Source organism: Nycticebus coucang, chromosome 7 (genome assembly GCF_027406575.1).
Source record: "Nycticebus coucang isolate mNycCou1 chromosome 7, mNycCou1.pri, whole genome shotgun sequence".
In the NCBI taxonomy this organism is placed as follows: domain Eukaryota; kingdom Metazoa; phylum Chordata; class Mammalia; order Primates; family Lorisidae; genus Nycticebus; species Nycticebus coucang.
In genome coordinates, this window is record NC_069786.1 from 91,756,232 (window position 1) to 91,900,410 (window position 144,179).

A 144,179-nucleotide genomic window follows, 5' to 3' on the forward strand; every position below is an offset into this window, starting at 1 on the left:
AAAACAGAAATACCATTTCCCTATCTTTATTTTTTGGCCTAAACTATGTTTTTACTCTTATTTTATTTTATTTTATTTTCATGCTGTTCTAAACTCACCTTTAATTTCTTCAATATGTAATTCTTGCAGGAATAATCAACATGTTCACAGGTAAGTGAAGTCACAATTTCATTGTGATGCAAAGTAGCTGAAAAACCCACTACTGTGAATAGGATATGAAATCTAGATATCTACTAAGCATAAAGGCACTATATTTAAAACTGCCAAGGTGAAATACTATAATTTTATTTTGCTTTATTCATTGATAATTTTTTGATTCTCTATTTCTACTGGAAGAAAAAAAAGAACAACCAAGTTATTTTGATGTCAAACAACCCAAACACTAATTGTGTAGGATAGTTTATAAGTGAAGACTTTCTCTAATAGATATCTGTCAAATAATTAACCTAGAAAGACATACAGCAAACTGAAAACTAAGAAATTTAAAAACCATGCTTACATCAACCCTATCAAGTAGGAGGGTAGAATTTCTATGCCCACTGTTTAGATACAACTATCTCAGAGAGGTTGAATTCGTGCTCAAGGAAGAGAAAAGTCAGTTGCCATTGTGAACTAAAATGCCATGGCTTACGTTCCAAACTTAAAAGTCTGGATCATTTTGTGGCTTAGATGAGACACTGCCTGGTAGTTCAGTACATTATGCCACCACATAGAAAAGTTCTTGCCTGGTCACCTAAGAATTGTACTAACTTATGTTATTGTCACTAGGTAACATAAGCCTTTTGTAAGAGTGAGTATCAGGCCAAAGGGGTGTGTTTATTGCAGTAGAAAATCGGTCATGAGTTAGAGAAAGACCATGTGTCAGTAATTTGCCTTTCCATAGAGTAATCCCGAAGAACTAAATCTCAAAGAACACATGGATCAATAAAGAATTAAAATACAGAATAATTTGATTTATTTCATCATCTCTATTCTCTTTAATAAATTGAAGGAAGACCAGAGATCAGCCTCTGTAGTTTCAATGAGTCTCAAAGACACATCAAAAATAATATTTGAAAAAAAAATTTTGAGGTAATTATCAAAAGTCAAAAGCATGATAAATTGTAGGAGAGAATTAAGTAGAAAGTCTAATAAAAATTAAATTTTGAATGGCCTTTATTTATAAGATTGGCTTATAACCAAACTGTTTATTAACTAATGGCTATAAAATATTACTTAAAAATTCTTACCAATTTCCCATGTGAGAAATAATATTTTTCAGCTTATGATATTTTAATGATATGTCTTAAAAATTGAAAGTACATCAATATCTAAAGAGGATAGTTATAGTCACAAAGGTATGAGAATTAAAAATTAAATTTCTAATTAACATCAAAGGTGAATTTGGAAAAAAGATGCAGTAAAACTTTGATTAACAGAAACTTATGACCAAGGCTTCAATTAATCAGGATTTTACTTAACTTTAAGAAGAAAACCATATTACAAGAAAATGGTCTTATTTTAGCAGTTTGGTATAAAGTAATTTTAGACTAAACTTTGCAGTAAGTAAATTGCTATTTAGTCCTCTACATCATATATTGGTTAAGAAAAAGAGATCATAATCCTATATAATTGCAAATTCTTTATTTTTCCTCGAGTATTTAAATTATATTCAACTGGTTAGAAAGTCCAAAATCTGATCAATTAATAATGTTTAATTCACTCTCCAACAGTGATGCCTACTTCACCTTTGATTAATCAAATGAAGAGAAGAGTATTGTGTGGGCATAAGGGTTCTTGGAATAACAGGCATAATGCCTGTTATTATTGGAATGTGATATTAATGTAAAATTGTCTAGATACACCTTCATTAATTATACATTTAAATGTTAAAATAACATTTTAAGTCTTAATGATCTTTTCATGAAGTAAGGGGCCATGCTTTCACCTTTGTTGAAGCTGTTTATATAGAACACTTGATTTCCACTTAGAGGATGTAGTGGCCATGAGATAGCTAATTTATTTCTTTGTTTACAAAGTAAGAAAGGTTGTATTGCATAGGGTTATGTGCATGCTTTGATTTTATAGAAACTAAAGACACATGAGTTTTTCAAAGATCAGATATAGGCCAAGAGATAGAATTATAGAAGGGGGGCTTCTAAAACATCAACTAAGTCTCATGAAAAAACCAGGATTCTAAAAGTATGAATCTTTGTGAAGTGTGTGATCAATGAATGAGAAGTTAAGGAGTTTCTTATTCATTATTTTTCTGACCTTGAATTTCACTCTCTCCTGCTATTTTCAAAGCGACACCCTCATGATAATTTTGCCAAAAGAAGTAGACATCCCCTCTACCCCTGAACATGTAATATGTGCCTTCAAAGTATTTTCCCCCAGAAATAGGCTCCTTATGAAACATCCACTTGCTCTCATTTTGTACACTCAGCCATTTCTACATCTTAAAATTGATGAGAGGCTTAAAGAGTTATGTTTTGTTTTTTTAATCTTTTCCTCTGCAAATTTAGGATATGGATATTTGATTCATACTGGTTTTAACATAAGATATTGATGATAGAGATACCTCAGTCAAAAAAGGGAGAGAGAACGAGTTTCACACTAATAGCCCATTACACCGATTCATCACATTATCAGTAGCATTTATTTATCTGTTCCTGAGATATGGCAGGAGCAAAAGCAACAACAACAAAAGCAAAAACACAATCGAATTATTAAGAACAATTTAAATACTACTTTCTGTGAGGGGAATTATTAATAAAATAAAGATGGCCCCTAACTTCATACAATGTTCAGTCTTTTTTAGAGATATAATTTATGAGCCACAGTCCACTTGCAACAGTTTAGAGGGTAAAAGTGGTTGACATAGGTCCTAGCTCAGCACTATTTTCTAAGTAGTTACTACCACTGCATCAAAATTGTTATCAGGTATGATTTCATCTTCATATAATTTGCTAATAGTAGACTATACAGTATGTAAAAGTAGAAAGTAAATAATCATTTTTATTATATGCCACATACTGTAGCACCATTTAAGTAATAAATGCATCTTTAATTTGTATAATAAGTGCTATTTGAATTAATAAATGTTAATAAGAATGACTTTTACTTTCGAGTAATATCAAACCAGGTGCCTAAGAAATCACAGAAAATAATGAGCTCCTTGATCTTCCTAAGTTAATATGGAAAATTTGAACAGGGACTTGGTGCTGTAAATGTATAGTGATCATAAAAGTATTTATTAATCCATTTCACTGGGCATCTACTCTGAGTCTAGCACTGTTTTATGCTTTTGGGAATCATCACTGAACAAAAGACACTTCCCTGTGGGACTTAGGTGATAGTGGGAGAGACAGATCATACCCAATAAACACAACAAAAGTATACGGGTTAAGAAAGTAGTAAAGCAGAAAAAGAAGTATTGAAGGACACGGTAAAAAATAGGGGGCAATTTTCAGGATTGTATAAGTTGGTCAGTGTAAGAATAGTCAAAATGAAACTTGAATAAAGACTTGAAGGAAGAAAGGAAGATTTCCAAGTTAGTTTTCTGAAGAAAGAATGTTTTAATCAACAAATCAATTAATATTTATTGAGTGCTAACAATGTGCAGGCAAGGCTGGGTGTCTTAGTCCATTTGTGATGCTATAAAGCAACACCCCAGGCTGAGTAATTTATAAAGAAAAGAAGTTTATTTTGTTTACAATTCTGCAGGCTGCACAAAAATCATGATGCTAGTATTCACTTTTGGAGAGGGACTCAGGCTGCTTATACTCATGAGGGAAGGGGAAGGGGAGCAGCATGTGGAGATCACATGATGAGAGAGGAGGGAAAAGGGAGAGAAGACGAAGTGTTAGACTCTTTTCTACAACTGCCTCTTACAGGAACTGTGAGAGAGAACTCGCCCACTCCTCCAAGCATGGTATCATGCCATCCCTGAGGCATCGCCCTCACGACCAAAAACTCCCAGCAGACCCCACTTCCAGCATTGGTGGTCAAACTTCAAGATAAGATTTGGTAGGGCCAAATAAATCATATTCCAATGATAGCAAGGAGGCAGGAGTTTATCCCAAATTATACCTCTCTCTTTGTAAATTGTTGGTATAGTTACAGAATAAGGAATTGAGGAGAACGAAGAAAATGTGGGAAAGGTAGATAGCAGAATAGAAAATATATATTAACGATAATAACTAATTAGGAATAAAACACACCATGCCACATATCTGAGTGGTTCATATAAAAGTAAATAAGAAGTGAATATTTATAAATGGGCTTTGAAATGCTGTCTCATGAAGATATCAGAGAAAGAGTTGGGCGGCTGTTAAAGAAAGAAAATTGAAAAGTCCTTTAAAATCTCCTTTTGGCTATGCACAGGAATTATTTTTTACAGAGTTAATGAGCTTTCAAAACTTTCTTTACAGAACAGTGTCTATTTACTATGGTTTAACCACCTGCTTTTCCCATTTAATCCAACCCTATATTCCTACAGTAGATTCCATTTCCTCCTCTCTCCTGAATTGTTTTTATTTCTCTTGGTTCTTCACAATTGGCATGCAAAAATATTCCTTTCTCCTTAAAAAATGAAACAAAACAGAACAACACACCCCCTTGAACTTCTCTCATTCTACTTGGAAATTTGTCAGTCTTTAGCCCTCTTCTCTCATTGAAACTGCTCCAGTAAAACCGGTGACATTCCTGGGTGGGGTCCCCATCACACTTGATCTATCAGCAACTCTGGAAACAGGTGATCACCATCATCTTTTAGCTTATAAGACACTATACTTTTCAGGTTTTTTCCACTTCCCTGGGTGGCTTCTTTTCTTCTTAAGTCTCCAACCTCTAAATACTGTGCAGCCTTCAATGTTCAATTCTTGGATCCTAATGAATGTTCCCTGAAAAAACATTGAGATGGTCTTTGACATGCAAAATATTTAGGGATCATTGTCAGGGGAATTAAGGGAGAGGTGGCACTATTGGGCAGTGGAAGAAAAGCAATTGTGGTGCAGAGCAGCTTCATGGATCTCCTGTGCAGATTCCATTAGAAGCATAATCAGAACTGCCTTAAATTAGGCTGAAATGATCCATTCAGGGCAGCGGAGGCAACCGCTGAAGGAGAATCAGACAGGCTCTGTACCGACAGCACGCCCAGAAGCTGCAGAAGAATCTGGGCAGCATGTCCCTCAGTACATCACAAATCTCTATCTACATACAATATCTTTTATTTGTGTATTTTTATGGCTTTATTCCTAAAATACATAATGTCATGGACTATCCTAAACTGACCTATCTCAGACAGAATGCATTCCAAACTAAACTCATGATCCTCCCTCCCAGTATGTCCCTCCCACAATTGTCCCCTTATCAATTAACAGTAACTCTATTTCAGTATTTAAAGTTAGAAAGCATGGAACATTTTCTTCTTTTTTCTTTTTCTCATGGACCTGTTCCTAAGTATTCTTGAACTCTATTTTCAATCCATATTCAAATTTTATTGAATTTACTTTTTAAAAAAATGACTTATGTTACCTCTTTACTCTGCCGAGTGAACCATCAGGGGCTACAGGAAGCAAGCTTTGCTGTTTCAAGCAGGCAGGGGGCTCCCCCATTCCCATAGGTGATTGGGCTATTTGAATAATTTTATGGGTTGGCAGGAAAGTGCAACCACTAAGTTAAGGTTCAGATGGAGTGCACTGGTCCAGTAGTGGAAAACTAGCCAGGTGAGGAATCTTTTCCACTGGATTGGGGTGTGGGCATATTTGTTAGGAGTAATGGAAGTCACAGTTAGTCCTGTGAGTCACACAGATGTCCAGGTAACACAGGGAATTCTAAATCTTACAGCAGCTAACTTCACACCAACTCGTCTGATCTTAGCCTCATTATTCGAATCCTCAACTAACTAGTCTTAATAGAGTAGTCACAAATATTCTTTTAATATTTAAGTTGAATTGTGTCACTCCTCTGCTCAAAACTTCTCCATCAGAATAAAACCCCGAATTTTTAAATGGCTTAAAGGGACTGACACTGCCAGTTCCTGTTCTCTCTCTGACTTTCTTTCTCCTGCTCTCCTTGATCCACTCACTTTGACATCCACTCTGCCTCAAGCACATCAGAAATATCCCCGTATCAGGAATTCTGCTTTTGTTCTCCCTTCTGCCTTGAATATTTTCCCCACCTTTGAATCTTTCCATATTCATTCACCTTCCCAAACTATTTTAAATGTTCTATGCTGACATTCAGCACATATCATCTACTTCATGGCTTTATTCATTCCCAGTTATCACCATCTAAAATGTCACATAATTTACTTGCAATTTGTTCATCTTTCTTCACGAGGATAGATAATTTGCCTACAAGTTCATTCTCATAATAGCATCACTTAAAACAACTGTTTGGTAGGTTTGGGCACATAAAATTATTTGAAGAATAAAATAAATGAGTAAACCTGTACTTGCTTTTTATTTAATTTACTTAGATGTATAAAGAAGAATAAAATAAATGAGTAAACCTGTACTTGCTTTTTATTTAATTTACTTAAATGAGTAAACCTGTACTTGCTTTTATTTAATTTAATTTAGCTAAGGTAATACAGAATTTCAAAATTTTGTTCATATATTGAACTTTATTTTCAAAAAAAAAGTAATGGACATTAGGTTAGATTAGGTTTTTGTTAATTGTTTTCTTCCAGTGCCACATGTGAAATCAGGCGTCCTTGGAGTGATCAAGAAGGGTTTCAGTGAGATAAAATAGGAAGGCTCCATCAGATCAAATTTTTGCACTTCAATTCAGTGGTTCACAGATCCAAAGATCTTCCACATGACCAAGCTCTGATTTCTGGGAAAGCTGTTTACAGCTCTGTAAGGTCCCACCTTATTTTTCATTCCTTCTTTCTCTGCTTTGCATCCCTTTTTTTCATCATTGCACCAAATTACATCTTTCAGGAAAGGGTTGGCATATAAGTATTTATTTGGGATTAATTTCTCTAGAGGAAACAGGCTACTATATTTTTCTATTCCAGGACAAAATTTTTCCAAGTAAAAGAAATGGCTGTTACTTGAAAAGAAACTATAATCTGGTTAGTAAGGCACAAGATATAAAATATTAAATTACATGCAATCAACAACTAGATATTAAATCCATATGGAGAAGCACATATGGTACAAACACTAAGAGGAACAAGAATTGGGAGATGCAGTGTGATTGATATAGGCTAAGTTCATCATGGAATATTGATCTTAAAGTTTAAAAATATGGCTTGGAACAGCATAAATTTCAGGGAAATTTGCAGCCTGGAGAAAAGCTTGGACCAGGGATAAGTTAAGGAATTCTTCCTGCATAAAAGGGAGAGTAAGGAGACTGAAGGAGAGGATTTCATTCAACTAATAATAAAAAGTGACTTTAGAATATTTCAGGTATAGTGAAATGCAAAGATACTGCCTAAAGATAAGCAGTAAAAGAGTATGATAATACGATATCTAGCTTGCCATGTACAAAGGGAGGAGGTGAGGAGATACTATGGTACAATGTAAAACTTTCCCAAAGGTTTCCCATAATGTTCTCGAGACTTCACTGTCAAAGAATGTGCACGTGTGTGCTGTATGTGTATATATGCTTATTTCAACTACTATAGCATTGTCCATTTATTTGAATTATTTTGTTAGAAGTTAGCTAAAAACAAAAATGAACATTTTAATAGTTAGATAAAATTGAGAGGTGTAAGGCTGTAACAAGGGTCATTTCTGGTAATGTTAGCCTCTAAGAAAAGATAAAGGAAGGATTCCCTGCAGCCACAAAAGCTAATAATAGTCCAGCGAGTGGAGACGCAGTTGTGCCATGAGTGGATGAAGCCCGCAGAAGAGGGTGCCAATGGACCCCTGAGACTCCATCTGTCTTATAGGAACAACCTGACATAGAATAAATGTAGAAGAAAGAAAGAAAGAAAGAAAGAGAGAGAGAGAGAGAGAGAGAGAGAGAGAGAGAGAGAGAGAGAGAGAGAGAGAGAGAGAAAGAAAGAAAGAAAGAAAGAAAGAAAGAAAGAAAGAAACCTAGGAGTGAAAATACATGGCGGTGATATAAAGGCATATAAATAGTAGATAGCATTTCCTCGGTATTCAGCGTAACTCATACTTTTACTGTCTTGTCATAAATTAACAACTTGGCAGAAGCCCACACAGGACAGTAAAATCCATGGAGCCAGCACTGTGATTGTTTTATTCATCACTATGGACCAGATCTAGCAACAGCACCTGTCATATAGTATTCAACAACCATCTATTAAATCAATGGGTTGATTTTCTCAGAGGCTGTCAAACTTTCTTGGTTCTCAACAGTTTAGGATCTCAGGAATTTTTCATGGTCCCCTTTAGCCAAAACATATAGATAACAGTTTTATTTATTAAATAATAAAAAGGCCAAAAGGTCTTGTTTCCTAATAGCATCACCTTGGGGGTAAGGATTTCAACATATGAATTTTGCAGTGATACAAATACTCAGTCTATAGCATTTTTCAAACTAGTATTTCTCTTGGTATCCAACAGATACTGCCTAGATATTGCCAAAACTTTAAGATATCCCTCGTTGTTCCGGAAAGAAAGTTGCTGTTTAGGAACCTCAGAATTGACATAAAATAAATTAAAAAGTTGTCTTTTAAATTTAAAAATTTTTATATAGCAAACAAAAGCTACCTTTTTATAACTTCACTACAGAAAGAAAAAGAAGTAGTAATAAAAAAATACCAAAATTAGAAAGTACCCCCTCAATGTTGTCAGTATATTGTCAATTACATTAAAGTTGAAAAATTTATTCCCACAATAATAATTACTTGACTATGTCTAAGTTTTTCAAATTCTATTCATCAAGGATTTATAAACAATCTAAATATAGATTTTAAAATAGAGTAAGGTCAGATTAATTAATACAGGAATTGTCCTTACAAATATTATATTCCTTGTTTCTGTGAGTGATAACATAAAATATATAAAATTCAAAATATTACTAGAAATATGTAGACATGAGGCATATTACAAGGAAGATCTAAGTGTTAAGCATTTATTTCATGAAAAATTCTAAGAAGAATTTAAGATGGCTTACAAAAATTTATACAATGCCACAAAATACAAATCTATATTGGTAAAGAAAACTGTGGAAAGGGAAAATAAGGTTGCAGTAGTAAGACGTGACCAAAGAAAAAGCCATACATAACAAGGTCCTCCATAGTAAATTTTAATAAGAAAACCTTTTAATTTAATGATAAACAAGAGATCATCTCTTTTTTATCATGAGTTTGACCACAATAATCTGTAACAAATTACCCTAGATATTTTAAATAAATCATTATTTTAAGTTTATTTATCATTAAATTCCAAAATTAATGTGTGTGTGTTTCACAGAATGATGTGACTAAAATAGTTGCAGAAGAAATGTGTAAACATAATACCTAAATACTATGGTAATAACATAGTTCTTTCAGGATGCTATACATAGATCAGTACGAAAGCTTTGAGACTGTACTATGGTCCTTTGACTGCGTGGATGATAAACAACAGAAATTCATTCCTCACCGTTTTAGAAGCTAGGAAATATAGGATAAATGTACTGACAGATTCAGTGTCTGATGAGGGTCCACTTTCTGGTTCATAGATGACCTACTGTTCCCTGTGTCCCCACATGATTAAAGGGGCAAGGCAGCACTCTGGGACACCTTTTATAAGGACACGAATTCCAATTGTGTGGAATTAGTGTCATGAACTAATCACTTCCCAGAGGCAGCACATCCAAATATCATCACACTGGGGATTAACTTGCAATGCACGACTTTCGTAACTCTATCTAGATCTTGTGTAATTAAATTTACAAATTGCAAGTTTTTTGATAGGAAAAGATGTAGAAGAAAAAAGCGACTAAAATATATAAAATGATATGTGATGAATGTATTGCTTTTTATGTTAACATGACCACTTTATAGGAAGCAAATCTGCCGGAAAAGGCAATCCTTACACCTCCTTGCTAGGGGAGACCAAGGGGTTACTCCTTATCCAGGCCAATTCTCAGGGGTGTATTTGCAACAATCAACGTTAAGGGATGAGTTTGCAGACTTATTTCTGTTCATTGTAAATGTGGTGAATCCTCCAAGCTCAAGATTCCTCACCTGTAAAACAGCTTACTGTGTGCTTGCAGTACTGTACTGTATTCATCGTGGGTCCTTTATTTCTCTTCTATGTCACTTGGATGACACAAATAAACATGAAATTCTGGCTACTTCTTTTTCTGTAAGAAAATGATTTGGCTCTTTCCCAGGTGTCTTGTATCTTCAGCAGCCATCTGTGAAACAGTACACTAAATTGTTAGCATGTAAGTAAGGTAAAATCCTAAACTATGGGATTCTTGACAATTTTGTCAAAACATATGTCTCGATTATTTATGAAAGTGTGAGATGAAAACTTTTTTTTAAATTATCTTTTCTTTGAGAATACCATAATAGACTTTAACCAGCAGACATGTAATTCCTATTTATTAATAATAGTCTTTATCACAAATCATGCATAGTATACAAATTTCTATTATGAGTTTAAATCTCCTAGAAAACTATTTTTTGGCCAAACTAAAATCAATATTATTTTTAGAAATGAACATTTATTTATATTTCAATATGTCAATTTGTTATAGTTAGAAATATTAGCTATTTATTCACATTCATTTTGACCCAGTCTCTATATTTTTCTTTCTTTTTCTCCACGTGAAATTCAATTCGTAGGTCATCACATACTAACAAGGAGTTCAATTTCTGATACAAATGATAATATGTCCTAAAACTTGTTTCAGGTATTTACTTTTTGTAATATTTTGATAAATTTAGAAGTACATCTGGGTTTTGGTTACATAGATGGATTGTATAATGGTGATGTCTCAGTTTATGTTATTCCCATCACCAAATAATAGACCTTGTACTGATTAAGTAGTTTTCCTTCCCTCATCCCCTGCCACCCTCCCCCCTGAGTCTCCAACGTCCATTAAGTATTACCTATTCCTCTAAATATTTCACAAGTTTCAAAATAATACCCCTTCCTAAAAGAAAAGAAAACAAAAAACTAACAAAAATTTCTCAAAACTATCTAGTTAATATCTTTAAGAAACAAAAAGTTAAAAAAAGAAAGAAAAATAAACCAGGCATAGGTCCCAAGATTGTCTTAGCCAAAGATGGGATTCATCAGAACCATTCACTTTCAATTTTCTTTACTTCTACTCAGAAACAGGAGGTTGGTACATTTTATTTTATTTTTTTCTATTAACATTTTTTAATTAAATCATAACTGTGTACATTAATGCATTTATGGGGTACAATGTGCTGATTTTATATACAATTAGGAGTGCTTATATCAAACTGTTAACATAGCCTTCACCTCACTTAATTATTGTGTTAAGACATTTATATTCTACTCTTAATAGATTTGACATGTACCCTTGCAATATGCACCATAGGTGAGGTCCCGCTGGTTACCCTCCCTCCACCTGGCCTCCCCCCCTTCACCCTCCTCTTTCCTCCTTCATCCTGGGCTATAGTTGTGTTTTATCTTTCATGTGAAAGTATGGGTGATTATATACTGGTTTCATAACAGTAATGAGCACTTTGGATATTTTTTCTTCCATTCTTGAGATACTTTACGAAGAAGAATATGTTCCAGCTCCATCCATGTAACGTAAAAGACGTAAAGTCTCCATCTTTTTATGGCTGCATAATAATGCATAGTATACATATACTATAGGAGCTTTATAACCTTTTTATTTGCCATGCCAGAAAGTTAATAAGCTTTTCTGTCCTTCTCCACAAAAACAAACAAAACAAAACAAAACAAAACAAAAACACTATAAAATTGACTGAATTTGTATCCACTTGCTTACCTCATGGGATTTTTGCAATTATATGATTAATATTAAGTATTTTCATAAACTAAGCTGTCACACAGACTCTAAGTATTATCACCTCTATTATCATGGAAAATTACTGATTTTTAACAATTCAACAAAGCACAATCCTATGTTCAAAATATTGGTCTTCTCTAAAATAACTTAGAATGCCTGAACATAGTTCAGTCCTAAATGATAAACTATTGAATGATGTCCTGTGTGGGATCCATAGTAATAGAGAAATTCAACCACCTTATACTTAATGTATTGTTTTCATAAACATTGTGTAGAAGGTAAAGAAAACAGATAGAACAAACAGACAAAATCTTTGTTGGTGACATATTCCTCTTCAGCTACTTTTTTCTCTCTACTTTTAGAGCTAAAATTTTAAAATAATTTTTGGAGTAGAAACTCAATTCACAATTGGACATACATGGAGTGTGTATTAGGATTTTCATGGAAGTAGAACCACTTTGGCTCACACATTTATGCACATGAAAAAGTTTTGAGAGCTGCAGAGTAAGCAGCTGGCAAACTGGATTCACAGAGAACTGATGGCATGGTTCTAGTCTGAATCTGAAGGTCTGAGAACAGAAGAACCAATGGTGTAGATTTCTTCTGAAGGACAGCAGGTTCATGTCCCAGTAAGAGATGTATTCCAGTTTGTGTCCAAATCAGGAAAACGTTTCTCTTACTTAAGTGAGAGTCAGCCTTTTTTTGCATACTGGCCTTTACTGATTGGATGAAGCCACCCACATTAGGGATAAGAGTCTTATTCAGTTTGCTTATTTAAACATTAATTTTATCCAAAAACACCTTCACAGAAACACTCAGAATAATGTTTGACCAAATATCTGGGTACCCCATTGCCAAATCAAGTTGACACATAAAATTAACCATCACAGAGTATAATCACATTATTTGTAACTTACTGTCTATTTCAAGCTCCCACTCCCTTGAAGAAACATAATCATAGTCAAATGGAATTTGTCTGATTTTCTAGGGCTGTCTAGAAGTTCTTAGAAGCTTTCACAGCATGCACACTTGTGGAAGAGAAAGCACTCATCTCATCTTGATGTGATGTGTCCATGCAGGCAACTCTCAAGCCCTCCATTGTGCTCCTGGTCCTCTCTGCTTGAATATGTGATTTCTCCCAAACCTCCTTGTTTTTTCAGCCATGTGGCTACTTCAGGTTTAGGAGCATTCTGCACCAGCGCTTCCCATGCCATTATTAACCCCCTAGAAATTACTCTACAGCTTCAGTACCATTAGAAAAGGAAAACTGAGTGATGCTGTCAAGAAGCCAAGACCCTTCAGCTGTTCATTTTTCAGAGATTTCTGTCCTCTCATGATTTTGCTCTCAAATTAGGCTGTATTTATTTTCTACCTAGGAATCCAGATAATTATATACCATCACATTTCTCTGCCCAGCCCAGGAAATCTGTTGGAGGTGTGGAGATATGAAAATGCAGGTTAGGCCTGCTCTGTCTCATGATATTTCTCCTACTTTGTGTCATGACTTAGGTCTTTGGAGCCAAAGACTGGAACTCTTTTCTCTGCTCTTCCTTTGCTTTCATCTTTCTCCTGAAGGTATAAATCTGATTTTTAAAGGAAAAAAGGAAGATATAGACAAAGAAAAAATATTGAGAGAAAAATGGAAGAATCATTAGGTTCTCAGAATATTATCATGAAATTATACTTCATGACTGTATATTTTCATGTACTAAAAAGCCATCAAATGTTTCAATAACTATGGAATAATGCCTATAGAAATGTGTCTGTGTCCAAAAAAAGCATTTGTTGTAATTATTTTTCTTTTCAGCTATTATTCATTCTTATTATTTTTTCATTTTTGAGTCTACTTCTTTTTCTTATTACCCATGCTATATATCATTATAATTTTTACATACTTAGATTTGATTTAGGCAAAAATATGTGCACATTTTAGAATTAACAATTTTAGTTTTTTTTATTGTTTAGCCATATAGAGACTAAGATTGCTGTTTGGTCATAAAATACAGAAACACTACAGTTTCTGGCATTTCAGTTATCAAAGAACATAGACTAGCTTTCAGATCCATAATAAACTATACTGAACTTCTTTAACTTTAATTCTTTTTCTTAATTTTATTATTTTATTTAAATATTATATACAAGGTGAAGAATTGATTTTATGTTACTGGTTTTAGTGTCAGCATGTTAGTATGTCTCCAAGTGTTCAGAATCCTGACTGCCCTCAGCTAAGCTGTGGCTAACCAAACAGCAGCACAGGGAAGGGAAGTAATTTTAACAATATCACAAATGTGTTTACACTTCACCATGGAGCTTTCACTGCATATACTTCTTATGAACTTGTGGGAACAATTTTCCACAAACTGTAGTTGATATAATGGCAGGTTAATTTTCTAGCATTATTCAGAAAAAAAAATAGAGATAATAAGATAGCATAGAAGGGTGGATCAATTTGATAAGGAAATACAGTAAAAATGTGAAATCTAGATTTTATATAGGTTGCAGGCTTGTTTATTGTAAACAAATTCTTAGTTATATCCATTGTTGACCATGCAATATTGAAAACGACAGGCCTGGCTGTTTAATTTTACTCGATGACTTAGTCATAACCAGACTGGAAATGTAAAGGTTATTGAGTGAGCTGTGATTCTGACTAATAGAATCAGGTTCACATTGGTCATAATAGGTGAATGAATCCAAATCTAAGAAGGAATTTAGTTGTCTTCACTTTTTCTAGAACCAGTAAAGAGACATTACATCAAAACACAAAATTATCTATCAGCTAGAACCATCACAGTAGCCAAGATTTTCTGTGTGAGTGTGTGTGTTTCAGCCAATAAGATATGGTGGAAGATATGAGAAAGTCCACACTGTTGTCATTGTTGGTTTTATACTTGTGTTCCTTATTTATCCATTGACTATCATAACTTAGAAAAGAAAGGCAAAGATGATAGAAATCACATTGATTTTGTCATTTCTTCTTCAGTAGGTCCTTGGTTTTGGTGATTTGAAAAATGAATCCATGGAGCACAGATCAGTGCTAAGACAGTATTTATGTTATAAAAAAGAATACAGAGGAAAAAACACCAGAACTCTTGGTTAAGAAAAAACCCAAGTGGTAATAAAAACTCTCTCTCTGCCTGGGTTCTTTGTCTCGGGGTATATCCAGTCACATAGGTCCTTTGTAGTTACATTAGGCCAGGACTTGACAACAAGGGAATGGATACAGTCCCTTCTGCTGGATTAAGGTGAATGAACTGCATTAATGAATGGATGCAGTCCCTTCCACTGGGGCAAGATGAATTAGTGCATTAATGAATGGATGCAGTCTATCCATGAAATTGAGCAGGCTTAGAAAACTTACATGAAATTGCTAGCCAAGGAAATGAGGGGTATCCCTGAAATGGGAATCTCTGGTATCACCTTTGGAACTGTAAAATGCTCCCAGGGCAGTAGTGCAGCCAGTGCAGTGTCATCTTATAATCATGCCAAGAGGAGGGCTCTCTAGGTCCAATGGTGGTTTCTGGGGTAGGCACTGGCAGCAGCACAGGCTGTGCCATGGTCTCCCTCAACTAACTAGGGACACGACAACTAACTAGGTATTTGGTCCTTCTTTCTTGTTCATGCTGGAGCATGTACAAGGTCTCAACATCAGGGTCTTCACAAAAAGCCAACATCTTCAAAAGCAGGTTTCTTTAGTTTAGGCTTCATGTTGTATAGTATGAATTAGAGATAGGTTTTCATTTGTTTGTTTATTCTCCTTTTTAACACAATCCTGTACTGATTAACATCAAAGGGCATCTATGGTTAACGATTCAGGATTGTGTCACAGTTGAAAGCACTTCTGTATAATAATATATGATAAAATCCTCCACACACGGCACCCATAGTATTGTCCATCCACAATTTCCTCCCATCTCCGTATTGCTGTAAACACCCACCAGTAAAAATTCCTACAGTTATTCACTGGTCTGTGTGGAGGTTGCCTTAGGTCCAATAGGTCCCTTTCCCACCTTCTGTTAGAAACTTTCATGTGTATGTACATGTATGAGCACATAAACACATCTATGTGTCTGAGTGAATTGTCTCAGTCTTCATGTGGTGGATGACAGAATTTCACTCTTGTTCTCTAATTAGCCACTTTCAGACTAGGAAACAAATTTGATTTAAACTCCAGGTTTTAAATATCACAGATATGTTGCCTGTAAGTGCCTGTCTTGGTTCCTTAATTGCAGCCAAAAAGCAGGTCTTAAGGCATATCTCATGCCAAACCCAGGCACTGAGATGCTCTATCCCATCCTGGCCTCAGCACTCTGGGGTCCTACTTATTCAGGAGATAAGACCGAGATGAAATTTTATATAGATTTTAATTTATTATTTTTAAGGTAGTAAAATGGTTGCCATTTTGACAAAAACCTAAAATATTAAATAGTTTACATTCCATTTTGGTAAAATACAATAAAGAACATTTTTCTATGATAATTGTGAAAATATGCCTAGTCAAGAGATCAAAAAGAGGCTTAAAAATTAGATCAAAAAACAAGGCTTGCTTCCACTTAAAATTTTTTCACTATTGAAGTAGTTAAATTGCATTTAGATATATTAATGAGCTATATACCATTTAGCTCAGTACCAGCACAAGTTCAAGAGCATCTAGATCACACACACACATACACATACACGGTTTCTGGTAAATTGTTTAGCGTTTTCAGCACAGCTGCACTGTATGAGTATTTATTAATTGCCTGTAAAATCAGCAAAATACGTTTAGTAAGTGTCAGCTTGGCATAGATTGTACATAATCACACATTTGAGCCACACAGTTTTTTATGTCATTTTATAATCATGCTAATAATTACTAGACAACTAAATTATTCAGCAAACTATAAATGTTATATTTAATTACTATCTCAATTTTTGCATGTTACCATGGAGATAAAATTGCTAACTCAATCTATAAATTCGGTTCTTTTATAATTTCCATCTGTATCAATATGATCATGGAATGAATTAATAAAACTGGGAAGCATATGCAAACAGGATGGCACGTTCTCGATGTTTTCTATTCACATCACTTCTATATGATGCTGTGAAAATTTATCAGGTTCTCTCAAACATCTTCAAAGCATTCCTGAGCTCTGAAAATTAAAGGAAGAGGAATAAAATAAATCTTTCATAAGATACAATTTCCACCTTCTGTCAGGGACTAACTGATTAGAAAACTCTTTATAGGTTAAACCAACCATTACATTTTTATGGTTCTGTATATTTCTTAACATAAAAAATAAAGCTTCCTCACTATAATCTATCCTCATGCAGTAATACAACTATGGTTCATAGCAGCAGTCTGTGTAACAATTTATCATATATCTATTTTTGTTTTTTTACATTATCTTTTATAGGGCTTAAAATTTCCCTAAGAATATTGCTACAGCCAAAATTATTTATAGCTTAAAACCACCTTCTTATGAACACTGAACATGTACCAATCCTTTCCTCCACTAAAGTACCTAGCATTCGACTTACCAAATATTAAGTATAAGAAATTTGGGTCATTAAAATGAGTTGCCCTTCTTTTAAGTAGCAAGTATTAAAAATATACAAAGAAGAACTCACAGCCTTAACATCACTTAAAGATGCTGGTTGTAGTGGGAAGTTTAAAACTATATTATAATTTAATAAAATCTTGGACCTGTATATAATATTACAATATTGAGTGCCCTTCATGGGTGATAAAATCCTCCAAGGTTCTTGGGAACATCTGTTTAGTATATATTTGAAAAGGTATACACATTAAAATGTCCTAGTTCATTATAGGGTTATATATGAATAGGGAAAGTCTGTAACATGTTCAAATTTTGGATTGAGATAAATATACAAAAATTTCATCCATTCACTTATTTATAAATATGCATTTATTTAATTTTTTATTTACTATAAACTATATTTTTTTATTATTTTTTTGTACCGCCCTTGGGTATAGTGCCGTGGCATCACACGGCTCACAGCAACCTCTAACTCTTGGGCTTACGCGATTCTCCTGCCTCAGCCTCCCGAGCAGCTAGGACTACAGGCGCCGCCCACACTATAAATTTTAAAAATACTTAGAAACAACCTAAATGCCCATCAACCTAGGAATGAATTAATAAATTGTGGTGTATATATATACCACAGAATACTATTCAGTCATTAAAAAAGAGGGAGACTTTACATTGTATTAACCTAGATGGAGTTGAAGGACATTCTTCCTAGTAAAGTTATCACAAGAGTGGAGAATCAAGAATCCAATGTACTCACTACTAATAGGAAGCCAGTAGATAATCTAATACATGCCCATACAAGAGAAAAACTCAAATCAATTCAAGGTGGAAGTAGTGGGGGAACAAAGGAGCAGTGAGAGTGGAGGAGGATGGGGGAAGGGCTTGCTCCCACTTAATGGGCATAATATTAGTGTGTATGGCACACCTCCTGCAGGCAGGACACAATTATAAGAGGGACCCTACCTAAAAATGCAAACATTGTAACCTAATTATTTGTACTCTCCAATTGCATGAAACAATAAAAAAACTGGTAAAATAATAACATAATTATTAAAAATTTACCACCACTTTTATAGACAATTCTGCAATAGTCAACTGGATAGTCAGAATTTAATAACAACATGGTCCAGTCTTTCAAACCAACCTTGAGGAAAGAACATAAGTAAATGCCAAAAACCATAATAAGAGATGAAATGTTACTAATGGCTTAATATTAAGCAAGGTACTCACAAAGTCAAAAAAGAGATTTAATTTCTTTAAAAATCCTAGAGAGTCAAAACTTTTCTTTGAGAGTTCTTTATGATAAAATATAATTAAATATCAAGACATGTGGCCAAATCATTCAAGACTGCATTAAATCTTTCCTAAATTACTGATAAAACCTCCCACCTGCTTTTATTGCTTCTAGCCTGCCCCTTTCCTAGCCAAACTTTGTACACAATTAAGGACCTTTTTCAAGAACACAAATTATATACACATACTGCCAGCCCACAGCCATTGTTCCAAGTTCTCTCCAGCACTACTGCTAACACTCTTAACACAGCATCAAAGTGTGTTCTAGATAAAGCACTTAATTGATGTTTCCTATCAGCACTTTCCCTTCGCCCCAACTGTATGGAATTTTAGTTTAGTTTTCTGATATATCAGTCATATCGTATTTAGTTTCTGGATCTCTACACATATAATCCCTTACTTCTAAAAATGTATATATTTTTCTCTTTTCCCTGGTTAATTTCTAGGGAGGCATCTTATCTCTGATTAGGTGTCACTCCTTAAAAAGATGTTCCTTACTCCTTGCCAACTAAATTCAGTGCCTTTCATATGTCCTTGTTCAGTACCTGTGTTTCACCTATGATAGTACATACCATAAAAATTTTTATTTTTTTCTCTATAATTTCATTAAGAATTTGGATTTCTCCCAGGTATTAAATTTCTTGGTCTGAGATAATAAGCGCATAAATATTATTGTTATGATTCAATAGGTATTAATATAAAATAAATATTAATACGATTACCTTTACTAAAGATGTGCGAGTCAAAAATCTAAGTTTTGAAAAAAAAATCCTTAATATAAATGTCACCTTCCAATATCTATGAGACTTATTCAGGCTCAATTATCTATATATAAGATTAAAATGTGAGAAATGTTAGACAATGAAGGTTATAATTTATTTTGTATCTCATAAATATATAACAAAGTAAGCAATTGTTCATAGGAAAATAAGATTAGCCCAAACATTAAGCCTCCAGATACTAGAGTCTTAGGGACAAGATGGCTGACTGAAGCCAGCTTTCCACAGAGGCTACAGTCCAGAAGGAGAGTTAAAGGACAGAAATTTAGCAAGTAACCTGGTGTATCAGAGCTGCACCAAGAGAAAAGGTTGAAGAACGCACATCAACCCTCTGAAGCGAGCTGTGACCCCAAGGATACAAACAAAAGTGCAAAATACATCACCAAGTGGATGGGAGTCCCCTCCCCCATGAGAATGGTTCGGAGTGCCCCACAAACAAACTAGCAGGGTTCAAAGGTCCTCCCACTATACTCCACGGGACAGACCCTTTAAAAACTGGACCTACCTCCCCTACTAGGGTGCCATGGCGCTCTCCTGCCAGGTATAAAACTGTATAAAACTGTACATATTCTCTACCTGCAATTCTGAGCTCCCATTACTCCCCTCCACTCTCACTCTGAGGTCTGGAGGCCTGTCCCCCAGGAGTCCAGATTCGTGGGTGATTTCTCAAGGGGTGTGGACAGGGCCTGGAATGCAGCTGGTCAGTGCTGACTCAGTGGCACAGGAGTGAGGAGAGGACACTCAGCTGAGAGGGAACCTCGCCGAAGTGGTGGTGCCCTGAGGTGCAGAGAAGCAGCCATTTTTGGCAACAATAGGCCTCACCTCCTGATATTCCAAAGTCACATCCCCTGTCTCTCTGGGCAGACAGAGGAGGCTGGGCATCTTCTCAGGTGGCAACCACCGTGGAACAACCACCTTGCTGGGATGGAAATGCAGGCCCCATGAGTAAAGGGCTTGCCTGAGGCGGTATTGGCCTCGGTGGAGCATGGGGACTAGAAAATGCATGTATAGAGACAGCAGATTTCTAGGGCGGGGAGGATCCGACAGGATCGCTTTACTGAGCCTGAGACGCACCCGGTCCCCAGAGGACCATCAGCTTAAACAAAGGAGGGCAGGCAGAGGCTGGATCTGACAGGTAACCGTGCTATGAATACAAACAACTGACACTGTACAGCAGCACAGACAGGGCCTGTGGCACAGGTTCTGGGAACTCAAAACAGCTTCTCTTCTGCCAGGTAATTTAGCAGGAACAGAAACAAATTCCCACAAAGTTGTTCTGTTCTGTTCTGTCAGTAACATCAATCAGGGGCGGGGCTGGAACTCAGTGAACACCTCACAGCCCCGATCAAGCACCCGAGGTTGTCAGGCCTCACCTCCCCCTGCCGGATAGAGGCAGAGAATAGTGAAAAGGCTGAGCAGACATAGATTTCCTTGAGATTCAGGCAGATGCAAACCCCTGGAGTATCTGCTCATTGGAGGCAACTGGGTCACAGCCCTGGGGAGTTATCAATGACTGGGTGTGACAGAGGTACAAGGTGGGGAAGGAGGCATCAATCTTCCCAGACTAATCTATTTGCTGGGTGCACCCTCCTGAATTCACGGAGCACCAGAACAAGTCAGCAGACTTGAGTTGTCAGCAAACCCCTATGATCTAATTTCCAGAGACATTTTAAATTCTCCCACCTGAGACAGGTGCTGACTGAGACAATTGATTTAGACCTTTTTAATTGAGGACTATCCAAGCAGTACCCTGGGTGTGTGGTTGTAGGAAGTTTTGATTTTCCTTTTCCAATAGTTACCTGTGCGGGGCAGGGTGACTTAATTGCTGGTATTTCTGCACAGCTGAGACTTCAACCCAGAGAAACTGTTTCACTAGGGTTGGACAGAGACCAGCTGAAAACAAGACAGAACTACTTAGCCCCACCACACCAAACAGGTCCCCAGTTTCTCAGGCCATAGCAATGTACAGATCCTCAATAAAGCTCCAGGGGAAAAGTCAAATGGTGTAAAATAATCATGGGGTGGAATCAGTAGAAAAACTCTGGTAACATGAATAACCAGAATAGATCAACACCCCCAATCCCCCACCCCCCGCGCCAAGGAAATATATGGCAGATGTAACTGAAGATCCCATTCATAAATAGCTGGCCAAGATGTCAGAAATCGAATTCAGAATTTGGATTGCAAAGAAGATTAATAGAATGGAGGAAAATTTGGAATTAGAAATTTGTGGAGCAATTCAAAAGTTGGAATTAGAAATTCGAGGAGAAATTCAAAAGTTTTCTCAAGAATTCAACAAATTTAAAGACAAAACCACCAAAGATTTTGATGCACTGAAGCAAGAATTTGCAGCCCTAAAAGTTCTGAAAAATAAGTTAGAATCCCTCAGTAACAGAGTGGAGCAAGCAGAAGAAAGGATTTCTGACATTGACAACAAAGCTTTTCAATGCTCCCAAACTCTCAAAGAAGAAGAGAAATGGAGAGCAAAAATGGATCATTCTCTCAGAGAGCTCTGGGATAATTTGAAGAAAGCTAATATCTGCCTCATTGGAATCCCTGAAAGTGATGAAGTGGCTTCGCAAGGCACAGAGGCCCTTCTCCATGAAATTATGAAAGAAAATTTTCCAGACATGCCAAGAGATTCCGAAATTCAGATAGCAGACAGTTTCAGAACCCCAGCATGAATCAACCCAAATAAGACATCACCCAGGCATATCATAATTAACTTCACTAAAGTTAATATGAAGGAGAAAATTCTGAAAGCAGCCAGAGGTAAGAAAGCCATTACCTACAAAGGGAAGAATATTAGAATGACTGCATATTTCACTGCTGAAACTTTTTAAGCCAGAAGAGGGTGGCCATTGACTTTTAATCTCCTAAAACAAAATAACTTTCAATGTCGGATCCTTTATCCAGCTAAACCAAGTTTCATTTATGATGGAGAAATTAAATACTTTACTGACATTCATATATTGAAGAAATTTGCCATAACCAAACCAAATCTTCAGGATATTCTCAGACCTATCCTCCATAATGACCAGCCCACCCTCTACCACAAAAGTAAATTCACTCGGAAACTTCTGATCAAACTCCAACTTCCATAGTGGAGAAAGGATTAAAAATGTCCACTGGACTTTTGAAAAACTCGATACCCAAAATTATACCAGACTTATATATATTCTCCATTAATGTGAATGGCCTAAACTGTCCTCTAAAGAGGCACAGGTTAGCTGACTGGATAAAAAAATTCATATATTTGCCACAAACAAGAATCACATCATACCTTAAAAGATAAATATAGACTCAGGGTAAAAGGATGGTCATCCATATTTCAGGCAAATGGCAATCAGAAAAATGCAGGTGTTGCAATTCTATTTGCAGATACAATAGGCTTTAAACCAACAAAAGTAAGGAAGGATAAGAATGGTCACTTCATATTTGTTAAGGGTAACACTCAGTATGATGAGATTTCAATTATTAATATTTATGCACCCAACCAGAATGCACCTCAATTTATAAGAGAAACTCTAACAGACATAAGGAACTTGATTTCCTCCAGCTCCATAATAGTAGGAGATTTCAACACTCCTTTAGCAGTGTTGGATCTATCCTTCAATAAGAAGCTGAGCAAAGAAATTTTAGACTTACCTAACCATCCAACATTTGGATTTAGCAGACATCTACAGAACATTTCATCCCGACAAAACTGAATACACATACTTCTCATCAGCCCATGGAACATACCCCCAAATCAATCACATCTTAGGTCACAAGTCTAACCTCAGTAAATTGAAAGGAATAGAAATAATTCCTTGCATCTTCTCAGACCACCATGGAATAAAAGTTGAACTCAGTAAAAACAGGAATCTACAAACTCATACAAAAACATGGAAGGTAAATAACCTTATGCTGAATGATAGCTGGGTCAGAGATGAGATTAAGAAGGAAATTGCCAAATTTTTGGAACAAAACAACAATGAAGACACGAATTATCAGAACCTCTGGGATACCACAAAGGCAGTTCTAAGAGGGAAATTTATAGCACTGCAAGCCTTCCTCAAGAGAACGGAAAGACTGGAGGTTAACAACTTAATGGGACATCACAAGCAACTGGAAAAGGAACATTCCAACCCCAAACCCAGTAGAAGAAAACAAATAACCAAAATTAGAACAGAATTAAATAAAATTGAAAACAAAAGTATTATACAATCGATCAATCAATCAAAAAGTTGGTTTTTTGAAAAGATCAATAAAATAGATACACCTTTGGCTAACCTAACAAGGAAAAAAAGAGTAAAATCTCTAATTTCATCAATCAGAAATTACAAAGAAATAACAACAAACTAATCAGAAATTAAAAAAATCCTTAATGAATATTATAAGAAACTTTATTCTCAGAAATATGAAAATCTGAAGCAAATTAACCAATACTTGGAAGCATGTCACCTTCTAAGACTTAGCTGGAGTCAAGTGGAAATGTTGAACAGGCTAATATCAAGTTCTGAAATAGCATCAATCATATGAAATCTCCCTAAAAAGAAAAATCCGGGACCAGAATTCATATCAGAATTCTACCAAACCTTTAATGAGGAACTAGTACCTATATTACTCAACTTCTTCCAAAAATATAGAGAAAGAAGGAAGACTACCCAACACGTTCTATGAAGCAAACATCACCCTGATCCCCAAGCCAGGAAAAGACCCAACAAGAAAAGAAAATTATGCACCAATATCACTAACAAATATAGATGCAAAAATACTCAACAAGATCCTAACAAAGAGAAACCAGCAACACATTAAATAAATTATACATCATGACCAAGTCGGTTTTATCCCAGGGTCTCAAGGCTGGTTTGATAAACGTAAATCTATAAGTATAATTCAGCACGTAAACAAATTAAAAAACAAAGATCATATGATTCTCTCAATTGATGCAGACAAAGCTTTTGATAATATCCAGCATCCCTTCATGATCAGAACACTTAAGAAAATTGGTATAGCAAACCCACAGCTAATATCCTATTGAATGGAGTTAAATTGAAATCATTTCCACGCACATCAGGAACCAGACAAGGCTGCCCATTGTCTCCACTGCTCTTTAACATTGTAATGAAAGTTTTAGCCATTACAATTAGGGAAGGAAAGGCGATCAACAGTATCCACATAGGGTCAGAAGAGATCAAACTTTCGCTCTTTGCAAGATGATATGATTGTATACTTGGAAAACACCAGGGATTCTACTACAAAACTCTAAGAATTGATCAAGGAATACAGCAGCATCACAGGTTACAAAATCAACACTCATAAATCGGTAGCCTTTATATATACCAACAATAGTCCAACTGAGAAAAACAGTTAAGGACTATTCCATTCACAGTAGTGCCAAAGAAGATGAAATATTTGGGAGTTTGTCTAACAAAAGACGTGAAAGATCTCTATAAAGAGAACTATGAACCTCTAATAAAAGAAATAGCTGAAAATGTTAACAAATGGAAAAACATACCATGCTCATGGCTGGGAAGAATCAACATTGTTAAAATGTCCATACTACCCAAAGCGATATACAATTTTAATGCAATCCCTATTAAAGCTCCACTGTCATGAAGATCTTGAAAAAGATCTTGAAAAAATAAAGATCTTGAAAAAATAATACTTTGTTTTATATGGAATCAGAAAAAACCTCAAATATCCAAGACATTACTCAGAAATAAAAATAAAGCAGGAGGACTCACACTACCAGACCTCAGACTATACTATAAATCAATAGTGATCAAAACAGCATGATACTGGCACAAAAAAAGAGAGGTAGATGTATGGAACAGAATAGAGAACCAAGAGATGAACCCAGCTACTTACCCTTATTTGAGCTTTGACAAGCCAATTAAAAACATTCAGTGGGGAAAAGATTCCCTATTTAACAAATGGTGCTGGGTGAACTGGCTGGCAACCTGCAGAAGACTGAAACTGGACCCACACCTTTCACCATTAACTAAGATAGACACTCACTGGATTAAAGATTTAAACTTAAGACATGAAACTGAAAAATACTAGAAGACAGTGCAGGGAAAACCCTTGAAGAAATCAGTCTGTGTGAGTATTTTATGAGGAGGACCCCCCAGGCAATTGAAGCAGCTTCAAAAATACACTACTGGGACCTGATCAAACTAAAAAGCTTCTGCACAGCCAAGAACACAGTAAGTAAAGCAAGCAAACAGCTCTCAGAATGGGAGAAGATATATGCAGGTTATGTCTCCGACAAAGGTTTAATAACCAGAATCCACAGAGAACACAAACTTGTAAGCAAGAAAAGAACAAGTGATCCCATCGCAGTCTGGGCAAGGGACTTGAAGAGAAACTTCTCTGAAGAAGACAGGCGCATGGCCTACAGACATATGAAAAAATGCTCATCATCCTTAATCATCAGAGAATTGCAAATCAAAACTACTTTGTGGTATCATCTAACTCCAGTAAGATTAGCCCATATCACAAAATCCCAAGACCAGAGATGTTGGTGTGGATGTGGAGAAAAGGGAACACTTATACACTGCTGGTGGGATTGCAAATTAATACATTCCTTTTGGAAAGATGTTTGGAGAACACTTAGAGATCTAAAAATAGTTCTGCCATTCAATCCTATAATTCCTGTACTAGGTATATACCCAGAACACCAAAAATCACATTGTAACAAAGATATTTGTACCAGAATGTTTATTGCATCCCAATTCATAATTGCTAAGTCATGGAAAAAGCCCATGTGTCCATCGATCCATGAATGGATTAATAAATTGTGGTATATGTACACCATGGAATATTATGCAGCCTTAAAGGAAGATGGAGACTTTACCTCTTTCATGTTTACATGGATGGGGCTGGATCATATTCTTCTTATTAAAGTATCTCAAGAATGGAAAAAAAGTATCCAATGTACTTAGCCCTACTATGAAACTAATTTACGGCTTTCATATGAAAGCTATAACCCAGTTGTAACCTAAGAATAGGGGGAAGGGGGAAAGGGAGGAAGGGAGGGTTGAGGATCTGCGGAGGGAGGGTGATTGGTGGGATTACACCTGCGGTGCATCTTACAAGGGTACATGTGAAACTTAGTAAATGTAGACTATAAATGTCTTAACGCAATAACTAAGAAAATGCCAGGAAGGCTATGTTAACCAGTGTGATGAACATGTGTCAAACCGTCTATAAAACCAGTGTATGGTGCCCCATGATCACATAATGTACACAGCTATGATTTAATATTAATAAAAAAAAGACTCCAGATACTAACAAAATTATTTTCTACTTCCTTTATATTTTTGGTTAAATTAGGAAAAGATAAAGACATTAGCAGAAAATAAGTTATAAAACCATAGAGAAAAGAATTTGGGAGTTATTTATTTACCCAACTAAAAGATGAATTAAAAATTTTGTAATACTGTTAAAAGCTATCTTTCTATACATTATAATTATGCTGATTAATATTTTTTTACTCACATTGTAGATCTAATAAATTGCTTCTCAATTTTAGCTTTTCCTCTCCTAATCTTTTCCACTCTTCAGATACTATTTTCTTCATTGTTTACTTAAAAAATCCAACAAACTGCCTGATTGTCCCTGGAGGTTTCTCTGTGGTGTGGGGCAAAAAGTCAACTCTCTCAGCCATCCCTGGAACTTTGATATTGATGCATCTCTCTAGGGGCTGCAGTGAAGATACATTACCAGTTGTCATTTTTTAAAAGTATGCCTTTTAGCTCTTCAGACTATACTAAATGAATAAAATGACTTAAAATAGTAATAAATTGGGGGTTATCACTAATGCTGTCCCCGCAGTGGCAGGTCAATATCAAAGGGCACTCTAGCAAAGAAATCCACTAATATGAAACTTCAAGCTGTGATGCAGATAATATTTATGTGTCTTGCCTAACAACCGAAGGAAGAAAAAAAAATCAAGTATAATGAAAGGAATAGCAAGTGATCAGCAGGAAAATTAAAAAGTAAAAGGGGACACATAGAAATTTGGGGAAAGGCAAATTCTGTTAAAATTCAGAGGTAGGCCAGGAAGGCTTTCAGATGCTTAGAACTCAAGCTGTGCAAATTTATGCCTGTTGTACAGCTGGCTCTCAATAAATACCACTGAAATAATTAGTTCAAATAAGTCTGGAGCTCTACCATAGATCTATTTGGCTAAAGGATTTTGTAACACCTTTGCAAAAAAGGCGTCCTAGATGAATAAAAGCAAGTAAGTTTGAGTATCATGTGGTGACGTTTAATGAATCATCGGAATCTAAATCCATGGATGTGTATCTGACTCCTGAGCAAAGGGAGATGCAAATAAAAGCAGAAAGAGGCCCATTTCTTTAAAAACTCTGTGACACCAAGGACATAAGGAAACCCTTCTTTGAATCTAATGTAAAAGAAGTAGAGAACTTATTTTCACATTAGAGTTAGTACTGCACAGTTCTTTATGTATATCAAGAGCACCAGAGTAGAGAATGCAAATTTGATATGCATTGGAGAGATTTAGTAACTTCATTGAAATATTTTGGCCATTTGATTTTCTCTTTATAGTAGGAGATCGCACTCCTGGTACAACATACACTGAGCAATTAAAGGGTTTATTTAAACATTCTAACCAGAAATCTTGCTCTCACCTCAAAACTATATGAGTAGCAGGGTTATTTACTTCAGTAAATGGGTATTCAGTTCTTTCTACTGGTCAGGCAAATGTCCTCAGAGTCAATGACTTCTTCCTTTTTTCACCATCCTTCACAGCCAAGTCAAGGAATTTCAGTAAATTTCACCATCAAAAGATATCCTGAAACCTAGGTTATTGATGGTGTTTAAAGCTATGAAAACTAATAAGAACAGCAAGGGAGTATATATAGATAGAAGAAGAAAAGACGTTAAAGTTAATGAAATATTAAGAAGGTGTATGAAGACAGAAGACAAGTTCTGAAGTTGTTGTTTATTGAGGTTTTACTATGTGCCAGACACTACTGTGACACTCAAGTCATGTTTAACTCCTGTAATTACAAGAGCTGCTCACGCATGACTTGTATTCATCTTTTGTTATTGGTATGTATTGAGTATTACAATTTTAATACTGTTTTTTTCTTTCTTAAAACATGTATACATTTTTGGCACCCACTGTATTTAAGATTTCTAAAAAGTAAATTTGTGATTTTCAGGGGAAAAAACAGAGTAGTAGCTGGAGAAGGAGCCGCATCAAGTGAAGATTTTATTTTTGAAATTTTAGCAGATGTTGTCAATGTCCTGTCATACACCTGCACACTTACTTTTCCCGTACACACTGGCAGCTTTCTATTGCGGCTGCTTCTTCTGCCTGAACACTTTACTCACTGCAGTCACATGCTGAGTCAGCTGGGATGAACTGGAGAATACTGCCCCAAGATGCATTACTCAACTAGAGTGGATGGGAATTGGTAAGCAAGTACTCTGGTGTTCTGAATTCTCATTTTATGGCTAATTTTCAAACTTATGGATCCTATTAGATTATGTTAAAAATAATCTTTTGTTTTGCAGGAGAGAAAATCAATATAGTTTGTCGTACCTGGAATGTCCATGTTACCCCAGTAAATGATATTTTTTCTACAATGCAATATACATAGAACATCACACGTGGCTTGCTTATTCTTCCCAAGCACAGCATAACATTCTGCCTCAGAGTCACATCAGATTTTTGTGCTGTATCCCATTTAGTTTCAAAGATTTTGGCTTTTCACCAACCCATGGAACATTCTGGTGCAATTGCCAATAGAACCTGGACAGTGGGAGGTAGCAAGAAACTTGATGCCTTGGGAATACTCACAGATGGAAGATGAATCCTGCAATAAAACAAGTACTTTCTCAGTGATATTTCTATAAATATAATAGTCTGAGAGAGCCTGAAAAATTTCCTCCCCCCAAATCCCTAAATATTACAAAATTATAAATTCAATCTATTCAGTGATACAATTTTACTAATATAAATATACATGTCATAATATTTTAAGTATATTTTAATGTGAATTAACAATATGTAAGGATGTAGATTAAAAACAAATACCTTGATAATTTTAAAGTTTGTATTTTCATTTAAGTAAAACAAATTCTGAAAAAAATGGATTTTCTTAAAGTATACACCCAAAGCCAGGGACACACACTAAAAGATTATTTTATATGTTCCACTGATAACAAGTGACAGCCATTTTATTTTATTTTCAAATTATAAGGTGTCAAGAGTTTAAAATTCTGAATGTATATTTTTATGTTATTAAACAAACACTAGGTGTTTTAATGCTAAGGAAAACACTAATATTTGTGTGACCAAACTAAGCACTTCTATTTTAAATTACTGTTACTAGATTAATTTAAGATAGAGTTTATAAAGAACCATAACTATTGGTGACCCCCCAATGTCCAGGAGGTGAGCAGTGAGGGCAGGTGAGCAAGTGAGCTTCATCTATATTTACAGCCACTCTCCAACACTCACATCACCACCTGAATCTGCCTTCAGGTGATCAGCAGTGTCTTTAGATTCTAACAGTGAACACCATTGCAAACTGTGCAGGGGAGGGATCTGGGTTGTGCGCTCCACATGAGAATCAAATGCCTGATGATCTGAGTAGAAGGTGAGGTAGTGACACCAGCACTAGAACCCTCTAGTTGCAGGAAAACAAGTTCAAGGCTCTCACTGATTCCGAATTATAGTGAGCTAATAATTATTTCATATACATAATACATTAAAATGTAGTAACAATAGAAATAAAGTACACAATAAATGTAATGCATTTGAATCATCCCAAAACTATCACCCAGGCCCTGGTCCATGGAACAATTATCTTCTACGAAACCAGTCCCTGCAGCCAAAAAGATTGGGGACCTCTGATAACTATGACAGCAGCATCAGGCAATGAGAGGCTACTCCTAGATATCTATATTAAATGAAACATTTCTAAATTATCAACATTTAACTTAGCTTTATAACTTATTATACATGTTTCTCCTCATTTGTCCTGAGTAATAACTGAAGTTATTATCTATCTTATTAAGATTCTCTCATACAGAAAGAGTAAAAATTATTATAGAATTTGACAATCTATAATCATTACTTATGGCACTTCTTTCATTTTATTAATTTATCTTTGAAATCCCATGATTTTCATTGTATTCTCCCACAGCAAATATTACATTGTATTAAATGGATATCCTTACATTTTATATGTCCTTTAAACTTATGCCAAGATGTCTGTGTGAATATTTTAAATGCACATAAATTATCTTGCATTAAGACCACACTGTTTCTTATGGCATTCATTCAGCACTGTTTTTTTTTTTTTTTTTGTTTGTTTGTTTGTTTGTTTGGGGGGGGTTTGCAATTTTTGGCTGGGGCTGGGTTTGAACCTTCCACCTCCGGCATATGGGGCTGGTGCCCTACTCCTTTGAGCCACAGGTGCCGCCCCTCGGCACTGTTTTTAATTTGGTTTCCAAGTTTTCTCTTCTCTTCTCTTTATACTTCTTCCTAACTGTGATGTTTATTTACTTTTTTGTATAAACTTTGCTATAACAATATATAAGAAATTTGGTCAAACAATATTCTAGACATTTCTGTGAAGATATTTTGGGGATAGGATTAACATTTAAGTCAGTAGACTTTGAGTAAAGCAAATTGTCTCCCGTAACATGGATTGGGCATATCTAATCAATGAAAAGCCTTAAGAAAAAAACTGAACCTCCTCTGAAAAGGAAAGAATTCCTCCACAAGACTACCTTTGAAGTTGAAGTACAACTCTTCCTTGGGTCTCCAGTCTGCCAGCCTACCCTACAGATTTTGGACTTGACAACCTCCTCAGTCACTCAATTCCTTAAATAATCTCTATAATCTCTCTCTCTCTCTCTCTCTCTCTCTCTCTCTCTCTCTCTGCACTCCCTCTTTCTCTATATGTGTGTGTATACATAAATACCCCATATTTTATTGTTTCTCTGGAGAACACTGACTAATGCAGGAACTTTCATAAAATTGTTAGTGGCTATTGCATTTGTCTTTAATTATTTGGTGACCCTTAATATAAATAAAGTTATTTCAGATGTTCTATTGTTGCAAGTTTATGTGAAATGAATTCATTTTTCTGCTTGTTGATTTTTTTCACTTACATTTCTGAGGAATTGCATTTCTTTGTGCATTTTGAAAATGTCTTACTTTTGATTTGAAGTACTTCATTATTCTTTTGCTTTCTTTTATTCTCTCATCTATTTCCATCCTATTCATTTTGGAATTTGTCTTCCAAAATGGGCTCACTCAGTCTAAAACCAGGTCTTATATAGAAATTTGAAACCTACAATGACATTGAGGATATAACAAATGCAGCCGTTTTCCCAGTAGGTTATCTAGCTACCAGAATCTTTTCACCAGCTACTGTTAAGGTATATAATTTTATATAGAATGCAGCTAAGGCAATGCTATAGAGTTTAGTTTGTTTGTCTGTCTGATTGTTTGTTTTCTCCCACCACAATTTCTGTTTTTAGGTGGTAGTCTTAGCTCTAGTGCCCCAATTTCTGAGAAGCAATTTGGGTGCTTGTTATCCTACAGGAATCAAACATCAAAATGCTTTGGACTACTTAAAGACTTGCCACCGAAGCCCAAGCTTGAGTGAACTCTGTACACTTCTTGCCTACAGTGTGAATGAAAATTTATTGCATCTAGCCTTGACAGGATACATTTCAAAACTCATTTCAAAATATGTTTAAATGTAGAAACATTTACTGTTTTATGATTTTGATTTGCATTTCTCTCATAATTAGAGATGTTGAGCCTTTTTATACGTTTATTGATCATGAGTCTATCTAAAATGTAAACTAAATAGCGCTGACAGACTCAAAGTGAATAAAAAAATGAATAAGGAGCAAATATAGAAAAAATAGAAAAATGTTATGTTTACTCTTTACAGTTGTTAAGAGAGGGAATGGTGAAATATAGTAGATAAGAAGAAATCATTATAATATGACAGCTAAATAGGCTATGTTTTATCATCTTATGACTTTGCAGAGGAATTAGTGGGGAATGTGAGATTTTAAGAGCTGCATAAAAGAGAGAAAAAAACAAAGCAAAAAATTCCTTTCACCCTATTACTCTATACATTACTATTTACTTCTCAGTTAGTTTTGTGGCACTTTGCCTTATGATGTGTTCTTTTTTCTTAGGTAAGTATTTCTGAAGTTAGGAAGTCTTTAAGATGTTTTGACAAAAGGAAAAAAGACTTTTCAAAGCAGAGTTCCAGAGTTGTTTTAAATATTCTTTTTCTCTTGCTTCCAGAAAAAGACCAGAGAATATTATCTACTATCAAACTTTCCTGTGAAGAGGAAACTTACATACCCTAATGGACAACACAGTTGATGACATTCAATGCCTTAAGACTTCTAGTGCAAATAAATGCTAAGGATAAATTATGTATTTAGTTAAATTAGGGTTGGCTAATAAGTTATGGGGGAAAAAATAACATGTCTTCCATATATTATTTTCTTTCCTTGCTTTATGAGTGTTATTTCTCCAGATACAGTTATCTACTGATATTATAGTTACTTTAGCAATAGTCAGACTAAAATGTTCCCTGGTTGAAAACTCTGACAGGGCATAAATTGGGTGTCTGGACAGATAATTTTAAAGAGTTTTTTAAACCATGATATCATATGATACTTCGAATATCAAGCACTGTAATGTGGTGGAAAGAAGAAATTTTAAGTCAGATGATATAGATTTTGTATCTGGTTTGCTCTTCACTAGCCATATAATCCAGAAATCCATACAACTCAGTCTTCTACTTTATAAGAAGTGGATAGCAATCCTTGCTTGTCTTTTTCGAATATATATCGAGAGAACAAATATAAGGCACACACTGAAAATAAATTATATTTTCCCTTCTAGAAAATGTTAACTAGAAAAAAATGTTAAATAATTTTGGTATTTAAAGGATAATGAAATACAATTTCAAGATGTTAAGACATATTCACCTCACTTGCTAATCAAATAATGGAAAACACATACACAATTTCTCAGTCTCTCATCTTTCTCCTCTCTGTCTCACAATAGCAACAAGGAAATAGCATGCTTGCCTTGAGGGATTATTTTAATAGGATGCCTCCACCTACTTTGTTCTTCAGAAATAGCTCCATTTGGAAACAAAATTTTTTTTATTATGCAAATTGCCACTTTAGACCCTTATTGTCATTTTCATTACATGAATTGATTGATTTTAAGTTATACAGAGTGTCCATAAAGTTCATGTGCAATTTAAAATAGTTGCCTATTTTAAAGTGATGATCAATAAGAAAATGTTTAAAATATACTTCTATATTTAATAAATTAGTTTTGTTTAGAACTATTCATTGCCCTTGTTGTTCATCAATATTTTGCAGCAAGAGTTGCTGATTTATTCAATTCCTTTGGTTTGACGGCCAATGACATATCTACTTATCCACATAGCATTTGTTCTGGTTGATAACAATGAAGAGTAATTTGCATGCTACTTTACATCTCTAAAATTATATGCTTTCTGCTTTAAAGTCACAAAAACTCTACTGAATAAGATATGTAGTGACAATATCATTACTATGATATCAAAACAATTTTCTCTGCCAACATAGAAAAATCCTTGATATACTTTAACAAAAATTGGTGAAATTCTTATATGTTAGACACAATTTTCACTTGTTGTACATTTTTGGTCAAGTTAATCTTTAGTTATTAGATTATGTTATTTAGACATTATTTGAAACAGTAGAAGGAAGGTATCAGACTGCTTCCAGAGTGACAAGATTTTCAAAAATCTTCATAAAGAAATATTTTGAACTAGAAAAAAAAAATTACTGGGTTGCAGAAGCAAAGCAAAAATTAAGAAACATTGTATTATAATAATAATGATGATGATAATACCATCATTTAAATTAATTCTCAGAACAGGCACTATCATCTCTATTTTCATAGATGAAGAAATTGAGACAGAGTGAAGCTAAGTAATTTGCAAAAGGCCAGCCCTTTCTACTGGAATTCTAAACAAATAAATCTGGCCTTGCAATCAACCCTTCTATGCTCAATGCAGTCTCATATCAGTACAAAAAAACTTAGATCACAAAATATATCCAGGGCTTCCTCATTGGTGATGATGTTTAGTGAATCTAAATTTAAATTTACCTTTAAGACACATAGAAATCAAAGCTTCTTTGAATTACATAATCCTTTTTCATGGAGTTTTTTAAACCAGTTTCATAGTTTCTCCTTCTTAGTTTCTGAGAATAATCGGGAAAAACTTGTTTGATAGAAAGATAAGTGGTTGAGGGACTTCTGGTATCTGGTCTGAAAGGCAGAGAGCTTGGAAGTCATCCCTTCTATCCTCACAAGAATAAAAATTGAACAAACTGAATCAACTACTCTTCTAAGACCCCATAGACAATAGAGATAACAGAGTAAACTTCTGACCCTAAAATCAGAACTATAAACATTCAGACACAGGAAATCACAGCTTACCAGGAGTCAAAGCCCAAAAGAAATAGCCCACATCCTGAGCCAATATCAGAAGGAACACCTTAAGCTACAATTGAGGAATTACTATACAAAGTAGATTAGCTTGAGACTTAAAATCTATGGAGAGATCCAACATAAGGGAAATTCCACACTCTTGTGAGTTTTACCTCCAGGAATTATAAGTGGGCAAAAGACTTGAACAAACTTCTCTGAAGATGACAGATAAATGGCCAAGAAAAATGCCCATCGTTCCTCATCATCAGAGAAATGCAAACCAAAACCACTTTGAGATATCCCCTAACTCCAGTGAGATTAGTCCATATCACGAAGTCCCAAATCTGCAGATACCTGCGAAGATGTGGAGGGAAGGGAACACTTTTACACTTCTGGTAGGACTGCAAACTAATACAAAGTCTATGGAAAGAAGTATGGAGAATTCCTAAAGAACTAAAAGTTGACCTTCCATTTGATCCCACAATCCCATGACTACGTATCTTCCCAGAAAACAGAAAAAAATCTTTTTGCCACAGCACATTTGCACTAGAATGTTTATTGCAGCTGAAATTCACAATTTCCAAGACATGGAAACAACCCAAGTACCCATCAACCCATGAATGGAGTAGTACCATACAGCCATAAGGATAGATGGAGACTTTACATCTTTTGTGTTTACCTGGATGCAATTGAATGCATTCTTAGTAAAGTATCACAAGAACAGAAAAAAAAAGTAGCCAATGCACTCAATACTAACATAAAATCAATATATAAACAACTACACACCCACATGAAAGAAAAAATGCAAGTATAGTCTAGCAAGGGGGAGAATAGAAGAGGGGAAGGGAGTTATGGGGAGGGGGGAAGAGAGAGGGAAATTGGCAGGATCTCACCTGATGTGCTCATTATAAGGGTGTTCAACTCGCCCCCTTGGTGAAGGCTCAACTACAACTTGAACTTTACCTTAGCATTGAAAACAAGGTAAACTAAACATTTGTACCTGTATGTTAAGCCCTCACAAAAAAAGAGAGGCTGAAGAAATATCCCCTTAAACTTCTGCCAGGAGGAGAAAATAGTAATTATTTTGATTGTTTTGAAATATACTCAGGATTCTCTGTTTTTAATTGATCCTGCATTCAGGGATTTTTTTTTTTTTTTAATAAGATCTAGTCAGGCTTTTATCAGGCTTTTTTCTGAAGACTAACCAACCTGAGGGAAGGAAAATACCCAACTCTGGATCACTTACTGAATGACACCAACGAATTATCAGGGAAATGCAAATGAAAATCACAATGAGATATCACCCTCCTTCTGTTAGAATGGTTATTAGACAAGCAATAACAAGAGCCCGTGAGGATGTGGAGAAAAGAGAACCCTTAACACAGTGTTGGGAGGATGTAAACTGAACTGTAAACTCATTTACTTAAAGCTGTGGTTTCTGAGAACCTACCAACAGCAGTGAGAACTTAATTGTACATGAAAGAGATATCTGCACTCCCCACGTTCACTGCAAGACTAGTCACAAAAGCCAAGTTACAGAGTTAGTCTAAGTGTTTACCATGGATGAAAAAATAAAGAAAAAAATGGTAAATGTAGAATAGAATATCATCATTCACCCTTAAAAAGAGAAGGAAATGCTGCCATTTTTTTTTTTTTTTTTTTTTTTTTGTAGAGACAGAGTCTCACTTTATCACCCTTGGTAGAGTGCCGTGGCGTCACACAGCTCACAGCAACCTCCAACTCCTAGGCTTAGGCGATTCTCTTGCCTCAGCCTCCCAAGTAGCTGGGATTACAGGCGCCCGCCACAACGCCCGGCTATTTTTTTGTTGCAGTTTGGCCGGGGCCGGGTTTGAACCCACCACCCTCGGCATGTGGGGCCGGCGCCCCACCCGCTGAGCCACAGGCGCCGCCCGGAAATGCTGCCATTTTTAACAAATGGATGAATGTCCCAGAGAACATTATATTAAGCGATATAAGCCAGGTCCAGAAAAATAAACAACTCATTCTCATTCATATACCAATTAAAAGATGGAGTCAACCAAAGTGGATTAATAAAAAAGACTCAAGTATTCATTGCCTGTACAAAAAATAAGAGGATGAGCTCAAAATTCTTATTCAAGAAAGTTATTTATTTATTCCTCTTAATATTAACTTTTTCCCTGTAAGAGTATTTCAACATGTTTATACTTAGTGTATTCCTTAAAATACTTTTCATTGCAAATAATAGAAGCCTAGGTCAAACTGATTTAAGCAGAAAAGTGAACATACTACAGCTTGGAATCCATTAGTCCAAAACCTCAGGTTTTGGCTCAGATCGGGGGTAAATGGCAGCATCAGAAGCTGATTTCTTTCATGGTTCTTCTACTCCATTTCCTGTATCTGATTTCATTCTTAAGTTTCAAAAAGGCTGCCAAAGGCACCTATGTTCAGAGTCAATTAAAAATAGAGGTACTCTTTCTCCACCATTTGAACCAAACCCATTTTGTTTTATTGTTCTAAGTGTCTTACGTGGTCATCCGTAAACCCACCATAGTAGCCTGAACAATGTAATAAATTGTATGGATTGGGTCTATGTGGAATAACTGCTACTGCATATATTTGAGACAAGTGAGAAGGATGTGTGATCTTCTAGAGGAAGAATGGGTACAGTTACTAGGAAAATGGTCTTGGAAACTGGGCCACAGAAATCTGTGTTTACTACATGTATTTGGACAACAACCACAGAAATATTTTTCTGCATTGTACTCTATTTTCTCGTTGTTCCTTTCCACAAGTTTTCCAATATACAAAATTAAACTAATTTAAAGAAAGCCATACTGACTGAAATGAAAAAAATGTGAATTAAAATTAATTGAAGAGATGAATATTGGAGATTTCTCCCAACTGCATCATTTTGTAGGTAGGAGCATTACGGAGGATTAAAGGAATAAATTGGCTCTTCATTCTATCCTCTTGCAAAATGAGCAACAGTTTAAAGAGGGGGCAATACGTGCACAAAAACAAGTAATAATCATCTAAAGAATGTAAGTTTTTCCCCAGCATATCCCATTTTAAAATTGACAAGCGAATAGGAGTTTTGTTCATTAATTTTTGAGCTTTTTACCATAATTCTGCCACTTTTTGCTGTGGAAGTTCTATATAATAGTAATAAATATTTAACAAAGAAAATACACAGACAGACAATTATAAGCACTTCAGAAACATCTTGACATTTTTAGAATGAGATTCACGTTAGGTTCACCTTCTTCTCCATTTAGGCATGACCTTTTCATATTGAGAGATTATATCAGATGAATTACTGCACTTGAGGGATGGCTAATTAGAACATCTTACAGAAAGCACGATAGAAAGAGGGAGGGAAGGGGAATGGAGAGTAAACCTTCTGCTTTTTTCTAATCCAATTAATCCTTCGTATGGTTCTGAAATGAAGCATAATCATACCTAATATTGGACATCAAATGCTCTGAATCAGAATAAGGGTCATATGAATGAAAAAAAATCGTTTTGCCTACTGAAGTTCATAAATCTGAGAAAAATTAGAACTTTACTCTCCAATAGTTGTGCTGCCAAAGCTTAAGAACTAACTGAATCCATAAGATCGAAACATTGTGGAAACAGAGCTATTAACAAAGTCAGAAACCAACAGTGTACATTACATGTCCACTCTCATTCATAATTGTTTGATTAATATGAAGTATTCTTATTTTATTAATTACCATTACCAAATTTTAAAAAAGCATAAAAGGCAGTTTTGTACTTTTTACGAAAATTTCCACTATGGACACTTTTATTTGAAGATGTCAGTTTTATGGACCTTAATTGAAATGAAGTAGTGATTGTACTTCATATTTCATAATAGGACTATAAAATGTTACCAGCACTATTTTATAAATTTATAGGTTTTTTTCTGATTTCCAAACAAGCTTTATCTTTAGCTAAAATTTATGTTTTAAAAAGTTACATTTTAATAATCCAAAATTACACAATCTGTGAGTACACACCTGAATGTTAGTCCATTTACTCCACAAAGACTCCAAACGAGGTTGTGATAACAAATTACAATTGCAGTACTTGCTGCGCAGCTGGTCACAGGTTGCCACACTTATCTGTCCCACAGGCGCCACTGTGTGGCTCCTGCATTTGCTCCTCTCACATTTCCTCTCTCTTCGGTAAAGAGTCTGATCTCTGACCTTTCCTCTCCCCTGGAAACAAAACATAACATGATAACCAAGGACTGTCTGGTTCTATGTGCCAGACTTTATTCATTATGTGCAGAAGGGACAGAGTTAACCTGCAGTAAAGAGCTTCTGGGAGTCTGATCCTACTGGACAAGGAACAGAGATTACTCAAGGCAGAGTACAAATAACTATTACACAAGTAATCTATCACTAAATGGTCCTCAAATCTTACTACAATCAGATATGGAGCCCATGAAATAAGCTCTATCAGTATAAAACTTCAGTTGATGGCCACATTTGATAAATTTAGCAACCAATAAGAGGGCCCCTCCTCATTTTTTTGGACATTTTTATTAAGTGATAATAATAATGCAAAGAAAGTAACATTCACATTGTCAAATAAGAGTATGTCTATTATAGAATGCTTTGACTCTGAGATTCATCAGTTAACATTTTTTTTAAGTAACAAAAAATAGACAACTAATCTTTATAAATAAAAGTAAAAGATAATTTCAAAAAAAAAGATCAAGCACAATAGAAAAAGAAGAAATGCTTCAAAATCATTCAACTTGATCTGGGAACACCTGGTATTAAAATTGGAAAAAATGTATTATTATAAGGGAGAAATTTACAAACATATGTCACTTATAAATGAGGATACAATATCCTAAACAACATATTAACAAGTTGAGTTAAAAATTAATGTTTGAGTAATATACTTTGGTCAAAATTAAAACCAATTTATGTGAAAATTAGTCACTATTTTCTTTTCTTTTCTTGTTCTTTTTTTTTTTCTTCTTTTCCTTTCCCTCAGCCCTTCACTCCTTCTCTGTCTGCTCTCCCCTTCCCCCATGCCCCACCGTGTCATTAATTGTCTTCAAATCAAAATGGAATACATAGGATTCATACTTCTCCATTCCTGTGATGCTTCACTAAGAATAATGAGTTCCACCTCCATCCAGGTTAGCACAAATGCTGCAAAATCTCCATTTTTTTATGGCTGAATAACACTTACTTTTTTTAATGTTGAAAAATTGGAGATGTGTGGTTACATAAATAGAGGGAGGGATGCAGGTTAGTTAGTCTGAGTCTATTCACAGCCCACTTCTTCAAGAGTCATTTTAATAGTGCTATTAATTGAAATTATAACCGTTCTACATAACAAAGAAGATTACAATATGTTCAAAATCCATTCTGGATGTTAACATCTGTGTGTTGAGAGTCTGTCATGGAAACTGTCAAGCTGTATAGACAAATAGATGATTCAATAATTTTAAAAGGCATCATCGTCCACCTGGAACAGGAAGATTTGAAAAACTTCTAGTAACTCTGATGCTATTCAGAATATACATTGAAAGCTTCTCAAATAATATACAATAAGAGCATCAGTAAAGAGCAGATTAATTTCAATTAGGGTAATATAACATGTCACTATTTAATAAATTTAATAGAATTTCTGTGGGAAAAAAATGACCAGCCCTCCATGAATAATATTTAGTAGAATATCAATATCTCAAGTTATAAGATGCATATTCCAATATAAAAATGTTCCATAGTGAAGTGTTTTAAAACCAAATAAGAAGTAATTTCTAGCCATCTATTTAAAAAAAAAAAACTTCTCAAACAGAAACTCATAATAGAAACAAATTAAATTCTAAAATTCAGCATTTGACAAATTTAGGTGACAGAATTTTTTTTTAGATCATTTATTAAAATCCCAATGGATTAATGGTTCTTGATATGTGATTTAGGGTATTCTGGATTTCTAAAAATATAACTGTGTTTTTACTAATAATTTTGCCTTCCAGCTTTGCATAGGTGTTTTTGCAAAGACCTGTCATATGTTTTTGTGGAAAAGAGCACTGGCCTCATCAAGAAACACGGCTCTTCCATTGACCTCTCCTATGATTCTAGATAAATCATCAAATTTCTATAGAATTAAATAATCTCTCTGATAAATCAAAGTTTGGAGAATTCCACGTAAAGATGGCACATGTATCTAGCTAATGACACATAATTTCCCTTCTAACATTACTCTATTAAAACACTAAACAAAACACACACGGTTGTAAAATTGCAATTAGTCATTTTTATGTAAAACAAATGTTATGCTTTGTAAGATGAGGGTATTCTACTAGATGATTTCCAGAATCTTTCCATATCCATGATACCAAAAGAAACAAAACGCAACAAAAACCTGTTGATGATAAATATCTCAACAGTCAGGAAATAAACAGCTGTCCATTAGGCTGGTGTGCAATCAAGATGTTCACTGGGTGTCTTATCTCCTTTAAGACTTTTTGGAAAGTGTGCCATTTCCCACTAAAAAATATACAACATTTCTTCAAAGTTAAGATATCACTGAATGCAAGAGACACTATTATTTTTATATATCATGAATAAAAAAATCTCCAGTTAAAAAAAATCATAATATTGACCAAAGATGTGTCACTTTTTCAGAGATGTTAAAATGTGGGGGGTAAATGTACTCCTTAGAACAGTTAATATACCTAACTAGAGAAAGAAAAACTGGAACAATTTTCTTCGAACTCTGTAACACCTCTCATAGCACATGTTTTACAAAAGCTGCTTTCTCAAGGAGTCACTGCAATATCCTTAAAAGCAGCCCTTTAAATAAGAAGGTCAAATACTCCTTTGCATCAACCTTAAAACATTTGTGTTGATCTGAAAGTTCCAGATCCCATCATTTAGAAAGCAAAAAAAAAAAAAAAAAAAACGCCTGAAACTATTCTCTTCAAAATACAACAATGTCTAATTTTTAAAGGTTCTGAACATTAGTGGCTCCTGTCGAGCTAAGTAAAAATATACATGCAATTCTATGAAATAACAACTATTATAGTAACACTAACATCATTGATTTTATACTTGCACTTAGCACTCAGAAAATTCTGAGAATGTTAGCACTCAGAAATTGAAACTTTCGTCTGTGTTGGATCAATAATCTTGTAGTTAGGGACCAGGATGTCATAAGACCTCTCGTTCAAAGTAAAGAACAAATTAAATGGCTGTAGATTAACAAATATTTATGTGCCTGAAATTTTTCTTAGTCCAATTACTTTTCAAAATTTAAATCATACATTATGTAAAGATGAAAAACATCCAGACCTTCACAGAACAATTGAATAAAATAACGTGCAAAATCTCTGCCAAGGACTGTGAGGTTCTCCATGGTTTGGCCACTATGGGGGGCACTCACCTGGGTCCTCACTGCTCCTCTTGCTCAGTCTTAGCCACACTAACCATCTTTCTAATGTTACCAAGTTCATTGATGAGCAAGGGTAAAAGTTTCCATTTTCAATCTTCTGAATGCTAAGTAGATACAAAATCAATTAGTCTCAGCTCCTCCAATTTCCTGCATCAGGAACACTTCTCCCTCGAACCTTGACATCACTTGTTTTAACTTTATTTTAAAATTAATATCTTCATCATTGGTTCAATGACTCTTCTTCCTACGAGCCTTCATTAAGCACCACAGTTAGCTTCTCCCCAGGACCTCCCAATTCTGTCACCCTATTTTATTTGCCTCTTGTAGCTTTATGATTTTCTGAAATTGTACTATTGGGCATTGTGTCTAACTAATGACAGGTGCTTTTTATTTTTCCCAGTTGGTATCTGTCACTCATTACTCTTTCTGTGTTGTCATTTCACTAATGGGTGACAGTTCAAACTGACCTGAAGAAGACTCACAAGAATCAAAATGATAAGGGTAACAAATTTGCTGTTTATTGTCAGAAAAGGATACAATAGATTAGAGAATGGAAGTCAGTCTATGCATCTTACTCAAAGGCCATCTCACAGCAAGGTGACTGGGAAGGCTAAATGGGAGTTCCAATTGTCTTCCCCCTGTAAGGGTCACGTGGACACAGTTCTTTCTCTCACAACCGGAACATTTGATGTGTGTGTAAAATACTTCACGACCAGTGAGCTCAAAATGGAACCTGTACTGTGGTTTTCTATCACCTACTGGGCACTTAGGCATATTTTTACTATCTAGCCATCCCCTGGTGTCTCACAGAGACCAAGTACAAATCATCAATCTCACCGTTATCAATAAACAGTGCTGATGGGCTGGTGCAACTACCTTGAAACTACTGGGATTCGTGGTTACAAAGCAAGAGCACTTGCAGTACAGTTCGTTCCATACCTAGGGATTAGAATCATGCTGGTACACTTCTCACTTCTGTCAATTAGTTCAGGCTAATTCCAGACCTGTTGAAACTAACCTCCCCAGTAGAGGCAAATAATAGAATTTGTGTGTGTGTGTACGTGTGTGTGTGAAATGTATGAATAAGTATTTCTAGCTTTTCTCAAAAACCTGATTTTAAATTCCTATCTCAATTATCTCCACATAGAAAATAAACCTGGCCATATTCTACTCTGGTGGCAGAAATAAATGTCCACTAAAACGTATGCTTCCCCTACTATAGTACCGTGTCTCAAACTGTTTGGACTGCTTAAACAAAATAACATCAAGCGGGTGTTAATAAACAGCAGTAAATTATTTTTCACAGTTGAGGAGGCTAGAAGACCAAGATTAGGGTACCTGCAAATTTGGAGTCTGATAAGGGCCTATTTTCTGGTTTGTTACTGCTGTGTTCTCACAGTATGGAAGGGGAAGGTGGCTCTCCAGGGCCTCCTCTGTAAAGATATGCATATCCCCCTCCCCCAAGGGCTCTACCCTCAAGATCTAATCACCTCCTAAAGGCCTCACCTACAACTCTCATCAATTTGGGATTAAGTTTCAATATATGAATTTGAGAGGACACTAATAGTTAGACTCTTGCATACAGAGTAGTTTTGGGGAATGTATCCAGCCTAGGGGCACATTTTCCAATGCTCACCACAGTAATGTGAAAGAACGTGACTTACGTTGTGTCTGTGCTGACACAATTATGAAGCAGCATAACTTCCCATCCTGTTACCCTCCACTTTTGCTTTTCTGGTGCAGAGTTCTCTGAGGCCCTAGGGGATAGTCAAAGCATAAGGCAGATACTGCAGTGAGCAGGGATGCCTGCACTGTGCTGTTACGTTTGTGAGAAATAGACTTCTGTTGGGCTAAATCACTAAAAAAATTGGGGGTATTGTTTATGGCAGTTAGTGTTTCTTTAGACAATACTATTCCTACTGCAGAAAGACAATCGCATGTATAAGAGACTACTCAGTTACTCTCTGATGATCGCACTTCACTTTATATATTTGCAGAATAATGGCACAAAGCACATTACTCTTTCATTTAATAGCTAATACTTAAATTTCACTTCAGCAATCTATTTTTATATAATTTTTGGGTACAGTTCAATTATGTTTATATTGACATAATATATCTTTTTTAATTGGTACCATATAGCTTTATGATTATTACTTTCCCGTGCAAATGTACTACATTTGATGTCTTCGTGATATTTTATAAAATAAGCTGGGTGAATGCACAGTCTCATATTTATATATTATATATATATGTTTTGTATGTTAACTATAAAACATTAAAGAATGAATTTTGTAATTTTTTCCAGGCACATTTCACTTTGAATGTTTCTCCACCCTAATTATAAATATTTACTTTATGTGACATGGAGTTTGGAATGTGTTAATAATCCATAGTATTTTTATATGCTCCAGCACAAGTTTCATAAAATTTTCTGTTTATGTGTACAGAGTTTCTTGTTACATGTTTATTATTATTGCCTGCTGTAGCCATTTGAATTGGTTATCCATTTTATGAAACAATTATTACTTAATTATATATAAACCAGTAAGTCTAGATAACTCTGTAATCATAATCATACAACATGTATTTTATTATAAATAAATATCATTGCTAGATGGTAATGTGTAATGGGTACATTACACACTTTTGTGTGTAATGTACCAGCATATAAACCTAAATTTTAAAAGTTCAGTATCACGGATTATTTATCTCCAAAATAATTTTTTACCATTAGATGACTGTTTAAAATTATTTAAATAAATTCCTATAATCTTAGTAAAACCTTTTCTGTCTCTAGCTCTGCTTTTTCTTTCTAAAATTAATATGACAATTTAATGCATATAACGTAGTCACTAGGATAAAGCTATTTATTTAATATTTTATCCAAAAGGAATATATGTCCATAAGTGTTTGAGATACCCCAAAATAGTGTTTTAATAGATCAAAATGCTACACCTTTAAGATCCATTCCTTGTTATTGCTTTTTAAATGTTTTCCTCTTTTCCTCATTTTATTCATATCCGCCCCAGCCCTTCCCCAAAGGTGTTCAATAATGAGATTCTGTTAGAGGTGGTAACAAAATAATTTCTGCTGAAGAAGAATAGCAATCAAACTTTTTATACATGCATTCTAGTTTCAAAAATTACCCATCAAATAAAATTGCAGGGCTTATAAATCAAGCCATTACCAAATTTTGAATGACAATGCATCAATCATATGAAACACTAGTGTTTTGTTTTGTTTTGGATCATTTTACTTTTGCATCAGAGCACCCAAGATCTTTTTCTCTTTCAACAGGAGTGAGTTTAGATATAGATGGATTTGTGTCTGGTATAAATTTTGACCATGTTTAGTGGAATTCGCTTTGTGAACAAAACTCAAAAATATATTTAAAACATAGGGCTATGTAATATCTCTCTAAATCACAAAATTTCACTGCAAAAAGTAAAATTAAGGATGTTGAAGGCAGATTGGAGACTCTCTGATAATTATAAAAATAAAACTTTATATTTATATTTGAATTAAGTCCTTTAGTAAAGAACTATAGAGAGGAAACCTCTGAAGTTATTGTTCTTATGTCTTCAACTGAGGAAATGGTTTACCTTGATCTTCAGAGTTGATAGAATAAACTCAAGATAAATATCTCTCAGGAAAATTTTAAAGAATATGATTACCTGAAGTAGCATTGTTCCAAAAGTAGATCAGAACACAACTTTTCCCCCTATATTGATGGCGATCTTAATGAGCTATGGGTTTAGATTTTTCTAATTGATAATTTATTTATTTGCTTATATTGTTATGTGGGGGCATATTACACAGTAAGGTTTGTGAAAAAAATTCTTTACTGAGCACAGGCATTATAGTATCAACAATTAAACACCAATCACACTCATGGTCTATACCAACCATGGGTTTATAATATCAGCAGCCAAATTAGGATAATTCCATTTTTGAGTCCAAAGACATAATAGTCTAAGGGATGTGAAGTGAATTAAAGCAGTAGTCTTAAGATGAGTGAACTTGGACTCCAAATAGGAATTCCAAGAATACCTTAACTGAACCAGTAGAAAGGAAGAATATTGAAATTGAAAAGGTTTTTTTTTTCCTAAAGGAAAGTTCTAAAAGAAAGTTCTCATTATTCATACTTTTGAACATACTCAGATATCTAGCTGCAATATGATTCAAATTCCTAGGAGACATCAACAGACAATTAAAAAAATTAAAAAAAAAAGAAATTAAGGAGAAAAAGCTGTATTTTATGAATTCAATAAAAGTAACAAGATATAATGTCTTTTTTCCCAATGACTGCCCCTATTAAAGGAATATATTAAGATAGGTAAATTGTCTGTTCCCAAATAAACAATTAAATATAAAAAGGGGGAACAAATTAATACTAACATTAGTGATTTCCAAAATAGACCCCTAAGCCTACAACTTTAAAATTTTCCATGAGAAAAATTAGATTTTGATTAGTTTCTCATTTAAATGTGAAGACGTGTGAGAAAGACTTTAGACGTCATAGAGATCAAAATAAATGTAAAATGGGGCGGCGCCTGTGGCTCAGTGAGTAGGGCGCCAGCCCCATATGCCGAGGGTGGCGGGTTCAAACCCAGCCCCGGCCAAACTGCAACAAAAAATAGCCGGGCGTTGTGGCGGGCGCCTGTAGTCCCAGCTGCTTGGGAGGCTGAGGCAAGAGAATCGCGTAAGCCCAAGAGTTAGAGGTTGCTGTGAGCCCTGTGACGCCACGGCACTCTACCCGAGGGCGGTACAGTGAGACTCTGTCTCTACAAAAAAAAAAAAAATAAAAAAAAAAAAAATAAATGTAAAATGTTATTAATATTCCTACATATAATGTTTTTCTCATGCCTTTCTTTTACTAAACCATTATGAAGGTTATGTCTTATAACACGATTAATATCAAAATTTTTCCTTTTTAAATACTGTTATTTTTATTTTTAACTTAGTATGTATTTGTTGAGAAAAATGTCAAAAATGTAGATGAACAGGAAGAAAAATTAAAATTATTTTTAATTTTCATTTAGTACTACACTGAAAGGACATATGCAAGTATATTTATCCATTTTTTATAACAATAAAATATTTGAAACAACATAAAGTTGAATATTTCACTTCAATAATTAGTAGCTGTAAGACTACATTTTTACTTAATAACTCATTTAGTGTCCACCAATAACTATTTACTATGAGATTTACTATGAAACAAAGAAAAACATGATATGATTGTAAAGAAACAGTGCGATTCAGAAGACAAAAATTCCGATTTGCTTAGTAACCAGCCATAGCACTCTGCTACATCTACTTAGACTCTTGACGTCTCTGATATCTGATTTATTTGTCCATTCAACTAAATGATTATTAAATAATCTCTTTTGACTGTCAGTCTTTGGGAAGTTAGTCAGGCTAGATGATTTCTAAGGTCCTCTCACAGGGAATAGTAATGTTAGATTCTCACATTAGTCTTTCCCAACTCTCTAATTCCCTAGTTAATACTACCCATGGGCAGCTCTGGGCCATCGATGCATTTACTACTACCACATCCACACTCCTGACAAGGTTTGCATGTGTTTTATAGAAGGCCACTTCTAAAACCAAATTTAATATGTGCTAATGGATTGATACAATATCTCTCCACAGTAATATTTTTCCTTTTACCAGTTGCTTCAAATTGCTTTAGATATTTTTATGGTAGTCACAGTAATTCGAATTCATAGAACGTAGCTTTTTTTTTTTTAATGGTAGCATATGGTAATTCTATAATACCCTTTATATGGATGACCTTTTTAGTGAAAAGTACGTGCTCAGTTCCAAGATATGGTATAGATAGGAAGTGTCTGAATAACAGCAGTGCAGAATTCAGAGCCAGTTCATTACAGACTGTGCTTTGTTTATGTGAATCAAAGCAAAGATTGCTATGTTTATAAATGTTAACAAAGTAGCAAAAGCAAATTAGGATTTTTAAAGTTATTTGCCTAACATCTTTTAATCTAAGTACAGTGTTGTAGCAAAATTTTATAAGTTTAATTGTAATTACACTATAAACCATAAAGCAACAAATAATAATTGTTTTTCTTTTACATTACACCAGCAAATCAACTAACAATCAAAATGCTATGCAAAATGTCAAGGAAATTGAATGAATCATGTCATCTACACACTACTTTTCTGAGGAGTAATGTATATTCCCAAAAAAGCCTCATACTTTTCTACATACAGTCTGTAAAATATTTGATGACTAAAAACTGAACCCATGATGGTTAAAGTTCTACGGCCAGAAGGCTGAAGATACCCTTAAGACATTTACTTCAGTGTTGCAAGTGGATGATACTGGAAGGATCATTTAATGTACTTTTAAAGAAATTATACATATTTTATAAAAGCATTTTTATTACTATTTTCCTCCTGGGAAACAAACCAATAAAAATTTAAATCACAAATAATGAAAGTTGTTCTTATTTTTCTATTTATCAACTTCTTTCCTTCTTCCTTTAAAAGTTAAATGTATTTTTCTCCTTATGTCCTTGAGGACTCTGTCTTCCTCCTTCAACTTTCATAATTATCCCTATACACTTTGTAACCATAGCTACAAAAAATATATATTCTTTCTCAAAATATTGGTCAACTGGATCTGGCCCTTAAAGGTACAACATTGTCCAGATAAGGTAGTGACATCTTCTTGCCTAATGGCCTTATTCTTCCAAAGCTGTGCTGTTTATGTGATAGTTTTCAATAATTCTTCAGCAGAATTGTGTTCTATATGGTTCTGTTCATTTGTGCTTTATTTTCTTCCTCCTTTCTGCTCTCATACAATTTTTGTGTATATCGCTCTGAAGCAACCTATTATTCTACCTTCTATAGACATTAAAAGCCTAACCTGTTTTATGCTAATACAGATAAGCCTCCTAGAGTTAGGTCTGCTGCTTTCATTTATTTTTGTGCACTTTAAAAATTATGCTTTTCCATAAACTGTATATCTCAGCAGCTAATACCTGAATTTTATACAAACTGAGGTTTTCTTAAATAAATTAACTAAAACCTTACTTTGTTCTAAATTTCATTTTGTAGATTGTTGTTGTTGTTTTTTTTAATTTCAGATTATTGTGAGGGTACAAGCAATTAGGTTACAATGTTTGCATTTGTTAGGTAGAGTTCCTGTTGTAGTTACATCCTGTACCCAGAAGGTGTGCCATGTCATTTTATAGGTTTTTAATGCCCTTTTACTACATTTATATGCTGTCTAATGCATTTTATATATTTGAAAATCAGTTCTCTAAAATTTTAATTTTAATAATCTATACTTACTTTTGCCAAAAAAAAAATTTTCTAACAAACCTAAATTATCTATATTGCATTTAAGATATTTCATCACTGTTCTAGAGAAAAAAATTTCAGGTTAGTATCCAAATTCATGTATTTTTTGGTTCACCCTCAACTCATTATTTTCTCTGAATAAAGATTTTTTTTCTGTCTATTTGCATTTTATATGTGATTTTAAAAATGCATTTAATCAACTGATTTCTGTCCGTATTCATAACATTTTGTGTCAGAAAGTATATTTGATATTCAGATTATAGTAATATTATTTCACTATAGATTCATATATCTAGCAATCCAGTTTCTATATAGTAAGGAATTTGGTCTTTGTTCCCAGTTCCTGGTAAGTAGTCTCTAAGTCCTTGGCATTTCCCAAATGACAGGAGTATCTTTGTTATTCATAGTGGGCCTTGATAGTTTATAGTGAAGAGCTGATTCAGTATGGGGGTTGGCCATGACCAAAGATCAATCTATGATTTAAGTGTTGGAATTTTAAGACAGCCTGACCTCTGGGACCAGAGGGTTGTTGGAAATTGAATTCAATTATGCTGCCAATAAGCCAATAAATTATGCCTATGTAATGAAACTCCAACAAAAACTCTGAATATCAGGGGTTAGGTGGGCTTCCCTGGTGGACAATGTTTGCTACTGACACATATCAATGCTCCAAAAAAAAAAAAATAATGTGTCCTAATCCACACTAAGTAGACTTGGCAGCTTCATGTTTAGAACCCTCCCAGACATTATCCCATGCGTTTCTTCTTTTGACTGATACTGATTTGTATTCCTTGAATATAATAAAACTTTAATTATAAATATCGCATCTTCCTAAGTTCTGTGAGTTTTCCTACTGAATTATAAAACCTGAAGGGGTCATGGGAACCCCAGGATTTATAGCCCATTGGCCAGAGGTACAAGTGCATAAGGATCCCCAGGCTTGTTTCTGATGTATTAAGTGAGGGCAGTCATGAGGAGAACAATGATCTGAAGCTATCAAGTTTAACCTAACTTTTCTGAAGTCAGAAATTGTTGCTGTAATTAGATGTACACTTGCAAATGCTCACCAATTACACCCCATATTTTCTAAACAAGTATTTCCCATGTATTGTTTATACCAAAGATTTTCAACCTCAGGATTATTGATATTTTAATTATTTCTTTTTTGGAGTTCTATCCTGGGCAGTGTAGAGAGGCTGCTAAATGTTGAGCATCTTGAGAATCCATAATTTACAAATAAATCCCTTAAGAGCAGGAACATGGAAATTCATACACAGGAATAATTTGGTATTCAACATTGTAGGAGTCAAAAAATTAACAAATGTACATAAATGCTCATTTCATATAAGTATGTGTTTTCAGTTAAATTTCTAAATTTCTAATTATGTCCTTATCATCGTAGCCTTTTTTCCAATGGCATAGCATCTCCACTATACCTTAAGTTTCTGTAGTATCTTACACAGGTCAATTATGCAATAAATATTCTTTTCACTAAAGTTTGTATTGAAATATTTTTTAGGTATTTCTAAAACCATCTTCTGTGTGTCAGTTCCATAGGGGAAAAAAAGCATGATAAACAACATCACAATTCATACCTGTATGCAGTCTCTGATCTAAGAATGGCAGTTATTACTCTTTCGATGCCAAAGACACCATGTATTCTATTGTTACCAGACTTAATAAGCATGTACTGAACTACACGTTATCAAAGAAATAAAACTATTGAAGTATATTTCAAGATACATGTGAATTCTATTATTTATTTAATATCATCTATTTAAATCCTAAGGGGATCAAACAGTTCAAAATTTATTAATGATCTGATTTTTTAAACTTTTAATGACTTCTCCTTGGTTAATAGCAATTAAATAAATGTTTCCTGATGATCTGGACATATTAAAAAGGAAGTCAAAGTAGCTTAATATAAACACTATAAGATTAAAATTTGGAGAAGTTGTCTATAAGTGAAGAGGAGATGATTTTAAAGGCTTTTAAGAGAAAGCCAAAGTGTCAGAGCAAAGAAAGGAGGGAAGACAACCAACTGAAGAAGAGCACTGAATTCTAAAAATTATAAGGAATCCAAACATCTTTATCTAGTGGAAGAAAAAAATAACAAAATGACACTATTACAACATGCTTAATGGAACGGAGCTGCTACCTAATTGATGGTGGACAGCAGGGACCACGTTTCTCATTGTTGAAGTCAGACTGACAGGTGAAGAAGTGAGAAGGGGAGTTGGAGACATCACATTTAGCTGGCTTTTGATATATGTGGTCAATGGATAGGTGCATTTATAGATAGGAAGATAGATCAATAGATAGATAGATACAGGCACAAACATACGTCTTCTTGGTGTCAGCCAGGGGGCTAGTAGCAACCATAACCCAGCAGCAACAAGCACATCTAGCACCCAGATATTGATTTCTCAAATCATTCTTCAACAAAAGGAAAAATGGTTGATTCTAAGACTGCGGCAGAAATACACAGATGAGCCTGGAACATCTTGTTGTACCAATAAGTAAGGAAATGCTTAAAAAGAAAACAAAAACCTCACACAATAATAGGCATCCGGAGGGACAGAGGAGTTCCTATGAGAGAACTGAAGAGCCCCCACTGGCCAAAACTGGAATAAGAGAATAAATTGTATTAGATTATAACCCAAAATAAAATAAAAATTCTGGAGTCCATGTTGATATAAATAAATTGTTGAATGAATAAGTAAATTAGAGACAAGAAACATGTTTTCATGCAGAAAAGTTAAAGATAACTTTATATTAAACTTCATATTAAAGGGAGAGACACATAGTCCTCACTTTTTAAAGTATCACTGTCCACATTTCAGTTTATCCCCCCAAAATATTATTTAACTCTAGACACTGACATATGACACATATCATCCAGACTCAACATTTTTAAAACTTTTCATGTTAATAATGGTATAAAGATAGTAGTTTTGTGGTTCATGTGGGTCTAACAAAGCACTGTATTAATATAATGACATTTAAACTTTCCAATAATTCTACATAGTAGGAATTTTACTACTATTTACTATTTTGCAAAAAAGCAATTAAAGTTTTTAAGTTCTCAATATATTTGACTTGCCCATGACTCAGAAATAGCTATTCTGATTACATATTTTGTACCTTCCCTACCATAGCTCTAAAATCTGCACCTTGATAAAATAACACCAGTATACTTAGGCCATAGAATTTATAAGCATTAAAGTAAAGCATCAACTGTTAAAGTTTCAGAGAAACATATTCCCAAGTGTAAATGAACATTTTAAATATACACTCTTCAATACAAATAAGCTCAACGTGAGTTATAATCACACATACATATTCAGCACATATTATTTTTCTTAAATATACATAGAGATAGAAGATACACATATATGTTTGTATGTAAATACACACACACACACATATAAAGTCTTGATCTTCACACAATTCACATTTTAAATTTTATAGACACTTTTCAGATTTTTAACTGCCTTAAATGTTCCAACTTTATATTTTTAATTTTAAGTTTTAATTATGATAGATACAAAATCTTACATATATTTATAGGGTACATGTGATGTTTTGATACAGGAATATAATAAGGATTAATCAAATCAGGGTAATTGGGGTATCCATTGCTTCTGACATTTATTATTTCTTTGTTAGGAACGTTATAATTCTACTCTTTCAGTTTAAAAATGTAAAATGTATAGCCTAATTTTTTATTATGGCCATCTTTTGTGCTATCAAATATTGTCATTCTATCTAAGTATATTTTTGCACCCGTTAACCATCCCCACTTTATCCACCTTCTCTGCTACCCCTCCCAGCTTCTGGTAACCATCATTCTACTCTCTGCCCCCATGAGATCAATTGTTCTTAATATTTAGCTTCTACATTAAAAGTGAGAAAATGTGAGATTTGTCTTTCCATGCTTGGCTTATTTCAGTTAACATAATGTTCTCTGGTTTTTATGCATTATATTAAAAGATTTCCATGTGTTATTTATTTTTATCTCAAAAACGTGATGTCCCTCCATTCTGTAGATGACAGATCAGCTTCTTTACAGAAGCTCTTTGCCTGCAGACACACATCCATTCATTCATTTTTAGCCCTATATTCTCTGTCTGTAGGGGAATAAAGAATATCTGTAAAAGAGTATGTATAGAACATGTTAGTAGTCAGAAAAACAAATCTTAGAGTTAATCCTTTTCAAAGTCTAATATCCTATAATTATTTAGTCTACTATAACCGATTTTTACTAGAATGTCTTTAAGTCTTCAAAAGTACTATTTCACTGCAAATTATTTTAGGTTGAACTAAGTTTACCAATCTTCTCATATTCTAGGCTAACAAAGGAAATAAAGCAGATTTGTTTTTTCTTGCTTAGTGTTTGAATTTAAAAAAAAGAAGAAGAAGAAATGAAAAGAATGGGCAACCAATGGCAGATGTTTCGATTCATATATAGACACAACACACACTCCTCAAACACACAGTTTTTGTAAGGAAAATAATTGACAGCAAAAAATACAATATTTCCATTTAATAATAACTGCGTATGCATTATTTACAATGTCAAATTTAATTTGGTAAAATACTCTAACACATTTTCAAATTGCATTGTATATTTATTCAGGAAGATCACATCAGAGTACCCTTGTTTTCTTTTCTTTTTGAGACAGTCAAGAGCCTTGGCATCAGGGCATTGATGGCATGACTAGCTACAATGTCCTGACTTGTCATCCAGAACTTTCTTTTTATTTCTACTGTATTCTCTTCATGATTTTTTGTGGAAGAAAAAAATCGACACAGTAGAAAAGATTAGAAATCTAACTTTTATTTGTTCCAAAGAGTCTGCTGAGAACATGAAAGGCCCGTATCTTTCTCACTGATTGAACAAAAGCAGGGGAATTTTTCAAGGTCTAATTTTTTTCTTTCCCCCAAGTCTTTCAACCTTCTGTCAATGCTTTGAAAAGCTTCAGGTTTAGAGCAATTGTTCCCCAAGTCACCCTTTTCCAAGTTGAGTGATGTGGAATGTAGGAGGCCCTCTCTAACAGAGAAATATTGGCTATAATTCACTCTGCTCTTGATCTACCTTAAAAAAAAAGATATGTTCCAGTAAGCTTATTGGTAATAAATATAAAAGGTTGCCAACTAGAAACCAAAATCATGAAAAAAAAATTAGAGATTCAAATACAGCCACCATATTTTTCTCTATACTCCTAGATTCCTTTTCATCCAAATGATTATAATGCTGGACTATCACTCAGTGGAATGTGTTAGTTGGGTCCTTGACATGCACCAAAGAGCAAGACTAACAGATGACGAGAGTTTGAAGCAGAATAAAACAAACAGAAATAACCTAATTTTATTTTTCATTTGCCCTAGGCTGCACTAGGTTCAACATTCGCTCAAAATAAATGAACAGTAAAATGTTAAACACAAAATCCATGCATTCAAGTGTTTTAATTGAAACTCAGGGCCTGACTTTATTCTGTTATTACTTGGAAAACTGGTAACACAAATTGCAGAATTCTGCCCTTTCTCAGCTATGCCTTGTCATTTTACTGGGGGGGAACTAGGAGCTGTCTGAAAAGCATAAACATACTTTTTCTTATTATTTTTATTTTTTAAGTATTCTCATGACACATTATGAAAGGCACCGACATTCTCAGTTAGCACATTTAACTTATTTAAAATATTCATGTTATATTTTGTGTGATAACAATGAAAGGATAATGAAAAAAGATATTTGATCTACATAGAAGGGAAAACATAGATGCCCCTCTCCGAGGTAAGGACCTTGGCAAGGCTGAAGAGCTCCACAGTTAAGGCCCAGGGTTGGACTCCAGGCTGAGAAAGCATGCGTCCCCCAGGCACCAGCCCTTAGGAGAGTTTCCCTTCAGGTATTGACTGTGATCACAGAGGAAAAGTGAAAACTCATGCAAGGAGGCTGAGAGGTGCCTTTACACCTCTGCACATCGCCTACCTGAAAAGAGAGATGAAAAGCAGCAGAAAAGTAAGGCTCAGACCTGGTGCCTGGATGTCCTCACTAAGAGAACCCAAGAATTAGTAACACTTTCCTTAAAGTAAACACATAACCTCATAGTAGAAGGCTGAGTTTCTGTCCAACGGTAGCACAGAAGTCCCCGTCCCTCTTACTCTCCACTGCAGGAGCTTTCAAAATCATCTTGGTGAAACCAGACCAAGATCTTTGTCATCCATCCCACGGGTTTAGTGTATTGCCTGGAAATGTCAAGAGTGGCAACTTGTGGCCTGTCACGCAAAACACACATAAGGATGAAAAAGAGGAGTTAAAATAGCATTATTTCTCTGGGACGATTCAGTGCTCTCTCCTTCCAAACTCTCTCTCTCACAGACTATTTCTGGGTCTTCCATCTTTGTGAAACACCTAAACACTGATTATACTTTTATTCTAGTAAGTAATTCCAGGTAGGCTCCCAGCCTGATGCATGTTTCTGACAATCCCAGCTGATTCTGGGTGTAACCTAAACAATCCCCGTGGTGGTATAGTGAATATTTATTGATTCTCTCTGTTTGTTTGTTTGTTTGTTTGTTTGTTTGTTTTTATAAAATGTAATTGGTTTTTTATATTCATAGTAGTTGTCACCACAGTCTTTCAAGATAAGCCTTCTTTTTTTTTTATAAGAGAAATGAGCCACACCACTTTTTGGGTATGTGTGTTTTATTTGCATTATACACCTAAAAGAGTGAAAGACCCTCACATTTCCCCTTACTCCATCACTATGCCCATCACTTAACATCTTTTATATACAGAAAATGCCAAAAAAAGTATACACATTTTAAGAAAGGAAAAGACTATAAAATTTGTAATACTCCAGTCACTTTTGACTTTTGCAATTACAAGAAGTGCTCAATGAGGCTTGTATTCATTTTTTGTTATCTATATATATTTAATATTACAATGTTAAGACATCCTTTTTCCTTTCTTAAACTGTGTATACATTTTTTGGCACTTCTGTATATGCCTCTAACTTTTCTCTCTCTTCTGTATTTCTCACTAAGCTTTTCTTCTTTCCCTTGTATTATGCCTGCCTAAAACATTCCCCTAAATAGTTAAATCAAAGCACAAGACAGGCTTTAATATATAGAGACAAAAACAAGCCAGATAATTTTTCACATACACTATGTATATGTGTGCATTACAGCGTTAAACATACAGGTAATTATATATGTATAATTACCAACATATATTAATAAACATATACATATGTCCAGCATATATATATCATACATAATAAAAATAAATATATATGTCTATAAATATATGCTGGTAATTATGTATGCATATCCACATAACACAGATCCCAGCTTATATTTACCAGCATATATTTATAGACATAAACATATAGTGTCTATATATGTCTATACATATATATGTCTATAAATATATGCTGGTATAAACATATATGTGTCTATAAATATATGCTGGTATCTGTATATGTGAATATACATACATAATTCATTTAAGCATTCTTCTTCAGCTATACAGTACTGAGATTTCATATGCATATATATCATAACAATATCTGGGGATATTGTCCTAAGTGTTAACAAATACTTCAAAAATATAGCAATCCAGATCTCATCAAAAGAGGCTAAGAGAGCTCATTTTTTCCATGTTTTTTGACAATACTCCCCCTTAACTTTTAAAAATTTAGCCACACAAACTAAGTTTCCCCATTTGGGCTTGATTTCCATTTTTTATTATTAGACATGGAAATTACTTTTTAATGCATCTTAAGCATTTGTAATTTTATAATTCTGAAAATTCCCCAGAAGTGAACCTACTTTTCTTTTTTGTTACTTCACTTATTACATATGATTCCATTTTACATTTCTTATTTGTTATATATCTTTTTATTTTCTTGTCTGTTATTTTCCTTTCCTTTGATATATGGATTTATCAATTAACATTAATTTGTTATTTATTTTTATTTACTTCAAATCACCAATGTCTTCTGGCATATAATGGAAGGAAGGAAATAACAGATCTTTAAAATAGTAGCAACTCATTCCATGGACTAATATTATGTTTTAGAAAAAAAAAACAAGGCTAGCTCATTTTTTAAATCATATACAATACAGATGACATATGAGGGTTTTTTTTTAATTTTAGCAGCTGGCATGACTTAATTTGCTTTTAAATTGCATTTTCAACTTTCTTTGGATTTATAAAAAAAGTGCATGTCAACACAGCAGAATTTAAAAGGTGACAAACTGTGAAGAATTAAAACTTCTAATTTAACAGATGAGCAATTGCAAATAACAAAATCTCAGACAAACACAACTTTAATGAAAGGTGACATGCTGGGGATTCTTTTTTTGTTTTGTTCCTTTTCATCAGGTAACAACAAATTCATTTAGGAAAACATACTGGAATGCTGTGATTGAGATCACCAGCTCAGAGCCTATGCGGTTAGCTTTGTTTTTTGTTTGTCTTCCGAAACCATACATGGCATTTCTTTTGTACTAAGGAGATATTTTCTTCACTCAGATATATCACAAGTCATTCAAGTCCAGACTGGTTCTTATGTGTTATTTCTATCCAATGTTAATCTTTTTGTGGCTCTTCCTCCTGAAAAATCTTATTTGTCTTAGTGTTGAGCTGCAAGAAGAGCGGCAGGGGAAACACAATGAGAAGTCACAGCTTCCTAAAATCAAAACCCACTTGATTCCACTAGTTTGTCTTTTCTGTATATTTTAATGCCATAACCTGACACAGATATTTGTTTAAAGTGGTCACATACTACATGTTTTTGGTAACTGATGAAGGAAAAAGAATTCAACATCTTTGTTTTGAGCCAAGTCATTAAATTAATTCTTTTTTTCTTTTTCTTTCTTTCTATTTTTTTTTTTTTTTTTTTTTTTGCAGTTTCTGGCCAGGGCTGGGTTTGAACCCACCACCTCTGGCATGTGGGGCCGGCACCCTACTCCTTTGAGCCACAGGCGCCACCCATTAAATTAATTCTTACGTATGGAACTGAGGGTATCACTGATCTGATGGAACTACAAAATAAAAATCTAGCTAATTTTTCATAAATAATGATGATATAAACACATCTGTAATGTTTCTTCCTTTTAGGAAAGATATATGAGCATTCACTCTTATATTTATTACAAAATAATTTAAGCTTAGTTACATCTCTTATGAGTACCACTAGAGAGCTATTGAACTTTAAAAATCAGCAGGCTGCTGTAAGAAATATTAATTTCAATGTAAATGATTTCCCCATAGCTTGTCATGTTAGAAGTTTAGGAAATCAAAAACTCATAGCACATAAAGTGATATCAGTAGGTGATAGAAAGGAATCAGCAGCTACTGGAGGGCCAGGATACCCCAGTAAGCTAAGCTCTAGTACCTTTGCCAGAACTATGGGTCAGGTGTAATGCTCATTGCAAAAATGAGTCATTTGAAAACAATAGCATACGGCCTGTGGCTCAAGCAGCTAAGGTGCCAGCCACATATACCTGAGCCTGGCGGGTTTAAATCCAGCCCAGTCTTGCCAAACGACAATGACGGCTACAACCAAAAAATAGCCAGGCGTTGTGTCGGGTGCCTGTAGTCCCAGCTACTTGGGAGGCAGAGGCAGGAGACTCGCTTAAACCCAGGAGTTGGAGGTTATGTGAGCTGTGATGCCACAGCACTCTACCCAGGGTGACAGCTTGAGGCTCAGTCTCAAAAAATAAAAAAACAAAAAAAGTGGAGGCGGAGCAAGATGGCAGCCGAGTAACAGCTTCCTTGCATCTGGGCACTGTGAGCCTGGGGAGATAGGACTCCAGGCATCTCTGGCTGGTGGGAACTGCCTATCATCACTCCTATGAAGATACAGGGAGTCAGCTAGAGACTTCTGGACCCCAAGAGGAGGACTAAAACAGTGGAAAACCGGCAAGTGGTCGCGTGTGTTCAATCTGTCTAAACCTGCCCACAACTGTAAGTTCAGTAGCAGCGAGACTGCAAACCAGAAAGGCCTTACCTGTGAACTGTTTTGATGTCCTTGGACTTGGCACTGAGTTGAACTGCCTTGGGGAAGGCCTGAGCGGGAGTGCGGAGAACTTTGGCCGTTGTCTAGGGCCCCAGTCTGAGCCGCTGAGCCAGACGGAGCTAATAGTGTTTGGCGGTGGGTCACACGGATCCATTGTCAGTGATCTGCCCCGGCAAGCTCCGCCCTCAGGGTCGCAGAGCTAGAAACGGGTGGGAACTGGTAACCCAGCAACCAAGTAGCCTAAGGGTGGGGTTTGAGCCACCTTGCAGCCCTAACCCTGAGGGGCAGAGTGAGACCGGTTTTGGCACACTGAGTAAGTGGATAGCCACTTCAGCAGCGATTCCAGAGAGAAAGCTGGGAAAGTTACTGCTCAGCAAGTTTACAAGTTCAAAGTGCCTTTTAAGTAGGCTGAAGAGAGATTTAGGGTGTCTACCTGCTGGGGTTTGAGAAATCAGCAGCCTCCAGTCGTATCAGACCTGTGACCAACATCTCATACCCCAGAAGACCACGTGTTGCCCAGACAATATTCAATAACATATACAAACTGCTTTGTTTTTGGCTGTGTATTTTTTTCTTCTTTTTTTTTTGGTTTGGTTGTTTTTTTTGTTTGTTTATTTTGACGTTGCTGATGTTCTTTTGTTTTTTTAATTTCAATCTTTTCCACACAGATCCCTTTTTCTTTCTCAATTTTCCTAGTTTAATTATAATTTCCCATTGCTGCCTTTTTTAATAACTTCAACTTCATTTTTGCTAGTGTTTCTACCGATATAATTTGGTTTTTCACCCAATTTTATCCCCGTAAAGTTTTCTGTTTGCTTCTTTTGGTTTGATTTATAGCATTTTTGTCTTTCCTCTCTACTTGGTGGAGGTGGGGTACTGTGTCTGATCAGGTTAGCAAAGAGCTGCTGACCTCAAGGGAACCACGCAACTGGGCACCCCCAGAAGGTGGGGATTTTTAAGGTTGTGTCAAAGTACCCTACTGTACACCTATATTGCCCTGTCTCCCTCTTTCTGTGCTTCTCTTCTTTTTGTCAATATTCCTTATACCCACCCCCTCTCCTTTCTCTATCTTTCTTTTTCTCTTATCACTTGGTCCTCCTTTCTTTCATCCCCTTTTTTTGCTCTTCAACCTTCTCACCCTTCTGGTCCTGTAACCCTTAGTCCACAGGCACAAGAACTTAAAGAGCAAGAGGAAGTGAAAGGAAAATTAGGCAAGGAAACAGATAAAAGAAATCACTCATGAGGAAGAATCAGCAGAAAACTCCAGGCAACATGAAGAACCAGTCTAGAACAACCCCACCAAGGGACCATGAGGTAGCTACTGCAGAGGATTCCACCAGTATAGAAATGTTAGGAATGACAGAAAGGGAATTTAGAATACACATGTTGAAAACAATGAAAGAAATGATGGAAACAATCAAGGAAATTGCTAATAAAGTGGAAAATAACCAAAAGGAAATCCAAAAACAGAATCAAATAAGAGGTGAACGATATGAAGAATATAAAAAGGATATAGCAGACCTGAAGGAACTGAAACAGTCAATTAGGGAACTTAAAGATACAATGGAAAGTATCAGCAACAGGTTAGACCATGCAGAAGAAAGCATTTCAGAGGTAGAAGACAAAGTTCTTGAGATAACTCAGACAGTAAAAGAGGCAGAAAAGAAGAGAGAGAAAGCAAAACGTTCACTGTCAGAATTATGGGACTTTATGAAGCGTTCCAACATACGAGTTATAGGAATTCCAGAAGGGGAAGAAGAATGCCCCAGAGGAATGGAAGCCATACTAGAGAATATTATAAAAGAAAATTTCCCAAACATCACCAAAGAGTCTGACACACTGCTTTCAGAGGGCTATCGGACCCCAGGTCGCCTCAACTCTAACTGAGCTTCTCCAAGACACATTGTGATGAACCTGTCCAAAGTCAAGACAAAAGAAAAGATTCTGCAAGCTGCCAGGAGTAAGCGCCAGTTGACCTGCAGTGGCAAATCCATCAGAGTTACCGCAGATTTCTCTAATGAAACTTTTCAAGCAAGAAGACAATGGTCATCTACCTTTAATCTACTTAAACAGAACAATTTCCAGCCCAGAATTCTGTACCCTGCTAAGCTAAGCTTCAAAATTGACGGAGAAATCAAATCATTTACGGATATACAAACATTGAGGAAATTCGCCACAACAAGACCAGCTCTACAGGAAATACTTCAACCTGTTCTGCACACTGACCACCACAATGGATCAGCAGCAAAGTAAGAACTCAGAAATCAAAGGACAAAACCTAACCTCCACACTGATGCAAAAGATAAAACTAAGCAATGGACTCTCACCAAATAAGACGAATAGAATACTACCACACTTATCAATTATCTCAATAAATGTTAATGGCTTGAATTCCCCACTGAAGAGACATAAATTGGCTGACTGGATTAAAAAACACAAGCCATCCATTTGCTGTCTGCAAGAAACACACCTGGCCTCAAAAGACAAATTAAAGCTCCGAGTCAAGGGTTGGAAGACAATTTTTCAGGCAAACGGAATTCAGAAGAAAAGAGGAGTTGCAATCTTATTTTCAGATACATGTGGATTTAAAGCAACTAAAGTCAAAAAAGACAAAGATGGTCACTTTATATTGGTCAAGGGAAAACTACAACAAGAAGACATTTCCATTCTAAATATTTATGCACCCAATTTAAATGCTCCCAAATTCTTGAAGCACACCTTACTCAGTCTGAGCAATATGATATCTGATAATACCATCATAACAGGGGACTTTAACACACCTCTTACAGAGCTGGACAGATCCTCTAAACAGAAATTAAACAAAGATGTAAGAGATTTAAATGAGACCCTAGAACAACTATGCCTGATAGACGCATATAGAACACTCCACCCCAAAGATAAAGAATATACATTCTTCTCATCACCCCATGGAACATTCTCCAAAATTGATCATATCCTGGGACACAAAACAAATATCAACAGAATCAAAAGAATTGAAATTTTACCTTGTATCTTTTCAGACCATAAGGCACTAAAGGTGGAACTCAACTCTAACAAAAATGCTCAAGCCCACCCAAAGGCATGGAAATTAAACAATCTTCTGTTGAATAACAGATGGGTGCAGGAAGAAATAAAACAGGAAATCATTAACTTCCTTGAGCATAACAACAATGAAGACACAAGCTACCAAAACCTGTGTGATACTGCAAAAGCAGTTATGAGAGGAAAATTCATCGCTTTAGATGCCTACATTCGAAAAACAGAAAGAGAGCACACCAACAATCTCACAAGAGATCTTATGGAATTGGAAAAAGAAGAACAATCTAAGCCTAAACTCAGTAGAAGAAAAGAAATATCCAAAATCAAATCAGAGATCAATGAAATTAAAAACAAAAGAATCATTCAGAAAATTAATGAAACAAGGAGTTGGTTTTTAGAAAAAATAAATAAAATAGATAAACCATTAGCCAGACTAACTAGAAATAGAAAAGTAAAATCTCTAATAACCTCAATCAGAAACGATAAAGGGGAAATAACAACTGATCCCACAGAGATACAAGAGATCATCTCTGAATACAACCAGAAACTCTAGGCGCAGAAATTTGACAATGTGAAGGAAATGGATCAATATTTGGAATCACACCCTCTCCCTAGACTTAGCCAGGATGAAATAGACCTCCTGAACAGACCAATTTCAAGCACTGAGATCAAAGAAACAATAAAAAAGCTTCCAACTAAAAAATGCCCTGGTCCAGATGGCTTCACTCCAGAATTCTATCAAAACTTCAAGGAAGAGCTTGTTCCTGTACTGCAGAAATTATTCCAAAAAACTGAGGAAGAAGGAATCTTCCCCAACACATTCTATGAAGCAAACATCACCCTGATACCAAAGCCAGGAAAAGACCCAAACAAAAAGGAGAATTTCACACCAATCTCACTCATGAACATAGACGCAAAAATTCTCAACAAAATCCTAGCCAATAGATTACAGCTTATCATCAAAAAAGGCATTCATCATGATCAAGTAGGCTTCATCCCAGGGATGCAAGGCTGGTTTAACATACGCAAGTCTATAAATGTTATCCACCATATTAACAGAGGCAAAAATAAAGATCACATGATCCTCTCAATAGATGCAGAAAAAGCATTTGATAAAATCCAGCATCCTTTTCTAATTAGAACTCTGAAGAGTATAGGCATAGGTGGCACATTTCTAAAACTGATTGAAGCTATCTATGACAAACCCACAGCCAATATTTTACTGAATGGAGTAAAACTGAAAGCTTTTCCTCTTAGAACTGGAACCAGACAAGGTTGTCCTCTGTCACCTTTACTATTCAACGTAGTGCTGGAAGTTCTAGCCAATACAATTAGGCAAGACAAGGAAATAAAGGGAATCCAAATGGGAGCAGAGGAGGTCAAACTCTCCCTCTTTGCTGACGACATGATCTTATACTTAGAGAACCCCAAAGACTCAACCACAAGACTCCTAGAAGTCATCAAAAAATACAGTAATGTTTCAGGATATAAAATCAATGTCCACAAGTCAGTAGCCTTTGTGTACACCAATAACAGTCAAGATGAGAAGCTAATTAAGGACACAACTCCCTTCAACATAGTTTCAAAGAAAATGAAATACCTAGGAATATACCTAACGAAGGAGGTGAAGGACCTCTATAAAGAAAACTATGAAATCCTCAGAAAGGAAATAGCAGAGGATATTAACAAATGGAAGAACATACCATGCTCATGGATGGGAAGAATCAACATTGTAAAAATGTCTATACTTCCCAAAGCTATCTACCTATTCAATGCCATTCCTATCAAAGTACCTACATCGTACTTTCAAGATTTGGAAAAAATGATTCTGCGTTTTGTATGGAACGGGAAAAAACCCCGTATAGCTAAGGCAGTTCTTAGTAATAAAAATAAAGCTGGGGGCATCAGCATACCAGATTTTAGTCTGTACTACAAAGCCATAGTGCTCAAGACAGCATGGTACTGGCACAAAAACAGAGACATAGACACTTGGAATCGAATTGAACACCAAGAAATGAAACTAACATCTTACAACCACCTAATCTTTGATAAACCAAACAAGAACATACCTTGGGGGAAAGACTCCCTATTCAATAAATGGTGTTGGGAGATCTGGATGTCTACATGTAAAAGACTGAAACTGGACCCACACCTTTCCCCACTCACAAAAATTGATTCAAGATGGATAAAGGTCTTAAATTTAAGGCATGAAACAATAAAAATCCTCAAAGAAAGCATAGGAAAAACACTGGAAGATATTGGCCTGGGGAAAGACTTCATGAAGAAGACTGCCATGGCAATTGCAACAACAACAAAAATAAACAAATGGGACTTCATTAAACTGAAAAGCTTCTGTACAGCTAAGGACACAATAACCAAAGCAAAGAGACAACCTACACAATGGGAAAGGATATTTGCATATTTTCAATCAGACAAAAGCTTGATAACCAGGATCTATAGAGAACTCAAATTAATCCACATGAAAAAAGCCAACAATCCCTTATATCAATGGGCAAGAGACATGAATAGAACTTTCTCTAAAGATGACAGACGAATGGCTAACAAACATATGAAAAAATGTTCATCATCTCTATATATTAGAGAAATGCAAATCAAAACAACCCTGAGATATCATCTAACCCCAGTGAGAATGGCCCACATCACAAAATCTCAAAACTGCAGATGCTGGCGTGGATGTGGAGAGAAGGGAACACTTTTACACTGCTGGTGGGACTGCAAACTAGTACAACCTTTCTGGAAGGAAGTATGGAGAAACCTCAAAGCACTCAACCTAGACCTCCCATTCGATCCTGCAATCCCATTACTGGGCATCTACCCAGAAGAAAAAAAATCCTTTTATCATAAGGACACTTGTACTAGACTGTTTATGGCAGCTCAATTTACCATTGCCAAAATGTGGAAACAGCCTAAATGCCCACCAACCCAGGAATGGATTAACAAGCTGTGGTATATGTATACCATGGAATACTATTCAGCCATTAAAAAAAATGGAGACTTTACATCCTTCGTATTAACCTGGATGGACGTGGAAGACATTATTCTTAGTAAAGCATCACAAGAATGGAGAAGCATGAATCCTATGTACTCAATTTTGATATGAGGACAATTAATGACAATTAAGTTTATGGGGGGGGGAAGCAGAAAGAGGGATGGAGGGAGGAGGGTGGGGCCTTAGTGTGTGTCACACTTTATGGGGGCAAGACATGATTGCAAGAGGGACTTTACCTAACAATTGCAATCAGGGTAACTGGCTTATTGTACCCTCAATGAATCCCCAACAATAAAAAAGGAAAAAAAAAAGAAATTGTAAAATGTTCAACTTGAAAAAAAAGAAAAAAGAAAAAAACAAAAAAGTAAGAAAGAAAGAAAGAAAACAATAGCATTAAAATTTTGTGAAAATTAATTTTAAAATGGATTAATATTAGAGAATATTAAAAATATTTCATTATTTAATTTAACTCATGGATTAATCATTCATATTAATATTTGCATGAGGAAATTAGTATGCAGGATGACATGCTCTTGAATATCTTCGGGTAAGGGCACATGTCTTAAATCTCAGTTTTTGATTATGTATGTACATTTAAATAATTTATATCCATCTTACAGTATGAATTATATCTTACAAGGGTATATGTGAAACTTGGTAAATGTGGAATGTAAGTGTCTTGGCACAGTAACTGAGAGAAGTCCAGGAAGGCTATGTTAACCAGTGTGATGAAAGTGTGTCAAACAGTCCATGAAGCTAGTGAATGATGCCCCATGATCATATCAATGTACACAGCTATTATTTAATAAAAAAAAGAATTAAAGTGCATTATACTAAATGATCTTAATGAAAATTAATCGTCACATTACTTAAAATTAGCAGAAGTTTCAAATAAATAATTGAATTTTTTTAAGAAAAATAGATTTATATTCCATCATATGTTTACATATTTAAAATATATTTGAACTCAAGAAAAATGTACACACTTTTAAACACAGTATGTTGAGGAAATTTCTAGGAAATATGGATGACTGAAATGATGGAGAAATACATCCACTCTCAAATAAAAATGTAAGTTACATATAATACTGTTTTTAGAACCAATGCACACCCACACAAGAGGAAAACTCAATTTAATTCAATTAGGGGTGAGAGGGGAGAGGGGAGGAAGGAGGAGACTGATGTGCTCCCACCTAGTGGGTTAATTGTAAGGGTATATGACAAACCTCCCGGGTGCTGGACACAACTACAACAGGGACCTTACCTAACAAAGGCAAACATTGTAACCTAATCGTTTGTACCCTCATATTCATCTGAAATTTTAAAGAAAAGGAAAAAAAAATACTGTGTCTTGATAGCTAAGTTGAAAGGAGGGACATGACACCCTGAGCAGTGAAGAGATAGTTGAAAACCAGAGTACAAGCAGCAACTCACAGCTAATTGTCCCCGGGGGGCGTGTTACAATGAGACATTATGGGTAGGAGGAAGCCTAGGAGAGCTTAATGACCATGATGGAATAGAAAAAGTGACTCAATATGCTTGTGTGGGGAAAACAAGCAAGGAATATAGCATCTGTCTACTCTGTGGATGGAAAAATAATTCATAAGAAACCAAAACCACAATATTTCTTCAAGCACAACTGGGGTACCCACTTAGAGAAAGGATGTACTGCACATAACCCAAGTTGGCAAGTAAATAAAATCCCTCTCTCTCTCTCTCCACACACACACACATAGAATGGCTGTAAAATTCATGTGCAATTATAAAGTGCATACTATTACATTGTTCACAAACTTTACGGCCACTCTGTGAGTACACACACACACACATATTGCATACTATACTATAACAAAAATAAATGATGGCAATCAGACATTGAATCTTGTTCATTAAAATAAAGGAATAACATTGTAAAGTGTTTTTAAAAATTAAATAGATAATTTAACCTCAGAGGTTAAATACTGTATACCTTTGAAAGTCACACAATTCCTGGCATATAATAGTCGTTCTATAATTTACTTTTTTACTTGATTTTATTTTGCCATTTCAGATAAGAGAGACTCAAATAATATGTTCAAGAGACATAATCTGTGACAAATGGAAGATGTATTTATAATGGTTAATATGTATATAGCCAGAAAAAGTTATATTTATATAATAATAAATTTTAACAATTATACAATCTTTAAGAAAAATTAGTTGATTCAATTTTGTGATTGATATACTATTTATTACTTTGATAAAAGTACAGGGTGTACATACAGTTCATGTGCAATTTCCTGTGTTAAATGATTTTAAATTGCACACCAACTTTATGTCTACACTGTATATAAGAAAATAGCAATGAGACAAAGAAGCTCATTGCTAACTTAATCTGGGAATTCCTACCTAGTCCAACAGCCAAATTTCAATCTCTTCTGGCATCTCACATAAACTACTAACAAAAACAACTACAAATGAGGGACATACATTGGAAACATGAGTAATAAGCCTGACGCATTTGTGAAAAAGTCTTCTCAGACCAACTTAATTACTTTCTCAATTGAATTACATAATTCATAGATGAAATAAATGTAGTAGGTATGATGGATTGATGCTTTATAGAGTTGATGCAATGACTCAGAATTATGATTTGAAGTATGGATTTAATTGACTTACGTGAACTGGCATTTCTTATTCAAAATGGAAATGCCCATTAAGTCTGTTGATTTAATGAATAAAGTTTACAAATTAGTAATAAACCTGCTCACAAATTCCCTTTCTTATGAGCCTTTAGCAAATAATGATGCACTGGACTCTACCATAGCTCTCAAGTTCACGAAAGACAGAAACTAAACCCAGGTAACCAAAGAACTCCACACATTCTGGGCAGACAGCTAAATTAAACTGTCTAGGTCTCCTGGTCCCTTGCTGCTTTTTCATTGATTCCTTTTCATCAAGTGATTTGAAAATAACCCTTGCCTCCACTTTTCTTGTAGCCAATAAAATCAATATCATTAAATGTTGGTGGTTAAATGTGTTATACCTCACAAAAGTTTGGGTAGTAATTTACTACCCAAAACTATAATAAAGAAATAAAGGCTATCCAAACTGGAAAGGAAAACATAAAAAATCCTATTTTTTAGGAGAATATACACACACAATCAGAATTATTAAAAGAGCACCACGAGGATATAAGATATAATATCAATATATAAAAATCAACTATATTCTGACATACAAATAACACAAATCCAAACATTTAATTAAAAAAATACATTTATAATGAAAAAAAAATCAAGTAGTTACAATCTTAACAAAAAGAGTGCAGTATGTATACACTGAATACAGCAAAGCACTGTTAAAAGAAATTAAAGATAAAGGAATTAAATACCTTCCATGTTTACAGATCAGAAGAATGTTATTAAGATGAGAATAGTATGGACTCAATACGCTCCCCAAGAAAATAGGCCTTGGTATTTTTGCAGAAATTGACAAGTTTATACTAACATTCACGGGGAAATTCAATGGACCTAGAATAGAGAAAATAATTTTGAGAAAGAACCAATTTGGGTGACTCATACTTCCTAAGTTCACAACTTTACAATTTCATTTTAAAAACAAAGCATTGAAAATAAATACTATAATTTATTTAAATGCATTAAAATTAATGCATTTTAAACTTGAAGAATTAAATTTAAATATGAGTACAAAACTACAGTACTCACAATTCTGTGGTATTAGAATAAGGATAGATATAGACCAACGGGATAGAACTGAGAGCCCAGAACTAAGTCTTTCTGCTTATTTTCCTAAAAAGTTCCAAAACAATTCAATAGAGAAATGATAATTTTTTTTAACAAGCAATGTCTCAACAAATTCATCGTCCACATCTGAAACTAAGGGATGGTTCGGCTGGTTTGCTAATTGTGAGTTTCACCCCCAATTGCAAAACTGCTATACACAAATACAAAAACTTCTGTAGAAGTGAAAAAAAAAATTGTGATTATCCATAATAATACCATGAACCAGGACATTCATTAGTCCATTGTTAAATATAAATTTTATTCACTGGCTTTATTAAAAACCTGAATATTTAAGTAGAATGTCTTTTCCTCTGCCTGAAAAGGTCTCTTTTTTTCTATGACCAAAAAGTGAAGGTCCTTCTTATAACTTATCTTTCTTTTTTTTTTTTTTTTTTTTGTGCGGTTTTTGGCCAGGGCTGTGTTTGAACCCACCACCTCCAGCACATGGGGCCGGCGCCCAAATCCTTGAGCCACAGGCACCACCCATAACTTATCTTTTTTTTAAATGTACTGTTTTCCACAATAATACAACTCATACAAAATAGACTTAGCAAAAAAAAAAAAAAGTATGCTAACATACCAACACTTCCTTAGCTAAAGAAATATGGTTTGCTTAGAGTTTAAAATGTGTTGATTTTAATACACTTAAATAATTTATAGTATTTATTTTTATTTATTTATTTATTTTTGCAGTTTGGGGCAGGCGCTGGGTTTGAACCCACCACCTCTGGCATATGGGGCCGGTGCCCTACCCCTTTGAGCCACAGGCGCTGTCCTATAGTATTTATTTTAAATACTTTGTTTTAAAAATGAAATTGTAACCTGCTGAGAAATGTTAGGAACTCTCCGATTTAAGCTTTGTTTGTTTGTTTGTATCTGTCACCTTGCAAGTGCTCACGATGCCTTTTCATAACTACTGATTTGGGTGACTTCCATTTTTAATTACTATGCATTCATAAAATCACAAGACTGGAAGGGACCTTGAGAGGTCATTTAAGTCTCTACTCTCAGGTGGCACTCTACTTAACTGTCCCTGACAAATGTACATCTATCCTATTTTGAAAGCCGTGCTTGCGAAGGAGTTCATATAAATTAACCACACACACAGCTCTGGATAATAAAGAGCTCAGAATGCTACCCCTGATTTAACCAATTAGATTCTTACTTGTTCCATTTTTCACTAACCAAACCAAACTGTGGACACCAAAGCAACTGCAATATTAGGAAAGGTAAACTGGCAGTCAGTAAATGAGAATCCCCAATTCCAAATGATACCTTAAAATGGAAATCACTAAAATTCAAGGTAAAAATGGGCATACATAAAATGCATTCTGCTAAATGAACATGAATACTCATAAAGATTTTTCCTACTTTAACTTTATGTGATCTTTCCCTGTGGCCTTACTTCTATTGCACACATCATTCATTAGATTATGAAAACCATTAATGTCAAGGAGCAGAACAAAATGAATTCACTAAGGGGCTGTTATTAGCATATCAAGCAGCTATTTCTCACTAAATATTCCTGACAGCTCTCATTACATATGATGGATGAGCTTTATAAGTAGTAGTAGTTTCCAAGGAAAATAAAAATCTTTAAGTCTACTACCATGTGTGACCGAAGAACTAGCAATCATCATTCAACAGTTTATATTTTTCCTTTTTAAGGAGATAGAGTTATATAATTCATAGGTAGGTTAAATGGCAGAGTTAAAATTCACTTAGAAACTACAAGTCTAATTCATGATCTGAATATTGTAAGTGCTTTTTAGTTAAAATACATTGGACTCAGTCATGCAAATAATCTACAAACATAGGAGATGACAGTAAACTGAGAAAAGAGGTTGGAGATTAGAATTCTGAAAGAGACTGGTACTGGAAGAACTTAAAACAGCAGAGAAACTGAGAACATTGCCTGAAAGGCAACAATGCTATACTGTATATTTTTTTGTTTCCCATAAAGTTTGAAGAAAATGTTACAAGTTTTCAGCATGAGTGAGAGGAAATAATAATAACTGTAAAAATATTGTTTGTTTCTTTGCTCAAGTGAGAAAACAGCATTGTAAGTCTCAAAACAGCATTGTGACACCAAGGCATTATATAGTCTCTAAATTGCATTTTGAAAACTACAGCACAGATTGAATCCAGCCTGTAGAAGTGTTCTGTTTGGTCTATACAGTATATTTTTAAAAATCAAAGTATTTTTAGCAATTAAAAATCAAGGAATCCAACAAATGTCTACATTTCTGGTTGCATTTTTAAATTTGACGGCAAATGCTAGGAGCATCAGCATTAATTCCCCTTTGGCCACAAATCTCCCCTCTCTCTGTGGTTATTGGCAAATAAGCAGAATATCTGTCACCTTTTATTATTAGGATCATATTATTCCTTTTTTAATTATAGAGAAAAACTTCTCTATGAAATGTGGGGAGGGCAGCGCCTGTGGCTCAGCGGGTAGGGCACCCGCCCCATATGCCGAGGGTGGCGGGTTCAAACCCAGCCCCAGCCAAACTGCAACAAAAAAATAGCCGGGCGTTATGGCGGGCACCTGTAGTCCCAGCTACTTGGGAGGCTGAGTCAAGAGAATCGCCTAAGCCCAAGGATTTGGAGGTTGCTGTGAGCTGCATGAGGCCACGGCACTCTACCGAGAGCAATAAGGTGAGACTCTGTCTCTACAAAAAAAAAAAAAAAAAAAAAGGCATTATGAAATGTGGGGAATAGAAGGTGGACTGAAGGAGTGTTATGGTTAGAGTGTGTCCTTTCCAAAATTCACACTGGAATTTAATCCTCATTAAATTAAAAGGCCCTTCTGAATGAATTAGTGCCTTATAAAAAAGGCTGGCGAGAAGTAGGTCAGGAACTCTCACCCTTTTGCCCTTCCACCTTCTGCTATGGGGACACACAGCAACAATGCACCGTTTTGGAAGCAGAGAAACTGGCCCTCATTAACATGGGATATGCTAATGTCTTGATCTTGGACTTCCCAAACTTCAGGACTGTGGGAAAATAAATCCCTGTTCTTTATAAATTACTCATTCTCAGGTATATTATTACAGCAGCTCAAATAGACTATACCAGAGAGCTACCTAAGGCATTAACTTATGTTACCTGCATGGCCCTATTTTAGTTTAGGAATAGGTTTAATGGAATATTTTAACATGTTATCTTCTTATAAAGAATAGGTTTCAGTAACAATATAAAATTGATCTTTAATTTAAAATTAGATGTATATAAACATAATATATATACACGCAGGTGTGTGTGTATTCACTGCGGTTGTATTTTGAGGAATGCTAAAAAGTAACTGTATGTATCATTTATAAGCGACACAGAAAAATATTCAGTTAATCACATGCATGTTCCCACACCTTTGGTGCTTAGTGTCATGTAAACCAACACATCCAAATTCTGCAAACCTACCTAAACCCAAAGAATTACTCTTAACTCTTAACTAGGTCATTTTAAAAGCATCTATTTATTTCTTTATAAAAGCCCTTAAGTTTTCAACCAAAAACATTACACATAAGTTATTATTTTTACAATTTCAATAACATACTGCTTGAAAAAAATAAAAAAGCATCTTTCTTTCCTTTTTCTAAAGGAATAATTTTTACTAATCACTAACATGTAAACTATACGTTTAAAAATCACAGATACTAACTTTTCAACATACAGACGTATTTAAATTTTTAACTTTGTATTTTTAATGATTATGGGTACATGATTATTGTATATATTTATGGATACATATGATGTTTTGATAAGGATATCATGTACAATGATCAAACCAGGGCAACTGGGGTATTCATCACCTCAAGCAATTATTTTTTTTGCATTAAGAGCATTTCAATTCCACCCTTTTGGTTATTTTATTTTTAAAAGATTGGGTTACAGAATTCCTTCCTTCTCTGATTCCTCTCTATTTTTATCACACTGAATAATTAGGTTTATGTAAAATAGAGGGAGCAAAAGTGTTATCCGTAATCAAATCACAGTCAGTTCTTTCTATATTCACCACCCTTTGGTCAGGAAATATACAGAAATAAATAGGACAGGAAAATGTCATTAAGGAACTCACACCTTATTTCACAGATTCAAGTGCAGGTAATTAACTGGAATAAAAGGAGAAATCATATTGAAAAAGTTGCATGTGTACTCTCAGAAGGTAGAAGGAACAATAACACCATCTTGGGCAAACATAAGACAACATAATATATCACAAATAACACACAGGAAATCACCACTGTCTTTTCTCTCTTTTGTCATTTCTTTAAGGGGATTCATCATGGAATAGTGTTGCTTATCATTAGAACTTTTTGAATTGAAAAGAGGTTAAGTGTAAACCTACAAAAATATCTGATGAACATGCAGTTTAGTTCATTTGATACAGTGTATAAATAAACTACTCTTATGGTTTGAACTTCACTTTTTAGTAATAGATCATTCTTTATTGGATATTATAAATTTATTTATTCTACTATAAGTAGGTAATAGGTACACACACGCACGTAAAAATGAGATTCTGGAACTCCATTCAAACTTGTATCCAGTCATGCACCATGTAACATTTTGGTCAAGGACAGATCACATATATAACAGTGGTTCCATAAGATTATAATGGAACCAAAAAGTCCTACGGCCTAGTGATATGCTAGTCATCATAAAGTCATACTGCAGCACATTCCTCACCTATGTGCGGTGATGCTGGTGTAAACAAACTTACTGTGCGGCCAGTTTGATAAAAGTATGACGTGATGTACAGATTTTTCCTTTCTTAAAATGTGCATACATCATAGATACCCTCTGTATTTGTAAGTAGACAGATATTATAATATAAATACATGCATACCTAAATACCATCCATGATAGATAAATCCATTTATCTATTATCTTTGCAAAAATGTCTGAACTAGATTTTCCAAAGTAATACCATCTATCAAGACTAGCTCGGGTTTTTAGGTTGGGTACTGTAAAGAAAAAGAAATTTGTACTATTTGCTATCTAAGCAATAAAAGTTAATGTTATTATTTCTGCATCTAAAACTAAAATATATACATTATTTGTTTTGATATTGATCTTTAAGAAATCACAAGGAAACTGTGTTTTCTCTGAACATTAGACTAAGCCAGAGTTATTTTGCTACTGGACATATTGAAGAATTACCTTTTTATTTGGCTTTGACTTTCCTTTTACATTTTCTTTTTTTCAGAAACTTTTTCATGAAATGAAAGTCTTCATTATTCATTCATCAACAAGTGTTGAATGAATGACACATGAGTGACAGTAAAGGAGTTAAAACATGATTGAGGTGTTATTCCTGCTGTCAGAGAGATCAAACGTGCACACAGATTATTGCAATGCAAGATAGAAAATGTTAAGGGACCTGAGAGAAATTCAGATAGAGTTCAGAAGAGAGGGAAGTTTCTTCAGAAGCTTGTAGAACATTATTGGGTAAAAGCAAATGCTCTTAGGCTGGACTTAAAAGTTCCGTTCCTTATTTAGCTTGTTGAAGCACACTTGTGTCGCCTGGCTCCATTTTCATGATCTGTAAAATAGGAATACTGTTGGTAGCTGTTGCTTGAGGTTGCAGAGCAGGTAAAAGAAAATGTCTCATGTAAAATCTGAATGTCTGGCAAAGACATTTTACCTAACTCAACAGATTCAGCATGATATTCATTGAGAAAAAAGTGGCATTTAAACTCTCTGTAATCATAGAATTAAGTAAAATTTCCAGACAAGCACAATGCCTCTGTGTCCCTGATAAAATCCTATATTAAATTTCCCATTCTATTTTTCCAATATGCACACCATAGAAACACGAAATAGGGGAGGCGGAGCAAGATGGCAGCCGAGTAACAGCTTCCTTGCATCTGGGCACCGTGAGTCTGGGGATATAGGACTCCAGGCATCTCTGGCTGGTGGGATCTGCCTATCATCACCCCTGAGAGGATACAGGGAGTCAGCGAGAGACTTCTGGACCCCAAGAGGAGGACTAAAACAGTGGAAAACCGGCAAGTGGTCACGTGTGTTCAATCCGTCTAAACCCGCCCGCAACTGTAAGTTCAGTAGCAGTGAGACTGCAAACCAGAAAGGCCTTACCTGTGAACTGTTTTGGTGTCTTTGGACTTGGCACTCTGCTGAACTGCCTTGGGGAGAGCCTGAGCGGGAGTGCGGAGAACTTTGGCCTTTGTCTAGGGCCCCAGTCTGAGCCGCTGAGCCAGACGGAGCTAATAGTGTTTGGCTCTGGGTCACAGGCAGACATTGTGAACAATCTGCCCCGGCAAGCTCCGCCCTCAGGGTTGCAGAGCTGGAATTGGCTAGGAGCTGGTAACCCAGTGACCAAGTAGCCAAAGGGTGGAGTCTGAGCTGCCTTGCAGCCCTAACACTCGGGGGCAGAGGGAGACCAGTTTTGACACACAGGGTAAATGGATAGCCACTTTAGCAGTGATTCCAGCGACAAGCACTTCCCTGAGAAAGCTTCTGCTCAGTAAGTGAACAAGTTCAAAGTGCCTTTTAAGTGGGCTGAAGAGAGATTTAGGGTGTCTACCTGCTGGGGTTTGAGAAACTAGCAGCCTCCAGTCGTATCAGAACTGTGATTAACATCTCATACCCCAGAAGACCACGTGTTGCCCAGACAATATTCAATAACATATGCATACTGCTTTGTTTTTGGTTGTGTTTTTTTTTTTTTTTTTGGTTTGGTTTTTTTCTTTTTTTTTTTTTGTTTATTTTGATGTTGTGGATTGTTGTTTTGTTTTTTAAGTTCAACCTTTTCCATACAGATCCTTTTTCTTTCTCAATTTTTCTAGTTTAATTATAATTTCCCATTGCTGCCTATTTCAATAATTAGAACTTCATTTTTTTTAGTGTTTCTACCGCTATTATTTGGTTTTTCCAGCCAATTTTATCCCGTAAAGTTTTCTGTTTGCTTGTTTTGGTTTGATTTATAGCATTTTTGTCTTTCCTCTCTACTTGGTGGAGGTGGGGTACTGTGTCTGATCAGGTTAGCAAAGAGCTGCTGACCTCAAGGGAACCACCCAACTGGGCACCCCCAGAAGGTGGGGTTTTTTTAAGGTTGTATCAAAGTACCCTACTGTACACCTATATTGCTCTGTCTCCCTCTTTCTGTGCCTCTCTTCTTTATGTCAATATTCCTTTTACCCACCCCCTCTCCTTTCTCTATTTTTCTTTTTTTTTCCCCCTTATCACTCGGTCCTCCTTTCTTTCATCCCTTTTTTGCTCTTAAACCTTCTCACCCTTCTGGTCCTGTAACCCTTAGTCCACAGGCACGAGAACTTAAAGAGCAAGAGGAAGTGAAAGGAAAATTAGGCAAGGAAACAGATAAAAGAAATCACTCATGAGGAAGAATCAGCAGAAAACTCCAGGCAACATGAAGAACCAGTCCAGAACAACCCCGCCAAGGGACCATGAGGTAGCTACTGCAGAGGATTCCACCAGTATAGAAATGTTAGGAATGACAGAAAGGGAATTTAGAATACACATGTTGAAAACAATGAAAGAAATGATGGAAACAATGAAGGAAACTGCTAATAAAGTGGAAAATAACCAAAAGGAAATCCAAAAACAGAATCAAATCAGAGATGAACGATACGAAGAATATAAAAAGGATATAGCAGAGCTGAAGGAAATGAAACAGTCAATCAGGGAACTTAAAGATGCAATGGAAAGTATCAGCAACAGGTTAGACCATGCAGAAGAAAGAATTTCAGAGGTAGAAGACAAAGTTCTTCAGATAACTCAGATAGTAAAAGAGGCAGAAAAGAAGAGAGAGAAAGCAGAACGTTCACTGTCAGAATTATGGGACTTTATGAAGCATTCCAACATACGAGTTATAGGAATTCCAGAAGGGGATGAAGAATGCCCCAGAGGAATGGAAGCCATACTAGAGAATATTATAAAAGAAAATTTCCCAAACATCACCAAAGAGTCTGACACACTGCTTTCAGAGGGCTATCGGACCCCAGGTCGCCTCAACTCTAACCGAGCTTCTCCAAGACACATTGTGATGAACCTGTCCAAAGTCAAGACAAAAGAAAAGATTCTGCAAGCTGCCAGGAGTAAGCGCCAGTTGACCTGCAGGGGCAAATCCATCAGATTGACCGCAGACTTCTCCAATGAAACTTTTCAAGCAAGAACACAATGGTCATCTACCTTTAATCTAATTAAACAGAACAATTTCCAGCCCAGAATTCTGTACCCTGCTAAGCTAAGCTTCAAAATTGACGGAGAAATCAAATCATTTACGGATATACAAACATTGAGGAAATTCGCCACAACAAGAACAGCTCTACAGGAAATACTTCAACCTGTTCTGCACACTGACCACCACAATGGATCAGCAGCAAAGTAAGAACTCAGAAATTAAAGGACAGAACCAAACCTCCACACTAATGCAAAAGATAAAACTAAGCAAAGGACTCTCACAAAATCACACGAATAGAATACTACCACACTTATCAATTATCTCAATAAATGTTAATGGCTTGAATTCCCCACTGAAGAGACATAGATTGGTTGACTGGATTAAAAAACACAAGCCATCCATTTGCTGTCTGCAAGAAACACACCTGGCTTCAAAAGACAAATTAAAGCTCCGAGTCAAGGGTTGGAAGACAATTTTTCAGGCAAATGGAATTCAGAAGAAAAGAGGAGTTGCAATCTTATTTTCAGATACATGTGGTTTTAAAGCAACTAAAGTCAAAAAAGACAAAGATGGTCACTTTATATTGGTCAAGGGAAAACTACAACAAGAAGACATTTCAATTCTAAATATCTATGCACCCAATTTAAATGCCCCCAGATTCTTGAAACAGACCTTACTCAGTCTGAGCAATATGATATCTGATAATACCATAATAACAGGGGACCTTAACACTCCTCTTACAGAGCTGGACAGATCCTCTAAACAGAAATTAAACAAGGGTATAAGAGACTTAAATGAGACCCTAGAACAACTGTGCTTGAGAGACGCATATAGAACACTCCATCCCAAAGATAAAGAATATACATTCTTCTCATCACCCCATGGAACATTCTCCAAAATTGATCATATCCTGGGACACAAAACAAATATCAACAGAATCAAAAGAATTGAAATTTTACCTTGTGTCTTCTCAGACCATAAGGCACTAAAGGTGGAACTCAACTCTAACAAAAACGCTCGACCCCACCCAAAGGCATGGAAACTAAACAATCTTCTGTTGAATAACAGATGGGTGCAGGAAGAAATAAAACAGGAAATCATTAACTTCCTTGAGCATAACAACAATGAAGACACAAGCTACCAAAACCTGTGGGATACTGCAAAAGCAGTTTTGAGAGGAAAATTCATCACTTTAGATGCCTACATTCAAAAAACAGAAAGAGAGCACATCAACAATCTCACAAGAGATCTTATGGAATTGGAAAAAGAAGAACAATCTAAGCCTAAACTCAGTAGAAGAAAAGAAATATCCAAAATCAAATCAGAGATCAATGAAATTGAAAACAAAAGAATCATTCAGAAAATTAATGAAACAAGCAGTTGGTTTTTGAAAAAATAAATAAAATAGATAAACCATTGGCCAGACTAACAAGGAATAGAAAAGTAAAATCTCTAGTAACCTCAATCAGAAATGATAAAGGGGAAACAACAACTGATCCCACAGAGATACAAGAGATCATCTCTGAATACTACCAGAAACTCTATGCCCAGAAATTTGACAATGTGAAAGAAATGGATCAATATTTGGGATCACACCCTCTCCCTAGACTCAGCCAGGAAGAAATAGAGCTCCTGAACAGACCAATTTCAAGCACTGACATCAAAGAAACAATAAAAAAGCTTCCAACCAAAAAATGCCCTGGTCCAGATGGCTTCACTCCAGAATTCTATCAAAACTTCAAGGAAGAGCTTATTCCTGTACTGCAGAAATTATTCCAAAAAATTGAGGAAGAAGGAATCTTCCCCAACACATTCTATGAAGCAAACATCACCCTGATACCAAAACCAGGAAAAGACCCAAACAAAAAGGAGAATTTCACACCAATCTCACTCATGAACATAGATGCAAAAATTCTCAACAAAATCCTAGCCAATAGATTACAGCTTATCATCAAAAAAGTCATTCATGATGATCAAGTAGGCTTCATCCCAGGGATGCAAGGCTGGTTTAACATACACAAGTCTTTAAACGTTATCCACCATATTAACAGAGGCAAAAATAAAGATCACATGATCCTCTCAATAGATGCAGAAAAAGCATTTGATAAAATCCAGCATCCTTTTCTAATTAGAACACTGAAGAGTATAGGCATAGGTGGCACATTTCTAAAACTGATTGAAGCTATCTATGACAAACCCACACCCAATATTTTACTGAATGGAGTAAAACAGAAAGCTTTTCCTCTTAGAACTGGAACAAGATAAGGTTGTCCTCTGTCACCTTTACTATTCAACGTAGTGCTGGAAGTTCTAGCCAATACAATTAGGCAAGACAAGGAAATAAAGGGAATCCAAATGGGAGCAGAGGAGGTCAACCTCTCCCTCTTTGCTGACGACATGATCTTATACTTAGAGAACCCCAAAGACTCAACCACAAGACTCCTAGAAGTCATCAAAAAATACAGTAATGTTTCAGGATATAAAATCAATGTCCACAAGTCAGTAGCCTTTGTGTACACCAATAACAGTCAAGATGAGAAGCTAATTAAGGACACAACTCCCTTCACCATAGTTTCAAAGAAAATGAAATACCTAGGAATATACCTAACGAAGGAGGTGAAGGACCTCTATAAAGAAAACTATGAAATCCTCAGAAAGGAAATAGCAGAGGATATTAACAAATGGAAGAACATACTATGCTCATGGATGGGAAGAATCAACATTGTTAAAATGTCTCTACTTCCCAAAGCAATCTACCTATTCAATGCCATTCCTATCAAAATACCAACATCATACTTTCAAGATTTGGAAAAAATGATTCTGCGTTTTGTATGGAACCGGAAAAAAAACCGTATAGCTAAGGCAGTTCTCTGTACCAAAAATAAAGCTGGGGGCATCAGCATACCAGATTTTAGTCTGTACTACAAAGCCATAGTGCTCAAGACAGCATGATACTGGCACAAAAACAGAGACATAGACACTTGGAATTGAATTGAAAACCAAGAAATGAAACTAACATTTTACAACCACCTAATCTTTGATAAACCAAACAAGAACATACCTTGGGGGAAAGACTCCCTATTCAATAAATGGTGTTGGGAGATCTGGATGTCTACATGTAAAAGACTGAAACTGGACCCACACCTTTCCCCACTCACAAAAATTGATTCAAGATGGATAAAGGACTTAAACTTAAGGCATGAAACAATAAAAATTCTCAAAGAAAGGATAGGCAAAACCCTGGAAGATATTGGCCTGGGGAGAGACTTCATGAAGAAGACTGCCATGGCAATTGCAACAACAACAAAAATAAACAAATGGGACTTCATTAAACTGAAAAGCTTCTGTACAGCTAAGGAGACAATAACCAAAGCAAAGAGACAACCTACACAATGGGAAAGGATATTTGCATATTTTCAATCAGACAAAAGCTTGATAACTAGGATCTATAGAGAACTCAAATTAATCCACATGAAAAAAGCCAACAATCCCATATATCAATCGGCAAGCGACATGAATAGAACTTTCTCTAAAGACGACAGAAGAATGGCTAACAAACACATGAAAAAATGTTCATCATCTCTATATATTAGAGAAATGCAAATCAAAACAACCCTGAGATATCATCTAACCCCAGTGAGAATGGCCCACATCACAAAATCTCAAAACTGGAGATGCTGGCGTGGATGTGGAGAGAAGGGAACACTTTTACACTGCTGGTGGGACTGCAAACTAGTACAACCTTTCTGGAAGGAAGTATGGAGAAACCTCAAAGCACTCAAGCTAGACCTCCCATTTGATCCTGCAATCCCATTACTGGGCATCTACCCAGAAGGAAAGAAATCCTTTTATCATAAGGACACTTGTACTAGACTGTTTATTGCAGCTCAATTTACAATCACCAAAATGTGGAAACAGCCTAAATGCCCACCAACCCAGGAATGGATTAACAAGCTGTGGTATATGTATACCATGGAATACTATTCAGCCATTAAAAAAAATGGAGACTTTACATCCTTCGTATTAACCTGGATGGACGTGGAAGACATTGTTCTTAGTAAAGCATCACAAAAATGGAGAAGCATGAATCACATGTACTCAATTTTGATATGAGGACAATTAAAGACAATTATGGTTATGGGGGCGGAAACAGAAGGAGGGAAGGAGGGAGGTGGGTGGGGCCTTTGTGTGTGTCACACTTTATGGGGGCAAGACCTGATTGCAAGAGGGACTTTACCTAACAATTGCAATCAGTGTAACCTGGCTTATTGTACCCTCAATGAATCCCCAACAATAAAAAAAAAAAAGAAAGAAACACGAAATAAAATTAACATTCATTTTGTACAATGAGAATTGCAGTCTTCTCTCTTTTCTTATTTTTTAAAAATTTGAATTAAAATATTTCACTTTTCTCACACTGCTCTTATCTCCTGAGTGTTTTTCATTTCAGTTAAATTTATAGGCAATTCTAGTTGGTTTCACTAGAGAGAAGGATCCCAGGGACAAAGAGATAAAGATTCCAGTGGGTCTTCTTGTTTTGTCTGTATTCTGATGGTCCTCCAAAATACTATTTGTCAACCCTTCATCTCTCACATTTTTATGCACATTTCCACACTCAGAGTAGGGTGGAAGTTTACCAGGTTGCAAACATGGTCACACAGACCCCTACTCTGCCATATGCACCTGCCATGACAACAGTCCACTGGAGTTAAAGACTAGAGCCTCCTGGACTGAGCAAAGGATGATTCTCACCAATACGTGCAAGTCAATTGTCTATTCTTTTTATTCTCATGAAGATTTGATGGCATTTTTTTTAGTAAAAGGAAAAAAGAATTAATCATGAGACTTGATCCCAGTGACAATTTCTGCTCAGCCTATCAAAGAAGTTGAATTCAAGTAGAAGTAGTGTTTCATCTTCATCTCGGAGCCCCAGAACCCTGTCCAGAAAAGTTGCCTCAAAGTCTTCAGAAAAAATAAATTAAAAGTGGTGCTATTGAAGGTGTGTCGTTTCCAATTTCTTCAAAACTCTTTAACAGTATTAGGAATACATAGATCAGAATCCATTGAAAGTTTATTGAGCAATTTAATAAGAGATGAGACACTGCTGGTAGCTATCTATACATAAATATGTGGTCTTTTAATCTATGAACTGTAATCAGTCCTTGGAAGTGATGACCTGAAGTGAGGCTCTCAGGCAATTCACTTTTCTATGACTACTTCTTCACTTTTCTTCGGACTACTGCCTCTCATTGAGAAATGTGTGTGGCACTGACTCTTCTCCCTCTGCTGACAGATACCACAGCCTGACTGTTTCCCTGCCTTGACATAGTTGCATGCTCAATGCTGGCACCACTAATTGCCACCTCTGAAGGAGAAATACACTATTTCTGTCAACAGGCTCCAAAGTCCACTTTCCTGAGGTCTCCCAGACTAATCTGTTAACTGCAAGGAAATACCCTCAGATCTTCTGGTTAGGCTCCTACCTTGTTCCCAACCACCAATTACCTTTCCTCATCTTTTGAACTGTTCCCATCTCTGTCAGTAAATTTCATTTTTATTTCTTATTCCTAGTGCAATTTCAGTAATTTTCATGGCTGTCATCTATAAAAATAGTGAGGAAAAGGAACTATATTGCCTTGGGCATTGGACATATCGAGGTCACAATTCAGCAATGACTGGCCATGAGAATTTAAGCAAATTACCAAGTTTCTAAGCCTTGTTTCCTCAGAAAGCTTCTGTCCCTCAGTTAAACCTTGATAAATCTGGTACTAAAAATTACCACTAATACTGAAATATTAACTATCTCTCTATACCTCATTCTAATTAGGACAACCATTATGAGATAGCTGGTTGATCAGGGCCTAATATTCGTGCATGAGTATTCCCAACACTGAACACATGGACTTCAGTGTCTCTTTCCTCCTCACCCCAGCCCCTCACTTCCTTTTGCATCCATGTGCTGAAATATGTTTCACAAGCCTGGTCTTTACCATCACCTTGCCTTTTCTAACTTAGAAAGAACCCAGAGAATGTGGAAATATGTGAACATAGAATTTCTTCATCAGACTGTGCCTTGCCATTCAGCTCTAGCAGTTGAGTTAGTTTTCTTAAACTCTCTCCCACCCTATGAGTCATAAAGTTTAAGAAAGGAAACCAACTGTCTTGACAGTTAAGTCTCTGCTTCCTTGTGTTATTACAAAGGTCCAGCCAGGACAACTTAAATGCTGAGAGAGGGAAAATAACCTATTCTGTGTCTGTTCAAATCTGTTTAAGAAAATCCCATTAGTTTACCGGTGATAATCTAGTAATTGCTACTTCTATAATATACAGATAACATATATATAGGCATACCTCATTTTATTGTGCTTCCCAGATAAGGTGCTTTAACAAATTGAATGTTTGTATCCATGCTTTGTCCAACATATCTCTTGGTGCCATTTTCCAAAAGCATGTGCTCAGTTTGCATCTTTGCACGACATTTTGGCTATTCTTTCTGTATATCAAATCTTCATTACTATTGTATTTGTTCTGGTAATCTGTGTTCAGTGATCTTTAATTTACTGCTGTAATCACTTTGGGGGTGCCATAAACTATCCCCATTTAAGACAATTAATTTAATAATGTTGTGTGTTCTGACTACTTCATCAACCTGCCATTCCCCCATTTATCTTTCTCTCCTTGGTCTCCCTATTTCCTGAGAAGCAACAATATTGATAGTAAGCCAATTAATAACCTTATAACATCTATTTGTTTTCAAGTGAAAGGAAGAGTTATGCACCTCTAACTAAATCAAAAGCTAAACAGACTTAATTTGGTGAGGATGAGATGTCAAAAGCCAACACAGGTCAAGAGGTAGTCCTGTCTTGTGATAAACAGTTAAGGAAGTTGTGGATATATAAAAAAAGTTCTTGAAGTAAACTAAAAGTATGAACCTAGTGTACATTCAACTGATAAGAAAGCAAAACAGACTTAATTTTGGTATGGAAAAAGTCTTAGTGGTCTGAATAGATGGATCAAATTAGTCATAGTATTCCCCTAAGCCAAAACTTAATCCAGAACAAGGCCCTAATTCTCTTCAATTCTGTGAAAGCCGAAAGAGATAAGGAAACTGAAGAAAAAATGTGGAAAATTAGCATGAGTTGTTTCATAAAGTTTAAGAAAGGAAACCATAAGGTAAAAGTGCAAGATGAAGCAGCAAGTGCTTATATAAAAGTTATAGCAAGTTATCTGGAAGATCTAGTTAAGATCATGATAAAAGTGGCTATAATAAACTGATTCTCAATGTAGAGAAAGCCATCCTCTATTGGCAGAAGATGTCACCTGATTCTTCATAGCTACAGGAGAAGTCAATGCCTGGGTTCAAAGCTTAAAGGGACAATGTGACTCTCTTGTTAGAGGTTAATAAAATTGGTGACATTAAGTAAAGCAATGCTCCTTTACCAACCCCAAGTCATAGGACTCCTAAGAATTATGCTGAAGCTACTCTGCCTGTACTCTACAAAAGAAACAGCAATGTCTGAATAATAGCAATTCTGATTTCAGCTGGTTTACTGAATATTTCAGGCCCACTGTTGAGACCTACTGTTCTGGGGCGGGGTGGGGGTGGATTCCTTTCAAAGTACCTGGTCACCCAAGAGCTCTGAAGAAGATATACAGGGAGATTAATGTTCTTTTCATGCCTCCTAATGCAACATCTATCCTTCAGCCCATGAATAAAAGACTAGTTTTGACTTTCAAGTCTTATTATTTAAGAAATACGTTATTACTCTCATGGATCTGAGCAAAGGAAATTAAAAATACTCTAGAAAGGATTTACCATTTTAGACAGCAAAAGAACATTCATGATTCATGAGAGGTCAAAATATCAACATCAGTGGAAATTTGAAAGATGTTCATTCTGATCTTCATGATTTTGAGGGGTTATAGACTTTAGAGCAGAAAGTAACTGCAGATATGGCGGAAACAGAAATGAAACCAGAAGATACGACTGAATTGTTACAATCTCATGAGGAAAATGGAACAGAAGAGGAGTTATTTCATATGGATGAACAAAAGAAGTGGTTTCTAGAGATGAAATCTACTGACAAAGATGCTATGAATGTTGTTGAAATGACAACAAAGGATTTTAATGTTACATGAATTTAGTTAATAAAGCAGTAACAAAGTTTAAGAAAATTGACTCCAATTTTGAAAGAAAGCTACTACAGGCAGCATGCTATCAAATCACATCTCAAGCTGTATAGAAATCTTTTGTGAAAGATTATTTATTACACAACCCCTCCACCTTCAACAACCACCACCTCGAGGAGTCAGCAGCCATCAGCATCAAGGCAAGACTTTCCACCAGCAAAAAGATTACAACTAGCAAGGCTCAGACGGTCACTAGTAATTTTTAGCAACAAAGCATTTCTTACAAAGTATGTACTTTTGGATATAATGATATTGTACACTTAATAGACTATAATATAGTATAAACATAACTTTCATATGTACATAGAAAGCAAAATATTTGTGTGACACTCTTTATTACAATATTCACTTCATAGTAGTCATCTAGAACAGGGCCTGCAATGTTTTTGAGGTATGCCTGTATATATCATGTTAATATTTCTATCTTAACTGGAGATTTAAATGAAATAAATGTTTTCTTATCACAAATATGTACTGATTTTTCAAGTCTAATAATTTCAATAGGAATTACTTAAAGTAATTTCAAATTACTTAAAGATTGTAAGACCATAAATGGTAGCAATATATATTAGTACAAATATATAGACTATATATTGGTACAAATATGTACTAATTTTTCAAGTCTAGTAATTTCAATAGGAATTTACTTTAAGTAATTTCAAATTACTTATAGATTGTAAGACTATATATGGTAGCAACCGCTTTTGAATTAGAACATTTTGTGGCCTTGATTTCAAAAAAGTATATGCAAAAGAATGTGGTATATTTAGTAGTTATTTTTTCCATCTTGAAATACAAGTTTAAATTGGAGTTTCACTGTATATATATTATATAGGCAAGATAAAAAAAATTCTCGATATATTTCCTAATACTTTGAGGTCAAAGAAAGTGTTACCTAACCAAACAGGTCTCAAAACTTCTCTTCAGTTTTATTTAAATCCGGTCAGATCTAATTTCATCTGATATTTATTTAAAGACTTCTCGCTCAAGCCCACCCCTGTAGAGCTGACTCATAGCCAGCTCCTTAGGTATCAGTGCATAAGTCTTATCCTCCTCTAGGGTGCCATTATAATCCCTTTTGGCTCCATAGCAACTCTCTCCTGTGAGCCTAAGATACCAGATAACTATCATTTACTAAACTATTAAAATAAAGGCTTTTCAGCTTCCTTGGGTGCAGAATTGGAGAGAAGCCTAGAAGCCTGGAAGACTCACCTGTCTGGCTAAGTCCAACAATCTATCAATTAAACAGAGTGGTTTATGTCACCAATGATCAATGGAATCTAATTTCTCATTCTGGCATCTTAGTGGTATAGTCTATAGCTCTTGGTTTCTTGCTTCTGAGTCTATTTTTTGATGGTTTCCTGTTTCTTCCTCTTGAGTAGTACTATAATTAATGGATGCTATTGTTTCTCAGACTGTTTTGGTTGCCACTTAATCATTTTTACTTTGTATACAAAAGATAAGAAAGTTTTAGAAATGTCATTAAGTTGCTACAATTCTACACTTATAGCAGAAGGTCATAAGCAAGTTACAAAACAAAATAAAAGCAGGTAGCAAGAATTATTATGGCAACTAAAATAAGAAAGCAAATGTGTCTTGAATTAATTAATGCTGGAGGCTTCCTTTGTGGAAGAATATTAAAGAACTTCTCTAACACCTATTATTTAGTCCAAGGGTTGTCAAGTGGAAGGTCGTGGAGGAAGAAAGTCATGTATGCTTTTTGTGAATAAAATAGCTCTCCAAGTGAGTCTGATATGGTTCTCGTTTTCCCTGCACTCTGATTATTTAGAGAATAAACACATCATTCATTGTTTGATCCCTTTACCTAATATGTTTCAAGGTGAATACTTCATAGCATCACATGTTAAGTCTGACCACAAAATCTTTCTGTTGTCTGGACAGTAAACCATACAGAGCCAACTCATAATAAGATGGTACCACAGCAAGAAAAAGATAACCATCAGTGAAAATGGACATTGCAAGGGCACCCTTAATCCATGCTAATTATAAAATTAGAAAATAAATGTATTTCCCTGGAAACTCAGGGACTATGGATGTCTCTTGTTTTAAATAAACACTGAAAATTCGACATATCCAAATAATAAAAAGAAAAGGCACCTTTTTTATTTGTTTGTTTTTTGTTTTGTTGTTGTTGTCATTGGGGTTTTTGAGACACAGTCTAACTATGTTGCCCTGGGTAGAGTGCTGCGGCATCACAGCTCACAGAAACCTCAAATTCCTGGAATCAAGTGATTCCTTGTCTCAGCCTCCCTGGTAGCTGGGACTACAGGCACCCACCACAACACCCGGCTAAGGGCATCTGGGTTTTTTTTTGTTGTTGTTTGTTTGTTTTTCACTTTTGCTAACCTTATTTAATGACATCCATCAAAGAATAAAATTAGTGTTTTTACTAATTCAATATATTTTTAAGAATTTTATTATAGACATAATTAAGAAGGGTATCTCAAGCATTTTAGAAAAAGTTCACAGTCTCCTATGCTAAAGAATGCTTTCTTAGTTGAATAGAACTTCAAAATACTCATGTTGGACTATCTCTGAATTAATGGATGATAATGAGTTTTAGTTAGAGAGGAAAAATACTTCTAAAGTTGTTAATGGCAAATAGTTAATCTTTCCTATTCAAATTTTCTTTATTTTAATGTCATTGGGTTTTGACTATGTATTATAATTCCAAAAAATGTAATTGGTAAAATATAATAAACTAAGAAATCCTGAGACATCAATTGAAAATCTTCTTTATATTGATCATATCAATGGAATATTTTAGATTCAACAATAGAGAATAAAACGTTTACACAGTATCTTCCTACACTTACTTTGAACGGAAAGGATATCAAGTATGTGCAAATAATGTTTCACCATCCACGGGGAAGCATAATCTTGGAAAATAGTATGTTCCATAGTCTTGACTAGGTTTAGAAACCATTTTCACACCTAACTTTCCACTCTATAATTTATTGTCACTATACATCATCACTTCTTTCAGTTACAAAACACAAAAAGTAAAAACATCTTCCTCTGTAAAGATGGCACAAAGTACCAATATAAAAAAGTACTCAGTAAATTCTGCAAATCACCCCCTGTACAATTAAAAAAATAAACATACTACTTTAATCACTGGATACAGAATGTCCAGAATTAGTAAAACCACAAAGCTTGAGGGCACAGTCCTCCACCAGAACTCTCCCACTCTGACACTAACCACAATTTTGGAGGGTTCCCAAAACTACCTTCCATTTGATAATTCACTAAGGACTTACAGAATTCATAGAAAGCTATTATGCTTAAGGTTATGTCAGGGTGGCAGTCTCCTCTTGATTCTTGATGTGCTCTTAGCTAAAGAATGACCAAACACACCAGTGTCAGGCCCAGCTTCTTAGTGGATGTTTATCATGTTCTTTGGCTCCCTGCTTGGAAAATCAAAATCAGAGCCAGTTCAATGGAATAACCACAGGTAGGAAGCTATTTCGCATGAACCGCTATTTATTTTAAAATAGAAGAGGAGACAGAGAGATGGGGAAAGGGATAGAGGGATGGGGAAGGAAAAGAGGGAGAGAGGGAGGGAGGGGAAGAGAGACAAAGAACTGACTCTGTGAATTCTTGCGGTACTTCCTTTTATTGGCCTGGTCTAGGGAAAGGTTTTCAGGAGGTGTGGGATGTTACCAAGTGATTAACTGGTGATCGCAAGCTTGTATCTTCACATGCAAGCTCCTTCTCTGAAAGCCCACCTTGGCAGGAGTGAACCACAATGTAGATTTGAGCTAATGAGATAATAATTAGCCTTAGGTTACTCTAGGTCACTTTCCAAATCCTACCATGCCCGGGCTGAGGAATTCTCAGACTGGTAAGGCATTTCCCCTTCTCCAGGTGCAGCAGTTGCTTGGTATAGGATTAAACATGGAGCGACACCAAAACACAGAGTGTCTGCCCTTATTGGTCTTCCCAGGTGGGTCAATTTCTCCAGGCTGCACCAGGCAGATCACTGTTGTCCCTAAAAGAGCCAGAGATCCTAGCTGACTGCCTAACAGTTACAGTTTACTACAAAAAAAACCCACAGGTTAAATCACCAAGGAGCTACTACCCTGTTTCCCCGAAAATAAGACAGTGTCTTATTTTAAGGTGTGCTCCCAAAGATGCACTAGGTCTTATTTTCAGGGGACGTCTTATCTTTCCTGTAAGCAGGTCTTATTTTCAGAGGATGTCTTATTTTGGGGGAAACAGGGTATGTATCCACAAAAATTAAAAATTAGAAAAAGTCAGCCAAGGGAAGGAATGGATAGGGTGAAATCTAGGGGGGTTTCAAATGTGAGTCTTCTTCAGGCATCCTCTCCTTATGAAATCAGAACACCTTGTTCTCCTGGTACCTATGTATGAAAGTGTACATGGAATATTCCCACAGGGAAAATCATTCGCGTTCAGCAGCTAGAGTTTTTATTGGGGCTTTTGTTAGGTAGGAATAGGAGCAAAGGGAACGGATGCTTCTTCTAGGAGTGTCCGCTGAGAGGCAGGCGACATTACCAGGTACCCTGTCTACTTGAAAGAACAAATTGACCAAAAGAGGGTTCCCAAGAAAGAATGGATGACATTGATCAAGGGGGTCCCCAAGTGACTGACCTGCTATTTGGTCTACAGTAGAGGATCTCCATGGACAGACCACTCGGAAAGAGGCAGAAAAACCAAAGGAGAGATGGAAGGTCTTTGGAGCATGTATACGATTGAGGAAACTGTGTCCCTAAATGACCTATCCTCATTAACATAATAAAAATCACACCCATCAGTTTACAAATACCATGGCAACCCCTGGAAATTTCCTTGCAAGGATAGAAAAGGGTAGGGTCCCCAATTCTAGGAATTCTCTACCTTTTTCTAAAAAAAAAAATCCATGAATATTCTCTCCTCCCCCCCCCCAGCCACTTAGTATAAAATTAGAAAATCAGCATAAAAGGAAAAATCTTGTTAAACTCTGGGTCTCCATCACTCATGGTGTGTGGGTGGAAAAGTGGATACTTAAGAGAAGAGTCATATCTTGATGTGCTTGCATTGCTCAAAATAATGATCTTATAAGTTTAAAACTAACTTTTAATTGTTTAGGACAAGTAGTTTAGGAAATGAATTAAGAAAATGACTGCAGAGGATGGCCAGAAGAGACCAGAGACTGGAGAGATGTGGATCAACAGGACCATGGACCCATTCAGATTATGATCGCGATGCCGAGGGTTCCCCAACTGGTTGTAAGAGCGACAGCCATGGTCTGGCCCTTTAAATAAATAAATAACAATTTTTTAAAAAGGCCTTACTAAAGTTCCATCTCTCCCCCAGCATGACCCAGGACACAGCACAGCTGCTCTGCCCGGGAGAGTTGATGCTGGAAGTCCAAGACAGTTACAGATAAGGGGGCCAGACATGCTGGAGATTAGCAAGAACGACTGTGTCGCTGAGAGAGAGCCTCTTGCCAAGGTAAGAGAGAGTGTCCTCTTTCTCCCATTTCTTAGTATGACATGGCCAGGCTCATACCCACAAATTTCCAAATGTCTAATCGCTCCTCCAGGAATTTGGGTGTGTGGGCCAAGTAGGGTCTGCTTCTGGTGTCCCGTCTTCAGAGTGGTTCATCCTGCGTTAGAATCATAAATAATGTAGAATGAGATAGAAGGGAGGGAATGAGTTCTGATTAAAGTAGCTAGTTTAAGACATAGTTTAATTGGGAAATGCAAGCGGAGCAACAACTGCGACATGAGGGTCTGGCTTTCCCCTACTGGATGTGTGAAATAAATACACAGCCGGCCTGAGTCAGGGTCTTTGCTGGATCCTCACATTAAGAAGCAAAGATCCCTCAACACCCGCTGTTCTTAAAACTTTAAATCTTAAACTTTAAAGTCTGCCTTTTAATTTTCCTTCGTTCCTCCGTCTTCACCAAGCACTAGGAAAGAACCACTGTGAAGTTTGGGGCTGGTTCCCCAAATATGGGGGCTAACCCGTCCCTACTCTCTGGAATGTACTATGCTCTAATAAACTTTGGCTGCTTATACCTGCTTGCTCTGCTTGTTTACTCCACCAACTTGGTACCAGTAAACATTATTTGGTTTTGGGAACCAATAACCTGGGAACAGAGGGACCCGACCCCTGGTCCCGTATCTAACACTTTCTCAGTAAGCATTATTGATTGATTCATGGTTGACTGACACTGGACACTCAATGTTTCTACCCTAAGTCATAACGTTGGTCTTTCTGGCACTGCCAGTCCTCACCCTCAGATACTGTGCATGGCTACACTCTTTCCGCAGGATCTAGAATGGCCAGCCACCACCCTAAACAAAAACACTCTTATTGAGCATAACATAAGTTATCTCCCAGAAACCAAAGTTAAAGATCAGATGTCTCTTTGGCAAGTCCAAATTCTTTGCTACACAGGCCATACCCTGACTTTTGTCCAAAGTGCTTTCATAGCAAAACAATTATGTTTATCTGGGTTTCTATGTTTAGTATAACATTTATATGACAGCAACAGCAACAGCAACAGTGTTAATACAAGTATGCCTAACATTTGGATGATTCAGTGTGAAGAAAGGACAAATTAAAAGAAACAATTGGTCCATTTATAAAGTTATTCTATTAATTTTTTCACTATTTCTACCTTATGATCAACTTTGGAGAACTATTTAGTATAAAAATTAGCTGATGACTAGGTAAGTCAGTATTTTTTTCAAACCAGTTACTTGGCATCAGTATTACAACCAACGGAGTTTTTAACTTGATTTATCAACATGTCTGACTACCAATATCAATGATATAACATTACCAAAAATGTCATTGTTATAAAAACTTGTCCCCTTACAGCAGTAGATGTGTAACCTAAATATAGGAATCGAATATGTTGACATATTGTTACAATCCCACTCAGCTGTTAATAGTGAGTCTAGTCCATCACTATATCATGTGATAAAAATATTTCCCAGAGCAGTGACACTCAGGGTGGAGGTCTGATTTGAGAAGCAGGAATGATCTAAGATATGGCTTCACCCTTTTAAATATCTGGTATAATTAAGCTAGGAGATAACGTCATCTCTTGCTCTGAGCTTTTCTCAAGGCATAAATGTCATATTGAATTTCCTTCATTGCATAATCTTTTAATTCCTTTTTTACTCTCAGTTACTACTCCTCTCCTCTTTTTCTCTGTTTATCATTTGGTTTTAACCAAGATTTTCCACTTCCATGAGATGAGGGGTGGTGTGAAAAAGAGGACAATACCTTTTTTTCTGTTGTTGAGATGAGAGACTATTTAAAGACAGGCTATATAAAAAGAAAGTATGAAAAGGCAAAGTGCAAATGTCTTCACTCCTCATTTCCTACTACTGACCACCAGATAGATATTAGGTATGGAATATATGATTTGGTGGAAGGTACCATATAAATTTGAGAAATACAAGAGCACAGCTTCATGAGACAGTATCTCAAAGGCTGTTGGTTCATCAGAGACAGTGAAAGCTACTTCCAACATGGTGTGTATGGAAGAAATGTAGAGTCATAACACTGAAGGAAATGCCCAAGGGGAGCTCACAGGGGACCCTAAAAGTGTAGGAGGCATAAGGCTTTCCATATTATTTTGTTTGTCTTCTATTTCTAGCAAAGTTGATCATATTTTCATATGTTTATTAGTTAATTGGGTGTGCTCTTCAGTAAATTTTCTATTTGTGACCTATGTCTATTTTTATGGGACTGTTCATCTTTTAATAGATTTGCAAGAATTTTTTGATTCTACACTCCAATATTGTATATATTGCAAATATTTTCCCCAATTTTTTTATGTCTGTGAACTATCATTATGGGAAAGTTTATTACATAAAGTTTTTATTTCATGTGGTCAATTCTGTGACCCATTTCTCATACAATTTATGAGAACCACAAATATCTTGAATAGATAAGACAATATTAAGCAAAAAGGACAAAGCTGCATGTATCACATACTTGATTTCAAAAAGCCCTGCAAACCTATAGTAATGAAAACCGCCATGAAACTGGTATGAGACAGACCCAGAGAACAATGGAAGAGAATAGAGAACTAAGAAAGGTATTCATGTATTTACAACCAACAGATAGCCAAAAAAACGAAGCCAAGAACATATATTTGCCTTTAATGAACAGTGTTTGTAAAACTGGATAATCATATGCAGAAGAATTAAAATAGGCTCATAACTCTCACAAGGTACAAAAATAAACTTAAAATCGATGAAAGACAAATGCATTAATAAAATTCAAAACTACAAAATAAGAAAACATAGGGGAAATGCTTCAGGAAATTGTTCTCAGCAAATATTTTATGGCTAAGACTTCAAAAGCACAGACTATAAAAACAATTTTTTTAACAACTATATTAAACTAAAAATCTCCCGCATGATGATAAATAATCAACAGAGTGAAGAGACAACCTGTTGAATAGGAAAAAAATATTTGAAAACTATTCATCTGACAGGGGACTAATCCAGAATATATGCACAAGGAACTCACAATACTCAACAGGAAAAAGAGCAAATAATACCATTTAAAAATGCACACTTAAGGGCTGCGTCTGTGGCTCAAGGAGTAGGGCACCGGTCCCATATGCTGGAGGTGGTGGGTTCAAACCCAGCCCCGGCCAAAAAAAAAAATGCACACTTAATATGAATAAGTTTTTCCCAAAAGCAGTCACACAGATGGACAACAAGTATGTGAAAAAAAATGGTTTAATATGATCAATCAGGGTAGTGCAAATCAAAACTACAATGAAATGCCATCTCACCCCAGTTAGAACAGCCACTATTTCACAAGACAAAAAATGACAAATGCTGGCAAGGATGCTGAAACACATGAGCTCTCATACACTTTTGGTGAGAATGTAAATTAGTATAGCCATTATAGAAAACAGTATAGAAGTTTCTTGAAAAACTAAAGAATAGGAATACCATACAATCCAGCAATCCCACTACTGGGTATGTATCCAAAGGAAAGGAAATTGACATATCAAAAGAATACCTGCACAAACACGTTTATTGCAGCACTATTCCCAATAGCAAAGATATGGAATCAACCTAAGCGTCCATCCACAGATGAATGGATAAGAAAATGTGGTACATAAAACAGAAGGTACTAATATTTGACCATAAAAAAATGAAGGACTGTCGTTTGTAGCGATATGAACAAAACTGGATATCCTTGTGTTAGGTGATGTAAGCCAGTCCCAGAAAGACAAAAACTACATGTTCTCACTAATATGGGGGAGCTGAAAAAGTTGAAAGTTGATCTCATGGAAGTAAAGATCAAAATAATAGTTACCAGAGACTGGAAAGGGCTAGGGAAGGTCTGAAGAGGAGTTGGTTGATTGGTACAAGCATACAGCTCGATAGAATTAGTCCTAATGATAGGACTTGATAGCAGAGCAAGATGACTAGTTAATAATAAGTTATTGTATATTTCCAAATAGCTATAAAAGATTTGAAATGTTCCCAATACAATAAATGATAATGTTTTCAGGCAATGGGTATCCTAGATATCCTGACTTGATTGTTATACATTGTAGGATTATATCTAAATTTGTATAATGATTGTATACTAATAAAAAAGAAATAAGAAAAAAATAAAATAAGAAATAGTAAATCCTTAAAAGAATGTTTCTTAGCCTATTCCATAAACTTTATTTCAATCCCCCCCATCATCTGAGTCATGGGGTATTGAATAAAACAAAGAGAAGGTAATAGTGTATTATGTCATTAACATATTAGAATAAAATATTTACATTTATACTACATTATTTGGTATAATTAAATGCCACAATATTGAAACTTACAATGTAAGTTTTCATAGTCATAGTAACCGGTTTATGATATTATCTTTTCTCTACATAAACACACATACTTTTTTTTTTTTTTTTTTGAGACAAAGCCTCAAGCTGTTGCCCTGGGTAGAATGCTGTGGCATCACAGCTCAAAGCAACCTCCAACTCCTGGGCTCAAGCCATTCTCCTGCCTCCGCCTCCCAAGTAGCTGGGACTACAGGTGCCTTCCACAAAGCCCAGCTATTTTTTGGTTGCAGCCATCATTGTTGTTTTGGCAGGCCCGGGCTGGATTCGAACCTGCCAGCTCAGGTGTATGTGGCTGGCGCCTTAGCCGCTTAAGCCACAGGCACCAAGCCAACACAAATACATTTTAAACAAATTTGTATTTAACACAATTCTAATGGCAAAGCTTTAACTGCTTTATCTGTGTATCTTGAAAAAATCCAGTGTGCATATTTCCCAGATTAATAAAACTGTGTCACAAAGGGCAAGGACTTGACCAAATTATTTGCAAGGAATTAAAAGGTGTCTATACCAAAGTATGTGTTTTTTATCACCTAAAGAGACACAAAGGAAGCATTTCTTTTGTTAATAGACAAAATTAGAATGTGTATCTTATAAAATTAACAATAATGAGGCCAGGTACAGTGTCTCATGTCTATAATCTTAGCACTCCGGGAGGATGAGGTGGGTGGATTGTTTGAGCTCAGGAGCTTAAGACCAGCCTGAGCAAGAGAAAGACCCCATCTCTACTAAATATTTATATTTATATATTTATATATATACTTTATATATAAAAATATATATACTTCATATATATTTATATATTTATGTATACTTTATATATATAGAAAGTATATATATACTTTTATATTTTTTATATATAAATATATATTTATTTTATATATTTATTATTATATATATTTTATATATTATATATATAGAATAAAGTATATATAAATATATATGTGTGTGTATGTGTTTATATATATATATTTACATATATATAAACTTGCTAGGCATCGTGTACATACCTGAGAGACCGAGGCAAGAGGATCTCTTGAACCCAAGAGTTTGACATTGCTGTGAGCCATGACACCATGGCACTCTATCCAGGGCAACAGAGTGAGACTCCATCTCAAAAAAAAAAAAAATTAACAATAATAGACATGTTTTAGGAGAAGAAATCTCTGAGATATGTACCAAAAAAATGTTTTTCTCAGTGGCAAATATGTTTCTTGATGAAAAATCATTACAAGAGGGGTGATGTATGCAAAGAGGTGCAGCTTATGGAGAATGAAGTCTGGTTACGGAGGCTTGGAGATATTATTCAATAACTAGGCACATGCCTTGACTCACTGTGGCTATACAGCTTCAGCAAGTCACTTAACCTAGTACCATCCTGAAAGGTCTCTTAGGAGACAGGTAGCAAGCCTCGTTCTGGATATCATTTTATGAAAATTTTATTATGTTATAGAATTAGAGAAAGTAGAACTTTAGATAAGACCTTTAAACACCATCTAGTCCAAAATGTGATACAAGAGAAGGATACATATAACTGATGACAGAATACTATGCACCTAGACTATGCTGAGATGTCGTTAAGAAGACTTTACAATCTCCTATACAGCTCTACTTGCCTGAAAGACCAAAGACCAGTAAAGAAAAGGAACATTGGGTCCGTGTTGTCTAAAGTGTGGCGTTGTATTACTGGAATGAGCTATCTAGTTAATTGATCATCCCATATGTTTAACGCAACATTTGTCCATTTTAAAAAGTCTTAGGTCAGAAAGTAGTCGATTACTACTCCAGAAAAGCAGCTTTGACTGTTATGGCATCTAACAGGCACTCTTGAAAATAGAGCCTTGTGCTTTCTTCTGCATTAATTATTGGTTGTTCCCATTCACTCTGCAAGTAGCTTTAGATCACATACTATGCACAACTGAATGGGGCTAAGATATTTTTAAAAGCAGACATAAGTAAACCACACACACACAAAAAAGCACATGAAGATTTTCAAACATTCACTGATACTTTTGAAGCTTTTGAATGGAACCTGAGGAATTAGTAAGATTAGATCTTTTGAAGTATATTTTATAATAAAATGATCAAAAATATAGGTTGTAATGAAGTCAAAATGATACATTATATATCATCAAAGTATAAAACAAGTCAATTTCTATATTGTGACTAAGTCTGTTTAATGCAACTTATTGGGCTATCAAAGATAGGTAGGCTATGAAAATGGTCACTTTTTTCATGTTGTATAGTTTTTGTTTTTCTTTCTTTTTTTTCTTTCAGATTGATATGAGGGTACAAATTTTTAGATTATATTGTTTGCATTTGCTAGGTAAAGTTCAAGTTGTAGATAAGCTCTTCAACCCAGGAGTGTGCAGTAGGCCCTTGCATTGTGCCTATAAAGTGAGAGCTTCCCAATCCCCTCCTCTTTCTCTCCTCGCCCCCCCCCTTGAGTTTCATTGTGTTTTTCTCTCCTGTGGGGTGTAGTTGTTTATCTATTGTGTACACTGGATACTTGTTTTTCCATTTTTGTGATACTTTACTAAAAAGAATGTTCTTAAACTCCATCCAGGTTAATATAAAAAATATAAAGTCTCCATCAGTTTTTATGGCTGAATAATATTTCATGGTATAGTCCACAATTTATTAATCCATTAAGAGTTGACAGGCACTTGGGTTGATGTTACATCTTGATGGTTGTTAATCGTGGTGCAATGAATATTCTAGTGCAAATGTCCTTATGGGTAAAATGATTTTTTTTCTTCTGTGTATATAAGATTGTAGATGAGATTGTGGGATCAAATGGAACATTTGACCAAAGAGATTATTCTTGGTCACTGAATAAATATCTATTCACCCCTAGAGAATGCAAAGAAGTATAATGTCTGCTTGGATAGAAATGAAATTTACATTTTAATTCCATATAAATGGATAGCATGATTTTTTTTTTTTCCAGAAAATGAACCAGTTGATTCAACCAGGAGAGCTGGAGAACCAAAGATAAATGAGGAAGCAAGATATAGGCAGGGTTACTCTCTTGCCATCCTTCACTAGGCAGAGCTAATGGTCATTATCTTATACATCTGTGGGTCTCAGCAATGGCAGTCGGTCAGTAACAACAGGCCTTGAATGGATGAGAACTGGAATCATTGCACCCAGGTTCAGAATATGGATCTGCTAGTATCCCAGATTAGTTTACTGATTTAATCTGTTTACAGGAATTCAGGGTCCTGAAAACCACTTATGTAGCCCAAAAGTGTGGACAAAAAGGTCTAGCCAACACCAATCATTGAATCTGAAGTTTCATTTTCTCTGTGGGTTATCAAGAAATAGTATCAATCAATAAACAAAGGGGCAGTGATGTAGGGAGAAAACAAAAATTCCCAAATAACCCACACTTAATTTGTTCATAATCAAGGTGTGGCATAGAAAGGGATTCCATATGCAAGTCAAGAAAACAGAAAGGAAATGAAAAAATGTAAGTTTTTGGTACAACGATTATTAAAGAATTTCTATGATAAAGTGATGAATTTCCATGGTATTCCAACAGACTATCAGTGACCTCAGAGAAAGAATAGATTTGGGGCTGGGCAAAGCACAGAGATCATATGGGAAAATACAAAAATTAAGTTGAAAAGATACACTGTAGCAATATTTCAAAAGACAGATCCCCTGGGTAATTCTACTGCATCTCCATGGTCTACCAGAGACCTTTCATATCCTTCTTTTCACCCACCCCTTATAGCAGAACACATTTAATCCAATCCAATTGGGCAATTTGATGAAAGCACACATTATATCTCACATAAATTATATGATGAGAATTATATAAAAGTCTATAAAGTAATACATGACAAAGGCCCATGAAATAACATTTAAAAGTTGGGATAATGTATCAATTATAATAATCTGAGTAAAGCACTAATTAATTAGGATGCCATTATGAGTCCAAAATGTGAAGTTAATGAAAACCTCCAGTTAAATTTTGTTACTTTTTCCATTAACAGTATTAACTTTTAGCAATAAACATTCAAATAATCCCAAAGAAATTAAGATAAATTTTTAACCTGTAGAATGAGGGTATATAAAGAATAGCCAAAATCTTGAGTGAACTTTTACAAGAAGAGTTATAGTAAACTTCCCAGAAGATCAGAAAATTCTGAAAGGCAAATGCAAAACATTATCAAAAGTTTGTATCATAATTTCAATACATGGTAGATAAGTTTTAATTAGCCTAACCATAGAATCAAAGTGAGTATTTTTACCCTGAAATCTATTAAAGGTACTCAGATTAGTATTTAGATTCAACATGAATATAAACCATCTATAAAACCTGCAAACTGTCTATCACCAAAGGATCTAGGTCTTTGCTCTTGGATGATTAAATATTTTAGAGCCAACTTTCTGGGGGAAAAGTCTATCATTTTCAATTTGCCAATGTTTATGTTATAAATGTGATTAGTACCGTGATCAAATTCAAGCTTTATTATAAATTCCTATTTATTATTATTATTTTTATTAAGTCTTTTGTACATAGATCATAAATACATTTATGCCATTTTCAATGTGTTATTTGTACAAATTAGAGTGCTTACATCATACTAATCAACATAGCTTTCACCTCATTTACCCAATTATAGCATTAGGACATTTATGTTCTACACATGATAGATCCAACTTGTATTTGCAATGTGCTTCACACCTAAATTCCTATTTGTTTTAAATTTTAATTATTGGAAAAATTTTTGACTGATGATTTTATTTTTGTATCCACTGAATAACCCTTATTAGTACATTTTTAGATAGTACCACAATGAATATCTTAGTATCTTTATCATATTTTTATATGTGGCAGATAATGTTTTAAATACTTCATAAAATACTTCATACACTAGATACGGTGCCTACTTCACACAGCCCCAGGCTTTTTCTATACCAACAGATTTATGTAGATAAATTATTATGTGATATAAGTTTCCTTTCTCAGTCCAGGGAAATTGGAGTATATGATTTTCCGACACAAATAAATAATGGCTCGCTAATATTTTTTTGTGGGCATGGTGCAAGAGAACTAGCTGAGATAATTAGATTTTCTCTTTCAGAAACCAGTTTAAAAGACTTTAACTCATTACATTCTCCATTTTTCCTCCATTCCTGTTATCATTTCAATATCTTTCTTATTTTCTTTAACTTATATTAATTTCCCTTATATTAAAGCTGCTGTGTGTTCATTTCAATATCTAGATCACCAGTGTTGTTTTCACTTTCCACTTGTTCATTTCTCTCCAGATGTTAAATATTAAAAAATGTAGAGGCTCTATGTCCTGTTAAGGCTCACCCTTTTCTTCAGCAGGCAGATAGAAGGCAAGCTGGTCACCTTCGCCCAGCAGGGGCTGACCTGACCTGACTGAGACTGGGTTGCAGTTTGGTAAGGTTGGTCAATCTGATTTGTTGCAATTCCCAGGCCTAACCCCCTCACAGGTTTTAGCTGAGGGGGTGGGGGAAAGGTACTGTCCACAGGGCGTCTCCTGTGAATTCTAGCTTGAATCTTCAGGTTCCTGCCACAGTGAGACTCGGCTCACTTTGCTCTCTCAGCTTTCTCTTATAACGGAATTCTGCCTCTTAAATTTTCATTTTTCTTTTCTTTTTCTTTAACTTTCTGGCCTCATGATACCATCAAAAGTTCTACCAGTTTTTCTATTCTGGGGTATCAACTTTTACTCTGTTTTGATAATCAAAAATGCCCTGAGTGGTAAAAAATAATAGTTGCAGAAAATTTTTTACCTCTTTGCTTAGATTGTGCTTTATCAGCAGTTTGCCCTCTGAAGACCTTGTTGCTTCAGATTTTTCTCAGTGGGAGTGTAGGGTCAATGATGTTTAGGCTTTCTTGCCTGTGGCCTTGGGTGAGATAATAGATAATAGTGCTCTCCTCTCCATACCCCCAGACAGGTGGAATGGGGTAGAGGGCTCCTTGTGCTTTTAGATAACTATAACCCTGCACAATGATGCTTATGTTGTAGCTGTTTGGAGTGTTGCCACCTTTGTTCCTCTGGATTTAAAGGTGTACAGGACCCTCCTCTTACACAGATTGAAGATGGCAGGTGGCAGAACATAGATTGTGGATTTTCCATGTTGCAGCTCCCCTGCAGCCTGGCGCTGCATAAGGGGGACTGGCTGCACTGGCTTCTCCCTGCCCCCTTGCTCTTGTGAGCTGAACAAAAAGCATGTCATATCTACCCTCCATGCTGAAGTTTTCCTTCTGCCTATCCCAAGTGAACAGGAAGCATTGGTCTACACAGACTATTCCATCATAGCTGGTACCTGAAATCCTGCTCTGGGGAATTTGTACTAAGGAAAAGCAAACTGCAAGTTAGCAAGAAGGTAATGGAATCAGTTGACAGTGGATATTAAAACCATAAGGATATACAGAAAAGAGAAATTTGAGACAAAGTTAATTTAATATTGTTATGCTAAGTTGAGGTTGTAACAAGAAAAGTAAGGCAGTAAAATAATAAAATTATATAACACTGATAGCAGCATGCACTGATCTAGTTCTTTTTGAAAAGCTAATAGTCAATAATAACAAGTGTGTAACTTTTTAAAATGTGAGAAATTGAGTTAAAAATAATCTAACAGGTTTTTCAATGCAAGAATGAATCATCATTAGCCTCTTCAACATATTCATGGCCTTTGTGAATTTCTTAGATCTCTTACATAACATTATCCCAAATATATTTGATCAGGGAATGTTTTCATTACAGAATTATAAAAACTTTGACACACAAGTAGTGTTGAAAAATATTCAATAACACTTAAAAACTAATTCAAATCTTTCAAATGTAGAACATAAATGTCTTTTTTTTTTTTGAGACTGAGCCTCAAGCTGTCACCCTGGGTAGAGTGCTATGGCATCACAGCTCACAGCAACCTCCAACTCCTGGGCTCAAGTGATTCTCCTGCCTCCACCTCCCAAGTAGCTGGGACTGCAGGTGCCTGCCACAACACGTGGCTATTTTTTAGTTGCAGCCGTCATTGTTGTTTGGCAGGCCTGGGCTGGATTTGAACCCTTAGCCGCTTGAGCCACAGGCACCAAGCCAGAACATAAATGTCTTAACACAATAATCAAGTAAATGCAGTGAAAGCTATGTTGTTTGGTTGGATGTAACCACATCAGATTGTATATAAAAAAAATCAACACATTGTACCCCAGGTGTGCATAAATGTATTCATAATCTATGTGTATTTGACTTAAAAAATTGTATATGAAATCAGCACATTGTACCCCCAAATGCATTAATGTATACATAATCTACCTCTTTCTGATTTAATAAAAAAATACTAAAAAAAACTAAAAGGATATATATATATATATATTTAAACCATAGAGGACAAATAGGGGAAAAAATGAGGGACTATTCATGGTCCAGCATCTGGAGGATCAACAGGCCAGAAAGTGAATGCATCAGCAGCACAGCAGTGAAAACATGTTAACTTATGCTTTAAGGTCCTATAAACACTTAATAGATGAGTGTGTAGGCCTATAATAATTTATCTGTTCCCAATCCTCGTAACAACTATGTCATCCTGGTTAATCCATCAAAATATTTATAATTGCTACCTCCACCAAAAAAATGAACATAATACAAAGTTTAAAATAAATTATTTCAGCTAATGTCTTTTATTTGATGAAAATTTCCTTCCATTATGTTTGTGTGTTGAGTACATTCTGAGAAATGCCTTGTTTTAGTGAACAAGTCTCATGGACATTCTTTTGCACTCAAAAAATTATTTCTGGAACCAAGTGGTATTCTTGATTGCCATATATTCTACTGAACCAATTAGCGTAAACAATGGACCACCAAGTATTACTCCTGTGAAATAAAAAAAAATAAAATGCATCCCCCATGAAGCCTCTCTTGTGCCTGAGAAGCTTCCGTTACTTTGCATTCATTTAATATAGTAATATTATTGTTTTTACATTAAGCATATTTTTCTACTTTATAAAAAAAATCTTTTGTGAACTAAAAATTCAGAATTCAAGAAGGATATATCTCATCACAAAGCAAAGAAATCTATATTATTCATTTACATTTATGCTACATTGACAAAAAATAGCTAAAGGTAATTAATCGAATTCTATTTAGAGCAACTTTCAAGACTGCATATTGACCCAATATTTATTTTCTTATTGTAAACCAATGGAGTGTATTGTCAATATTTCTGTAAATGGACAAACTATTTTCATTCTTCATATATTAAATAGAGCTTGAAGAAAAACAGTGAAATTTAAAAATGATAATGAGAGAAATGAGAGATCAAAGGAAAACTCTAGACAAATATTTTAGAATAAATAGTTTTTATTATCAAATAGGTGGCCTAAATACATCCACTGGGCCAGGTACAAGACAGTAGCCAGTGTGAACCTAGAGAGTAAATTCTACGCCTATATGCATTCCAGTTTATTGCTTGGATGTTGGACAAAACAAATACAGCAGGATCTATATCCAGTATGAGCAAAACAAAATAAAGCAGGAGCTATATCCAGTATGTGGACTACCATTTTTCAACCTCTGCTTTAGATGCTAACAACCCCAGAAAGTGGTAAGCCAGTTGAAGAAGATCAGTTATACAATAAATATAAGAAGTAGCATCCTTGAGTTGCTGTCTGTGGTCTAGGACTGTTCAAATGCTTAACAGATATTGTGATGGCATAGTATCTTAACAACACAAGATGTAAATACTATTAATAGCTCTATTTTACAGATTAGGATTCTAAAAAGTTTACCATTTTGTTTATAAAGCCCAGTCATTTACAATTAATTTCTTTATTGGAAGTTTACCCTATATTTCAGATACTCTGCTAAGCATTATTTGATTTACTCCTTTTAGAGTAAGCTGTAACTAAGAAAACTCAAGTAGTTCAAGTAGCCACATCCAGTGAGTAGGCCAGCAGAGTGATTATCACATTTTATCTTTAGAAACCCAGAATTCTTGGCTCCTTTGGGCTTTTTGGTAAGTAGGGATGGGAAATAGCCTCTGTTATCAGAAGCAAGACCACCCCGCTATGGCCATGCAATTGCTCACAATACATGTTAAAGTCTCCATCTTTCTTTAAGGCTGCATAATATTCCATGGTGTACATATACCACAATTTATTAATCCATTCGTGGATCGATGGGCACTTGGGCTTTTGCCATGACTTAGCAATTATGAATTGGGCTGCAATAAACATTCTGGTACAAATATATTTGTTGTGATGTGATTTTTGGTCTTCTGGATGAATGGAGCTGGAACATATTCTTCTTAGTAAATATCTCAAGAATGGAAGAAAAGTATCCAATGTACTCAGTCCTACTATGAAACTAATTTATGGATTTCACATGAAAGCTATAACCCAGTTATAAACTAAGAATAGGGAGAAGGAGGGGAGGGAGGGGAGGCAAGGAGGAGGATGGGCGGAGGGAGGGTGATTGGTGGGATTACACCTGCGGTGCATCTTACAGGGGTACATGTGAAACTTAGTAAATGTAGAATATAAATGCCTTAACACAATAACTAAGAAAATACCAGGAAGGCTATATTAACCAGTGTGATGAAAACGGTCTATAAAACCAGTGTATGGTGCCCCATGATCGCATTAATGTACACAGCTATGATTTAACAATAAAAAAAAAGAAAAATGAAAAAAAAAAAAAAAACAACAACAACACATGACAAGAGTGGTCCGATGTTCCGCTGTCACTCCTAACCGGTTTTTCTTGGGAGTACATTTCATAATTCTTCATAATTTTCTTTTTGTAAAAATAGTTATTCCTTTGAAATTCATGTTTCTCAAAAGGATTTTCTTTACCATAAAGAAAAACTACTTCTGGAAACATGATGCTCCCAAGAGAAAATTGCAAACACCCCCAGAGTAATTAAGTATAAGAAATTTTGTATGTGTGTGTTTATGTAATGACATTTTTCTAGTCCAGTGCAATTTCTATAAATAAATTTCTATTGTCACAGTGTAAAAATAATAACTGTTTCATTAGACATTTCAGAACTCAGCTTCATTTTCTTTAATGTAAGCCAGAAAAATGTTTTATTCCTCAAAATAGTTCTATATAGAAATCCAAAAAGATTCTTTCACTGCATGCCCCTTCTGAAGTTAACCTTAACTCTTGTGTCTAACCCAATCCTCACTGCTTTCTCTTCTTTATACCCTAACTGTGCTAATCTCGGGTGGTTTTCTCCCTGCAGTTCCTACTTCTCTCCCATCCACATGTCAGCACGCAAACTGACAATGCCTTATTCAATATCCAGGCCCTGGCGGGGTTGTCATTGTCATTGTACCCCTCGAGGCTGGCTGCAATAGAACCATTTGTAATTGAAAATTTGTGACACTTTCTCTTAGCAGAGCTATGGGATTCCTAACTACCTAGGTTTGCCAAATTGACAGGAAAAAATATCAACCTAGACCTCCAACCACAATAAAGAGAAATCTTTTGTATCTGGAGAGAACGATGATAAATTGTGATATCTTTAATGCACCTCATGTACCTTTGAGTCTCTAGAAACAGCTAATACTCTATCAAGAATTAACACAAAGTTGCCTGACAGATTTCTTACAGAAATACCAGAAATCAAACACTATCAGTGTCCATGCCTCTCACCTCTATCTTTCTCAGTTACTGGAAACACTAGGTCCTCAAGTCTATGGTCCTCTCATCATCTAACAACTATTGGCAGAACTTTTTCACCCATTGTTTTAACAGAGAACACTCAGCCCAAAATACAACCTATTGTAAACAGTTGGGTCCAGGTAGCTCCTATCTTCTTGCTTTAATCAAAGCCCAGCCCTTCTCCAGCAAGGCCATCTCTTCCCTCATGCTGAGTTCTTTCAGTTGGAGCTGCCCAATCTCCCATACACTGGACTGCACTGAAATACGTCAAGCTCTTTACTGAAGCTTTCAAAGCACAAGTTCATAATAATTAAGATCATACGAAATTGAAGTCGATGACAATAGGTTATGTGCATCTTCCTACTCCTTATTTTTGAAGTTGTCTTCTGACTTCATGGTAATGTTTCCTTGTATGCCCAGAACTTGAGTCCCTGGCTCATTAACTTCCTGTCCTCCCTGTCTTGGGGTTTATGACCCATCATTTAACCTCGCCTGAGATATCTGTGACCTCTTAAACTCCAGCAAAGTTTACTTACTCTTCTTATAAGTATATATTTTTCATGTCTCTCCTTGTCCTTAACAGAGGAAGAAAGGGCTGACATATCACTTTCAAAGTATGGGTGAGAGTTGGCAGCAATTACAAACATCAATTTTCTAGATATCTCAAGCTGCTAATATGAAACATTCAAGGAAATAAATTCAAAACTCCAACCACATTTCAAGAGCTGTTTTTCTTGGATTGATCTCATCCCAAGCTCTACAAATTGAACCTTTGACTTCCTAGCTGTCATCTTTCCACATCTTACACATTAACTCACACTATTTGTGCTCCTCCTACTTACTATGGCTAAATAGATCCATGACCACTTTTTTATATTTTGTAACATCAGTCTTAAAATGTACTAATTTTATTCTGTATCAAGTATAAAATTAATGGTACATAAATTTAACCATTTCTGGAATGATCTATTAGCCAACTCAGATTCACCTTCATTATTTAGCTGTAGAGATTGGCTCCAGGTTCAAAAGCTCTGCAGATACCTACTTGAACCTTTTCTCCAAGCAGGTGCAACTGTCCACTTTGCTGCTCACTGTGCCATAGGTCCGCTTCTACCCAAACGCCACCGTACATCACTGGCCTTGTTTGCATGGCTACCTCCTCCTGTGAAACTATAAACTCTTCTTTAATAGAGAAGATTATATTTTATTTCTGGATTTTAGTGCCTGGCAGAGAGCCTGGCACCAAGTAAGCACTTAGTAAATGTCTCCTAAATGAATTGATAAATAATTTTTCTGAGAAATTGCATAGATTTCGTATGCTTCTTATTTGGTCCCATTCCTTTTTTAAAATTAATAAATTTTATTATATTTAACAATTTTAGGTTAATTAAAATCAGTTCCCTTAATATTGTATTAGTGTGGTACATTTGTTATAATTGACAATAAACTAATAGCAGTATACTATTATTAATTTATGTCCACAGTTTACATTAAGGTCCCTTCTTGATGTTTCAGAGTTCTACGAGTTTTGACAAGCGTAGAATGTCATATATCCACCACAATGGCATCATACAGAATCATTTTACTGCTCTAAAATTCCCTATGTTTCAACAATTTATCCCTCCCTCCCTTCTCCTGACCCCTGGCAACCACTGACCTTTCACTATCTCTATAATTTTTTATATCTCAGAATGTCTTATGAATGTGATCAAGTAGTATGTAACATCTTCAGATTGGCTTTTTTACTTAGTGATAGGAATTTGAGGATTTTTCTTTTTGTGACTTGATAGCTCATTTCTATTTATTGTTAAATGATATTTCTTTGCACAGATGGAATATCTGTTTGTCTATCCATTTTCCTGTTTAGGGACATCTTGGTTGCTACCAAGTTTTGTCAATTAATAGTAAAGCTACTACAAATGTTTGTATACAGGTTTTTGTGTGGACATAAGTTTTCAACTTATTTGGGTAAAACTACTCAAAAGTACCACTGTTGGATCATATAATAAGAGTTTGTTTAACTTTGTGAGAAATTGGCAAACTGTCCAAAGTGGCTGAACCATTTGCTTTCCCATCGACAATGAACAAGAGCCTCGATCTCACTGACTTTTCAGGATACAGTGGCCCATCCTTAGACTTGCTCTCATATCCTACACTTTTTTCATCAAATTTGTCTTTTTCATCTAAACAATTCCTGTAAGTCTTTAATAAATCTTTGTTTAATGAATTCACAAGACTGTAAATAAATTAATGTGTAATGGGCTATTTCCTTATAACGTCATACACAGTGACACAGAAGACAAGTCTCTGCTGCCTCTACATGGACACTAATAGAATCTGAATTAAGAGGTGAACTAGATTACCATGATGAGTGGGATTCTGCTGGATAAAGTTCTTTGTTCAGGACAGCATGGAGAGAGAGACGAAGGGGTGTAATATTTTATTTCTGTTTGTAGAGGGGCAAGCATCTCTTACTCACTCTGCAAGGGATGAAGGGAATGCAGTAAACAGAGCACTGCGAGGTGTGTCAGAAGGACTGACTATCCCTGGCTGTGGCTGTGGTCATCTGTATGACTTATGGAGGAAACTTCTACTTGGCTTTAACCTCTGATTTCTCATAGGTAAAATGAGGGTTTTATGCACATATTCATCAAACTTTCAAAAATTGGTTGATTTCTTACTATGTGTGTCTTAGATACTTGGCACAAAGTATCAAATACTTCTTTCAAAATCCTTCTTTCAATATACTTACCTTCTAGGATTGAAAGAGGCAATGTGGACAGATGGTAAAGAAACAAAACAAGCACTTTGCAAATAGCAAATGACTGGGGGGCGGGGGCAGGGCAAGATGGCAGCCAAGTAACTGGTTCTTTGAAAGCTGGCAGGGTGAGATTGGGGAGAGAAGACTCCAGGCACCTCTGGCTTGTGGGCTCTGACCAGAAACATCCCTTTGGTATGCAGGGAGAGAATTAGAAACTTCTGGACCCCAGGAGGAGGACAAAAGCAGTGGAGAAGTGGCAATTGGTTGCAGTCAGTCTGAGGCCCTGGCTTGAATTCCCCACTGAAGAGGCATAGACTGGCTGATTGGATAAAAAAATACAAGCCACAGTTTTTTTGCTGTCTTTAGGAAACACACTTAGTCTCAAAAGACAAATTAAATCTCAGAGTTAATTTTTCAGGAAAATGGAATTCTGAAGAAAAGCATTGCAATCGTATTTTCAATACAAGTGGATTTAAAGCAACTAAAGTCAAAAAAGACAAAGATGGTCACTTCATATTGCTCAAGGGAAAAATACAACAAGAAGACATTGCAATTCTAGATATTTATGCACCCAACTTAAATGTTCCCAGATTCTTTTTTTATATAAACAAAGTTCTTTATTTTTTATTTATTTTTTCTTTCAAACACATTTATAAATAACATGTAGACAAAGAATCACAATACACACAAAACAAAAAGGTTCCTGCTTATTTCATGAAGAGATTTCCTTCAATCCTTTCAGCTGGTTTGCATAAAATTCAAAGCTTTCAGAGGGCTTAATGAAAGGGATAGGCTCTCCAGCATCCTTCAGCAAAACTGTGTAATGCTTTAGAAACAGATCATTCGATTTTATATTCTTTGCAGTCAAATGATTGTACAGCACTTTAGCAGATGTGACATCTTTATCCACGACATAGCTTTTCATGAGGGAGGTATACGCTACATCCCTTTCAGCCAATTCAGGAATCCATTCTACCAAAGATTTCAGAGTTGCTGCCTTTCCTTTCATCCCAGAATTCCTAACAAAAAAAAAAAAAAAAACAAGAAAATTGGGAGTTGTTCAGCAATTGCACCACATCTCTGTAGGAGAGCTCTGGCATCGTCCACCTTGCCTGCATCCACAGGCTGAAGCAAAAGGTAGTGACATGATGTTTAAACTGAGTCCTAAGTGGCCAGAAAGAGCCAACCCACCTGATGGGCTGGGAAAGTATTCTACATATGAGCTGGTACAGAGTACTTGAGACATCACTCTCTCTCATCACTCAAATTCTATGATTCTGCAATGGCAGGTATAGTATTTCACTAGAAAGGTCATCCAAGAAAATTTATATTACTCCTGGGGAGATTTTATGCTTATCTATGAATGGCAAGCATCATTTTGCAAAGTAATCTATTTGACCGCCTTTAATAATTTGTAAATGTTACAAATCCCACCTCTAGCCCTACCTCTTCCTCACACCACAGTACATTTTAGAAGACTGTCACTACACAACTCAGTAGTCTGAATTGTTTTATATTTTAAGAATCATTTTACATTTATTTTTTAACTCACTTATAAACTATTTAAGCAAAGAATTCTTGTGAAGCCATTGGCATAAGATAAATCAAAATATGACTCGAATGCCAGGAAAATAAATTCTTATCTAATTTGCTTGGATAAAAGGCTTTAATAAACATTAATCAGTTTTGATGTTAAAGTAGCAGAGCACATATTCTTGATGAGTTTTATATATTCATTAATTTCCATTATTTATTATGTCCAACTTGATTCTTAGGGGATTTTTATCCTCATTATTATTAATAAATTCAAAATAATAACCTATTGGATTTATGCAGCCCATTGCATTCTTTACATAACTCACAACAACCAGCCACATGGTATCTCCCTTTTAGATAGTGGTTCTCAACCTTCCTAATGCTGCAAACCCTTAATAGAGTTCCTGTGGGTCGCAACCCACAAGTTGAGAACCACTACTTTTAGACATGAAGAAATTGATACTGAAGGACACTAAAGGATTTGTGCAATGTTTGTTATTAGGAGATGAAGGCTTTAAGGCTAGATCATTCTTCTTTTTTATTAGCCATCAATTTATTCAATCTTCTTAACTATCCTTGTTCCCCATCAGGGTCCAGGATAAATGAGGATGCATAATAAAATTATCCTTCCTCTTTGTATTTACCATATAGTTCTTTTCCAGAGATTCTATAGGTACTTATTCATGTTTTCTATATGGTCTGGGGTAAATGGAAGCAGTATTGAATTTAGGAATCAAATACAGTAGAAAAAAAGAAGATATTGAGTTATCCCTGGTCATTAACCATAACTTGTGGGCAAGAAATCCTCACATCCCTGAGAAGAGTGCCACCATTTAGGAAACAGCTGGTGGGAAGGAGCAGGCCAGACCAAATTGCATGATCACATCAAAACCCTCCCCATTCCCTGAAGTGCTTTAAAGCCATTGTTCCTGGGGAAAAAAAGAATAGTAACTTTTACTCTGGCCCTAGGTGGTGGTCAATTAAGGGAGTAACTCCTGGATTTGCCTTGAATGCAAAAATTAGTCCCCCTGCAGAAAGGATGACTCCCTCTGGGAAAACCCTCCCACATTCAACCCTACTGACAAAGGATAATAAAAGCCTCTTGATTTGATAGACTTATCAAAGACCAAAGGATGATAAGTGTCTGTGTTCATCTCTTGGTTCTCTATTCTGTTCCATACATCTACCTCTCTGTGCCAGTACCATGCTGTGCTTTTTTTTTTTTTTTTGCAGTTTTTGGCTGGAGCTGGGCTTTAACCTACCACCTCTGGCATATGGGGCTGGTGCCCTACTCCTTTGAGCCACAGGCACCACCCAGAATCATGCTGTTTTGATCAATATAGATTTATAGTATGTTCTGAAGGCTGGTAATGTGATTCCTCCTGATTTGTTTTTCTTTCTGAGTAATATCTTGGCTAGTTGAGGTCTTTTCTGATTTCATATAAAACAATATATAAAACAAAATACTTTTGTTCAGATCTTTAAAGTATGACAGTGGTGCTTTAATACGAATTGCATTAAATTTGTATATCGCTTTTGGTAGTATGGACATTTTAACAATGTTCTTCCCAGCCATGACCATGGTATGTTTTTCCATTTGTTAACATCATCAAGTATTTTTTTCCTCATAGTTTCATAGTTCTCTATATAGATCTTTCACGTCCTTTGTTAGTTAAATTCTCAAATATTTTATCTTCTTTGGCACTACTGTAAAAGGAATAGAGTCCTTGACTATTTTTTCAGCTTGACTATTATAGGTATATATAAAACCTATCACTTTGAGATATCATCTAATTCCAGTAAAATTAGTCCACATCTCAAAATCCCAAAACTACAGATGTTAGTGTGGACGTGGAGAAAAGGGAACACTTCTGCACTGCTGGTGAGAATGCAAGTTAGTATGTTCCTTTTGGAAAGAAGTTTGGAATACACTTAGGGATCTAAAAGTAGACCTGCCATTTGATCCTACAATAGGACGTATCTACTAGGTATATATCCAGAAGACCAAAAATCACTGTACAACAAAAATATTTGCACCAGACTGTTTATTGCAGCCCAATTCATAATTGCCAAGTCATGGAAGAAGCCCAAGTGCCCATTAACCCATGAATGTATTAACAAATTGTGGTATATGTACACCATGGAATATTATGCAGCCTTAAAGAAAGATGGAGACTTTACCTCTTTTATGTTTACATGAATGGAGCTGGAACATATTCTTCTTAGTAAAGTATCTCAAGAATGGAAGAAAAAGTATCCAGTGTACTCAGCCCTACTATGAAACCAATATATAATCACCTACACTTTCATATGAAAGATAAAACACAACTATAGCCCAGGATGAAGGAGGGAAGAGGAGGGGGAGAGGTGGGGTGTAGGGAGGGTAATCGGTGGGACTACATCTATGGTGCATATTGCAAGGGTACATGTCAAATCTACTCAGTGTAGATAAATATCTTAATATAATAAGTAAGCTAGGTGAAGGCTATGTTAAGCAGCTTGATGTAAGCATTCCAAATTGTATATAAAATCAGCACATTGTACCCCATAAATGCATTAATGTATACAGTTATGATTTAATTTAAAAAAAAATCTTCTTGAAACCATGTGGAAGCAGAGCCGGCTCCTGGTGAGAGGCTACTCTGTACTTTCTCTCTCCTTTCTCTGCTAATAAAGCCTTTCCAATCCCTGGTCTGGACTCCTCTCCTTCTTACAGACCCTTCCCCCAACTCTACCCATGGTCCCTTCATAACTACTTATAATTGCAATTCCAATTAAAATGATACCAGTGAGTCTCCTTTAGGAATGTCAAATTCAGAGAAGTGAGAGTTCCAGCTAAATGGATGAAACCCTTTAGTTACCTTGTCTTGAAGCCAATAAAACAGCCAGAATATTCATCCAAATAATTTAAACTCTGTTCCAAGTCCATAGTACTTGGGATTATAGCACATGAAAGAGGTGAGGAAGAAGAGAAGTTCAAGTCTAAAAAAATTTTGCAGTGACCATGTGGCTATTTTAACCTTCTGTCTGGTACATTTACATGAAAGTCAGCTGAAGATAAGCAAAAGCCAACCAAAAATCATCTGCTCTTACAAAAATGAAAGACTCTCAGTGGGAGTTTTTAAAGCTTCCAAGAACAACCTTAGCCAAATGAATGCAATTAGTATTTAAGTTTAGAGAAAACGCTGTTCGTTAGTTAATAACTATTGTCTTCTCTTCCGACAGCTGTTGAAAAGTACAAGGTTTGGATGTTGCAACTGCTCGGATTTGAGTATGTTGGATTCTTCATTTTATTTGAGAACACAAGCACTTCCTTCTAGAGATTCCAAGAAAATGGGAAACTTGATGAGAAACTAACATTACTTCCCAGTCCCCTGGTGTGTTGAATATTTGCTTCCATATAACATTTCCAAATGCCCGCTTCTCACTCAGGCTTCCCACCTGCCAAAGTCTTGTCAAGAGAAGTCTCAGGGCACTTGCTGTTCATCTGCTCTGTGGGCCCTGCAGACTTCTTTAATTGAAATGCAGTTTGCACACTTTGAAAGAACTCCACCAGGACTAAACCTGTGCTAGAGAAATTGAGGAGCAGCCTATCCAGAAAGTCATAGGCTTTATTTTCTTGGCAGCTTCTGCAAAAAGTGGTGCCAAAGAGGAAGGCCAAGCTGCCTGTGATTCCTACACCTTTGTATGTGTCGGCTTTCAATCGGTGGTGGCAACATTCATCTGTTTAAGCAGGTGAGGATAGTATCTCTTCCTCTTCATGTCTATGAGTATCTATCCTTACACATATCTACCTATGACAAGACCACAGCAAAAAGAATCAAGCAGAAAAGAAACACTAATTTTTAAAAATTACATTAAATCTTTAAGTGACAGACTAGCTTAAGATTTTCTTAAAAGGCAGATATCACCACCTAAAGAAAATCCTCTCTTGATACTTTGCGTATTAATTGTGGTTGGCTTTTTTGCCCCCTTATAATTATTTGGCTGGGAACAATGAGAAGCCTAAAACATCTGAGCTGCTTTTTCATTTGTTTAGTTATTAAACTTCCTCCGTGCAGTGTATGTTTATTTAAAGTCTCTCCAACTACACATTTACAATGCGTTTGTTAAATTAGTTAAGAGACTTTAATTGGGCATTGGGGATTAGTTGCATTATTCCCAAATCTCTTTACTAAAAAGACATAGGAACAGTGAGCAGTTTATTTATAACCTTGTTATTTGGGGACATTAATGATGCCATCATTTTCTCTCTTCATATGTTTAACATGTCAGCTTCAAAATTCAATTCATAGCTCCATTTGCTCATGTTTTACACAGGAGCCTACAACAATTTTAAGTTAAATACAGTGCATCCACCTGCTAAAGATGGAACAGAAAAGGATGGGAGAGTTTCCAGAAAAGCTACATTAAAACCTCAAGCAAAATTTGTAATTTTTCCATTCATCAGCCCTGGAAAGAATTTGTGTTACTCTTCTTCTGTGTAAAACATCCACAATATTACACATATTGTGCTTAATTGTGGGAAATTAAAATTTAAAAACCAAGAATACTCCCAAAGGGGAAAATATTCTCCAACACTAGTCCTATAATCATGAAACTGTGTTACCTTATCATATGTAGGTAATAATGTCTTCCCACTCACAACATTGTCTGAAAGAATTTCTTTTTTTTTTTTTTTATGGCTGTGTGTCAGAAAATATGTTTGGCATTGATAATCACTAACACATGATAAAGAAATCTGACAAATGGAATCATGCTTTCCTCATAGCCTGAAGTTGTGAGTTTCGACCATATAGAATGACTGGGTTCCTGGTAAGCCACTGCATCCGAAGAAGGCATGTTAAACTGCCAGCGGTTCTCAACCTGGGGTCGCGACCCACGGGATCTGTATTAAAGGGACGCGGCATTAGGAAGGTTGAGAACCACTGTAAGCATCTTGTTTCTAAAGGGATATTTGGCTGCAGTGTATACATTTATATTAGCCTGTAAAATACACTGTTCTGTTGTTTCTCAGAATTGGGGATTTCATGAAGCAATTCTCCCTATAACCTACCCTAATTCAGGCAAGTCTGAATCAGCCTGGACTGGAAGCAGACAGGGAGGCAGGGTCATGCAAGGCATTTGATCATAGCTTTAGCTTTGCCGCCCAACTTCCACCTGTTGAAGGACAAGAAGTCCCAGGGTAAGGACAGATACGAATAACTATCAACCAAGACAGGCTTAACATTTCCCTCAATTTGTCTTAATTTTAGATAATTTTCTTTTCATCTTTAGGGCCCTGACCTCCCTTTTCTCAGAGCATTATTTTTAGGAAACTTTCCATTTTAAATTGTTTCTCTGCCTCTTTCAAATGTAAATCCTCTCCCAGCCTCTTGCCAGTTTTCAAATCTGGAAAGACTTTCTCCGGGGCCTGGAGCCACACCTCCGCCTTGGAACTACAGTCACCCAAGGAGAGCATGCTCCATCTGCCTCTGTAAGAGGGCAGAACCTAACTTGAATAAGGGAAGATTAGCAAACACAGATAGCCGAATCCTATTGACCAGACTACCCTAAATTCCTCCAGAACTTTTCCAACAGCTCAGCCTGGCATTAAAAACATTCGCCCCTTTTGTTTTCATGGAGTTGTTTAATCTTTCTCCCCTGCTGCAATGGTCTTGAATAAAGTCTTCCTTGCCTGTTTAAGTGATCTGGTGCATTTTTTTTCCTTATTCCACTAATTTTTTTCTTTCTCAAAAAGAGTGAGACAGATGCTCAAACTTAACTACTAACAACTAGTCATTCAGTCCATGAGCAGCCATTTAAAAAAAGAAACTTTTATTCTACAAAAATGAAAATGTCCTAGCTACTGCTGAAATACCCTTTCTGAGAGATGAATTTTTAAAGATTGAAAGCCACCTATATTTTTGTGGCTTTAAGATGAGTGAGTCCCCTCTGTACAGTCCCAAACACTTTAAGTCAAATGCATCCACAGAAAAATTCCCCAAATATCCTTTTGACATAATTGGATCTAAGTCCTACTGGCCTGCAAGTTTGTGTTACCCCCATCTCCTCTCCCTCAGGACAATCTTCTGTCCCTCGGTTCTTAATGAATAATTCTGACTGATTCTCACTGAGGATAAGGGCACCAGTGGGAAAGAAGTCTGAATGAAGATATGAGAAAATAATTTGTCCATTATCCTTTTAGTGATTCCCTAGTGGTGCCAATTCCCTCCAGTCCTGTAAAAATAGGCGGCAAAGATAAAAGCATATTCCTGCTGATGAGGTCTACTGTGATATGAAGAATGAATCTCATTGTGGCTGACGGCAAAAGGTTAACAAGGAAATGATTAACTAACACGCAAAAGCTCTTCTTCTTCCTGAGCCTTCAAAGTCTTCAACACAGAAGGAGGAGACTATGCCAGAAAAGAAGAAACCATTTGTGACTTTTGTGTGTGTGGAAATTATGATATTTTGCTTTAATTTACTAGAGTCATGTTGTTTTATTTTTATGAACTTGTAAAGTCAGCTAAATTAGGAGCAAAAAAATGTGTAACTAAGGTAACAGTTTCCATAAACCAAAGGAATGAAAAGTCGCAGCACTAAATTAAACAAAAGAAACGAAAATGCTCCTTATTTGTCTGTAAAATATGACAGGCACAGACTTTTGAGTTAATATCGGCTTTATTTTCTATGAGCTCTCAAGATCTCCCTGATAAGGCTTGCCTTTGAATAACGAATGACGTGTTCATCACACACAGCCCGGTGCTATTTTGCATCGTGTGTCGTTTGCGTGTGGTAGACTTCGGTCTCTGTGAAGTCATAAGATAAGTTAATCAATGCCATGAAATACACTCTAGTGCCTAGAGAGGGTGCTGGTATAGATTAAAATTTGTTTTTACAGTGCAAGAGAAATTTCACACAAGCCAAATTGTACAGTATCAGTCAATATAGACTTAAATAGTTACACACGAACCTAATGACACATACTTTCCAGGAAAAAAGCCCTAAGTTGTATTCAGTTAATTTTTGAGTGAAATTATTTTTATTAAAAAGACTAAAAGATCTAAACTCTCAAATGCTTTTAGAGATAGGCATAAATGTAACATATGCAGTGAAGACTGTACAATTCAATGAGAAGTATAACTCAAGAAGGAATATTATTCAATTGAAAACTGGAAGGAGGTATCTCTCCCAAGACATTTCAATTCACTTTTAAAACCCTGTAGAGCAATTTATAGCTTTCATACGAAAGCTATAACCCCATTATAGCCCAAGAAGAAGGGGAAAGGGGAGGGGAAGGGGCGAGGAGGGGGGAGGATGGGTAGACGGAGGGTGATTGGTGGGACCACACCTACGGTGCATCTTACAAGGATACATGTGAAATTTATTAAATGTAGAACATAAATGCCTTAACACAATAACTAAGAAAATGCCATGAAGGCTACGTTAACCAGTTTGGTGAAAATATTTCAAATTCTATATAAAACCAGGACATTGTACCCCATGATTGCATTAATGTACACAGTTTTGATTTAAAAAAAAAAAAAAGCCCTCTAGCATCCTTCAGAACAAAACTGCTGTCTAGGCAAATTCACTCACTTCTAAGCGTGTAATCACTAGTGTATTGGGTGAAGTTGTTTTCTAGTCGTGACATGTGATATTTGTATGAATTCAGAGTATTTAGGATATTCATTCTAGTAATATTCATAAGGCAGGTCAATTAGTTGTATTTAAAGTGGTAATTAGTTTGTAAAAAGAAGTATAAACAGAAAGAACATTAATTATCTTTGTCACTTTCCTCACTCTCACCTAACCATAATGCACATACGCACATGCACACATGCACCAGGGCCAGTGTGCTGATCCTTCCCTATGACTTCGGAATTCTTCTATTTGGATGTATTATCTAGAGTATAATTGCCAGATAATTTCTTAACAAATTCATGCTGGGTGTTTTAGAAATAGATTCTACTTCCAGGTCCTGTCATTGGAAATATTTGGTATTTCATGACTGGTTTGATTTTCAGTATGTTCTAGAAACTTTCACCCAAGTTCAAATCATTATTTGTAAAAGTGCTCTAAGCACTGAGACTTTGGAATGGAAAGGAAGCCAGCCTAATGAGTCCTTTTGGGGTTTTTAGAGGCAATCAAAAACTTGGAAGGAACAAGAGGCAGTAAACTGATGGATGGTCCCTGGACACTGCTGCTCACTATAAACCCACGAGTAACTCGCAAGTGTGCATTTCTTTCAAATCTGTAGGAGCCGTTCAACAGCTATTTAAAATGTATCTTGTGTATTGCAGCAAGTAGTTCAGGAACAGTAATTAATAAAAGTCATTATAATATATAAATTGGATTTATATAAAAGTAGATACCTTTCCGTGTTCCTGAAAGCAAAGACTGATTTAATTACTGAATCTGAGATCTAATTCTAGAACAGATTTGTTTTCTCACTAAAACTAGTTTTTGTCTTACTAGATAACATTTTATATATTTTGCCATGTGCCAACCACTATCTCCCAAAACTGTTATGTCAGACTCTCCCCCAAAGCTCTCCTAAACAAGAATTACATTAAAAGTCTGAAAGTCTGTAAGTAGCAGATATCAGAGAAACAGTAGCAACTATCCTAGTGAATAGACAGTTCAGTGAAGAGCAGACACTGTTTTCACAATGTGTCTTGATCAATTTAGGACTTTGGGTCCTGGGAGCCCAGATTCATACCCATCTGGCACCACTGAGAAACGCTTAAATATCAGATGTGCAGGCGAGCTAACATTACCACATGGGAACTAGGCAGTCATTCATTGCTGATTTCTACCACTCACCAAGTGGCACATATTTCCCAACTTTGCTGTCCAAAGCACGAGATGAACAACAGGAAGGAGATGAGGCGATAATGTAAGAAAGAGCTAATAAAAGAACCACATGACTCACAAGCAATCTGGAAAGCGGCCATCAGTTCTATTACGCCTCTGCATCACTACTCTGACAAAAAGGCCTTTATCCTTTCCCTAAACATAAAATGCTTAAATTAGATTTCTGTCCCTGAAAGCTTGAACACATTGCCACAAAATGCCCCACATCACTTTTTAGAGGCTAAAGCAAGGAGGTTAATTTGCATTTCTCTCTCTCTCGCTCTCTCTTTTAGCAAAACAAATTTGTTATGTCAGTGGTCTCAGGTATAAAATTATATTTACAAATAGGGTAATAGCTTTCATCCACAATTTAAAATATAAAATATTCATTTTTTGTATTTTATGGTAACACAAACTGAAGAAAGATGTAGATACTGCTTTAATTTTTTTTTTTACTGTTCATGGACGTGATGTTTAACAGTAGCCTTTCAGCATTTACATTAAGAGTTAGTAATGGTGTGTTGTTGACAGGGTGAGACAACTTAAAAGAAAGATGATCCCTTGCCCTGAATTTCTGCAGTAAAAGGTTTGATACAATTATAAAATTTTCTTTATCTGTAAGAGTCTCCCATGTAAGTGTGAAAGCACATCCTTGGTGCAAAATCTTATAGCCATTTGGTAAAGACACCTAAGTTTACTGGAGTAAACTTGAACTACTTTCCATACAGTCACAAACTCAAACTGAGAATAAAAATGTGGATTTACATGTTTTATCAATCTAGTTATAGACTTTCTAAGATAAGCCAACTTATTTTCCATTAGTCAGGTATAAAATATTTCCCACCCATCAAAAGTTCTTTTTAGGTTTTGATATAGGTGATACTTCAATGATATTAGAGAAAAATTTCAAATCACAAAGATTCTTACAAATTTGAACCTCATACATATATTTTCTCCAAAAAAAAAAAAATGCTTCTCCTTCCTTTCTTGTTTCCTCTAAAAAATATTTATTAAGTTTTTGTATGTGCCCGACACTTTTCCAGGCACTTGAAAGACATTAGTTGACAAGACAATGGTTTCCTGCTCTTGGCGCTTACAATCCAGCTGGTAAATGTACTCCTTGTGAGTACCCGCCATGTGACCTTGAGCAAGTTACTTAACTTCTCTGCGCTTCACTTCTCTCATCTGCAAACATATGATAGTAATAACATGTACTCCACAGGAAGTTAGTGAGTGTTACATGAGTTAGCAGGTATAAAGTGCTTTGCATAGAGTAAGTCCTAAATAAATAATAGTTTTTATGCTTACTATTTTTCTAACTTGTGCTAAATGTAAATATACAGAACGAAAAAATATTAGGTTGAACCATGTGAAACTCACATTTTTGTAGGCAAAGGCACATAGTTCAACTCACAGCTAAAAGCAGTAGTTCTTATCTATGGGTACATATTAGAATTACCTGAAGGAACTTTTAAAACTACCAGCTCCAAGGCACAACCTCCCGGCCCCCTGCCCAATCTGTTAAGTGACAATTATTGTAGACAAGATACTGGGGAATATTTTTAATAAAAACAAAGAAAAGGTTATCAAGTGATTTCAATGGGCAGCCTGTTTTGTCTAACACCTTATTTTATAAGAAGTAGTTATACAATTAGGACAGGTGGTGTCAAAGCAGAAAGATGAAGAAGTGGCCATTGATACTCAATGCTACAGAAAATACAGTGTGGTTAATACAAAACTGTCTCACAATACTTAGGAAGACCCATTGATTTCAGTATCTCTCAAATTAATACCTGTCTCCATGGGAAAATGTAACTAAATTGCTTTTGCTCCTGTTCCATTTCTAACTGATATTCTGTTGTGGTCCAGAGTACAGGATTTGGGTAGCTCAATAGTGAAAAATGTTCATGGAAAAAAAAAAAGAAAACATTTTTGATCCACTTCCATCTGACACAGCAGCAGAACACAGGTTCACAGATTCAAACTTTAAAGAAAAAAACTTTTTAAACAAAATAAAATATATATAAATTTCTACTAGGTTTTCTTTGTGTACCAGACCTGGAAGAAGAAAACAGGAAGAAAGTTTATTTTCAAAATTCTACCTTTCAAAAACAGGAGAGTCGGTTGTAATAAAAAACTTATCAAGGGGCAAGAACTTTAGCAACTACCAGTCCATAGGAAATATTTTAAAGCAGGTACTTTAACCTTTTTGGAGTTACTTATTGGAAATAGGGGGTTTACAGAATAATGGGGTACTATTTTAAGGAAAACTTTATAATGTCAAGTATTCATCAACAACATCATGTAATGGATGAAACAAACTGGGAAAAGTTTCCCGAGATTTGTCATAAACTTTAGGCCCTAATCTTACACTCAACATTTTTAACATGAAGATATAACTGGAAAAAGCTTATCAAATCTGTGAATGATGAGAAAAGTTTAGAAGGAATGGAATTTTTATGATAGAATGAAGATCTAAATAGATCTTGACAGGTGTGAATAATTGGCTGCATCTAAGAGGACGAATGAAATAATAAAATATTTGTTCATCTGATCTCTTTGGTTGGGCTACAAACCTATCTGAATGTCACACGCCATGTTAAAATAACTCATTGTGTGATAAAAATCTGAAAGTATTTTAAAATTATAAATATATCTGCTATTTCCCCAAACAATGCACATCTATTCATCATTATAGCATAGGTTCTCTAGTACAGATCCTAGTACACTGATAACTTTAACAATTTAAATAGAATAAAATGATGGTATGAGTGAATCAGAGAAAGTATAAAATAGAAATGGTAAGGGATATTATAGCTTCCTTTAAGGATTTGAGAAGTTGTCATTCACAGAGCAAAGATCTAATCTCTATGACTCCAAGGTAGCAGAATTAATTTATGGTATTATCAAATTCCTTGACTACAACATGGAAAATTGGACTAGTTAAGGGGTGTCCAACTTTTTGGCTTCTCTGGGCCACAATGGAAGAAGAGTTGTTTTGCACCACACATTAAATCCACAAACACTAACAAAAGCTGCTAAGCTATGACAACTGCCACCTCAGATAAGAAAAAAACTCCCATCACATATAGAAGCCCATTCAGAGAGTCTTTTAGAATTGTCAAGCAGATCCCAAGTTTCCAATCACTGATATGGAAAATGTACATGTTTAAGGAATAAAATGTCTTTTGGGGGGTGGGTTGGTTTTTTTATTATAAAAGTAAAAGAAAAGTGGGCAACAAAAAACTAGCGAGATATTTGGCTTTATATTTGAAAAACGAATGCACCAATATCTGGTTCAATGGAAGTAGATGCAATTCACAATTCAGCAAGTTGTCAGGGTGGTTATCAGATATTTTGGTTTGAATTTTAATCTTAACATGCTTCATTCTTGAAAATACTTGCTCACAAATGTAGATGCTGCCAAAAAGCCATGACATGAAATAAGGCATGATAGTAAAAAGTAAGGGATATTTGTCTCTGGGAAGACAGGCCCTACGAAAATCCAGGAGAGAGACATGACCAAATTTTTCTTTAAGTTGAATGTCAGATTGCAGCTTAATGATGCCATTTGAAAATTGGTAGGTAACATATTTAAGTCAACTGAAAATGGAGTTGCAAATGCACCATAATTTGATTATTTTCGAGCAAATCTTGAAATGTGATACCAAATGCTGGTATCAGATTGAGAAGCAAGGTCGCATATTGTTTGCAGGTCAGAGGACTGTGATTAGCCAATGTATCAAATGCATAAAATTGTTTGCCTTGAGCTTGCCGTAATTTCAGTTTCCTTTGAAATGCTGTTATGTGAGGCATTGAATTGGTAAGTTAGTTTTCACTTTGAAGATTCATGTTTAACTCATTTAAATGAGCAGTTAAATCCACTAAAAATGCTAAATCTGTAAGCCAGTTTTCATAGCCAAGTTCTGACACAAATTTGGTTTTTGATACCATAAACGACTTGATGACATGTTGCAATTCATAAAATCTTTTCAACATCTGGTCTGCTTTAGCCATATTACTTCTGAAAAATGAATGACATCGCCATCGTCAGCATCAATACTTTTAAGGAATTCCTGGAATTGGCAATGATCCGGTCCCTTGGCCCTTAAGAAACTCAGCATTGATCACGATTTGTAGGATATTATCCATTTTTAAAGTTTTGTGCATAAATTTTCTTGTTGTTCTATGCAATGATACTTTTATCAAATGTGAATTTGGGGCAGCAATTCCATCATCTTCTATTAATTTTACAAGCGCCTCTCTTTTCCCTACCATTGCCAGGACACTGTCAGTAACTAGACCAGATACATTGCCAAAGGACAAAGAAAATCACTTTAACATACATTTAACTGCTTCACATAAAAGTCTCAATTTAATTGTGTCTTTTTATGTCACTTTCAGTGACGTTATATTAGTCATCAATATCTTTAATAAAAATAGTAAGTTGAGCCATATTTGTAGCATCAGTTTCCTCTCTTCCTCTAACATAGTGTTATCAGAGCAAAAATTGGGAATTCACAGTTATATAAGGGTCAAGCTATACATTATATCACAAAAACAAATAACTAAGTTGACAATCTAACAGAATTTGTATACAAGATGCAAAGACAAATACATTTCTTGTTCTTTGACATTTTTGTTGGTGGTGATTTGCTTTGACTTTTATAAAACAGACTTGTTGAGTTATAATTTATGTCCAAAAACTATACTTATTTTACATATACAGTTTGATGAGTACGGATATAACTGTAAAATTATATCAGCATCATCAAAGTAATAGACATTTCCATCCCAACCTTTTTTTGTGTCTCTTCGTTTTCTTTTATTGTTGTTGTTTTATTGTGTGTGTGTATTAAGAACGCAACATGGAATCTTCCCTTTTGACAAATTTGTAAGTGCACAATACTGTATTATTAGCTACAGTCACTATAATCACTATGTTGTACATCAAAATTCTAGAATGCATTTATCATGTATAACTCAGACTTTATGCCCATTGACAGCTCCACATTTTCCTCAGCTCGGAACTCCCGACATCTATCATTTCTTCCCTCTGTTTTCTCCTTTTTTGATACTGTTTTAGAGACCTATTATAAATGCAGTCAGGAACTATCTGTCTTTCTGTGACTGGCTTATTTCACTTCACATAATGTCCTCCAGTTTCATTCATTTTATTGCAAATGGCAAGATTTTCTTCTTTCTAAGACTAAATAGTATTCTATTGTGTATGTGTGCATACGCCACATTTTCTTTATCCATTCTTCTGTGGATGGATTTCTGGGTTGCTTCAATATCTCAACTGTTGTGAATAATGCTACAGTGAACATGAGAGTGCAAATATCTCCTGAAGATCCTTGTGGTCATTTTTTTTAAGAAAAGTTATACAATGCAATGTATTCTGATTCTTAAAATATTATAATGTAAATAATGATACCTAGAATTTTGTAAACACATGGAATATATTAAGAAATATCTTCGGGTGGTACCTGTGGCTCAAGGAGTAGGGCGCTGGTCCCATATGCCGGAGGTGGTGGGTTCAAACCCAGCCCCGGCCAAAAAAAAAAAAAGAAATATCTTCTTTATGCTTTATATAATTTTGTATCTAAACAACGTATGTGAGCAGGAAAATAAAATTAAAAAGCAAGGACTTTACTACATATAATTTAACATCATGTAAATGGATAAATGGCCATATAGGGAGACTATTGAATTCAAATTGAAATTTTCTAAATGTAAGAAAAAATCTCTTAAAGATAGATCACACAATATTGAGTCAGCATATGGTAAAGATACTTCAATTTTAATTTGATTAAATAAAATATTTAAAATGAAAATATTATTCCTTATATAAGCTGAAGTTGATTTTTGTTTTGTTTTGTTTTTTGAGACAGAGCCTCAAGCTGTCACCCTGGGTAAAGTTCTGTTACATCACAGCTCACAGCAACCTGAACTCCTAGGCTTACGCGATTCTCCGCCTCCCAAGTAGCTGGGACTACAGGCACTCTCCGCAACACCCAGCTATTTTTTGGTTGCAGCCCTTATTGTTGTTTGGCAAGCCTGGGCTGAAATAGAACCCGCCAGCTCAGGTGTATGTGGCTGGCGCCTTAGCCATTTGGCGCCAAACCCTGAAGTTGATTTTTATATGAGCTCCAACTGCAGCTGCCGTGTTGCTTGGTTAGCTGTTTAATATTGTTGTAGCACATAAACTAGGCACTTGAGATTTATTACTTTCCGAAATGCAACACAAATTTGACACTGGTTCAGAAAAATAAGTACTCTAATGTAGTAGTAACTGAACTTTCACAGTATCTGACATACTCTACTTTGAGGCGTCTTCAAACTTTTTAAACAGGGGGCTAATTTACTGCCCCTCAGACCATTGGAGGGGCGGACTATAGTTTAAAAAAAAAAAAAACTATGAACAAATTCCTATGCACACTGCACATATCTTATTTTGAAGTAAAAAAAACAAAATGGGAACAAACACAATCACACCGCCTCATGTGGCCCGCGGGCCGCAGTTTGAGGACGCCTGCTCTACTACAACACTGCACCATGGGAAAGCTGGCAATTCTTCAAAACACGCAGAACTATCAGGGCACCAGGGTGTAAATACTCAATAAGGATGTGTTAAATATTCTATTAATTTTGACTTCTTGTTATTTGTGGCTTACCTTTAATCAGAAACATGGAAACTCATTCAATCATGAGCTCTGCTTTTAATTGTGCATAGGACTGCTTAACTTTTTTCATTCTGTTCTTTCAGCGCTGTATTCTGACTGGTAGCATTGTCCTGCTTTTGACAAGCAATTACTATGCATCTGTGGACAAGGTACCCACTGCTTCAGGAAAGGGGAAAAAAATCTCAGAACATCACTGAAACAAAAATCCTCCTAAAGTTAAGAAATGTATGCATTAAAAAAATATCAAACACTACGCTGCAAAAAGAAAAAAAAGAAAAGAAAGATGTAAGATTTCAGCTTTTAAGAATGAAAGAGAAGGTGAAGTGATGAAATAAGAAATGAAAAGAAAGGAAAAATAAAGTCTCTGCATTTAATAAACAAAAGAGGAGTAATTAAAAGTACCAGTAGAACAAAGCATGTTTCATGATAACTAATCAGAATTTTAAAATTAATGATTATATGTGAGCATTATAATTAGATATACTGCATAATTCCAGCTCTGTATTTCTGAATTGCCAATAAACAATTGTTAATGACCAATTATAATGTAAAATAGGGAAATAATAGAACATAAATATCCAATATGGTGCATACATATAAAATATATGTGAGATATATATATCAATTATTATCAATTTCCTTCAATTATCACATAATAAATATTGTAGAATATGCAACTGACCAAGGAAAAGTAAAACACAATTTCATAGATTATTAATACCTTCACAATGATGTGTGACTACAAAACTAAAACCAACACTCAGTATCACTCACAGTGATAAGGTAAAAGAAATTATAGGACCTCATGAAAATTCAACACAAAGAGTTAAAATACTATGTGGAAATAAATTAATAAAAAATCTTTAAGATATTTACAACGGGTCTCCTTAGTAGAAACCCCAGAATTTTCAACTGTCCAATCTAATTGGGCCTAAAAATTTGGCAAACAGGACAATTACATAGTAATTATGTAGCAATTACATAGTAAAATTTTGTAACAATTACATAGTAAAATTTTCAAATTAACTGTCATTACTTCTTAAATTAAATTGTCATTCTATATAGATGAATAAATGTCAATGTGGCTGGGTGCAGTGCCTCATGCTGGTAGTCCCAGCACTATGGGAGGCTGAGGCAGGAGGACCATTGAAGGCCAGTGGTTTGAGACCAACCCGTGCAACATAGTGAGATTCCATCTCTACAAAAAGCAAAAACTTTAACCAGGCATGTTGGCGGCACACATCTATATTCCTTAGCTACTCCAGATGCTCAGGCGGGAGGATCACTTGAGCCCAGGAGTTGGAGGGTGCAGTGAGCTATAACTGGCCACTGTACTCCAGCCTGGTGACAGAGTGAGATTCTGTCTCTAAATAAATAAATAAATAAAAGTCAGTGATTCATATTACCCATATATATCCTCTCTTTGTTTTGTATAAACAACTCTTAAATCATCTGTAAAGAATTCAATTCAAATTTGGGTTATTTCATTTTTCATTTTAGCTATCATTTTTTGAGGCTAAAGTATATTACAGACCTTCAATTAAGCATCATATTTTATTATATACTTTTTAATATTTTGTTACAGTAAAACATAATCGTGTCTCTTTAAAAGTATTCAAAAGTGTAATAAGATCAGTCTGAAAGTCTGAACAGTGTAACATTTTAGCTCAATTTTTGCAGTCCATTAGTATGGATCTTTTAAATTAGTTCAAAATTATCAGGATCTGAAAAAATAAATAAATAAAAATCAACGTACACTATCTTCCTCCCCAAGTATTTTTTTGTCATTTTGATTCTCTAACAGTTAATTAATTGTATGTCTGTATAGTGAATTTGGTAATCAGTAAGTTGGGATTTTTCTAAATTCTTTTAAATTCCTGGAAAGATACATAAACATACAGATGATGAAATATGTACACATATACACAAACTTAGATACACTCACATAGGAAAAGAGTTAGCACCACATTTAAAGGTAGATCTGTACTCTTTACATAGAAAAACAATCATTTTAATATATAACGTATATATTACACTATATATAATTAATGACATAAGTTAAGGAATAATTATTCCCCATATTTTAAATAACATATATTTTATAGATATATATTTAAATTATATATCTGTAAAATATATACACCATCCCATACCCAAGTGGGCGTGATCTCTTAGGGCCCCAGGGTTTGTTGGTGGAGACATCAGTCATTGAGCTCACTCGGTCATAACTAACCTGACTTTGTTTGTAAGACCCAGCTGACCCAACAAAGCGAAATCACAGTGGCCTCCCACTTCCTCCTCTTCTCAAATCCATGTTCATTTACTCCCCGTACAGAGCAGAACTAAAGAGGTAGGAGGAAAGCGTCTGTTGCGTCCTTTGAAAACCTTCTTTGGCATTCAATGATCAGACCATGTGCCTCTAAAAAACTCCATATATTGAGAGTTGTAAATTACGTCAAACAGGGAAACACACATTCTTTATCTTTATTGTGTCAATTCTGTAAGACACAGTGGTCATAAGACAGCAAGCACTCAGGTCTTGTCTTTGGGTGTCCCATTATTTTTATTTTTCAGTGCAGGAGCAGACTACCATGTGACCCAGAGCCATGCAAGGTCGGTTGACCTTTGAGACGACCTGTTGCCAGATGCCTGCCAGAAACTGGGAGACAGCAGGCTTAACCAGCAGTCCAATTTACACACCGGGCGGCCGCAGAGTTTACCTCAAAGTTGAACTGAAGCCTTTAAACATTAAACATTCTTCAAGTACACATTTCAAATCTCACAGACTTCACAGGGAAATAGTCTATTTGAATAAGCTTGGAGAAAAATGTATATATTACTGTCAAGTGATTTTTATATGTTATCATATATAATTTTTATAGTAACCCGAGGAGGTCCTCAACACAGAACTTTCCAAAACTAAACTAAAATATAACACTTTTATAACTAAATAAATAACATTTTAAAATGTTAAATAACAAGCCCAAGATGTATTTTTTGAAGTCGTCAGTACTAATTAATTAATTCCTGTACTAGCCTTACTCTTGTTAAGTTTACAATCTATTGGGGGAACTAATTATTTAATGAATTACTTTAGTTGAATATTTATGATTATACTAACTCAGGAATGGAAGTTCAGTCTGTCGTAAGTATAGCTCACAGGGTCTAGACATGACTTCAAGGGAGACTTCCATATATAAACGACTTCAGAGCTGACTTGTAAGGAATAGAGATTATCTAGTGGAAGAAAAATCGTGCAGCGGAAACAGCTTGTGCTGATACATGTATCTGAGGTGGGAACGGGTGTGCCGGGCTGGCATGTTGGACAGAGCTGGGGTGCTCTATGAGGGTGGGAGAAAGCAGGGCAGATAATACACAGTCTTGAAGATTATGTTTAGAACTGCAATCTTAATTCTAATGCCAGGAGGATATCATGAACAGTTTTAAGCAGTAAAATTTGCATGTTAAAAGCATCACTGTGGTTACAATAAAGGCTGCAAGGAGATGTCTCATAAATCAACTGCAGTAGTTCAGACAAGCGAAGTTTCATGAGTTCCATCCATGCCAGAAAAGAAGAAGGAAAAGTACATGTACAGGGAAGGAAAAGTCTTAAAAAACAATGATTGTTTTGGATAAAAGAGATAGGAAAATGACCATACATTTTCAGGTTGGTGTAACATGAATAGTGAAAGTATTCATTTGAGATTTTCAACCTTATAAGAAAAAAAACACACACACACACGGATAGGAGTATGGGTGGAATCAGAGATTTATTTTAAGATGTGTTGAAATTGATTGCCTTTGTGACCTACAAGATTTGGAGTAAACAAATCTGGGTTTGTAGAAGTCTGAGCTGGGAATATAAACAGGAGAGTCATCAGTATGTACATGGCACATAAACATGTTTTCTCATCTACAAGAAGAATACAGAGCATTGATATTTAAAAATCAGTCACAGATGAGCTAGGAAAGAAAGCTCAGAAGGAGAAGCCAAGAGAGATTAGAGAAAACATAGCAGAGCATAGTACTGAAAACCAGGGTAAGAAATTGTTTTGGAAGGAAAAAACACTCAACACCTATTATGAAATGCCAAAGAGGCTGTTAAAATCATCTCTTTATGTTCAGCCCACATTTTTCCAATAAGGAAAATAAAACCACAAATGATTTACAAAGAAGACTACATATGGAAGTGGGCTGCAAGAAAGAATATTCAATCACGCCAACTACATCCATACAAACTTTTTTAAAGCTATGGAATGGTATTTTGGATCTAAGTTAGCAAAAGGCACATATTATTAAGAATGCATGAAAACTAATAAATTAACAGTTTGGGTTAATATAAATTGGTATAATAACTTTGAAAGATAACTTAGTAATATATATCAAAAGGCTGAAAATGTGTTGATGTTTATTAGCACAACAGTTCCACTACTTCATGAAAATATTTTAGAAACTCCCCTAAATAGCAATGACTAGAAATACTTTTATTTAAGAATTACCCATATCATGTTCACAGTGGTATATGTACGCCAGGGAATACTATTCAGCCCTAAGAAAAGATGGTGGCTTTGTATCTTTTATGTTTACCTGGATGGAGTTGAGTCACATTTTTCTTAGTACCCAATGTACTGAATACTAATATGAAATCAATAGACAAGTACACGCACACACAAATGATAAAACACAAATATATCTAGCAAGAGGGAGAGGGGAGGCAGGAGAGGTGAAAGGGGAAGAGGGAGGGTGATTGGCGGAATCTTACCTAACGTACACGACGTGAAGGTGTTTAGCACCCCCCACCCCCCACCCCCGAGGTGAAGGGCTCAACTACAACTTGGACTTTACCTTAGAAGTGAAAACAATGTAACCTAAAAATCTGTACCCTCTTATTAATTTGAAATAAGAAGGAAGTAAAAAAAAAAAAATACTAACTTGCCATTGTTTAAATGAAATAATGTACTTCAAGAAATTCATTGAGTTTTAAGGCCACAGAGTCCTTAATACAACCATTACCAAAACCTATTTTGTCTTAGAAGGGACGATTTTACCTCTGCCACCTGCTGCATCATGCTTTCACCACCTAAAGACCAGACCAGAGTTTTAAATGTATAATATTTTTATATAAGTATGTTTTATATACTTACATATAGGAGTCCTTTGGTTACTTTTCACATTATAAATAGTAGGCAGCCTCCTACTCTAGCTATAATAAATGCCCCTGTGTTACCTCCTTATCTCTGTCTCAGGGTGGCACTCACATAAGCCAACACTTAAATGTTTTATTAACAATCCCAGGTTTAGAAAGAAATTACACATTTGCTCTTTGTTAATTTTAATCCTATAAATCAAACCCCTTTGCAAATCATGGTATAACTTTTGACTCTACCAATAGCCTGGTTATTCTTTTTTCTTTTAATGGAAAGTCATGGTAGTAGTTGTGTAAGATTCTTTCCCCTTAAATCACTTTCTCCCAGCCTTTCACTCACTGTTATTGAAAGAAAATTGTTGACAAGTAGACAGAACCCTGCCAGGCAACTGCATAAAAAATGGCAAAGAGTAGTCACTGTAGTCAACAAGAAGAGAGACAGGAGCAAGGGGTATATTGTCAATAGTGGGCACCAGAGATGGCCAGGGAGAATACCTCCCTGCCACTTACACCCTGAGGCAACCCAGGCAAGTGTACTTTTGCTTAAAATGGCTTGTTCTCATTCCTTACATATAACTAAAACCATATCCGTTACCCCTGCTCCTCGGTCCTCCTGGTCACTTATTCCCCTTTATTCTCTGTTTCAGTTAATTACATTATCATCACCAACCAAAGCTAGAAACCTGAATCATTGTAGCGCATACTTTCCCCTAGTTTTTCATCTTCTTCAAATGTGTCTTAAATCCTTTTCATAGTTGTGATCCAGTTCAAAAGACCTCAGCATTCTCCCGGGATCACTATACCCACCTCAACACCGGCTGTCTGGCTCACAGTCTACTTCCCACTCCACCTCTCTCCTGTACCCACCACTCCCGTCTCAGTTACCTTTTCCATAGTTCATTTCACTTTTGATGACTTTTTGATGGCTGTCCAAGGGATAGAATAAATCTGAAGCTCTTTATGAGTTTTTCTATGAAATAGCCACAATCACCTCTCTGATGACACACGTACCTATACTAAATGCACACACCTGAGGAAAGAGAGTTCTGAGCTAAGCAAGAGCCAACGAGAGGGTCACTTAGAAGGAATTTAGAGGAGTTTCTTTCTACACAGAAAGGGTAGAAAGCTGCCTGTATTCTAGAATTTTAGAGATATAATTTATCTTTCCTTCTTGATAAAAGTTAGCCTGTCTTAAGCCATTGTAAAGGGAAATGTCTATTCAGGGACAAGAACTGACAGATACAGCCAGATTGGGCTTCCCTGTTGCAGACGATTTGGCTTGTTTAACTGTAAAACAAAATGAAACAAGTTTCTTGTTTCACTTTCAGAAACTTTCACATATTAACTTGTATTTTGAAAGGAGAGAATTTAGAACACACATTCGCCAAGCATTTTGGAGTATGAAATACTATATTCTCAGAACATTGCTTTCTTTATATCTCTCAGATCCCCAATAACAGAATTTGGCAAAAGCTATTCATATTAAAATTCAGATTAATTTTAGATTATTATTCAGAAAATGAGTTTGTATAGGGTAATCAAATAAAAATGATAAAGTAGAAAATACAGAAACCTGGATTCTGAAGTGTGTGCATTGAAGGGGGAGGCCTGCAATAGTTAGAGAGAGAGAGGTAGAGGTGGGGTACTGTCTCCAAGTCAAGAAAGAGGAAAGGGGGTTTCGATACCTAAGATCAAACTTCAACTGCTTCTTGTATATCCTTTTTCTTATATGGTTTTAATCTTCATGTATGCTAAATAGCAATGAAACATTATTTAGAGAAGAATGAATGCCTTATATATAAGTAAAGTCAAGTATGAATTGTTCCTCCCAAGTTAGATGGGGGGCCTTTTCACTTTATCACAAAATAGATACATAAAGACTGTAGTTCTAAAATATTCTCATTATCTTTTTGAAATCATAGCAGATTTTTGTAAAAATTAGGCATTAATAGTTAAGGGTAAGAATCAATTCGTTATGTGAATTATCCATCAAATTTCTGTCTTGCTCAGTTGGAGTATTTTGCTAACTGATGTCAATATTATCTACATGAATAATATACCTATAATCTTCAAAATAAACAAATCAAGAAGTTAGGTTAAACATGGGAGCACTATCAAAATCAACCTCATACATTCTAAGTTTTAAGACTTCCATCTTAACACAAAGGAGAAAAAGTAGTATTGTTTAACCGATCTCTGTAAAATAAACTGAAAGTAAAAACTTAAAAAAATGTAATATACAATTTCATTTAAGGGTCAATAGGAAAAAGCTTGAGATTAATGTTTAAGCAAAATAAACTAAAGAACCAAGTATCATAACTGTTATGGATTAGCTCAACAACAACCACACAATAAAAACCACACTGAAGTCTCGTCTCTCTACTTTCAAAGAACTTGAATAAATTCTGGCAATTTCTGGTTTTACATTTCAGAAATAACTCAGCCCTCATTATTTTCTGCTTCACAGCTTTTAAGTGGGAAGAATTTAGGTCAGAGTTGAAACTGAGTTGGTTGTGGTAACTGTCAACCAATAATCTCTGCCCCATATTTCATTCCTTATGAAAAATAAATGAGTGTGGGGTAAGAAAATTGACAATCTTATGGAGACAAGATTCTGTTAGCACCTGTATTTGCATTTTAAAAATAATTTTTAGGAAAGATAATGGGCTTTCTACATTCTTCCCAAGACCTTAAAACCAGAATTACGGGGTGTTCTGACTCTGTAATAGTGACAACTACATGTGCATTTCACTCTTGACTTCAACATAGGTGAAATCAGCTCCACAGGGCACAAAACAAACTGTAAAAGAAAATTACTCCAATTAAGCGTCACTCTTCAAATGACCCTTTACACTTTGCATTGTCTTCTGCTGTCAAAAAATGTTTATTTAAAACATCCTGAAATTGCTATAACAACAAGGACTTTCTATCACTTGTGGCATCACAAAGTCAGTGACTAAAATCATGCTTCATTTTCCACTCCTGTTGATTTTAGTTTGCTTTGCGTGGCCTATAAAAAATTCCCCTCATTTGGTTAAAGTCACATTTATTTGCATTGAAGAAAAGATCTTTGAAAGATAAGAAAAAATGTTCTGTGAAAATCTGAAGGCACGGGGAAGAAAGAAGGAACTGAACCAGACACCACTGTAAACTTCAGGGCACCTCTAATTTATCTCAGATTTAGTGTGAGACTCCATCCACCTGTACTCGAGATATAGGAGAAAACAAATTTTTAAGAAATGAAAATATTATATGACAGATGTTACTGAGAACTATGGAGAAAAAAAAGTGTAAATGGGTCGGTAGCAAGGGGCAAATGCTATTTTATACTGTATCAAGGAAAGACTCATAGAGAAGGAAGAATTTGAGCAGTGACCCAAAAAAGTTGAGAGAATGAGCAGTGTAACTATTAAAAAAAAAAAAAAAAGAGTTAAGAAACCAAAGTGGAAAGAGTTTCACGATGAAGCAAGTGTGACAGTTTGAGGAGGGCAAGGAAGCCACACATTGTTAGGCACTGCACAGGTTGTATCATTTTCTTTGGTCACAAGATAAGAACCCAATTTTAAAAGACAGAAGGATGGGAAACCTTACTGAAGGATAAAATATAAATAGCTACCAAATAACCGTCTGTATTAAAGAATGGAGATTATTTGGAGTTGAAGAGTTCCACCCCAAAATTTATGTCCAATCAGAACATGCAAACATGACCTTATTTGTAAATAGGGTCTTTGCAGATGTAATTAGTTAAGATGATAGTATCCTGGATTAGGGTGAATGATAAATCTAATCCCTGGTGTCCTTATAAGAAGACCATGCATTATGAAAATCAGTATGGAGATGACTCAAAAAAATTAAAACTAAAGCTATGATATGATTCAGCCATCTTGCTACTAGATACATGTCCAAAGAATGCAGCGTCATCATGTCAAAGTGATTTGTGCACTCTCATGCTCATTGTAGCATGATCTGGAATCAATCTAAATGTTCATCAGTGAAGCCAGGAATAAAGAAAACAGGGTGAGCGGTACCTATGGCTTAAAATAGTAGGGCACTGGCCCCATATGCCAGAGCTGGCAGGTTCAAACCCAGCCCCAGGCAAAAACTGCAAAAAAAAAAAAAAAAAAAGGAAGGAAGGAAGGAAAAGAAAACAGGGTATGTGGCTCAGCGCCTGTAGCTCAGTGACTAGGGCACCAGCCACATACACCGGAGCTGGCTGGTTTGAATTCAGCCTGGGCCTGCCAAACAACAATGACAACTACAAACAAACAAACAAAAAAGAAAATAGCTGAGCATTGTGGCGGGCGCCTGTAGTCCCAGCTACTCAGGAGGCTGAGACAAGAGAATTGCCTAAGCCCAAGAGTTTGGGGTTGATGTGACCTGTGATGCCACAGCACTCTACCGAGGGTGACACAATGAGACTCTGCCTCAAAAAAAAGAAAAGAAAAAGAAAACAGGTGTGTATAGACAGTGGAATATTATTCAACCATAAAAATGGAGATGATCTTGTGATTTGAGACAACATAAATGCACCTGGAAGGATATGGTCAAGGTAGTAAGCCAGGCACAGAAAGACAAATGCCATATAACCTCATTTATAAGTGAACTCATAAAACTGGAGAATAGAGTAATAGCTACCAGAGGTGAGAAAGTGGGAGAAGGAAGTTGGGAAGATGTTGCTTAAAGGATACAAAATTTTAGTTAGACAGGAGGAAGAAGTTCCAGAGATCGATTTTGCAACATGGTGACTATATTTAATAATAATATAGTGTATGTTTTCAAATTACTAATAGAGTAGATTTTAAGTCTTTCTCCCTATCAAAAAAAAAAGTGAAGTAATGGATATGTTAACTAGTCCAATTTAGCCATTCCACAATGTATACATATTTCAAAGCAACATGTCATACATAATAAGCATATACAAGTTTTATTTATCAATTAAAATAAATTTTTAAAAATTGAGGCAAAAAAGAACAGAGTGACAAGATGTGACAATAGAGACAGATATTGGAGTAATGTACCTAGAAGCCAAGAAATGCTGAGAACTATTGAAACCCACCAGAAGCTCCTGAGAGTCCAGGAGGAAATCTTCCCTAGCATCTTCAGAGGAACCGTGGCCCTTGCTGACATCTGAATATGAATTCCTAGTTCCAGAAGCCTAACAGTTTCTGTTATTTTTATTATTTAAGCCACCCCATTTGTGGTTTTTTTCTAATAGTAGCCCTAGAAAACTAAGACCCAAGTCCTCTTTTTTTTTTTTTTTTAATAAAATAGTCCAGGTTTCTCTTTCATGCCAGTTAGCAAAGAAAGCCAGTCCCCACCAGAATCCTGTTGGTCAAACTCTCTCACCACTTGATTGAGAAAAGTGCTAAGGAGATGGCACTGGCTGCAGTTAAAAGAACGCAGGGCAGCAGCACTTTGTCTGGAGCTTACCTCTCATAGATTCTTCCAGTGCCACCACTGAGTTCAAGTAATTATTGTAGCATTAGCTGCACATGGCAAACACCTGGTTTGTTTCCCTAAAGCAGCTGGCCTCAGCCCTTTGTTCTAATCAAAGTTTCCCAAGACCCTAAGTGCTTGATCAGAGATGTGATGTTTTCTGTTTCTCTGCATGTTCAGTCTTCCTCAGCTCTTCTTTCTCTCTGTGTTAGGACAATCCTTTCATTAGATGTCCTTTGCTTGCACAATCTCTGAACTGATGCTTCCTCCACTACAATAAGTCAGCTTATCATACCCAAATTCATCAGTTTCTAGGAGCTCAATGGGGAGGAGTAGCAGGAACTCCTTAGTTTCAGCAAGCTACACAAAAGGCAGGTGAGGGGCTACTAAGTGGGGGGCTACTGGACTACTGGGAGTCAGCGCCTTCTCAGCTGATAGTTCTCATATCACATCACCTATGGAGAAATTTTTCATGGAGAGAGAACCCAAAATTTGTTTTCACCAACCCCATTCTGGCCAAAGGAAGCAGAGAGTAATTCTAGCTTTTCCGCCTTTGTGAAGAGCTTGCTGGAAATTCTATCAACCTTCCCACAGTGACTACAATCCCCAAAATGTTTTCCCTCAAGATGTGAAGGAAGTACCTTAGTCCCTGCTTCCCAGAATTCCACAGGAAGACAGGAATGAGCACAGCTAGGATGAGGAATCTCTGACAGGAGAGAAGGATGGATGAATTGGGGTAGACTCAGGTCCCAGTAGCTCAAGACCCTGCTTTAATGCTGTAAGTTCAATACTGGAGAGTCAAGTCTTATTCAGCTGAGGCCAAATGAACTTCTAGGGGCTAAAAGTGTCTCCTTGCATCACGGTGTCCTGAAATGGCTACAGTTAGGATACAAGAGGGAAAGGAAGCACAGACACAGACCCTGAGACTAAAATGGTTGGTGAATCAGTCTGGGCCCACTCTGAACATCACGCCCATGCAGAAAGTCACGGAACAGCCTAAAGAAAAAGCTGTTACAGTTAATAGCCACATGGTGCCGGTCACTCAGATACAATGAACTCAAATTATTTTTTGTTGCTTCCACATTTTCTAGGAAGAGCTTAGGAAAAGCTAAAAATATCATTTCCATTTTATTAGCAGGAGCCAGAAAAGAAAGGTGATCTCTCAAATGAATCACTAGCAGAGCAGCTATACTTTTGTATCGAGACTCTAACTTGAATTTAATTGGTAAAATCCCTCTGAAATAGCTATGCCTCATTGCCATGATTGAATGAAAGAAAGGACAGATACCACCTTAGGAAGTATAATATAATTGATTTTTGCCAAAGAAACAATAAGAAAGAAGAGAGAGCCCAACTCTTCCATTATTAGTGAAAGTGGAATGAAGAAAAAGTTGATGAGAAATAGGTAAGAAGGCATCTCCTTCTCCCCTCTCAGCAATGAAGTCACGGAAAAGTGGCCAGATGAGGCAGATTAAGAAGAAAGCCATTAAATAGAGGAGTTTTGTCCCATTTTCCACTAGCAATTACAGAAGAAACCAGTTTCAAAGTGTTCTCAAAACAATCTGGGGTAGCTACAGAGTTAGAGAGATGAAGTTCTGACTTCTCAAGGGTCTCACCAGAATCTCACTGGCCAAAATGTACTGGGAGGGTCTCATGAGAAGGAGATCATTCTCAATGAGAAAAAAAGTGACCATTTACCTGAAGTATGCAGAGTAGACCCAATTTATGGATCAAACAGAAGTTACAGCTGGACCTCTGAGAATTTTGAGGTGACACTATGTCAGCAGGCAGGACCCATGACCAGCCTGAAAAATAACTGAACAAGCAGGAGCCTGAAAAATAACTGAACAAGCAGGAGCTGCCTGTTATAGTCTGAAGAAGCTAACAGGACACTCAGCCACCAGAGAGAATGGTACCATCATTGCAGAGATGACAGGAGCCAGAAAACCAAGCAAACTCTTACAGATATAAATGTCGAGACGTTAACTCCCTTCAATGCTGCTGGGAAATCACACAGGTCCCCCTGACACAAACATCACCGTGGAGAGAAGGGTGGCAAAAATCTCAAAGACCGTGCTCCTCCAGAGATACATACCCGCTAAAACTGAGTTTATCAGATAGAATGAATTTAGTTTCATGGGTTATTTCCTTACATAGTATTGGCTTTTCTTTCCCCTTGCTGCTCTGCAAGAGCATGTCAGATATGGTAAACAAAGAAGCCACATTGTGACTGCACATCAGGGCCATACCTGGAGTCAACTGAGACCATCATCTGTATTAAGACATGAGCAATATACCAACATTTTTTGCATCACTACCGGGTTTATTGAATTCTTCAAGAAAACTCTGTCACAGTGACCACTTACAGATTTCATTCCATACTTTCAGGAAACTAACAAACCAAAAATAAAGGTGAGATAAAAAAGCTGTCGAAAGCATAAATTCAGCTTCCAATGGCCATATGGACAGGGTAGAAAAATAAGGAACTACCTCCATATTTCATTCTAAATGTTACTTTTAATTGTGGTATGATTAAAACCATGTTAACAAGCATTTTATACAAAATTAGCTGTTCACAATAAAGCATTGTTAATTAGAGCTCACATGTTTACGTACAATTTCTCAAAGATCTCTGTTCCAGGAGATTAAAAAATTACTAAATACAGGGCCAAATTTAAATGATCTTTCTGATTTAAGGAAAGATCCTCTGAGTTTGAAAGAAGCATGAGAAGACCTACCTGGAAGACCCAGCAACAAATTTTAAAGAATTATTTTCACAAATATAAACTGACATAGATTAAAAATTGATCATTTATACATTAAATGCTGTAAATGTACATTCTAACTTAAAATTATGATTTTAATCAAATGATTTATATATATACATATAAATATATAATAAGAACACTCATGTTTCAAGTACATGGTAATCTACAATATTTTATCAGCTATTTCTTCTGTGAATAGAACATGATAGGAAAGGATAGAGGCTGATTTTACATGATCTGCACATGATTTCTGTGAGAGATGTACTTGGCCATTCCACATTTTTCCCCTTAAGGCAATGCAAATGATTGTTCTGAAAAAATTATAAATTCCAATTAAATGGTAATATAAATTTGGGATTAGAAAACAGCACAGAAATAATTTGATCTATGCAGAATACATTTAAGTTAAGAGAACTATCTACTGCTTCAATATGTCTAGGAAGAACTTCTGCACATTATTTTGATAAAGTAAATTGAAAGTAGCTCACATAACTATACACTTTTTATGAGCTAGAATCATCTCTGTTCTTGTTGAGAAGTCAGAACCAAGCATCATTTCACTCTTATTAAATGCGATGTCCTGAAATGTGTTGAGACAATTCTATTTATCTTTAGAGGATACTATTTCCTTTTTATTAGAATATATGTATATCTCCAAATTAGAAACCTTTTCTGAAATCTATTAATCTGTCATGGCTCATCTTATGATGAGCCAAAGATTTTTAAATTAAGCAATCTAATGAATTCCATAAGTATATTAAGACACAGAGAAGTGAAGATACATTAAAACAGAGTACAGAGTTTTTGTTTCTAAAGCAGCTACCCTTTAGAATTTTCACTTTTGAAACAAAAATTATTCTCAGGCATTGCTCTGTGTCTGTAGTGAGCTAATTTCAGAAACAATCAGCTGCTTGCATCCCCTGTATGTGCCCAAAAATATCTGTAGGTGTGAAAATGTCATAAACAAGAGAAAAAGTTCCTATATTAAGCTCACACCTTACTGTGAAATGAATTAGATCAGAAGATGAAAATCAAAATTTCCATTAAGTATTTCTGCAGTCAAGTTATTGAAGCATTTATTGTTTTAGAAGCAAAGAATTTCAGATAAACAAGAGGCCCAAATCCAAAATTATTAAGTTTTTTGTTTTGTTTTTCTATAGAGCCAAAAAAAGTCTATCAGCTTGATTCTTTATTAACTGAGATTAGAAGTGAGAGAAGAAAAGAAAAAACTCACATTTTAGAAAGGAACTCCCCTTCCACATCACACTGAAAATTAAAAAAAAAAAAGAAGAAGAATCAGGGCATCTTTGTTCTTTGAAGACTTGCCATTTCACATCTGTTGATGTTGAGAGTTGTGCTAACTCCAGTTAGTTGTCTTAGCAAGGAAATTTGAAAACTAAAGGTATCTGTGATACTCTTTTCTTATTTCTTAATTTATCTTTACATAAAAAATACAAAAAATAATTCTGGTCTTTTTGTTCAGAGCAAATGCAAGATATAGAACCTTTAATAAATAGGCTGCAAAAACACTATGAAAGTGAATGGAGGAAAATAACAAAGCAAAGAGATTAGTTACAATTAAACTAACAAAATAAGTCACTTTAAGAAACGAGTCTTTGTTTTGCACTAGAATGTTTTTTTGCAGCTCAGTTCACTGTAGCCTAGATGTGGATGCAACCCAAATGCCCATCAACCCACGACTGGATTAACAAACTGGTATTTGGATACCAGGGAGTACTTATTATTCAGCCATAAGAAAAGATGAAGACTTTACTTCTTTTGTGCTTACCTGGATGGAGTTGAAACACATTCTTCTTAGCACAGTTTCTCAAGAATGGGAGAAAAAAGTATCCAATGTTTTCAACACAAATATGAAACCAATATTTAAACAACTACACACTCACACGAAAGATAAAACACAAATCTAGGCCTAAGGAAGGCGAGAGGTGAGGAGGGAAGGAGAGAGGGGAGGAGAGAAGGATCTCACCCCCTGTGCACAATGTGAGGGTGTTCAGCAGGCCCCTGGGTGACTACAACTTGAACTTTACTTTAGAATTGAAAACAATGTAATCTAAAAATTTGTGCTTTCATATCAATCTGGAATAAAAATATGAAAAAGAAAATACATGGGTCACTATGACAGTGCCGAGACAAAAAAAATAAAAGGAGATTGGAGATTTTGCCAGGGAAGCAAGTTATGAACAAGAAAAAGAAAACAAGATTTCTGAAATTCTAGAGCTACGAAATTTAAACACTTTTCATGTGTTTAGTCTCATTAAGTTACTGGATGTCCATTTATAAAAGGAAAAGTGATTTAACAAGGAAATTTATATCATCTAATTCTTCCACCTTGGCCTCTGAAGTAAATGTCTGTGCACCATATTTTGGGGAAAACTCAGAATCGAGAGAACCTTGGGAAAATATCCATACATTTATTTGATAGAAACCCTAACATATTCTATCTTCTTGCTGTAAATATTAAAAATTAAATTTATTAGAAAAATTTATCTGGGGCTTATAAGTATTCTTTAAGAGGAAAAGGAGGTAAAAACTGAATTTATTATAAAAGCATATCCTCTGAGAGAGAGAGATTATAACATTCTAATCAAAAAACTGGTTGCAAGCTTGGGCTTTGGTATCAGAAACTCACGTCAAGTTCACTTTCCTGTGCTCACTGATAGTCTGATTTGAGGAAAGTTTCCAAAGTATTCTAAATTACAGTTTCTCCTTCTTCATGAGAAATTTTTCAAAAAATAATACTTTCCTTTTAGAGTTATTATGAACATATTAGATTGCTTATGTAAAATTCTTTTCACAGTACTTAGTATATAATAAATATATTTATTTATATTATTGTGGTAAACAGTAATCAATAACTGAGACCACACCCACTGTCTAATCAGTCATTATTAATACAAAGGCTTATATTAAAGGCCGCTGTAATTTTCTCTTATAAAAATCTATCATAGTTTTCTCTTATAACTCCTTCAGCATATAGTGGTAATAACTACAAGAGCAATAATTATTATATAAAGATGACAACTAGCATTTATGACATGGGCTGTATTGTAGATATTCCTCTAAGTTTTCTTATAGTTTATAATATAATATTTCACAGCATGTTATAAGGTAGGCGCTGGACCTCAAAAGCAAGGACTAACTTAGCCAAGGTCACACACCTGATGAACTGGAAACTAAATTGTTTGAAAGCCTAGGTAAACTATTTTTAGAACTCATATATACAATCCTATGTCCAAAATTTCTTGAAGACCAAATGTTTATTTCAAAGTAGACATCAGGTATTTATCTGTACACTGTCCTCTGCTGATCACAGTCATCTGGCTGAATCACTGTGTGCTTTCTCAGGTAATCAGCACACAATGTTCTGTTAACCTTGTTTAATCTAGGCATGGTTTCAGGCTATGTTGTTCACTAATTATTTTTTAATTGCAGGGATAATCATGCTATCTTACTACATTTCCTTTTTCATTTTATTCTAGCTTAAAAAAATCTTAAGAGGATGCTAAATTATTTAGATATTCCAAAGCCAAATACAATTCTGACCCAAGCACACATATTCACCTGCACACACATATTTATTTATATACTCACTGATTTATGAATAATACAATTATAAAAACATACCCCATGTTAGCTGTTCATAGAATCTGTGAAGCCCAGAACATGTGTTATTTAAAAGAAGGACTTTACCTAAAAAAATGCAATCAGTGTAACCTGGCTTATTGTACCCTCAATGAATCCCCAACAATAAAAAATAAATAAATAAATAAATAAATAACACCTCCTAATACTTTTTTTAAGTACATATTTTTTATTTATTTTTCATAGCTAATGGTTAGAATTTATTTATCTATTCTTTTTATTTCAGATTAATGTGAAGGTACAATCAGATTACAATGGTTGCATTTGTTAGGTAGAGTCCCTGTTGTAGTCGTGTCCTACACCCAAGAGGTGTGCCATATATCCTTATTTTGTGGCTATTAGGTGGGAGAACACCAATCTCCCTCCATCTTTCCCTCTCTCCAAAACTTGAATTGAATTTTTTATCTGATATGGGCATGTATTAGTTCATTTCCTGACTTCATATTAGAATACAGTACATTGGATACTTGCTTTTCTTTATGCTATTTGTAAGATGAAATCTATGTCTCCATTAAGGTAGCATAGAAATTTTGTAGAAAGGAATTTGAACTCATACAGTAAATCTTGTCCTTCAAACCCCCCCAAAGCTCCCTAATACAATACTGATACAATATCCTGAAATTCCAATAAAATTATAAGGCAATATTGTGTAATGGTTAAAAGCAAGTGGGTTTGTATCAGATAGAAAGGATAAGATTTCCAAGGGCAGAGACAAGATGGCTGACTGAAGCCAGTTTTCCACAGAGGCTCCCGTCCAGAAGGAGAGTTAAAGGACAGAAATTTAGCAAGTAACCTGGTGAATTAGAGCTGCACCAAGAGAGAAAGTTGAAGAATGCACATCAACCCCGCTGAGACGAGCTG